This window comes from Phyllostomus discolor, chromosome X (assembly GCF_004126475.2).
Source record: "Phyllostomus discolor isolate MPI-MPIP mPhyDis1 chromosome X, mPhyDis1.pri.v3, whole genome shotgun sequence".
Lineage (NCBI taxonomy): Eukaryota > Metazoa > Chordata > Mammalia > Chiroptera > Phyllostomidae > Phyllostomus > Phyllostomus discolor.
The window spans coordinates 92,682,691-92,804,586 of record NC_050198.1 but is presented as its reverse complement, the minus strand read 5'-3'; the positions used below and the strand labels follow the sequence as shown (position 1 = coordinate 92,804,586).

The 121,896-nt window shown below is 38.6% G+C and overlaps 1 protein-coding gene and 1 pseudogene across 1 annotated transcript; both read right to left on the bottom strand.

Moving 5' to 3' along the window:
* Nucleotides 1–10,999: 10,999 nt before the first annotated feature.
* On the bottom strand, nucleotides 11,000–99,279 carry ZDHHC15 (zinc finger DHHC-type palmitoyltransferase 15). The gene is made up of 12 exons (XM_028522501.2): nucleotides 98,882–99,279; nucleotides 81,299–81,325; nucleotides 70,884–70,978; nucleotides 56,338–56,458; nucleotides 50,705–50,774; nucleotides 48,863–48,895; nucleotides 47,995–48,115; nucleotides 43,539–43,671; nucleotides 41,886–42,012; nucleotides 36,360–36,463; nucleotides 29,065–29,143; nucleotides 11,000–15,106 (listed from the first exon to the last, which is right to left on the bottom strand). Exons 1-11 carry the CDS (start codon nucleotides 99,015–99,017, stop codon nucleotides 29,097–29,099), a joined length of 1,014 nt encoding a protein of 337 aa, XP_028378302.1. The 5' UTR covers nucleotides 99,018–99,279; the 3' UTR covers nucleotides 11,000–15,106; nucleotides 29,065–29,096.
* LOC114504683 lies at nucleotides 33,908–34,914 on the bottom strand (annotated as a pseudogene).
* Nucleotides 99,280–121,896: the final 22,617 nt, after the last annotated feature.

The window sequence follows — 121,896 nt, the reverse complement described above, 5'->3', positions numbered from 1 at the left end:
TACATGTATACAGTCCTAAAATTACATTTGGCCCTTTGAAGCAAGGCTGCTGTGGCCCCCGGTGAAAATAAAACCCATGCTCTAGACCAATGCTTTATGTCCTGAGCAGGATGGCAAGATTATATCACACTACTCAGAATAGTATGCAACTTAAAACTTGCTAATTGTTTATTTTCTGAGTTTTCCATTTAATATATTTTTAAAGATTTTCTGTACTTATTTTTTTAGAGAAAGGGGAGGGGAGAGAGAAAGATAGGGAAAGAAACTTATTGATGTGTGAGAGAAACATCAATCCATTGCCCCAAACAGGAACTGAACCTGCAACTCAGGCATGTGCCCTGACTGGGAATCCAAGTGGTGACCTTTAGCTTTACAGGACAGCACCCAACCAATTGAGCCACACTGGTCAGAGCCCATTTAATATTTTTGGATGGGAGTTGATCATGAACAACTGAAACCATTGAAAGCAAAACTGGATAAGGGACAGGACTACTGTATTTAGCATATTAATTAACTGGTATTAACTAGATCTACTTCCTCCTAAAACCAATTATTTACCATTGATATCACATCCTGAGAGTGCTTTAATTCAATTTCCTAATACATATAATTATCAATGTCTATATTATAGGAATTATTTATATAAGGCTATTGAATCTTATCAGCAATGCCAATGTTATACCATGTCACACTATTGTTATAGTACAGTTCTGTTTCATTCCACAAGTCAGTCAGAATTAATGAGGTATTTAGTATACCTTCCCAACATAATTGACCTTTGCCCATATACCAGGTATTATAGACAGATACCACAATTGGCCAGGATTTGGTTATTTCTAGGTTCCAGATCACATGTTATATTAGTTTGCTAGGGCTGTCATAACAAAATACCACAGACTGAGTGGCTTAAGCAACAGAAATTCATTTTCTCACACTTTTGGAGGCTAGAGGTCCAAGATCAAGTTATTGGCCACTTCAGTTTCTTCTGAGGAGTCTCTCCTTGGTTTGCAAATGCCCATCTTCTTGCTGTGTTCTCATATGTCTGTCCTCTGTGTACATACATCCTGTGTGTCCCCTTGTGTGTCCGAATGTTCTCATATAAGGATACCAGTCAGACTAGATTAGGGCTCACCCTGATGACCTCATTTTAACTTAATCACCTCTTTAAAGGCCCTATTGCCAATACAATCACATTCTGTGGTGCTAGGAGTTACTACTTTGACATATGAATTTTGGGCATATGCAATGTAGTCCATAACATGGGAAGAAAACTAGATTAGTTATCTTGTCTCAGTTCACATGATATCACTGAGACTTTCCATTGTATGCTATTGTGTAGCAAGGCCCATCCCTTTCCTATTGTGAGTACAAGACTGTAATTCAGAATTGTGTCTGTTCCTGTTCACTGCTCTATCATTTTGATCCATTATTGGGATGACAGCAGGCAAAGTGCATCAATGTAAATTACTCTTACCCTGAGAACTTCCACAAGTTTAAAAACCCGTAAGTTTTCCAGAAGTGTGCCCTAGTATGAAGAGTCATTGCTTGCATTGCTACTTCAGGATCAATCTGTTTTAAAATAGTCAAGAGACCCTATTGAGTAAAGGTACAAGCCCATTTCCAGCAATGAGTCCTAACATTTCCCGGCATTGTTCATTGAATCTGCCTGATCCAGTTCACTAAATCCTCATCATCTTTCTAGGTTCATTTCCATCCTTTTCCTTTCCTCTGGAAGAATATCCCTTCTAATTGGTCTATTCCAGCACATTTTTTTTCTTAATGCCATTCATTAAGAATGAATTCAGTTTGTCCTTTGATGTTTGAACTGGCACTTACCTATTGTACATCTATCTTCTATCTCATGGACCAATGTTTAATCCACCAGGCATGCTGTTGCCATTGTGTACTAATTGCCGGAGTGCAATTAGTATTCATGTTTTATACCTAAAAATATTGGGCCCTCAATACTAAGGTTATATGAGCAGTAGTCACACCTGGATGTAATGTACTCTGAGTGTGCCATAAAGGTTTCCCCTAGTCTTCCTTTGTCTCAGGTGGAGTCATTTCCTGTGGGGATTTGAGAAATATTAATTTATTTCTACCAGAAACACATAGTTTCTATTTTATTGAGGAGCTTTACATCCATGGAAACAACAGTGATACATATTTATACACAGCACACTTTGGTATCATAGACATGCAGCTGCTATGTTCTATCCATAACAGTCAGGAGCCTTTCTAAATATTTGGTGGTCAAAGTTTATAGTTACACAGTGTTCAGTCTGCCTGGAGTTGTATAGTACATAGTTTGGTTTTTTTGGTACAGAGTAATTCCTGGAAGTTTCTTACCAAATGAGATCTTTTATGTTAAATATAATTTGAATTTTTAAAAAGATTTTATTTATTTTTAGAGGTGGGAAGGGAGGGAGAAAGACAGAGAGAGAAACATCAGTGTGTGGTTGCCTTTCACGTGCCCCCCCCCCCCACTCCGGGGACCTTGCCCGCAACCCAGGCATGTGCCCTGACTGGGAATCAAACCTGTGACCTATGGTTCGCAGCCCATGCTCAATCCACTGAGCTATGCCAGCCAGGGCTTATAATTTGAAATTTAACAAAAGATATTGTCACATTACTAGAGTTCTATTCAGTCATCAACAGTTGATGCTGTATATCATAACACATGACCAAAATGTCTCAGGTTTTCAGGCTTCCCTTTGACCTTGTTAAGGTCCAAAAATGGGTGTGGTGAGAGCAAACATAGCTTCACCCACTTGGTCATCTGGTATAATTACACAGAGACAGCATTTTTCTCTTCCTCTTAGCCTCCCTTGAGGAAGTAGTGTAATTTTGGATGTCCCTCATTGCATATTCCATTTATTCTGGTTTTTAACCTTTAGCCATGATTTTTCCCTCTTTATACTTGCCATTAATTTAACCCAAACCTTTCTACCTTTGGGAGGAGTGTCAGATTAAGTAACAATGCTGGTACAGATTTCTGTACAGTCTAGCAAATGTTTTCCACTGAATCTGTTCTCATTCACATAGAGTAGAGATACACAAATAGAGAACCAGTGGGTTATCCTGGCCACTAGGCAATACAGCTGAAATCATTGTCAATCCCAGTTTTGCAATATGGGGTGAACGTATAATCCATTCCAAAGGACCCTTAGAAATTATGTCCTAAAGGTTTAAATGGATAATTATCGTTTCTTACATAGAGATCATCCCTTGTCCTGGCAGGCACTGTTGTAGTCCTGGTCCTGAAATTACTGCATCAGGTAAGAAAAAAGGAAGCTGATGTGATGTGGGAAAGCATTGTATAGTTGTCTAGTTTCCTCCCTACCCTCACCACTCTAGATCCCCTACAAAATTAGAGAGCTCTTTCTAGTAGGGACCATTCTTTGTTTGCCTTCATGTTGAATATAAGCACACACTCATAAAGGTATGTAAGCAATTATGTCTTTGTCTCATTAATTTTTATTGAGACATAATTTATATACCATAAAAATAACCCTGTTAAAATATTCAATTTAATGATTTTTAGTATAATTTTAAAATTGAGCAAATACCATAATCTACTGCCAGAATATTTAGATCAATCCCATAAGAAACCCTGCATTCATTAGTAGTCACTCTCCATTCTTCCTCCCACAGTCCCTGGCAACTACTAATCTACTTTCTGTCTCTGTGGATTTACCTATACTGAACAATTTTATAAGTGTAAATATATAATATGATTCATTTTCAGTTGATTTTCATGTATGGTGTAAGGGTTTGGCTTTATTCTTTTGCATGTGGTTATCTAGTTGTCCCAGCACCATTGGTTAAGAAGACTATTTATTACCCACTGAATTGTCCTGATACTCTTGTGAAGAATCAGTTGATTATAAATGTAAGAGTGTTGTTCTGGACTTCCAATTATGTTTTCTTGTTGTATATGTCTGTCCTTGTGGCAGTTTTACCTACTGTAGCTTTGTAGCAAATTTCGCTATCAGGAAGTATGAGTTCTTCTATTTTGTTTATTTTCAGTAATGTTTTGGCTACTTGGGGTCCCTTGCAATTCTTTATGATGTTAAGCAGTTTTTTTTTAATCATTGCTTCTTCATTTTTGCTACATGCTCTTAGGACAATTTCCATACACCTGTAATACCTTTAAAAATAAATTTTACCAGTTATAGTCATTTTTCTGGGGATAGTATGTATGGACCTCCTCACACCACTATTCTGCAATTTATCTCTTTTGGCCATTATTTCTTCAAGAAATTTTTCAGCCCCCTTCCAAGACTAACAATTATACTTACATTAAGCAGTTTGAAGTTGTTCCACAGTTTACACATTGTTCCTTTTATTTTAGTCTTTTTTTCTTCTTCTATTTAGTATTAAAGTTTCTAAATTTGCTCTGTGATTTACGCCACTAATGTTTTGAAGTTTCTAATCATTTGTTAATACAATCAGCACACTTTTAATCTGTCATTTTTTAACTCTGGAAGTTCAATTTTTACATCTTTCTCATTTTTCCTTAATATACTTATGTTTATTTTTACCTTTTTGAACATATGGAATATAAATATAATACCTATTTTAACATTTTCCCCTACAAATTACATTATCTCTTTCACTTCTGCCATCCAAGTACTAACCATTAAGTAGAGTTTGTATGTTCTCCAGGCTTGAAAGAGTAGCCTAATGTACTGGGTGTTCTGTAGGGTCTAGTGGCACAGCCTCCCCAGTCACGCAGACTGGGTACCCAAGGTTCACCCCCCATGTGGGCTGAGTACACTCTCCTGTTGTAGTTGAGACTTGATTGCTGTTAGCACATCAGTGTGAGGATTTGCCCCCAGACCATTAAGCTTCAAGGACTGGCTGTGACCACCAACCACTGACCTCTGACTACCTTGGTGGATCAGCTGTTCAGGGGTTCACCCCACAAAGCAAGACTTACTTCAGGGAGACTCTGATGCCCACTGAGTTTTCTCCCTGAGTGGGTTACTTATGGAGGTGATTGTGTGATGGTGGTGCCTCAACGTGATGTGAAGATCACTGGATGCACTGGTTCTGGGGCCTCCCAGGAGGTGTGGGCCAAGGTTAGCCTCTGCCTGGGGCCACCTGTCATGAGCTACAAAGCAATCTGCAGATTGCTGCTACCTGTGCTGGGATTGGCGTTGCCCAACCAAGGCCAGCTGCTGCTAGCGCAGGACCTGAGGCCACTTAAGGAGAGGTGTGAGGCACACCGAAGCCAGACATTGCTTCATTGAGAGATTAGGAAAGTGGGCAGTGTGAGCTAAGACAGGCCATTTACATGGTAAAGCCACTGGAAACAGCTTGGCTGGATCCACAAGTTGGGTGGAGCAGGTTCTCAGGGAATCACCAGGGCCGGGTGAACAGTGCCAACCAGGTTGATGGAGTCTCAGATACAGCCCCTGCCTGCTGGCTCTGTGAAGGCAGGAGCTAACCAAAGGAGCAGTGTCCTCTGCCAGTACTTCTGTCTGGGAGAAAGCTGCCCCCTCAACCTCTTACCCTGATGCCAGACAATTCAGCTCCTCCCCATATGCCTGTAGTGCCCTGTGGAAGCACTCTGTCTCTCTCAGCCTCAATTCCCACTGGTTTTTACAACTAGAAGTTAGAGGGACTTCTCTTCCTGGCACTGGAACCCTAGGATGGGGGCCCTTGTGTGGGGCTTGGACCCCTCTTCCTTCAGGGGGACTTCTTCAGTAAGATATCCCTCCCAATTTTTATTTGCCACACCTGGATGTGGGACCAGTCTGTTCCACATCTCTGCCCCGTCTACCAGTGTTTATGTGGCTTCTTCTCTAATTAGTTGTAGGACTTCCATTCAGTCTGATTTCAAGTGGTTTTGAATGATGGTTGTTCTGTAGTTTAGTTGTCACTTTGATGTCTTTAAGCCTTGATTTTAAGCTTTGCTGAGGAAGTCCAGAGCACCCTTTAGTCTCGACATAATTTTCCTCACTACTGACTACATAAAACCCTGTGAGCACTCTAGCCCATAGTAATGAATTACCAGGTTTTTCTACTTTGGTGGTAGGCAAATTGAATTGTTTCTGGCCCATAGATCTAGAAATTGTTCCTTGTGTTCATTTTGGATAGTTCTTTGGGGTCTGTACTTCAAGAACAACTGCTATGTAGCATTTATTCATGCACAATTAAAAGAGCTATTTGAACTTTAGTCATGCAACTTGTAAGATCCAATAAATGACAGGGGGGTTGAGAATAAAAATGAGCATAATGCTTGTAATAGAAAATTATCTTTAAAAACCAATTTCTGACATATAAAAACCAATGTCAATGTCACTAAAAATAACACTGACATGAGCTAAATATCTCAACAGTTGTCATGTTAAAATTTCTTTAATTTGATGAGAAATATTTTGTCCCCTGTTGTGTGAAGAGACAATTTCACATAGTACAATCTATGTACACTGCCCATCTCTCTGATATTGTTAGCAACAACCATTCTGCTCATCCAACTGCTCCAAAGCTTCAATCAATGGGGTGGAAGATTATGCAAATAGCAAGTTCTGAAAATATAATAAACTCAGTAATAAATTTTGCATTAATTGGTAAAGTGTATCTCAGTTTGATAATGTAACCTAGTATCCCATGCAGGTTCACTTATTTGATTCTATAAAAATGGGACCCAGTTTAAGGTGAAAATTCTTTTTAAAGATTTTTAAATTTATTTTTAGAGAGGGGAAGGGAGGGAGAAAGAGAGGGAAGGAAACATCAATGTGTGGTTGCCTCGCACACCTCCCACTGGGGACCTGGCCTGCAATCCAGGCATGTGCCATGACTGGGATTTGAACCCATGACCCTTTGGTTCTCAGGCTGGTGCTCAATCCACTGAACCACACCAGCCAGGGCTAAGGTAAAAATTCTTAACTAGGGTATATGAATATATTTTAGTCTCTGAGAACCCTCTGAAATGGTAAAATTTTCTGTGTGTGTTAATGTATTTTTATATGGAAAGTGTTCATAGCCTTGCTTTGATTTTCAAAGGAGTACAAGATGAAAATAAATCTAGGGTCCCTGGTTTAAGGCAACCTCAAATGAGTTCAACAACATCCCTATCTGACTTTCTTTCTAGTACCCCCCTTTTCTTTTTTGACAATAGTGTGTGGAAAGATGATAACACATGGAAATGAAAATTATTATCATGAAGAAGTAGATTTAAAAGCTAGATTGGGTAGCAATACAAAGATTCCAAAGGGAATATAGTCAATAAGAGTGTGATAACTGTGCATGGTGACAGATGGTTACTAGACTTAGTGTGGTGATCACATTGTAAGATGAAATGTTAAATTACTATGTTGTACAGCTGAAACTAATATGATAATGTATGCCAACTACACTTTAATAAAAACAACACAATGAGATACCACCCATTAGGATGGCTGTAATAAAGAAGGCAAATATTTTTAAATGTTTGCAAAGGTGTGGAAAGATTAGAATCCTCGTACACTGCTTAGTGGGAATGTAAAATTATGCTTCTGCTTTAGAAAACAGTTTGGCAATTCCTCAAATAGTTGAACATAAAGTCACATGACCCAATAATTCCATAACTAGGTATACACCCCAGAGAAATAAAAACATATGTCCCCAAATATGTTGTTTTATTTATCATCTAGGATTGTAGTGTCTACACCCTTTGACAATAGTCATATGAATGCAAAGTTGTTTCTGAAAACTTTGGCTAACTGAGGTCTTCTAAAACTTTCAGATGAATAAAAAGTAGAAAACTTAGTAAGTTCATGACAAATGAAAACATTTAAACATAATATTTAGAAATAGATGCTCCATGTGGTTCTTTTAAGATAATTAAACAGAGGCAGTGGTAGACATGCAAATCTGAAGTTGTCTCTAGATCAGTCAACTAAAAGGATATACAAGAGTTAAATTAATTTTACCCTCAACAGCATTACAATTTTAATAGATTGAAAATAGAAAGCTTCAAATTTTAGGGTAAATTATAATCAAGTGGGAAGGGGGTTAAAATGTCAATTGTTTTCTATCTCATCTTGGCTTATGACCTCCTCTATTCCCCCTTGATATTTTACATCTCACAGAACTTTCAAGTCTCAACACCCGGTATCCCTGACACACAGACTCTTGTGATTCAGAAACAACTTCAGATTCACATTTGTATTGGGTCCTGCAGAACCACATTAATAAGTATTTTCTAACTGTCTAAGGTAATTTATGAATGGTATGACAGTGGATTGATAAGTATAATGTAATAACAATTTTTCACTAATTAGTAACCTACACTCTTTAATGTTCTAAGAACAAAACTTTCCCCCGCCATATACAAAGAGTCTTATTCAGCTGTTACAATCATGTAGTCATTGAACAGGACTGGACATGAGACAATACAGGCCCTCAGGGGTCTGGGGTGATCTGCCTGAGCTCCCCTCCTGGGACTTCCAGATGCACCAGGGAGCAGCCAGTGTGTTCACTGGCGTTCTTTGAGGTTTCTCACATCAAAGGTTATAGCCACAGTGTGTTCAGGGGACATGCTGCAGCCTCTTGGCCCAGGGTCCCTTATAACAAGTAATGCCCAGGACTGGACAGAGACCTCAGGGTCTCCAGGGTGCTCTTGGAGTGTCCTTGCTGCCCTGTCAAACACAGATGGACGTTTTCACAATACCCCAAAGTAGTAGTCTCAAGTACCAAAACCTCAAGCAGGGGCACCCTACAAAATCAAACTGCTACATTTATCCCAAAACTAGTTTTTATGGCACTTGAAATAATTTACCAAAAAAACTACAAGTCATATTTACCAGGACACATATGTTAAATAAGGACACTGTTTCCCATTAGTGCACATATGTACAGGGCAGTTATGGTGGCTCCTGGAAGAACAAAACTTTTGCTTTCTCTCTACAGTGATTGTATTTTGTTTTCATCGAAATTCATTTTTTTATAGATTTGCTTATTTATTTAAGTATAGTTGTCATAAATATTGTATTTTTACAGGTGTATGACACAGTGATTCAACATCTCTATATCTTGTGATTATCACACTGAGTCTAGTAACCATCTGTCACTATGCCAAGTTATCACACTATTATTGACTGTATCCCCCACTATCCTTTCCATCCACCTCTTTCTGCCTGGCAAACATCACTTTCTCCTTTGTTTCTGTAGTTTGTTTTGTTAATTTGTTTTGATTTTTTAACTTCACATATAAGTTGAATTATGTCTTTCTCTGACTTATTCTGCATAGCACAGCTTCTGGGTCTATCCATATTGTCGCAAATGGCATTGAAATGCAACAGCCAGATTTATTTTGGAGTTTACTAACATTGTCAGGACCTGGATCTGATACTGTGCCAATTTGCAAACTTATTTCAAACATTTCCATTAAACTTTATGAGGAAAATCTTTCAAAATCATAAACATATTCAAAAACTTATTTAAAAGTTTGCTTAAAATGTGTTTTTTACTATCATATATTTTCCTCCTCTGCAGAGTTAGAAGTCTGTCTAAACATTGAAACATTATGCTACTCTGTGAGAATGAGTATTTTAATGTACAAAGAGAAACTGTCTAGTTTTTCAATGTCCCTGTATATGGTAAGAAAATTAATTTTAAAATTTTTGTTTATAAAACATAGAAATGCATGTCAATATGTTCACACATTCCTGTAGAAATCATTGTATGTATATCTTTACATGTATAGTTTCCTTTTAAACATCAGTATCTTGAACTTTCTTAGGAACGTCTACTCAAATAAGATTCTTGTGTACAGGTTGCTTCATTTATACCTTTTTTAAAAAAAGATTTTATTTATTTTATTTTTAGAGAGAGGGGAAAGGAAGGAGAAAGAGAGGGAGGGAAACATCAATGTGTGGTTGCCACTTGCATGCTCCCCACTGAGGGCCTGGCCTGCAACCCAGGCATGTGCCCTGACTGGGAATCGAACTGGCAACCCTTTGTTTCATAGACCAGCACTCAGTCCACTGAGCCACACCAGCCAGGGCTATACCTTTTTTTTAATCTAGGGAAAAAACAGTTGTCCTTTGTTTCTAGTATTTGAATTTTTTACATTTTGTTTGTAATGCAAATTCAAGCTGTTTGTGGGTGATGTATTGCAATAAATGAAATGGGATTTCAGCAGAGATGTTTGAGGTATTCACTTAGGACAAAGTACTTTTTAAAAATAAGCCTAACTACAATAAAAGACTCCTTTCTGGTTTTGTGTTAAGCCTGACTTCTGTGGGTTGGCTTCTCTGACGTGAATCAACTTCGCCATTATTATTTATTTCAGTCAATGACTTCCAAATTCAGCTTTTAATGCCGTGCATTTTTCAACGATTTCTGCCTTCTTGTTGGCTAATTGAGGGGGACATTCTTTATGCTTTCTGATAAGGACTTTTATGCAAATGGTGCATCTATTGAGAACTTTATTTGGGGCTTACTTTATTTAATGAGGGTCTCTTCAAATATTTCTCTAAGTGTAATGTGTAATTTAAGAGTAAGTGGACCACTGTGGTCTTTTCTCAGAATCATTATATTTTTTTTTCAGGTGATATGCATCTGGAGAATAATAAACATACTCTTAATTGTATAAAAAACAACCAGAGTTCATATCATGCTTAGGTACATATGTTCTTTCTTTTTCTTTTTACTTATAACAGTAACACAGGTAATAGCAAAAGGTGTATGAGGCTGAGCAGAGACTGAACATAATTCAGTGCCATTAGACTAGTCAGTTTTCTGTGTAAAAGCCATTGCCTCTAATTTCCCAAGTTATATCCAAGTTGGATCATAAGAGAAATATTGAGCATAGGATGGGAGATGTGCTTGGAAGATGAGAAGTTATAGAGGAGTCTATGTACCAAACATAACAATCAACCCGGGAGTTAATAAATTCTGTTATAACCCATGAAATAAAATGTACAGAAACTTCTATCAAAGTGGTCTGAAATATTAGGCTTTGCCAACATTATTTAACAAAACCACAATATATAAAAGAAACAACAATTTTATGCATATACTTTTAATAAAGAACATAAGAAGATAAGGCTGATCAGTATTTGTGGGTATTTCTCTGGCAAGACACAAGGTTTTAAGAGTACCATATATAATCACTTTGAGCAGATTGGAGGGGAAAAGGACTTGTAGCAAATTGGCAACTTGAGCTTACTTGCTGAGGTCCCCAGGGCCTTTCTTTCTCCGGTACTCCAATACATTTCATATGTTACCGAGACCCAGTACTGGTTTTTCTGCTGTGTCTCTTTGCTGATTTAACCAGCAGAGTGACAGCAATTATTCCTTGACTGCATCTTATTGTTATTTTCCTTTCCTTTAACGCCATTCCCTACTTAGAATGTATTTCCTGATACACTACATTCATTGCCTGTTTTAACTCATTGTGCTGATGGCCATATACCAGGCTTATACAAAGAACACATGTAATAGTTTTGAACACTGTGTGGGACACAGCCTTATTCATTTTGGGGAAGTAAACATTCATGGGTTGCATGCTATTAGGAGCCACCCATTCATTATTATATTACATAACACCTGCATGCAAAAGATTACAGTTTAATATGGCACATTACAGCTATAGTTAAAGAAATGTAGATGTACCATACTTAATAAAACATTTTCTACTGATTGTATGGAGCTTATGAATTTTCTACTAACATGGGACTGTGGAAGGGTTGAACAATCTTGTTAGATGCCTTCTATGACTCTGAAAGAAACACAGAACATGTCTTTTGAACCAAATGAGTACTTTAGCTACTGTGGGAGCAGAGGTTCTAGAATGTGTAAATGGAATGTTTTTCACTTGCAGTGACTGTTGGACATTTTTCCAGGAGAGGACAGAATTATTCCTTTAAAGTATCTGCTCCTCATCACCAGGCAGCCCATTTTGGAGACAGTGTGATGAGAAGGGAAAGGGATTGACTCTACATTACTGTTCCATTACTGTGAATTTGGGTCATGTTAAATTTCAGGTGCACTTTACAATAATGTGCATTCAATATTCTTAAAACATACCTGCTAGGGTTGTGCTTAAGTCTCCATTTACTGCAATGTCTACATTTTGTGCAATTTGGCATAAACATGGGGAAACACATTAATTTCACTGACAAAATCAGCCCTGAGATTTGGCTCTATGGGTTTCCAGAGGAGATAATGACACTGGCTGATGCCATGTAGTGTGAACTATATGTGTCACATGGGGCCAGTGGGGTAAAGAGGCACGTATTACATTTATGTCACATAGAGAAAAAGAGTTGCATAAAATGCATGCTTTCAGATTATAGACAAAGTAGGACTCTTCTGAAATGTGATCTTGGCCTAATTTTTCTCACTGTTCTAAGCTGCTGCATGGTAATTGCAGTACTAAAAAGCCAAGTCACTCTAACAGTACACTGGACATTGTTTTGTTCCAAACAGCTAGGCGCATTTGGAGGGCATTTCATTTATTTGGCCTTAATTCTTCTACCTGTACCATAGGGAAATAATTTCTACTCTGTCTATTTCTAAGAACATTGTTGGAATTAATGGAAAACATTAATAAAGTACCCTAATCTCTGAAAGAACAAATCAGCAATGAGAACATGGAAGAATGGAGAGCGCTGGTTTACTTAGAAATACTGTTATGGTTAAACTCTTCATTCTAATCCTGCAATAATACATATAAGAGCACTAAAGATTACATAGCACCTTTTAGCTGTGGGATCCTAATGAGTGTTCTCATGTTGCAAATGGGGAAGAATGGGTACCAAAGATTGGGGAATGAGATCCCACAGAGGTTATTGGACAGGGCTGCAAGGAAAAGCAGGCAACGGAGCCAAATCAGGATATGCTAATTATCAAACAAATCTCTGTTGTTTCAATAATAAACCAATTGGAGGAATGCTTATGTACGTAGTCAATACTCAATCTATGGATATTATCAGTCTATAAACTAGTGAGATCAAGGTGCTGAGATAGGAATAAGGTTTCTTTATTTCACTAAGCCCCCAGTAAAAACACTGATTTATTTGGCCTTTTGAAGACTGTAAATCTATCGGCTTTGCATCTTACCTTTCCTGAGCTTTATGACCTGATTTCTATGAGTGCTAATAGACTCTATGCATCAAAGAAGTTCTTGCTTCCTTTCTGGCTTTGAATTATAGCTAATAGCTACTCTGCCTAAACCCTTGGCAGAAGATGATACATGGAAAAGAGAAAGGCTTGTTTTGAGGCCCACTGGCTATGAAGTAATAGGCCTACCTTTAAAGGTGCATTTCACGAATAGAAGGCAAGTCTTGTCCATCACAAGGCCACGTGGATGGCCAAATAAGCTTTCAAGAGAAACCTAAACAAGGGAGTGTCTTGGAGGGAGAGAGGAAGGGGAAAACTATTCCCATCTGAACATATGGAATTTCATTGGGAAATCCAGTATGCATAGTCTTCTAGGCTGCTTCTTAGTGTCCACGTTTGAGAAACAGCCCCTGGCCCTGATATATTTAGTCATGTCTAGTATTCTCTCAAGTGATATGCTGGCCACAATCAATTTAATTTATGATAAAAGTCTTATCTTGACCCAAATTACCTAGAGAATCCAAATAAACAGGTCTTTTGCTGCTTTAAGTAGTTGGGTTGCTTGCTTTCTCAGCTCCACTGGAGCCTGAACATTGAGTTGATTGTGGCAGGCAACTCTTTCTACTCAGTAAGGTTTGAGGGAAAATAATTTAGTAAACCTAACATTCCTCCAGGAGCTCAACTCCTTGATATCTGGAAGATGCCTGTAACACTGACTGATCTCTGGAAGAGCTGAGATTTCTATGGTCAAGAGCTGGGCACTAGAGCACTGCCTGAGAAACAAACATCATCAATACTTTTAGGTATTATTATTATAAAGAAGCAGCATTCGTGTCCATACTCACTAATTTAGGTACTGGGACTAAAAGAACAGATGATTATAAATTAATGGGGAAATGAATGTAAACTATCTTCAAGGCTGAAATACCACTGAAACTAAGAAAACAAGAAACAAAGAAAAACCAAGGATTGTCATATTACTATTAGATTATCACTATCTGTACACTAACGCTTGCTGTGAAAACATAAATCTTCAGTGCTAATCCTTAGGCCAATTTCAACTGTAAAATTTCATCCTGATAAATAGTATTGTAATTAAACCTGAAAATCACCATTAACCTCCTTAACAAAATTGATGGTCTATAACTTAGGCTTATAGTTCTTCTTTCATCATAACAATAACTCATAAAGGCTAAAATAAAGCTAGGTAGCAGACAAAAAAGAATAAAAGTAATTAGAGAATTTTACCACAGGCTGGTATTACAAGTATGTAAAACACTAATTGTTATATTTAATAAAGTAGAAATCTGATCTGATCTGATCTTCCCAACTAGTTGTGGTTCTTTCAGGAACACTATACATCTATGACAGACATCAGGTTTTACATTTACATTGCTGTTCAGTTCCCAATTTGAGGACCCTGATCGCAGTGTGTCAAATCTCTCTTGAATTTTAGGGACCTGATATAGGGATGATGCTCACAGTTCAGCATATATTTAAATTGCTATTTAGAAAAAAATATTGAATAAACAATGCAGAGTTTTTAAACTTCATTTTTCACAATACCATCGCAGAATTTTGTGTAAATGTACTACATATGTGCATGCTTGTCAATGCACATGCATACAAGCAGCAAATGTAGTCTGTAATCTGATTCCCCTCAATTCCACAAAGACCCTATAGATATGATTAATACACTTTCCAGGGGAGTTAAAGACTCCAAGAAAGTCTTTTGAATTCCGCTTTACCACATAAGAAGAATGAAAATAGCCTCTAGAAACATTTATATGCATTTAGGCCTTCACAGACCGAGGCGGGGTAGGGGGAGGAAGAGAGGAAGACTGGATGGTATTAACTGCTACCAGATTGATGAATTCAGTCAGTAAATTAAATGACTTGTAAAGTTCCAAAACACCTATTTTCACAGTAAGTTTTTGACAAAATGCTTTCATATACTGAAGCTTTCAATCCGCCACGGTGACTTATTTTGAAGATTAAAATGGTTCCCAACATTGAACTCTGTAAACTTCATGGGAGATAGATGATCCTATGAATAAAAAAAAGAAATTCACAAGGTGAGCTGAATAACTTAAATATACACATGGTAACATCCATTGACAATAATGTGCAACTGTTAAAATTATGTCTACAAAGAATATGGGTCAGCATTAAAAATGTTAAGTAATAAAGGCAGAATGCAAAATTACATATGCAACATTATGGTTATTTTTAACCTACTAATTGTATCTGGAACAAAAGCCTGAGGAAATACACTAAATTGTTGTTAAGTGGTGGGTTCGTGGGTAATTTATTTTTATTTTCTCTACTTTCTATTTGTATTTTCCACATTTTCTCCAGTAACTATATAATATCATCATCCAAAACAATTTATATTTTAAAATTCACGTGGAAATAACATGAGCTTTGAAATTGGGCAATTCTGATTTTGAATTCTAGCTTTGCTGCTTGTTATCTACTTGACTCTGGACAAATAATATCAATGGACCTTACTGTCTTCATCTGTAAACAAGTCATAATAAAATCTATCTAAAATGATATTTGGCATATAGTAGGTACTCAAGTAGCTGTTATTAGAATAAGCTTTTTGGAAAACAACTTGGTGTGTATATTAAGAGTCATTAAAAAGTTCATATCAGTGATTTTGCTTCTTGAACTTTATACTAAGAAAATCATTAAGAAAAAGATTTATGCCCAGTGATATTATTGGCAGCCTTATTTATAATAGTGAAAATTAGATAACATCTTAATGTTGAACAGCAGTGAATTGGTTAAGTAAACAACAGTGCCTTGATATAATGGGAAATTATTTTCAGCATTAGTTTAAAAAAGCAGAACTGAAAACTGAATACAATATGACTTCAATGTTTAAAAAATATATTCATAGAAAATATTTGAGGGGATACAGCCAAATGTTAACATAAGCAATCTTTCAGTGGTGGATTATGGGTGATTTTGATGTTACACGTACTTTTTTTATCTTTTCTATTATAAGTATGTTTAATGTACTTATAAAATGGATTACAGGTCAGAGGAATGGTGGCATGAGAGGTTCCCTTGGTCTCTCCCCTTGAAGTTTCAACAATTTGAACAGCTATAACTCAACAAAGGATTCCCTGCTAATGCACAAACCCATCTGACAGATCCACTAATTGAAACATCTAAAGGTGGGCAAATGGGAGTGAACTGGGGTAGTGGGAAGGGAGAAAAACAGAGGTGAACCACAGACACAGCCCTGCAGCCCGGCACTCACTGTGGGGCTCAGCCCGGAGAGGGGAGAAATCAGGTTGTGGAATAGCACTCCCTTCAGCCAGTAGGAGCAAAGAGATTTAGAGAGCATTCTTGCAGGAGTGGGCAGTACAAACTGCGGCTGAGCCCAGTGACCTCGGCAGAGAGGAAGCACAGAGGTGTGGCGAGTGTCTGGCAATTGGCATTTCAGACAGAGAAACATAGCAACAGAGCCTGACCAGCTTTCCCCAACCTCTGAGAGCTTGCCTTTCTACACCCTTCATGTTGGGATAAAGAGCACATTGTCAGTGAACCTAAGAACTGGTATAACCCACACCATTTTCTTAAAATTGTTTCTGTAAATAAGAACTTGTGAAATCATATGTAGCTATGGATAAACTGCCTGTTTCCTTAAAACATTCTAGGGGCTAACCTCGAAGGAAGCAGACTCCAGCTTCCAGGCATTTTAGCTCCGGGACATTTGCTCACCTTTGACAGTAAAACCAGAATGACAAAAACCAGATCAATTGTTGATTGGCTCTGAGAATGACAAAAATCAGACCAACTGTTGATTGGCTCTGAGGTGGTTACTGGAGCACACTGTGCTGAGACACATATACCACCTTCAATGGGGAGCCAGCAACCCCCTTCCTCCCACCAGTTTCCTTTGTTCTTCCTACCCCTTTGAGGGTCATAAAAACCATCAGGATGGGCAGGGTAGGACAATTGGAAACCTAATTACAATTATAGCGTTTTGGACTACAAATATGGCCAACAAGGAATGTGGCTGCCATTTGGACTACAAGTAATATGGTGACTAAACTCTGACCCAGAAGAGGTGGCTAACGTCAGACCAGGAACCACCAATGATATGTGGCCGCTTTGTTCACCAAGAACCAATCCTTTGCTCCCTCGGGGAGTCAAGCCATATAAAACCCCCCACCCCTTCCCTTCTCCTGCGCGGTCTTTTCTCAGCCCTTTCTCTGTACAGGCGGAGAAACCTTCACCCGGGAGCATAAACCTCCAAAATAAAGCTTACTTGCCTGTTTTCATGGCTAATTGGCTGCTTATTTCCTCGGCAGGGTCTAAAAAAACCTTACATTTGGTGCCAAAACCCGGGAGGAGTCATTGTCTACTGAAGATTGCTCCTCTCCCGGCTCCCCGAGGAGGCCTTGTGGCTACCCCACCAAGTCTGAGCATTGAACCAGGCTAAGTGCTGCCTCCCCTTCCCTTCCTGGTCCTTGGATTCTGCTCCGGGTCCCTGTCCATTGGAAAGGCTGCTTTCCTAACCGAAAATCGTAGCACTACATCAGGGGAAGCCCTTCCAGGAGAAGCTGTTCTCCCTCCAGGATTCAAGAACAGGTGGAGATGTCCCTTGGGCTTGAACTCCCTTTCTGTCTGACTTGGTCTGTGACTTGAGTTGCGGGACGCCAATTCTCAGTCACTGATCTTCTATCCTTGGGACCAGGAATGGGAGGGCAGGGGTTCAAACCAGACCCTAAGTCGCCTCTAGGGTGTCTGGCCTCAAACAAAAATGACTGATTTTTCTGTCCACTACAGCCTGGCCGTTATATCAGTTCAGTAATTGCAAAACCTGGCCCCCCCCGAAGGCACTTTCTATTTCGTTACCCTTACTGACCTAAATAATTTTTGCAGACTGGGAAATAGTCTGAGGCCCCCACATTTGGAGCTTCCAAACTTTGTGCTCCTGCCCGGACTTGTGAGTCCACTGTCCCACGGCACAAGTCCTCTTGCCCTGGAAAAATTCTGAATCTGCACTCTCGCCAAAACTAACTGCTCCAGAGCCTCCACCCTCTTTTTCTGACTCTCTTGAAGATCTTGCTCCCCCCCCCTTCTTCCCCCTCCTTATCAGATCCCACCAGCGGCTACTCCAGCCCCGGTCCTCCCCTCTCAACCAGATTCTCCCCCTCCCTCTGAGGACCTTTCTTCCTCCTCCCCCCCGCCACCTCTTTATCAGCTCCTGCCAGTGGCCTATGCTGGTAGAGGCCTATGCCAGTAAAAGCCGAGGTGGTGCCAGAAAAACCCAACCCTTTGTCTCCAGCCTTTTGGAACACAGTAAGTATGGTCTCACGAGCAAAGCTGGCCTGCCTTTCTCACTTTCGGAATTAAGGAAATGCTGTGCTGTGGGGGTGGGAAATTTCAAAGTGCTAGGCTTATGTTCGGAAGTAAAAACAATAAGATCTGAAATGAGTGCTCCGGTTATGTCCGGGCTCCAAAGAAAAGAGGCAGTTCCTCCCCCCAGCCCAAATCTTTGGGTGTCCCTACATAAGTGAGGGCCTTGCGGGGGTGTCTGGGGTCAATCCCTAAGATGGGCAGGGGCCTCATAGGAAATTCCAATCATGGTAATTGAACTCCGGCTTGTCTGGGAAAGTGCACTTAAGGGCTGGTCACCCAGCACTCCAAGCCCCCCCTGGCTGTATTAGACAGTCAGGGGAGAAACCAAAACATGCAAAAAAGTTAGGGATAACCAAAGGAATAACGGCTTTTAGAAGCCCTGCACACAAACAGCACAATCTAACCCACTACTTGGATTCCTTAGCCTTTTCTGCCTCTGAACCTGACCAGGGAAAGAAGTCAGTTTGAATCATTAGCCTGTTGTAAGCTTGCAGTTTTCTTTTTTTGTTTTCCCCGTAGTTTTTATTTTTTTCATTATTTTTTAATATATTTTATTGATTATGCTATTACAGTTGTCCCATTTCCCCCCTTCACTCCCCTCCACCCTGTATACCCTCTCCTACCCACTCCCCCCTTTAGTTCATGTCCATGTGTCATAAGTTCTTTAGCTTTTACATTTCTCATACTATTCTTACCCTCCCCCTATCTATTTTCAACCTACATTCTATGCTACTTATTATCTGTACCTTTTCCCCCTCTCTCCTCCTCCCACTCCCCTGTTGCTAACCCTCCATGTGATCTCCATTTCTGTGGTTCTGTTCCTGTTCTAGTTGTTTGCTTAGTTTCTTTTGGTTTTGCTTTAGGTGTGGTTGTTCATAATTGTGAGTTTACTATACATGTTTTTTTTTTTTTAAATCTTCTTTTCTTAGATAAGTCCCTTTAACATTTCATAAAATAAGGGCTTGGTGATGATGAACGCCTTTCACTTGACCTTATCTGAGAAGCACTTTATCTGCCCTTCCATTCTAAATGAAAGCTTTGCTGGATAGAGTAATCTGGGATGTAGGTCCTTGTCTTTCATGACTTGGAATACTTCTTTCCAGCCCCTTCTTGCCTGTAAGGTCTCTTTTGAGAAATCAGCTGACAGTCTGATGGGAATTCCTTTGTAGGTGTCCCCTTAACTCTTGCTGATTCTTGGATTCTCTCCTTAATTTTTACCTCGGCTAATGTAATTATAATGTGCCTTGGTGTGTTTCTTCTTGGGTCCAACTTCTTTGGGACTCTCTGAGCTTCCTGGACTTCCTGGAAGTCTATTTCCTTTGCCAGAATGGGGAAGTACTCCTTTATTATTTGTTCAAATACATGTTCAATCTGTTGCTCTACCTCTTCCCCTTCTGGTACCCCTATAATTTGAATGTTGGAAAGTTTCAAGATGTCCTGGAGGTTCCTAAGATTCTCCTCGTTTGTTTGTTTGTTTGTTTGTTTGAATTCTTATTTCTCCATTCTTTCCTGTTTGGTTGTTTCTTTCTTCCTTCTGGTCCACTCTATTGTTTTGAGTCCCAGTTTCCTTCCCATCACTGTTGGTTCCCTGTGCATTTTCCTTCATTTCTTTTATGGTAACCTGCATTTGTTCATCTCATTTGTGCCCAAAATCAACCAATTCTGTGAGCTTCCTGATGACCAGTGTTTTGAACTGTGCATCTGATAGGTTAGCTATCTCTTAGTCACTCAAAAGGATGAGTTCTGGGGCACTGATTTGTGCTTCTGTTTGAGCCATCTCTCTCTCTCTCTCTCTCCCTCTCCCTCTCCCTCTCTCTCTCTTTTTGGTCTGGTCGCTCCTGTTACAGTGAGGGGCAGAGCCTTAGGTGTTCACTGGGACTGGGCACCCCAGTGGCTAGATTGTGACGTTGTATGTGAGGGCGGGATTGAGAGGGAACAATGGTGGTAGCTCTGTTCTCTGTGGGACCTCAGTCCCTTCCCTGGGATCCTGGGTTGCGCTCTCTGCCCTGCTCCACAGTTGCCACCTCACTGGGTCTGCCAGCTGCTGCTTGCGTACTCAGGGTCCACCCGCTGTGATCTTGTGAGCCCCAGATGCATTACACACTCCTGGTTGCCTTATGTGTCCAACTCTTTCTGCCCTCCGCGCTGTGACCCACGCCCTGCTGCTTGTCTCCACCCCTCCTACCAGTCTGGATGAACAGGTCTATTTCAACTTCTTGGCTGTCTGACTTCCATTCAGATAAATTCTCTGTCAGTTCTGGGTGTTATTCTGCCTCTAAATTGTTGTTCCAATCTTGGTTGTGCGTGGAGGTACGGTGCGTCCACCTATGCCTCCATCTTGGCTGGAAGTCCGCAGCAGTTTTCTCTCTCTCCCCCGGTAACTTCTAACAACTCAATTTGCATCCGAATACCCCTTGAAAAAAACTGAAGGGGGTGGACAATGTTATGTTTGCTGGGCAAATGTCTTGTTTTCTCTCTCTCTCTCTCTCTCAAGAAATCGCCGCACCCCATGGGCACAGGTCAAGCATTTAAGAGACACAAGGGCACTCGCCGCAACAAAGACACATGTGGGAGGTTACTTTGGATGTGGACCAGGAAAGAACACTAGGTTTCCCGCCAACTGCAAGCAAATGTCCATGCAACTAGAGGCACACTGTAAAAGCATTCATGGTCCCATCCCTGCGGCACATTCCCCACTTAGGTGTAGTCTTTGAGAAGAGAGCAAGATTTTAGCCTGTAGTGGAAGTCCTGGCTTTTCCACGCTCTGTTCTCCTAACTAGGCCTTTTTGTTCAAATTTGCCTCATTCATGAGTCTTTTCTTTTTTCTCTGATCACTCCATTTGCATCTCTGACTACTCTCATGCCTATCTGCTTTACCAAATAATTGCTGTGTTTATTTTCTAGCCAGGCAGCCATCTAATCAGTAAAACCATGCCTTTGATCCTTATTGCACAACAGGAGGTGATGATATTCCTTACCTGCCTAACCCAAGCCTTGCATTCAATTTCAGCTTTATATTGGGCTTGGCCTCACTATGCCCACATTGCCTAGAAACAAGGGTACAAAAAGGGAAAATCTCATTCCCTCCTTGACTATAGAACTCAAAAAGGAAACTGGGGAATTCAGTCTTTGGAGCACTGTAAAGTTCTAAACCTAAGGGCTACTGTAGGTCCTGAAAGAAATAGAGTAATTAACTGGCCGCTAAAAACAGCGGGGTACCTGCCTCTCCAGTGCTGTGGAGAAGGCAACATTTTAAACTGAGGCAGTTTTTTCCAGCTGTGCCTGAGTGCTAAGCCTGACATCTCTGCAGTTTTTTTTCTTCCAGCCTCTGTCCTGAGCACAGCAGGGGGCAGGGCACCACAGCACCCAGAGTTTTCATAATGCTGGCAAACAGCAGCTTATGGTGGTTTTTTTTTTCCCTCCTTTAAATAGGGCCGTACTCGGGTACATGCACCTTTCTCAATAGCTGACCAGCAGCAGTATGAGGAAACGCCAGGAAACCTGTCTGAAAATCCCTCGGAACTCATCAGTAACTTCCATATTTTAACCCTTGCCTTTAATATAACCTGGAGAGACCTTTATATAGTTCTAACTAACTAATTTGGGAAGAGAACCCTGCACTCTTCCACAACAGACTGGTAGAGGCCTTTCAGAAATACACTAATACAGACCCATCGTCTCCAGAGGGACAGGTATTAATAGGGCAACACTTTATAACCCAGTCAGCCCCTGATATTCCTAAAAAACTTAAGAAATTACAAATGGGGCCCCAAACCACTTTGGCACAGCTGATGGATGTTGCCTTTTTGGTTTTTATCAATTAAGACTTAGAGGAGCCCTGGCTGGCATAGCTCAGTGGATTGAGTGCGGGCTGGGAACCAAAGTGTCCCAGGTTCGATTCCCAGCCAGGGTACATTCCTGGGTTGCAGGCCATAACCCCCAGCAGCCGCACATTGATGTTTCTTTCTCTCTGTCTCCCTCTCCCTCTCTCTCTCTCTCTCCCTCTCCCTGCCTTCCCTCCCTAAAAATAAATAAATAAATATTAAAAAAAAAGACTTAGAGGAAAGACAGGCCAAGCTAATTACATTAGCTCTTAGTGGCAACATTGGCTATAGCCAGCCACCTCAAGGTAACCTGGGAAAGCCACAGAGGTGTGGAGGGCACAAGGATCAAATGTGCTTTAAGTGAAAATGCCTTGGACACGGAGCTAAGGAATGCACTAAGCCACCCCCAGGGCCATGTCCCAAGTGCAAAGGAACAAACCTTAATCCCTGGCACTGGAAGGGCGACTGCTCCCATTCCCAGAGTGGAAAGGGGTCATCTCCTATGGCCATGGCAGCACTTGAGGACTGAGGGTGCCCGGGGAGCAGGTTGGCCCCAGCCTACGCCAGCATCTCGATCTCTAATGAAATACCCCAGGTGACTCTTGACATGGCAGGTAAGAAAATTAATTTTCTTGTTGATACTGGGGCCACTTACTCTGTCCTTAATTCATATGCTGGTACTCTCTCTTCTAACTCAAGAAGCATTATGGGGATTAAGAAAAAATCTAAGACTTGTTTTTACATGTCCTCTATCACTTGTCAGTTTGAAAGCCAAATTTTTAAACATTCTCTCCTGATTATTCCACAATGCCCTATACCATTGCTAGGACAAAACCTCTTGGCCAGACTGGAAACTATTTTAAAGTTACAGGAAGCCTCAGATAAGGTCCTTATAATTATGCTAGCTTGTAAAGACAAGAAGGAAAATAATATCCCAAAGCAGATTTTACAAAAAGTAAATCCCTTAGTTTAAAACTCTGGAGTTCCTGGCCAAGCCAGCACTGCCCAACCAGTCCAAATCCGCCTTAAGCTGGCCCCTGCCTCAGAAAAGTGGTCAGCGCAGCTGATAGGAGATACCTGAGTCCGCTTTACACAAACACCAGGTTCTCCCGATAAAGTTTCTACAGATCCTCCTCCTCCTCCTTGCCCACCCATGCCTGTCAGAGACCACTCCTAAACTACAAAGCAAATACATTTGGAGATTCTTCGTACATGACACCTATGACAAATATGGATGGGTGGTTTCTCACCCAGTCACTTCCGTGGATTGCCCTCCCTCCGGTTGTGCTATATCCATCCTTCTCTCTGCTCCCAAAAGTAGCTTTAAAGGGCTAAACAGCTGGACTGCCCCATATGGATGACATGTTCTCTGCTTCCTCTGTGATCAGATGGATAGTAATTGCAAACTCTGGCCAGACACATACGGAAGCTGCCTCTACTACTATTGCAAATACCGTGAATGGAGTACTCTCCAGCCTTGGCACTTTGCTATTAATAACCCATGGGACTCCAAATGGGAGTGGGGAGTAAAGGGAAAACTGTACCAAAGCCTCTCCTATTTGCATCCCCAGAGTTCCATTAAAGTATACCGAGCTCTTATTCCAGGTCCATGGATTAAAACCCTATTAACTAATACCATATTAGCACATGAACAGTCTCTACTAACACAAATCCAGCAAGAAAAACAAGAAAATACCCCCTTCTCTTGGCTTGGCCTCGTACGTCAAGGTATTTCCCTCCTAAACCTTACTGATATAGGAAATATTACTGACGGTTTCTTATGTGCTTATCTCGACCATTCTCTGATCTCTATCCCTAATCCTCTCAATGTCACCAACTCCCCCACACCTTTCTTCTTAAAGGATGTACTTCTTCTCTAAGATCCTGGACACCAGCCGCAGGTATGTTATGCCACTGATAGCACCCCCTCCTGCAACCAAACTATACTCATATCAGGAACCATCACCAGCCCCCCGGTACATTTTTTTGGTGCAATGGAATGCTGCTGTGGACCATTAACTCCACCTCTGCTTCCCCCTGCTTCCTGACCGTGCTGACCCTACAGCTTATGCTTTATGGAGAGGGAGAGCTCAGGGACAAACTAACCAGGCATAAAAAGAAATGGGCCAGTCTTCCTGCCTATAATATCAGGTCTAACCTTCACCACAATGCTGGAAGCAGCTGAGGTAGGCAGCACTGAGTTAGCACACAGTCTCCAAGCCACTCGCCAACTACAAGCTGAGTTGGAGCAGGCCCTTGATGCCTCTGCCACCTCTCTAGCATCTTTGCAGAGACAGATAACCTTGGTAGCCCAGGTTGCCCTCCAGAATCGCAGAGCCCTGAACCTACTAACAGCAGAAAAAGGAGGAACATGTCTTTTTGCAGGGACAGTGCTGCTTCTATATAAATGAAAGTGGCCTAGTAGATGGAAATGTTAATACCCTACAGAATCTCAGGGACAAATTATGCCAAGACCCTACCTCTCTCGAAACAGTAACCCCATGGTGACATTCTTTACTCTTTACCACCCTGGCCCCAGTCGTAGGGCCAGTCATAATAATCTGCATACTATTAACGTTTGGCCCCTGTTTCCTGAAGTTTCTCCAGGAAAGAATTTGTGAAGCCTCCCGGGTTACCTTCAACCAGATGCCGCTTCACGCCCAAACCTACTCGCCCCTCCCTGATGGACCAGAAATGGCCAACCTCTCACCCCTCCCCTCTATGCCCTTCTGACGAGCGGGAAGTAGCCAGATTAGACAACGCAGCCCCTTGCCCCTTATCCTATCAGAAATAGGTCGGATGTCAGGATGGGCAGGGTAGGACAATTGGAAACCTAATTACAATTATAGCGTTTTGGACTACAAATATGGCTGACAAGGAATATAGCTGCCATTTGGACTACAAGTAATATGGTGACTGAACTCTGACCTAGAAGAGGTGGCTAACATCAATGATATGTGGCCACTTTGTTCACCAAGAACCAATCCTTAGCTCCCGTGGGAAGTCAGGCCATATAAAACCCCCACCCCTTCCCTTCTCGTTTTCTCAGCCCTTTCTCTGTATGGGCAGAGAAACCCTCACCTGGGAGCATAAACCTCCAAAATAAAGCTCACTTGCCTGTTTTCCTGGCTAATTGGCTGCTTATTTCCTCGGCGGGGTCTAAGAAAACCTTACAAGAACCCCTGCCTGCACTGAGATGTTAAGATGGCCCTTGTGAAATTAGTCTTCCCTCTTCTCAGGCTTCTGGCTCTGAAATAAACTGACTTCCCTTGTACCTACCCTTGACTCTTGATAATCGGCTAATAGGCAAAGGACCTGAATAGTCACTTTTTCAAAGAGGACATACAGATGACCCAATAGGCATATGAAAAGATGCTCAGTATCACTAATCATCAGAGAAAGGCAAATTAAAACAACAATGAGATATGGCCTCACACCTGTAAGAATAGCTATCATCAATAAATCAAACAAAAAGTGCTGGCAAGGATGTGGAGAAAGGGAAACCCTTCTGCACTGTTGGTGGAAATGCAGATTGGGACAGCCACTGTGGAAAACAGTACATATTTTACTCAGAAAATTATACATGGAACTACCTTATGACCCAATAATTCCACTTCCGGAAATATATCCAAAGAAACCCAAAACCCTAATTCAAAAGAATATATGTATCCCTATGTTCATTGCAGCATTATTTACAATCACCAAAATTTGAAAGCAACCCAAGTGCTTTCAGTAGACAAGTACATAAAAAAGCTGTGGTACATTTACACAATGGAATTCTACTGAACTCTAAAAAAGAAGAAAATCTTACCTTTTGCAACAGCATGGATGGACCTGGAGAGTATTATGCTAACTGAAATAAGCCAGTCAGAGAAAGACAAATAGCACATGATTTCACTTATATGTGGAATCTAATGAATAAAATAAATAAGCAAAATAGAAACAGACTCATAGATACAGAGAATAGACTAACAGCTGTTGAAGGGGCAATTGACAGGGGGCAGGGCTCAATGAAATAGGTGAAGGGATTAAGCAAAAAAACCTCAGACACAGACATCGGTATGGTGATTAACAGAGGAAAAGGGTAAAGGGGTGATAAGTGGTAAATTTGGGTGGTGAACACATAATACAATATACAGATAAAATTGTAACCTTGAAACCTAAATAATTTTATTAACTAATGTAACCCCAGTAAGTTCAATAAAAATTTAAAAACCACCTGTTTTCCACATGTCCTTGCCAACACTAGGTACTCTAATTTATACTAGTTGATTGCCTCATAGACAAAAATTGTTTTTGGGGGGTAATTTTATTTTGTATTGCTTTCCAGTGAACTTGAACAAATTTTATGTTTATTTTTCATTTTTACTTTTATTTTGTCAATTGTACCTTTGCCCATTTCTAACAGTTGTGTTTTTCTTTTTTTACTGATTTCCAAGATATTTGTAAATTAATGATGTTAAATTTTGTTTTATATGTTTTACGAATGTTTCTCCAAGTTTATATTTTCATTCTGAAGAAAATATCTAGAATCTGTGCTTTTTGTGTATAAACATGGCAATAATTTTTATGTATAAAAATTTGAGAAAAAACCTGTTAGCATTTGTTAATCCTAAGTCATAAATAGATGAATAATCATTTTATTCTTCATATTTTAATTTTTAAAACTTCTAAAAATAAAAGAAATACATATAAAGAATGTAATAGCTTGGACATAGGCATACATAATTCAACCATCTTTTTATTGGTGGACATTTAGGTTGTTTTCTATTTGGAGCTTTTATAAATATCACTATAGTAATTATCTATACACATTAGAAATTCTTCATATCTTGATTAAGTTTTGAAATGATTCTCCCATTCTTCCTAGAAAATTAATCATTTAATTTATTTTAACAGAGTGCTCTGGGAAAAGCATTGTGTAAAAGCAATTTTTCTTATCAAGGAAATTATATCAAAATATACTTTATGATTTAACATTCACTCAAGATATTCTGAAAAAAGAGCTATATGGTAATATAAGTTTGGCAAGATTTATTACACTTTTGGGGACTGACAAAGTTCCTTAGTATATTGTAACTCCTGATAAGTACTACAGTGAAGACAAGGTTCCATGATTTGCACAAACTAAAATGAGTCTAGTCAAATAGGTTCAGAGGGCTACTAAATCCTCCTTTTGGAGAGTCACAAAACTCATTTGCATAGTAGAAGTCTTGAGAATCCCTATGGTAAAGACAATTCTCTAATTTTGCCAACACAGGGTTCCCTAAATTTATTTCAGCAAAGAACTTCATTCCCCTTTAACATCTGTTAATATGTCAAAATACTAGTGCTTCATAGAATATTCATAGTAAGATGCAAAAATAAAAAAAATGTGAGAGGTACATGCCATGGATAACTGAAATCCAAATGCTACCATACTAGTTGTCTCACTTAAATATCAAACATTTCATCAGTGCTTTGGATAAAAGGACATTTAACTCTTCTCTCTTTTTGACCTTTGATTGTAAGTAAAGGTACTGGTAAATAGTTGAAGTTATGTTTTTAAATGTAGTGCCATAGTGGTAAGAGCATGCTCTAAGGTCAGACAGACCTGGTTTGCAATTTCAGTTTATCCACTGACTAGCTGGAAAGATGATTTAACATCTCTGGACTACAGTTTTCTCATAAGTAAAATGGGAATAATAACATTCACCGCAGAGTTGCTGTGAGGATTAAATGAGATAACATACATCAAATACAATAGCAAAGTGGCTGGCAAATATAAGATCTTATACAGTAGCTATACTGGCACACAACAGGGTTTTATAAGGGAAAAAAGTGAGGACCCAAGAGCCCATAAACAGATTGATAGGCTTCTGAATAATTGCTAGCTTTTTCATGGGAATAAAATTGGAAGGCTTATCAGATCAGAGCTTTGAACTCACTGGTATTTCTATCACTAAAAAAAATCTCCATTTAATATTGAATTACACTGGATTATTTCCTTGTGAATGTTGCAAAGAGAAGGCTCTTTAGCTTTATACTAGACAAAAGACAATCTCATGGATAAGGCTGCCTGACACTGCTGAACAAATTAGTAGCATTTGGGGAGAATTAGAGTATAAGGATGGTGCTTTTGCCTGTGAGTGGGTTAAGAGTAGGTTGTTAGCTGACATAATGGACTCAGGCAGAAAGAGCCTGAAATCTAATGAACAAAATAACCTGATGAACAAAATAGAGACAGAGTCATGGATTCATGGAGCAGACTGACAGTTGTCAGAGGAGAGGTGGTAAGGGGGGACTGGATGAAAGAAGGTGAAAGGATTAGTCAAAGAACATACATGCATGACCCACAGACACAGACAACAGTGTGGTGATGGCCACGGGGAAGGTGGAGGCAAGCAAGGGGTGGGGGATAGGGACATCTGCAATAGTGTCAACAATAAAAAAAAAGAATGAAAAAAAAGAACCTATTTGTAATGTGTATCATTTTAGAGGCCTAAAATGCACCCGAACAAGATTTATAATTCATAGTATGAAAGCACATAACTTGAATGGGCTGTTTGGCAGTTTCTGGATATCCTGTGGGTCTTTTAGTCCAAATGACAAATGTGAGTTAACAGAGAATAAAGGTATCTTTTTTCAGTACATATCAGGGAAATTATGTCTTGAACTCCTATGTATGTGAATAATACAAGAGTGATGAATTTAACATCTTATTTACCAGGGTGACAACTTACTGCTTTCCTAGTAACCTCCCAAAGCTGCCTCTTAGCACTCCAGGTTGCATTCTGTGTGCGTCCCTCAGAATACTGACCTGTCTTAGAGATGCAGGAAATGTGAAAACTGCTACGTTTCTGTTTCCACCGCAAGAGATGAGGAACCTTCTGGATAATCTGCAAGGTTGAAAAGTGAAGGTGATCACTTGTCAGAATGGCTATCATTCAACAAACAAGTGCTGGTGGGGTTGTGGAAAAAAGGGAACCCTAGTACATTGTTGGTGGGAATGCAGACTGGTGCAGCCACTGTGGAAAACAGTGTGGAATTTCCTCAGGAAACTAAAGATGGAACTGCCTTTTGACCTAGAGATTCTGCTGCTGGGAATATACCCTAAGAATCCTGACTCACAAATTCAAAAGAACCTATGTACCCCTATGTTTATAGCAGCACAATTTACAATACCCAAGTGCTAGAAACAGCCTAAGTGCCCATCAGTAAATGAATGGATCAAAAACCTGTGGTACATTTACACAATGGAACACTACGCAGCAGAAAGAAAGAAGGAGCTCCTACCCTTCGTGACACCATGGTTGGAACTGGGGAACATTATGCTAAGTGAAATAACCCAGGTGGTGAAAGACAGACACCATATGATCTCACCTATAAGTGAAAACTAATCAACAAAACAAACAAGTGAGCAAAATAGAACCAGAGAAATGGAAACATGGAATAGACTGACAGTAACCAGAGTGGATGGGAAAGTGGGAAAAAGATAGAAAGGGAAAGGACTAGTTTCATAGCATGTATGAATGACCCAGAAACATGGACAATAGTTGAAAATTGACTGTGGGAGTGGGGGACAGGCTGTGTGGACAAGTGCAAAAGGGGGAAAATTGGGACAACTGTAATATAGTAACAATAAAAATCTAAAAAATAAAAAAACAAATAGGAAAAAAGTGAAGACGATTAAATGTCCTTTTCTCATGTATGGGTGGGTATTTATTCACTGGAATATTTCCTTCTTTTTCAATCCCTAGAGGCAGCAGACATCTGCAAATCTCTAAAGACTGGTATGCTATGCTGAAGTATTTGTAACCAGCCCAGATATTCACATTCCAAGAGTAGTCAGCCTGCTGTACTATGAACTAAGATTATTTCATTTATCAGCATTATCTGACCTATAATACTGCCTGGTATTTGACTTAAATAGCTGTGATGACAGCTCAACATCATGTGGCTTTTAATGGAATGTTTTGGGACTTGCTACTCACAAAATTACCCTGTCTTGCTGTTATTCTACTGGACATAATTGAGGCAGCTCTTACAGGACTTTGTGCTTGTGTGGGTTTTAAAAAAGATTTTATTTATTTATTTTTTAGAGAGTGGATGGGAGGAATAAAAGGGAGAGAAACATGGATGTGCAAGAAAAACATCGATGGGTTGCCTCTCGCTTGCCCCCAACTGGGAACCTGGCCCGCAACCCAGACATGTGATTTGAACTAATGACCTTTCAGTTCACAGGCTGGCACTCAATCCACTGAGCACACCAGCCAGGGCTGTTGGTGTTTTTTTTTTTTTAAAAGGAGTGAGGTATGTAGAAAATAAGAGGCTCTGAAATTAACAGCCAACATTATTTGTAGTACAAATGTTTTGTTTCCAACCTCCTGCATTTTGGGTGAGCGAAGTATACTCTGAATCAGCTTGCTTAATGTGCAGATAGTCACTTTCTTTATACTCCCCGCATAAAATGTACTTGGCACTTTGAAGTTAAAAAAAAAAAGTTGACAGTGGTTGGCCCTGACAGTTTCTGCGTAGTACATTCTACTTTATGAAATCAATGTGCCATTCACAGTGCTCCTGAAAGTGTGAGTTCTGGATTTCAGAAGATAGAGGCTACCCAGGGTAGGTTACCCATGCCACAGTTAACTAGGTAGATTCCCGAGACAAGGTTGCTTTCTTCCAGAAGAGTGGAAAAGTAAAAGTGGCTCTGAGAATGTCTTTGGAATCATACTTCATGATGGGGTACAACATTCTGTCTTGTCTGAACTCCCAGACTTAGGGTATTCTTGTCCTTAAGTCTGAACAGAAAGTAGCTGCATTGGACACGCTCTTCAATGAAGGACAGGGAACAATTCATGTTTGTCAAATAATTCAAAGAGAAAAGGTATCAGCAAATGCTTTAGCATACATCTCATCCCACTTACACATTTATACCATGAAGGCAATTGATAAAGTATGGAAGGCAATTCTGTAAATGCAATGCATTATTTGCCTTGCTACTTCTTGCTGATGGTTGGCTGTCTCAAAGTTTTGTAGATACAGGTGGGCGATGCACCATGTCAGAAATTGGCTTTTACTATTCTGCTAAATGGGTTTCTTTTACTTTTTACCACTGTAATCCACACACCTGTTTGGCACAGGATCCTTCCTTCCGGTAATTATTTGAATTAAAATCAGACTTGCAGACATTAAAGCCTGAACTTAAAAACCCAATTATCACCTTCCTTCATGGTTTCACTCCGAGGGGAGATTAAACTAAGGCTGCAATGGTAGAGTCATCACCTGGTGAGGGCTAAATTGAAAAAAATGCAGATCATTCAAAACATCAGCTCTGCACAATTAGAAGACAAATGCAGAATATTTTGAATATTTTCATTTAAAAAATATTTTATTGATTATGCTATTACAGTTGGCCCAATGTTTCTCCCTTTGTCCCCCTCTGCCCAGTACTCCCCTTCCCTCCAGCATTCCCTCCACCCCAGCATATGTCCATGGGTTGTGCTTGTGAGTTCTTTGGCTTCTCCATTTCCTATACTATCTTAATTTTCCTCTGTGTCTTTGTTCCTACCAATTTTGCTTCTTTAAAAAAAAGATTTTTTTATTATTTATTTAGAGAGAGAGAAAGAGGGAGAGAAACATCAATGTGTGGTTGCCTTTTGTGTGCTCCCTACTGGGGAATCTGGCCTGCAACCCAGGTGTGTGCCCTGACTGGGAATCAAACTAGTAGTGGACCTTTGGTTCGCAGGCCAGCACTCAATCCATTGATCTTTAAATCCACACCAGCCAGGCCAACTATGCTTCTTAATACTTGCACCATTTCCCCATTCTCCCCCTCCCACTACCAGCTAATAACCCTCCATATTATCTCCATATCTATGACTCTGTTTCTGTTCTGGTTGTTTGCTTAGATTTTTTTTTTTAAGATTCATTTGTTGATAATTGTGAATTTGTTGCCGTTTTAATGTTCATGGTTTTGATCTTCTTTTTCTTACATAAGTCCCTTTAACATTTCCTGTAATAACGGCTTGGTGGTGATGAACTCCTTTAGCTTTACCCTGTCTGAGAAGCACTTTATCTGTCCTTCCATTCTAAATGATAGCTTTGCTGTTTAGAGTAATCTAGGTTGTAGGTCCTTGCTCTTCATCACTTCGAATACTTCTTGCCAGTCCCTTCTAGTCTGCAAAGTTTCTTTTGAGAAATCAGCTGATTGTCTATGGGATCTCCTTTGTAGATAACTTTCCGCTTTTCTCTTGCTGCTTTTAAGAGTCTCTCTCTATCTTTAACTTTTGGCATTTTAATGATGATGTGTCTTGGTGTGTTTCTCTTGGGTCCAATTTGTTTGGGACTCTCTGTGCTTCCTGGACTTGTATGTCTATTTCCTTCACCAAATTAGGAAAGTTTTCTTTCATTATTTTTTTCAACTAAGGTTTCAATTTGTTGCTTTCTCTTCTCCTTCTGTCAAGGAGATTCAAATGTTGGTACATTTGAAGTTGTACCAGAAACTCCTTACCCTATTGTTGATTTTTTTCTTCTTGTTGCTCTGATTGAAATTTTTTTCCTCTTTGTGTTCTAAACTTTATTTCTGCCTGGGTCTTTTTTTGTGCAATTGAAGTACCCAATGAAGTCCTTGAGCATCCTAATAACCAGTGTTTTAAACTCTGCATCTCATAGATTGCTTATTTCCATTTTGTTTATTTCTTTTTCTGGAGTTTTGCTCTGTTCTTTCATTTAGGCCATATTTCTTTCTCTTCTCATTTTGGCAGCCTCCCTGTGTTTGTTTCTATGTATTAGGTACAGGTGCCTTGACTCCTTGTCTTAGTAGGTGGCCTAATGTAGAAAAGCACACTCATAAATCAGATGAGGCAGAGCCTTAGATAATGGCCATGGAGGGGCAACCCCTGTGAACTATGTTGATGGAGTCTCAGATAAGGAGACTGGAGTTGGGGTGGTATGAGATATATTCAATTCTCGTGTGAGTTCTATTCTCTCAGGACATTATAAGGAATGCAAAATGATAGGGGGAGAAAGGATACCAGAATGGGAATCCAGCTATCTTAAACGAGCTAGGAGACCATAAGAAAGTCATGGAAAGCCTCAAATTTCTTATGTGCAAGTGGTCTATTGGACTGGATAGTTTTGAAGTCCCTTTCTGAGCCTGAGTTTTTATGTGGTCATTAAAATGTCTGAATGCCTGAGTTCCTTAAGAAAATAAGTATGCCCCTTCCCTCTCACTTAGGCTAGAGTAGCTGAGCATGATGTTTTCACAGTCCACAATAACAATCCCTGCCTCCTGATCTGCCCTAGCTACCCAGAGAGAAATGAAAGAAAGTGTTTGTGACATATAAAAGTATCAATGTATTGACAGCTGACCATTGAGTAGAAATGAGCCTTGCCTTTACACAGCTTTGTATAACTAGAAAAGACTCTGTTTTTCCTCTCCCTACCTTCAAGCCTATTCCTTTAGGCATGCAGGTTTTTCCTCTCCCTACCTCCCACTTCTTATGCCACCAGGGAACCCTGACTGAACAAAGTCCTACAAAGAAGAGGTCTTGAGTACACATCAGCAGCCATTTGAGACTGCAGGTAAGTCTGACATTAAGAAGAGCAGAACCCAATTCCATATGAATCTAAGCTCCAAGGCTGGGAGGCAGCAGCTGTTGAGGACAAGTTCACTACTAAGAATCAGTTTTCCACCCGAGGATGTCATGGCTGTGCACACCCAGAACGCATTGTCATAAATGGTGATCCGCTGATGTAGAGAGGCTGCTGCATGTCTGTCACTGCCCCTCCATACCACCAGACCACTGGCCATGCACAGCAGTAGCTTCAGCGCAGCCCAGGGTCACTTGTGTTTCTGGGGTAGGCTTACAGGACAGAGAGCCAGACTTGGATTTTAGGGCCTGATTTGTTTCCTCCTTAGTTTTATTCTGCTCCTGTTTGGATGATTTAAGAGCATCATACTTCTTTCTCCAGTGTTCCTTCTCTTCCTCCTCTCCCGCTTCCTTAGTTCCCACTCCTGAGCCTCCTCAGCTCACTGCTTGGCCTCCAGCCTCTTCTCAGCCTCTCATTTTAATACTTCTAGCTACCACTGCCTCTCTCACTGCTAATCCATTTGTACCACCTTCACGTGCTGTATGTAACATCTTGTTGCCACACGGTTTAAACTGCTTCTCATGCAAGCAATCCCCTGCCACTTTAGCCAAGGCAGGATCCAAGGGGTTGTCCTTCAGTCCAGCCACTTCAGGCTCTTGAGCTGAGCAAAGCTGCCAGGCAGGGTGACCAACTTACTGTTGAAGACATGGTGCTGGAGGTTGACCAGAGGGCCAAGGTCTGCGGCAGTTGCTGCAGTTTGTTGTTACTCAAGTCTAGCCTAGCAGGTGTGTGAGGCCACAGAAATCCAATGGTAGAGTAGCCAGCTTGTTGCAGGACAGATCTAGTGTGGCAGCCTTTGGAACGGCAGCCAGCTCCTTGACTGAGACCTCATTCGGGTCACTGAGGCTCAGGTTCAGTTTGGTGCCATCTAGCTTACCACAGATATTCCTGCCCTTGCTACTGGCCTTGGTCATGGTGACACAGGCTGAGTGAGTCCCCCTCTGGGGCTTTGATTGGCAGATGCCTGAGAAACAGCTCCTCAGCTCAGTGAACTCATACCCAATCAACAAAGCCTGCGTCCTCTACTGCCCCAGGTACGAAATCTCTGCCACCCATCTTCCCCCAGCTGCGTTATGTTTCCCTGTCCTGCTCCCACTGGAGCCCACCTATTTTATGGTTGAATATTTTTGATCAAGTCTGGAATTGGAAACTGGCTTAAGAAAATAACCTCTTTATAATGTAGTGCTACATCTATACTTAAAAGTATTCTGCTTGCCAACACCAAGCTCAAATATGAATTGTTTTTTTCCATTATGGAGATATTTTAAACTAGGTTAAAACATTATAAGGCTCTGATTTCTATTAGTTTGGGTTTTTTAATACCAAAATAAAAGTTATCACCTTTATTAGAAACTGCTATAAATAAAAGTCTGTTAAAAAAGACTGATAGCTGAAGGAAGGTTATCAAAACACAGTCAGTTTTTCAATAGTCAGCAAGAGAAGGAAGGTAAGGGAGTTTCCTTTGTTACAACTTCTTTGGGCTGGGCAAGAACTCTTTCCTTTTGTAACTATGGATTTGGGACTGTTTTGCCTTGATTAGTCTTATTAACATAACTCACTCTAAAACTGGACTTTCAGGTACAGAATGTAGGCCTAGATAATCTAACTGGGTGAATATTTAGAAAGGCTTGTTTCTGAGCTCTGTTCCCCACCTTAATGAGCCTCAAGTTATTACTCAAAATTTCTGTCAGCTACTGCATTATTGGGACCAGCCACTAAAAATTACTCTCTGAAGCCTTTTATTAGCAACATAAACAAATGCTGGAGACACAATAGTAATCATAGCATTACATGAAGACAAAGAATAGGTGGCAAGGGGGGTACATGGTATAAGAACTCAATTTTCAGCTCTTCACAAAAATATTTCAAGATGATCCAATAATCTGGTGGGAGAAAGGTGGAAGGGCAAAGTTCTGCTTCCTTGTTTTTCCTTTGTTCCTCTGCCTTTTAGAAAAGCAGACAACATGTATGTGTAGCCTTGCCTGCAATGCTATCTTTTTTTTTCACATATTCAACCCATTCTAAAAGAGAATGGGAATGAGATTTTACAGAAAATATAAGCAAAGTGAATGAATCAGAGTACAAAAACGTAAGCTGTTGCCCACTGATTGAATTAACTAAGGACAAAGGACAATGAGTGAACAACTGGCAGAACTGTTTACAAAATGCATAGCACTGTTTATTATATTTTCTGATTTATCTAATTAATCATGGTATCACAAAGCTCGTAATGAACCTCCCAAGCTGCCATCTCATCCTGCCTAAGTCAATCATATTTGCTAAACAATCTGCCCATACTTGTCCTTGTCCATCCAAAGAGAACTTATTAGGTTGACATGTTATATAAACTTTCTGTACACAATTTGCTCACTACACTACATTGGTTGTATTAATATAGTCTTTATTAGTGCTTGGACTGCTGGGAGGAGAAAAGAATTCCTTACTTTTGAGCCTACTTACCTCGGTTGTGATCATCATTGTCTTCCCAGGCTTCTTCATTTGCTAGCAGTGGATTCTGTGACTCATTCATAGACCTCATAGGGAAGGAGTGTCCATCACCAGGGCTGGAGGGAAAAGGAAGGCAGTGAGCTCTTGCAACTGACATAGACTTTTTGTAAGGTAATAACCATAGTAGAAATAAGAAACTTCTTAGCAACATTTAAATGATTTAGCTTATTGGCTAGAGCCATAGGGAATAGAATCTTACAATAGCATCATTTAGCTGCTATATTGCTTTCAATTTCTATATCTTATTTCTTTGTCTGCATCAGTTTGGGCATTGTGAGACACAAGTTTAAGAGTTGCTTACAAACAAAAACATCTTATGTGTGCATTAAATGCTTCATAAATATTATTTAATGATGATGATCCTAATTATATCCATCTTATTGTTTGCTTCTAAATTTTCAAAGAGAATTACCAGATTCAGTATCACTGAATACAGTGGAGTTAAGTTGCTATAAATTGGTGTCAGATAATAATGTCTGAATGCCCCACTCTTTGGCCTGTATAGTGCAAAGGTTATCAAGAATTGGGGAAAAGAGACAGAGTGAGTCATCCCTAAGAGTGCAGATTCTGGGTGCAATTATCCACATGTGGAATCCACCTTACGGATATCTACAGTAACATAGGACTACTTCCTAAGTTGATCTATGGCCACTAGCAGATGGGATGCTTTGGAAGAAACTGAGCTGGTTATAATTTGAACATTTGAGTCTATATATCTGAATGCATTCCAAATTTGTAGGAGTGACTTTTACACTATTCATTTGATATTACATATACCTTTTATCCTATTCACAAATGTGTTTGACTGAAAATGAACAGATTTCAGATTCTCTGCCCACTCTTTAATTGGATTGTTTGTTTGTTTGTTTGTGGTGTTGAACTGTGTGAGTTCTTTGTAAACTATGGATATTAACCCCTTATCAGAGGTATCATTGATGAATATGTTCTCCCATTTAGTGGGCTATCTTTTCCTTTTGTTGATAGTTTCCTTTGCGGTGCAAAACCTTGTTAGTTTGATGTAGTCGCATTTGTTTATTTTTTTCTTTGTTTCCCTTGCCTGAGGAAATATAGCAGAAAAATATTTCTAAGATAAATGTGAGAGATTTTACTGCTTATGTTTTCTTTTATGAGTTTTATGGTTTCACATTTTACAAGTAAGTCTTTTATCAATTTTGAGCTTATTCTTTTTTTAGAGAATATATTATATTATTATAGTATTACAGTTGTCCCAATTTTCCCCCTGTGCCCCCCTCCACCTGGTACCCATTTCCTTTCAGCAATCCTCCCCTTAGTTCATGTCCATGGGTCATGCATTTAAGTTCTTTGGCCTCTCCATTTCCTATATTATTCTTATATCTCCCTGTCTATTTTGTACCTGCCCATTATGCTTTTTAATGCCTACATATTTCCCTCTATTCTCCCCATTCCTCCTCCCAGCTGATAACTCTTCAAATTATCTCCATACCTATGATTCTGTTCCAGTTCTGTTTGTTTGCTTAGTTGTGTGTGTTTTTTTTTAATTTTAGATTCAGTTATTGATAGCTGTGAATTTGATGCCTTTTTAATGTTCATAGTTTTGATCTTCTTCTTTTTCTTAGATAAGTCCCTTTAACTTTCATATAATAAGGGCTTGATGATGATGAACTCCTTTAGCTTTACCTTGTCTGGGAAACACTTTATGTACCCTTTCATTCTAAATGATACCTTTGCTGTTTAGAGTAATATAGGTTGTAGGTCCTTGCTTTTCATCACTTTGAATACTTCTTGCCTGTAAGGTTTCTTCTGAGAATTCAGCTGATAGTCTGATGGGAACTCCTTTGTAGGTAACTGTCTCCTTTTGTCTTGCTGCTTTTAAGATTCTCTCCTTATCTTTAATCTTGGGAATTTAATTATGATGTGTCTTGGTGTGTTCTCCCTTGGTTCCCATTTCTTTGGGACTCTCTGAGCTTCCTGGACTTCCTGAAAGTCTATTTCCTTCACCAGATTGGGGAAGTTTTCCTTCATTATTTGTTCAAATAAGTTTTCAATTTCTTGCTGTTGCCCTTCTCCTTCTGGTACCCCTATAATTAGGATATTGGAACATTTCACGTTGTCCCAGAGGTTCCTAAGCCTCTCCTCATTTTTTTTAATAGGCTGGGGCAGTGTTACCCAGGTTGATGGAATCTCAGATATGGCACCCACCTGCCAGTTCTGTGGCTCTGCCCACCTTTGTCTTTGGGTGAAAGCTGTCCCCCAGCTCTCACCTTGATGCCAGATACTCCAGTTCCTTCCTGTATGCCACAGGTGCCTTTCAAGCTGCTACCCTGGTGCTGGGGCTCAGAGGGAGTGAGTCTAGGTAAGTCTGTGTATGGGTTCTTTAAAAGGAACTCCTTGAGACTCCAGAAGTTTATTCTACTGACTCAATCCCAGTTAGTTTTTGCAGCCAGAAGTTATGGGGACTTATCTTCCCAGCACTGGAACTCTGCTGGGGGCCTGGTGTGGGGCTGGGACACCTCACTCCTGACATACCCCTCCCAAATTTTTATCCACCACACATGGATGTGGGACTAACCATCCTTGTCTACACCCCACCTACCAGCCTGGATGGATGTGGTTTCTTTAACTCTGGAGTTGTTAGACTTCCACTAAACTTTATTTCTGACAGTCCTGAGTCATGATTGTCCTATAATTTAGTTGTAATTTTGAAGTGGTGTGCAAGGAGGCGAGTCATGTTTACCTATACCTCCATCTTAACTGGAAATCCCCTGGGTCCTATTTTCTTGTTTGTTTGTTTTTTTATGTCTTGTTTTCTTATTCATTTAGCTACTCTATGTCTTTTGACTGGAGCTTTTAATCCACTTACATGTAAAGTAGTTATTAATAGATATATAGTTATTATCATTTTATTATTCATATTTATAATCTTTTTTGCTTCCTCTTCTTACAGAAGTCCCTATAATACTTTTTGTTATACTGATTTCACTTGTCTTGAAAGCTATTTATCTGCTTCTGATTCTAAACAATAGCCTTGCTGAGTATCACAGTCTTAGTATCCTGCTTTTCATCAGTTTGAATATTTTATGCCAAACCCTTCTGGCCTACAAAATTTCTGTTGAAAAATCAGCTGACAATTCTATAGGAGTTCCCTTGTAGGTAACTATCTTTCTCTTGCTACTTTTGCAATTCTTTCTTTGTCTTTATCCTTTGCCATTTTAGCTATGATGTGTCATGGTGTGGGCCTCTTTGGGTTCATCCTATTTGGGACTCTCAGCACTTCTTTGACTTGTATATCTATTTTGCCACATTAGGTGACACTGTGCCTACAGGCTATATTCAAGTAGGGCTCAACTGTTGGGAACCGCCCTGCCTGGTATCAGAAACTGTAACCCCCGCCTAGGCTAAGGCTAAGGCTAAGGGAACGCCCTTGGAACCGTAAGCCAGCAAGGAGACAAAAGCTTATCTCCCTGGCAAGAGCACTGCTTCTGCTGTTTCATTCATAACTGAACCCCAAAGCTTGGTCAGTTAGCCAAAGACAGGTAAGATTCCCCAAGGGGGGAATGACTTAAGACAGGCATGATCACGTGGGAGGCCCCCAAAAGAAGGACTTTGGGGGCTACAGCAAAAGGGGGTGATGGATCCTCGCTCCTCAGCTTTGACATAGCCTGAGTCCTCATTGTTTGGGAGAAAATCTCCTTATCTCTTGGTTGCCTTAGTTCCCTTGCTCCATCTAAGCCTGAAACAATGACAGGGTGGTGCAGCTCTGTGCTGAAAAGGGCGGATTCCCCGGGTGATCAGGCCTAAGAAAGAACATGTAAATTACTGTGAAACCTTCTTTGTTTAGAATGCTCTCAGTTGAATGAGAAGGGTCCAAGGAGGAAGTTAGTTTGTCCCTCAAAGTCTTACAGCTCTTTGACCCTGACTCAAAATAGACCCGCAGAGTTCCTTGTTATCTATTGTTCCCTACTTCCTCATAATGAGTAATGTACTTTACCTGAATTATTATGCAAAACGAGCCCAATAAAAGCAGGTTTGGATGGTAAATCAGTGCCCTCCCCACTACAGGGGGTGGCCATTCCATCCCTACTTCTCCACAGAAACTAGTCTGCCTCTGTGCATGTTTTTTCTCATGTTTCGACGAGCCATCCGCAGCGTTCCGTGATTGCTGCTGGCCGGTGACCCACGCATCACTCAACAAATAGCTACTGCCCCGAAGCCACACAATTCAGTTTCTCCCCATGTGTCCCTGGCGCCTTTTGAGCTGCTGTCTCTTCACTGAAGATAGGTGGAGTTATTGTAGTTGAGTGAGTCTGTACTCAGGCCTTTTAAGAGGATGCCTGGGTCTATAGCAACCCTCCATCTCACCAAAACAGAATTCACACTGATTCTCACTGATTCTCATAGTCAGATGTTGTAGGGACTCCTCTTCTCAGCACTTGTGCTCTGGGTTGGGGTATGCAGTATAGGGCTGAGATCTCCTGCTCCAAAGGTGGGACGTCCACGGCTGAGATATCCCTCTTTCCCAATTCTTTATCATGACACATGGGTGTGGGACCAACCCATTTCCAGTATCCATACCTCCTACCAGTCTCAATGTGGCTTGTTCTTCATATCCTTAGTTATAAGAGTTCCACTCAGCTGTGTTCAGATGGTTCTCCAGGGTGATTGTTTTATAATTAGTTGTAATTTTGATGTGATCATGGGGAGGAGGAGAGCAAAGCATTTACTTACTGTTCTATCTTGACTGGAAGTCCTATTTTTACATATTTTATTATTTTATTTTACAGATTTATTTTTAAATATATCAGTTTTAAATAAATATTATAATGTGCTATAATAAATGAAAAAATAAAAATGTGTTCCTCGCTCTCCAGGTTGCTTTCAAATTAACACAAGTGCACCACGTCTCACTGAAATGATACTACAGTGTACATACCATTTTGAATTCCACTTTTCACTTAAAATATATTAAGGATCCCCTTTATTGTGACATAATCTTTATAACCATTACTTTTGACTTTTTAATTTTCTTATATATATATATATTCTCATATTTTCAGACTTTATGTTGTATCCTAATTATTGTCTGGAAATAATGCTATGATAATCATTTTTGTGCCTAGTTTTCTCTCTGTCTTTATAATATATTCTCAGAAATGGAATTATTGAGACAATTGACCTATATATTCTTATGATTTTAAAATACATACTACCAAATTCATTTATAAAAGAGTGGTACCAGTTTACACTGACAAAAAATTTGCAAGAATGTCTGTTTTATCATACCCTTACTTCTTGATTTATCTTTGCTAAGTTAGAAATGAAAAGCTTAGGGAATAGTCTATGGCCATACCACCCTGAAAGCGCGCAATCTCATCTGAAAAACTTAGGGAGTAGAGTTTTACATTGCACTGATACCTGCTGCATCTTACAATCAAAACTGAATCTGCTACTTCAAGGTATGGTCCAGCATCTACTTCTTTTATGGTAATAATTACCTACCTGGACCCAATAGGTATTAACCAGAACTTCTTGTTGTCTCCGAAAACCTGCTGGATATTTTTGATGAAGCCAAGGTTGAACCCATTCTTCTTTGGGCCGCTTGTAAACACTGGAGTACAGAAGGCCTCTGTGGCAGGGTAGAGGAGTTGAAGAAAAGAGAAAGAAAGCAATAAGGGAATAAATGTCAGGACCATCAAGATTTTATAGTTCTCCCTGAATGTGACTTGGTTCTATACCTTTGTGCTGTGGTAGCACAGGCCCTTCATTCTTAGGGACTGCTAAATTACTGAGTAAAAACCATTCTAAGCACTTATTACAAAGTAAATTTGTTATTCTCTTTTTTAAAAATGGCAGAAAAAACACACAATGGAAGAAATAATTAAGCAACCATGGGCATAGAATATATTTGGTAGTGCTGCATATAAAGAGCAACACAATAAATTTAATAGTACTTTGTTTGAATCTACTTAAGAACAACTGAACGATCTCCATCTTTAGGTATGGGGCCAAAGCAATAGCACATAAAGAGATGATCATAACATTGATTTGGTTTTCAAGCATTTCAGAAATGTAGATGTTCACACTGAAGCCTGCAGTGTAAGAAACGGGGTAAACTATAATCACCTTAAATACTATGAAGAACTGGACCATGTCAGTGCACATTATATTTAAACACACATTTCTTCCATTAAGCAAATACTTTCACTGATGGACTCTGGTTGCATCTGGCCATCTCCTTTTTGTTCTTTGTTTTCAGACTCTTTTATCATGAAGACTTTAGTACTTTTTTATTTGCAGCTGAATCTACCACCCTAGCAACTGAGTGCTACATATATATTTGGTTTAGAAAATGAGTGCAAATGCTTTCTTACCTATTAGTGTTATTAACAAATGAGTTTAAAAGTATAGTGGTTTTTGTACTAAACTTTCCTCAAATCTATTTTAGCTAAACATTCAACATTTTGACACTTCTCACTCCTCATGCATGTATTTACATACAATGAAAATATTTCTTTCACCATAGATGAAAAAATTGCTGCACTAGAATCCATCAGAAATACAGTTCTCCAAATAATATCCCAGAGTACAAAGTAATGGACAGAAAAAATGTTCCTTTCTTCTACTCATGTTCTAGAGACTCAAATGTTTAATGTATTTATCTCATTCTCACAGTCCCTACACAGCTCCTTGATGACTATGGATAGTCAATGATTTGTTGGTTTGAATTCCTTCTCAGGACTCAATTTTTGGATGTGCTCAATACATTCAATTCTTCTATTGACCTTTACCTCCTCCTTCAAGTATACCCTTCTATACTGATTCTTTCCTTCACTTCATGTGAACACATTTTTTAAAATTTTCAAGCTGTACAACTGGAGAGCTCCTATGCAATATGAACTATAAAGAGCAATGGTCATTTTTGGTTTGTCATGAGGTTTCATTCACTAATGCTTTCTCCACTATGTAAGCTTCATTCATCATGACTCCCCGGTTTGGTAAAATGTGTTTATATTTGTCTCAGTTTGGAGACAAGGGGATGTCACTGCAGCTAAAATGCTTCACTGGAAGTTTGTATATTCCTTGGGAACAACACACCAGTCACTGTGACATAAATTAATATGTTTTTTTCCTAGTCTTAATATCCAGTCTTACCTAAGGTGGTTTTGTTTCTGCTGACAAGCCAACAATGGTAACCAAAGAGAATCACAAGGCTGACAAAAAACATGCAGGCCACAAAGAGGAGAAAAAGGACATGGAACTTAGAGCGAACACTTGGCAATTCCCCCTAGAAAAGAAATAATAAACAGAAACAAAAGATTAAAGTGGTGAGGCTTGGCTAGCTTTTCTATATTTGTTTGTAATTTTTCATATGTTTAAAATGTCTAGCTGTAATTTAAAAAGTTTTTAAAAATATTTACAAGACTTCTTTCTGTTGATGAACATGCCTCTTACGGATATGCTTTCAGCTTACAAACTCCAAAATGGATTTTTGCTTAAGTGCAGTTCAGTGTCAAATAGAGTTTACATTGTACCCTCTAGAAAAAGGTAATGTGAAAAGGGTATACTCAGTCCATAATTGGTATGCAATGGCTTGCTTTCCATTTAGTTTCCAAATTATGAACCATGGGCTACAGGTAATTTTGAGATTATACGGTTCATCCTCTTATCTCAAGGTGGGTTATTCTGCAATATTTTATATGTCATGTTTCCTTGGATACTGTGTATTGAAAATGCCATGGTGATATGTACAGGAAGTTAAAAAATACATAGATAGAATTTTAAAATGTTCTTCTCATAAGCCATGACCTTATTTCAAAGCTACTACTAATTCTGTGTGGTTGTTTTTTTTAAATAGCTGAAGTATAATATACTGATATATTACCTCCTGTCAAAATTACTGTTTAGACAGTAAAATCAAGCAGTATTTGACAGGCTAATTTAAAAGTACGCAGCTAAAGATTTTTTACAGATGTCTCCATTTACGACCTTTGCTCACCTCCACCCAGCCCTCACCCCTTCTTCTCTTGGGCCATCATCACACTTTAAGATTTTTACAGTTTAGCTAGGACATCTTGCCCTCTATATGGCACCAGATTTTTTAAAAATGTGCAGCCCTAAACCAAAATGAATTTTCTAAAGTTCTATAGCATGCACAGCACATAACATTTTGTTTTCTGAAGAAAATATTAGAAAAAAATCTGAATTCTGGAGTGAGCAGTTGTAAGAATGACTTTTCTTCCTTCCCTCCTTTTCTGTGCTAATCATTATTTTTACGTGATAAATTATTTTCAAATATTTCCAAGTGATCTTGAGTGATACAGTTAAAAGCGATTCTTGAAGTGGACCTTACATTAGGATCTGGTTCTACTCTAGTTAGGAAGGAGAAAATTAAAGCTGGAAAACACTTGGCAAATTTGGGTAGTACAGGCTTTTTTCTTCTCTTAGAGGAGATTTTTATTCATTTTGATGTAAGGAAGTACTGGGAATCTTCCAGAGTGAGTGTGTTTGAAGAACAAAGAGAAGCGGAATTAAGCCAGTGAGATGCTTTCATCTGAGGTGTGGTCTGGGTGAAATTGCATGAAATTTGCACCTCAGAAAATAGCTATCCCTATTAGCTAGGACTTCAACCTTCAGGAACTTTTATCTGAAGCTCCCTTTTAAAATGATACCTCTTGGCCTAAGCACTCAAACTGAATTCGATTGGTTTTTGTGTGTTTTGTTATGAATTTATAAGAAAAACGCCATATATCATTTTGTAGTAGTCTTTGTTTGGCTGGGTTTTTATTTCGCATCTCTACTTTTTGAGTATGTTTTTAAAGCTTTTAAACTCATATTTATTTTAATATTTACTTTTTATGTTGAAATGGACAATAGAAAATGACTGCGCAAAAGGGAATGACATAAAGTCAGTTCATACCCTGGATAGCTGAGCTGGAAGTTTTTCTCTCTCCTAATTACTCTATAGTACTCTCTTCTATTTGCCAAATCACATCTACTATGTTGTCCCTTCATAAAATACTTAATATTTAACTTTTTTTTGTTAGAAGAGGGTGATGGCCCTATGTTGAAAATTATCTTCTCAGGAGATAACCAAGATAAACTACTCAAAAAAATAACCACCAGAAACAGTTCAGGGGAATACTGGTGACATACCTATTATCTTGGTTTCTAACATAATTCATAGCCTCTGTGAGGAGATTCATAGTCCAGAATTGGAGATGTACATTACTAATTTTTATAAGGTAAAGATCAGTTTCCTATTAAGGCAGCAACTTTTATATTAATATTGAGAGGAAAGACACAATCCAATGGTCTTCTGAATTCTTTATTCCAAAGGAGCTAGAGCTTCTCCATAGCAGGACCATTATGGGCAGATCACTGGGCTTACAGTCAGATTGAAATCCTGACTTTGAAATTTACAAGCTGGGTGATCCTGAGCACATCACCTAACTACTATAAGCCTCACTTTTATCATCTTTAAATGAGACTAACAAATCCTGCTTTGTTTACTTCACAAGGCTGTAGTAAGGATAAAATGAGATAATAGATGTAAAGGTGCTTTGAAAATGGTAAAGTACCATACAAATGAATGTTGCTGTTCTTAGGAGCACAGCTAGTTTCCTTGATATGATAGCTTTTAAAATAAATGGCAGTGTTTACTTTTCATTTTAAAGGAGACCCGATTTACACTGAAAAAGCCATCTGTAAACCACACTAAAGTGCTCTCTGGCAGGAGAAACTGCAAAGAAGCATTTCTCTGAACTGTCAATGTCATTTTCATTATGAAGGCGAGCCAAGGCAGGTTTCTTTGCCTCTCATCTGTCAGGCATGAGCTAGTATATTATGGAGAAGAAATAAAGGCATAGGAAAGGACAAGGCTATGTTCAGTCCTGATAGTGCTTGTGAATATTGACATATTTCTGGTGATTGATTCATATCCAAATATTATCTTTCAAGAGTAAAAAACAAAAAACCATATGGCACCTGGCTGGCATTTTGGTATTTGATTATTGGATGATTAGGAATGCCAAAGACAAAATGTGTTGTTTACTCTGCTGTGAGAGTACAGAGAAATTCTTAAATAGTAGCTTACTGTGTTAAGGGCCAGTAAAGTCTGTAGTGAAGACTAAGGCTAAACTGGATGCAGTAGATTTTGTTTACTTTCAGGGCTCAGTGTATGAATAAAATGCCAAACGTGTCATAAAAACGAGCACTAGATAAGAGAACTTGTGCTGTGGAAAAGGGCCAATGAAGAAAAACCAAGATGATGACACATTTTGAATTTGGGGAAAATACAAAATCGATGAGAACACTTCATTTCTGCTTATACTTTTGTGTCTCTTAGTTAAAGATTTTGATATCCATTATATCATTCCTAATTCTCAAAGTTATTAAATATCTGAATCGATTAAGTGAATGGATGGGAGAATGGAGAACACATATCACTCTAATTTTCTATACTATATTTCCTATATTAGTAGGAATGAATCACTATTTAACAATGTAAATATTCTCGGTTACTTAGGTTTTCACTGCCTTGCTTTTCTCCCTTTTTTCCTCCAGTTTATTATAATCCACATTCTGGTCACAGGATTCATGTTCTTTCCCTGCTGCTTTACATCTCTACCTGATGTGAGATATTCCTGTTATACAGGCTCTAGTTTAATTCCTAAAACAATAACTAGTAGCTCTGCCTACATTTGTCTTTTGTTATTCAGGTTCAGTTTGGACAATTCTCTTCCTGGAAGGTTATGATGTCTTTGTAATTGCACTCGAGTTGTGTGGAGGTCATGTCTTCTGGAGTCTGCTGGCATGAAACAAAACAACATGTTTGACTATATTTCTGCCAGACCCTGTACACATGTGTAAACTGAAAATCTGCCTTCAATTCTTTTGGAAACAAATGGGGTATGATTGGTATCTTCAAGTACAAGAAAGATGAAAGTAGGATTTTTTTTAGATTTCATTATAATTATTGGAATCATATTTTGAAAAGTAGAGTGCTTTCAACATCTATTTTACTTGATTTTGTCAATGAGCCAGTGAAGCAGGTAACAGAGCCAGTATTAGAACTCCAGCTATACAAAGTCCAAATAAGACTCCTCATTTCATTTTAGTCATATGTGAAGACGAGCCGATATATCTTTCTTTCCAGTAGGAATTTTGGAACTCTCCTTTGAATAAGGAATTAGAAATTATTTTCTAACAATGAGGGAGTACTTTGTTACCCCTTTTTCTTAAGAAACTAAGGATGTAGAATTTGTTTCAATATTTCTCAAATCTATGATTGGTAAGATGTTAATTTTTAAAACTTGACCAGAGAAGTACATTGTAAAGAATCAGTAAAAGTCAAGAGTTCAGGTTCCTAAAGGCCTTAAAAAAATTCTCATATATGACAAAAAATTGTTCAATGGGAATTTTTCAATCTCCTCCGTCACAGAATATTCAACACGGGAAACTTGCTTTTGGTATCTTCTCTTCTGATAACTTCCATATTAGCTACTTAAAAATGTAAAAAAAAATAAGGTAAACAGTGTCACAGACTGGAGTAGGTGTATGTTTGTTTGTTTTTGTGGGGGGCGGGGGGCTTCAGGATTTTTAAACTTACTCTCCAGTATTTGATGAAATAGCTGAAGACCGTTGTAGCAATGTACAGGCAGTAGAGAACAGAATAAGCTAAGAACTGAAGGAAGAATTTATAGTTGGAAAATCCAATGCAATTATTAACCCTAAAAAAAAAAGAAAAACTAATTTGAAATCAGGACCCATTTATTGAGAACACACTGATACATAAGTGAATTAAGCAATGGAAGTATGTTGCTCCTGATATTTCATTATGTGTTGCGTAGGAACTCAACAGAAACAAAGTCCCTTGAGAGGAACAGATTGGAAAGACAAGTTCATCTCTCATTTGTTTCTACTTTCATTTACAGGCACAGAGACACCTGGCCATTCTAATCATTCTGGACTGGTTCCTGACACATCCAAGCAAACCTAGATTTTGGATGCTGAAGACATATTAAAATCTTAGCAACTATACTTAGTACAGTGTGGCATGTTTTCTTTATATTTACATGATTTCAGACTGGTTCTCTAGATCAGAGAAATTTGAAGAATTGCTTAACAATCCAGAGTATTTCAAATATCAAGACAGCAAAAACCAAAACAAAACAAAAAACCCAGAACTGATTGTGTAATGTCAAAGAGAAGAACTATTTGTGTTCTATTTCATTACTATGCCTAATTACTAAAGCTAATGGACAAGAGACCATTAACTTTGTGACCACAGGAATTTACTACCATGCCTTTGGTGGCATATTCACTGTTGCTTTAAAATGTTAAGCCCCCTGTTCCTCCCACACATAAAAAGACCAATGAATAGAAAAATCAGGCATGTTACAACTATGCTTAGTAAAGTAGGCATATAGAGTAACTTTGACCTTTTTAGAGGAAATAATTAAATAAAAGGGACTTACCAAGGGCAGTGATGGTCCATTTTTAATACACACCTAAAAAAGGAGCAAAATATAGTGCGATGAGTAGGGCTATGGAAATGAAGCAGCACTTCGTAATTGAACTCAAGGTCTCACCAGTATTTTGTACATGATGCCAGTACCTATAGCTACTCTAAAACTACTGTGTTCTCAGTTCTTCCTATGATTAGCCAATCACAACAATTCATAGGATCATGCTGGTAACAAGTTACATGCTTAAAAGTCCAACCTTTAAAAGAGATTGTGAATTCTAAGATATTGATACAGAGAAGTCTAAGATCTCATCCTTCATTTTGCTCAGTACTTAGTTTACTGAAAGTACAGAAGAAGATATATGGGTACAGTCTGTGTTTAAATCAAGGGTGAAATAAATACAGGTGGAACAAGTACCCAAGAAAGAAGAAAGACATGATGATTATATTTATTAACATAAAAATGGGGTTTTACAAAGCTGAAGCAATTTGAGTAACAATACAAAGTAGCACTGAGTTATAACACAAAATATAAAATAATTATCCATACCTACATAATGACATAAATAAATGATTGGAAAAATCAATAAATGAAGAAGAGACAAATAACCCATACAGAAGAATTCAAAATAACATATATAGATACTCTGCCTTCAAGGAGGGGGGTATAATTCAGTCCTTTAGTGACTTCCTTCCAAAGAGTACAGTTTGGAAAGCGGGAGAGAGTCACTTTGTAGTAGAGATATCTGACAAATACTATCTCAAGCCAGATGATCAAGATTAACATCACAGTGATAAGTCATGTTTATACTATATACTATGATATCATATCATGTTATACTATGATATGATACAGTGAGAATGGCACTATATCTCTATAGTCTTCCTCCCCAAAATACATTACCCAAGTCTATTCTTGAGAAAAATGCCAACTGAAGTATATTCTACAAAATACCTGATAATCCTTAAAGTTGTCAAGGTCATAAAAAAAGTAAAGCCCCGGCTGGTGTGGCTCAGTGGATTGAGTGCCAGCCTACAAACCGAAGGGTCACAGGTTCAACTCACAGCCAGGGCACATGCCTGGGTTGCAGGCCAAGACCCCTGTAGGGGGTGCTCAAGAGGCAACAGCGCATTGATGTTTCCCTCTCTTTCTCCCTCCCTCCTCCTCTGTAAAAAGAAATAAATAAAATCTTAAAAAAATAAATAAAGTCTGATAAACTGTCACAGCTAAGAGAAAGCCCAAGAAGACATGACAACTAACTGTAATGTGGTGTCCTGAATGGGATGTTACAACAGAAGAAGAAAACTAGAGGAAAACTGAAGAAATCAAAATAGAGTATACATTTCAGTAAAAAAAAAAAATGTATAAATATTTTTTATTCATTGTAACAAATTTACCATATTAATATAAGATATTGATAGTAAGGAAACTTGGTGTGGGACATATGAGAACTATCTTTATAATAATTCTATTACTCTAAAACTGCTCTACAATAAAATGTTTAATTTAAAATGGGGTCTGACTTTTCTTTCCTATCCTTAGAATAGTTTTTTTTAAACTATTTTACTGTTGTTCAATTAAAGTTGTCTGCATTTACCCCTGACCCCTCTCCCCTACCCCAACCAAACCCACCTCCCTCCCTTGCTTCCACCCCCACCCTTGGTTTTGTCCATGTGTCCTTAGAATAGTTTGAATCATCACCCCTGTGAGGGTGTTTGGCATGTACTCATTATGATTGATAGGAAATGTTTTTATTTAGGAATGGTTACATCTTAAGATCAGTCAGATTGTTGTCTAGACAATGCCATCAATGGCTAAGCTCAGTCTAAGGGAAATATGGCTGTCACTTACATAGCACAGACAGAGCAGTGGTGGCAGCGATCTGGCTTGATCAAATGGCACCGGTCACAGAATCTTACAGCTATAGGAAAAATAAGGTGGTTACCATTGATTAGGTCTCAGTGTGATATCATGTATCTTTCCAGCCTATCTGAATGGCTTGCTGTACACTGATTATAGGTAGTCAAACTCATTTCAAGTTATCAAGTAAAAAACAGATTGCATAAGAGAATTGCGGTGTGTATTTTTTCCTGTTGTATCACTTTCCTTTTTTAAATACAAGTGATAGTTTATTTAGAAGTTTACAGAGGTAGAAAAAGTGAGCCAGCTCAGGAAACAATTTACAGAGGCAAAAAAGGGCTCTTTAGAGCTTAGGGGAGAGAGAGAGAGTGCGCACAAGCATGTGCGAGTGAGCGCAGGCATGAGCGAGTGCTCAAAGGTAACACACACACCTAGGGGAAGAAGATGAGGAAATGTGTGGGCATGCTCCAGAGAGAGGGAGAGGGGGTGGAGAGAGGGGAGAGAGGAAAGCAGGGGGTGGGGAAAGGGTCAGGCATACTCAAAGAGAGAAAGAAGGAGCGTGTTGTATTATATAAATCTTTTTTTAATATATTTTATTGATTATGCTATTACAGTTGTCCCATTTCTCCCCTTCACTCCCCTCCACCCTGTACCCCGTCTCCCACCCACGTTCTCCCCCTTTAGTTCATGTCCATGTGTCATACTTATGAGTTCTTTAGCTTCTACATTTCCCATACTATTCTTACTCTCCCCTTATCTATTTTCAACCTACATTCTATGCTACTTATTCTCTATACCTTTTCCCCCTCTCTCCTCCTCCCACCCCCCTGCTGCTAACCCTCCATGTGCCCTCCATTTCTGTGGTTCTGTTCCTGTTCTAGCTGTTTACTTAGTTTCTTTTGGTTTTGCTTTAGGTGTGGTTGTTAATAATTGTGTATGCTGTCATTTTACTATACATGTCTTTTCTTTATCTTCTTTTCTTAGATAAGTCCCTTTAGCATTTCATAAAATAAGGGCTTGGTGATGATGAACTCCTTTAACTTGACCTTATCTGAAAAGCACTTTATCTGCCCTTCCATTCTAAATGAGAGCTTTGCTGGATAGAGCAATCTGGGATGTAGGTCCTTGTCTTTTATGACTTGGAATATATCTTTCCAGCCCCTTCTTGCCTGTAAGGTCTCTTTGGAGAAATCAGCTGACAGTCTGATGGGAACTCCTTTGTAGGTGACTGTCCCCTTATCTCTTGCTGCTTCTAGGATTCTCTCCTTCATTTTCACCTTGGCTAATGTAATTATGATGTGCCTTGGTGTGTTTCTTCTTGGGTCCAACTTCTTTGGGGCTCTCTGAGCTTCTTGGATTTCTTGGAAGACTGTTCCCTTTGCCAGACTGAGGAAGTTCTCCTTTATTATTTGTTCAAATACATGCTCAATTTGTTGCTTTTCCCCTTCCCATTCTGGTACCCCTATAATTCGGATGTTGGAACGTTTAAAGGTGTCCTGGATGCTCTTAAGCTTTTCCTCGATTTTTTTGAATTCTTATTTCATCATGCTTTCCTGCTTGGTTGATTCTATCTTCCTTCTGGTCCACTGTATTGTTTTGAGACTCAGATTCCTTCCTTTCACTATTGGCTCTCCTCCGTATATCTTCCTGCATCTCTTTTATGGTAACCTGCATTTTTTCATCTAATTTGCACCCAAAATCAACCAATTCCGTGAGCTTTCTGATCACCAGTGTTTTGAACTGTGCATCTGATAGATTGGCTATTTCTTAGTCGCTCAAAAGGATGAGTCCTGGGGGACTGATCTGTTCTGTTGGAAACATATCTTTCCCTGTCTCTCCTTTTTTTCCCCGGTCTGGTTGCTCTTGTTACGGTGGGGGGTGGAGCCTTAGGTGTTCACCAGGGCTGGGCACCCCAGTCGCTAGATTGTGACGTTATATGTGGGGGTGGGGGCAGGAGTGGGGACGGGAGGGAACGATGGCAGTAGTTCCGTTCTCCTGGGCTCAGACCCTTCTCTGGGATCCTGGGCTGCGAGCTCTGCCCTGGTCCACAATTGCTGCCTCACTGGGTCCGCCAGCAGCAGCTTGTGTACTCAGGGATCACCACTGCGTTCTTGCGTCCCAGATGGCTATTGCGCCGATTTCACGCCAAATTTTCCCCGACCTCCGAGTGCCACTGATCCGCGCCAGTCCCGCGCCCGCCCGGCTCGTCTTCTCCTACCAGTCTGAATGTACGGGTCTACTTCAACTTCTTGGCTGTCCGACTTCCATTCAGATAAATCCTCTGTCAGTTCTGGGTGTTATTATATCTGTAAATTATTGTTGTTCTAATCTTGGTTGTGCAAGGAGATACGGTACGTCCACCTATTCCTCCATCTTGCCGGAAGTCTCCGTATTATATAAATCTTGAAAGTACTTTTTGGGGGTGATGGTAAGGGGAAAGTTTTCTTATCTTAGGATAAGATAATATATCTAATTATAACATTTTGTATTATAAAACAAACCATGCTGTCAACTGCTTGAGTGATCTTGGGAAAATCATTTAGCCTCTGTTTACTTCAACTAAAAGTAGGATTCATACTTTATCTTCTGATTCCAGAGGCTTTATTCTATGATATAAATTCATAAAGCATGGTAAATATGTTGGTTCTTAGCATTAGAACAATTTGAAGAATAGAAGAGACATTCTAGAACAATTACATCAAGTGATCATTTCACAGATAAAAGAAGTAAAGACCTGAGTCAAACCAAGTGATTTATACAAGGTCACACACTGAGTGAATGGCAGGGCTGTGACCAGTACAGTTTTCCTGAACCCATAGTTCAGGTTCTCTAAGTCTGATAAGTCCTTTCCTCTCTCTTTCCTTTCTTACTTTATTTCTATTACATAAAAGGCATTCACTTTTTAACATTTTTTTAATCTTTCAATTACAGTTGATATATAATATTATATTACTTTCAGATGTACAACATAGTGATTATATACCTTGCAAGGTGGTCACCCTGACAATTCTAGTACCCACCTGAAACCATACACAGTTATTACAACATTAATTGACTATATTCCCTGTGCTGTACTTTACATCCTCATGACTATTTTGTAACCTCCAATTTGTACATTCAACTCCTCTGCCCATTTTCTAATTGGATTGCTTGTTTGGTGTTGAGTCGTGTGAGTTCTTTACATATTTGGATGGTAACCTCTTGTTGTTGGTTGTCTTTTTGTTTTGTTGGTGGTTTCTTTTGCTGTGCAGAAGCTTTTTAGTTTGATACAGTCCTGCCCATTTATTTTTGCCTTTATTTCCCTTGTGTTTGGGGTCAAATCCATAAATTTTTTTTCTATGACCAAGGTCCATAATGTAGTACCTATAATTTTTTCTATGTAATTTATTGTTTCTTATGTCATATTTAGTTCTTTGATTCATTTTGAATTGATTTTTATACAAGGGGACAAACTAGTCATTTCATTCTTTTGCATGTCGTTTTCTAATTTTCCCATCTCCATTTATTGAAGGGGCTTTCTTTTCTCCATTGTATGTTTTTGGCTCTTTTGTCAAAAATTATTTGTCCATATACATGTGGTTTTATTTCTGAGCTCTCAATTCTATCCCACTGGTCTGTGTGTGTCTTTTAATGTGAATTGCATTAAATTTGTATATTGCTTTGAGTAATATGGACACTTCAGCTATGTTGAATCTTCCAATCCATGAACAGGTAGTATCTTTCCATTTCATTGCATCTTTTTCAATCTCTTGTAATAATGCTTTGTAGCTTTCAGTATATAGGTACTTCACATCTTTTCTTAAGTTTATTCCTAGGTATTTTGTTCTTTCGTTGCAATTGCAAAAGGAATTGTTATTTTCATTTCTTTTTCTGAAATTTCATTATTAGTAGTATATAGTAATGCAGTGAATTTTTGCACATTGATTTTTGTATCCTGCAATTTCACTGTATTTGTTTATTGTTTTTATGGTTTGGGTTTTCTATATAAAGAATTATGTCATCTGCAAACAGTGACACTTCATTCCTAATTTGGATGCCTATTTCTTTCTCTTGACTGACTATTTTTAAAGATACAGTCAAAGGTACTGCCCAGTGTAAGCCACCATCATCTCTCACTTAGATGACTGCAATAGTTGCTGCCTATTTTTCACTCTGCTTTTATTCTTTCCCCACACCTTACATATATTTTCTACACAAGAGACAGGTGATCTATTAAAATGTAAATCAGATCATATCATTCTTCACTTAAAACTTTCAACAGACTTCCAAAACCCTTACAATGAAAATCCCAACTCCTGTTCTGGCTGGTGTGGCTTCATGGGTTGAGTGCCAGCCTGCAAACCAAAAGGTTGCCAGTTTGATTCCTAGTCAGGGCACAGGCCTGGGTTTTGGCCCAGTTGTGTGCCAGGCAACAGATTGATGTCTTTCTCACACATTGATGTTTCCCTCTCTTTCTCTCTCTCTTACCCCTTCTCTCTGAAAATAAATAAGCAAAATCTTTAAATGAAGTCCCAACACCTTAATATGGTCTGCATCATCTGGCCTTAGACTGACTCTTCAACCTTAACTTGTATCACCCTCCTCCAGCCACAGTCGATGTCTGTCTTTTCTTCTAATAATGCAAGCTTGCTTCTTTCCTAGGACCTTTTGTATTTTGCAGTTCCTTTTTATTTTCCAGTCTCAGGTCAAATGACATTTCTTTGGAAAGCCTTCTATTACGCTGTATCCTGGGGGCTGCAAACAAATGCTTCAAGGATCTGGGGAATAGGGTGTAGTGAATAAAGCAGTGCATATTTACCCAAGGAAAATGAAGACATTTCTCCACAAATACTTGTACAAGAATGTTCATAGCAGGTTAACTCATAATATCTAAGCACCAGAAAAAAACACCCAAATATACACCAATGGATGATTAAATAAACAATGATATACAATGAAATATTACTCAATAATAAAGGAAATGAAATACACAATCATGTGAATAAGTCTGAAAAGCATTATGCTGAATACAATAAGGCAGGCAAAACAGAAAGTACTGTATAAATCCATTTATACAAAATTCTACAGCAGATAAAACCAATCTGGTATAAAAATATCAGAACAGTGGTTGTGTTTAGTGGGATTTACCAGGAAGGAGTATGAGAGAACATTATGGGATATAGCAATGTTTATAGAAGTTTTTGTTACACAAATGTGTACCTTTGAAGAAACACTGAATGGTACACTTACAACTTGTGCATGTTTTTACATATACATGTATATTTTAGATCCCCACAATGGTAAAATATTTAGGAAGATTTGTACTGATATCTGCTATTTGCCTTAAAATGTACCCAAAATAAGGTGGCTTTATCAGTGATGGATTGAGGGATGGGTTTCTTAGCAGATGTGTGATAAAGCAATATAGTAAAATGTTAGTGGTAGACTGTAGTGGTAGGTATACAAATGTTTATTATATAATTCTTTCATCTTAGATGTATGCTTGAAATCTTTTATAGTAAAATGTTGAGAAAGACTCCATAGTGTTTTTCAGAAGAGAAGAGAAAAAAGGGGCTAGACTGAGGATATAGATGACTTAAACTTTCTGTTCATCTACCTCTCTAGTTGACTTTGGATGAACTGACCTCCACTCCCGGTTCTTGTGTAGACTGGTAGCTTCTTGGCAATATCAACAAGCATCTGCTTTTGGACCTCAGGTCTCTCTTCATTTTCATAGCGCTCCTTGTCTGTATAGGATAAGTGGAACTGAAAGCAGAAGTAAGAAACATGACTGTTTTCCAAGGTTCACAAAAATTTTAAAAACAACAAGAATAATTTTATTTTAAAGATTTTATTTTATTTATTTTTAGAGGGGAAGGGATGGAGATAAAGAGGGAAACATTAATATGTGGTTGCCTCTTTCACACCGCCTACTGGGGACCTGGCTTGCAACCCAGGCATGTGCCTTGACTGGGACTCAAACCAGCAATCCCTTTCTTTGCAGGCTGGCACTAAATCCACTGAGTTACACCAGCCAGGGCTAATTATTTTGAAGAAAATATTTGTTACTTATTCTTGAAGCTCAGGTACCTATTAGGCTTATAACTTTCTCTAGATATTTATCTCAATTATCTTATCTAGTTTTTATCTCAATATTCATACTCTGTGTGCTAAGTGGTATTGTTTTATAAATAAAAAAAACTTAGATTAAGTAACTTGAGATTTTTACTCACTCAACTAGTAAGAAGCAAAACTAAGACACAAACCTAGTTCACCTTACTCCAAGACTTGTGCCTTTTCCACTCCATTACACCACAATATGATATTGCATACAGATGTGTGACATCTTGCTGACAGGACCCTACTGATGATTAACATGCTTGTTATTAAGTTGTAAATGTTTTTCATAAGTGACACTTTTGTAGAATCTGCATGAGACTGCTTGTTATATTATCTACATATTCTAAACTTGCAAATGAGTAGAAATTTAGAAATTTTCACAGTTTAAGAAATTTGGTCCTGGCGGGCATGTCTCAGTGAATTGAGTGCTGGCCTGCAAAGTGAAAAAGAGAAGGATTTGATCTGTGTCCAGACTTTCTGAGTTTAAATCTCATCTCTTCCACTTAATAGTTTAAAAAATCACTTTTAAAAATCAGACACTCAGTTTAAGTTTATTCATCTATAAAATAGAGGCAATATACCTATTTTACAAGTTGGTGTAAAAGTGCTAGATGGTAATAAGTTATTAAAAGTCTATTTTTGAAACTCAAGATGGTACTGGAGTAAGTGGAAGCTACACTCACCTACTTGTAGGACCAAAGTGGAATTACAAATAAAATATAGAACAATCAACCTGAATAACCAATTGAAGACTAGCAGAACAGAAGTCTTATAACCAAGGATTTACAAAAGAAGACACATCAAGCCCTGGCTGGTGTGGCTCAGTGGATTGAGCACTGGCCTGTGAACCAAAGGGTCACTGGCTCAATTCCCCGTCAGGGTACATGCCTCGGTTGCAGGTCGGGTCGTCAGCACGGGGCACACAAGAGGCAACAACACATTGAAATTTCTCTCCCTCTCTTTTTGCCTCCCTTCCTCCCTCTCTAAAAAATAAAATAAAATAAAATCTTTTTTTTAACAATGTCCTCAGGTGAGGATAAAAAAATTAAAGAAAAAAAGAAGACACATCAAGACTGCTCCAAAAAGAATGCCCAGGGCCAGTCACAGGCAGCATCTGACACTGGACTGTACCACAGTCCCTCCCAAGAGGCCCAGAACCAACACATCCAGTGGCCAGCTACAGACATCAGGACAGGATCCAATTAGATTCACAAGAGGCATACCCAAAGGCATATGTTGGCAGGCACCAGACTCTACTGAGGAGAGTTCCACATAGTGTGGTCAGTAGGTATACTGCAGCTGGCACACTGTGGTCAGAGTTGATCCGAACAGTTAGCAAGCCTGAAAGTTGAACCCATGCATGTACAGGCCAACAGTAATAAAAACTCAATTACAAAAGAGGGCTCACATAATCCACACAAGGGACATTTCTGGAGCACCCAGCTCAGGTGATCAAGGAGACTGCACCATTGGATCTGACAGGATACCTACTACATAAGGCCACCCTACCAAGACCCCAGAGCAGATCTACCTTGCACATAAAGAAAAATCAGAAAAAGGCAGCCTAAGTGGGGAGACAAAGAAACATGCCCCAAATGAAAGAACAGGAGAAATCTCCAGAAAAAGACCTAAGTAAAATGGAGGCAAGCAATCTACCAGGTATAGAGGTAAAAAAAAAAAATGATTAGGATGCTCAAGGAACTTAGAACTACAACAGCATGAAAAAGGATATGGAACCATAAAAAAGAACAAGTCAGAAACGAAGAATGCTATATCTGAAATGAAAAACACACTAGAAGGAATAAAAAATAGATTGGATACAGCAGAAAATTAAATCAGTAATTTGGAAGACAAGGTATCAGAAAACACACCATCAGAGCACCAAAAAGAAAAAGGAATATTAAAAATGAGGATAGTTAGAGGAACTTTTGGGACAATGTGAAGTGTAACAACAGCTGCATCATAGGGGTACCAGAAGAAGAGAGAGAGCAAGAGATCAAGACCCTGTTTGAAGAAATAATGAGAGAAAATTTCCATTACCTGGTGGAGGAAAAAGACACACAAGTCCAGGAAGTACACAAAGTCCCAAATAAGATGAACCCAAACAGGCCCATATGAAGAAACATCATAATTAAAAGGTGTCTGTTTCTTTTTTATTGAATTAACTGGGGTGACATTGGTCAATAAAATTATATAGGTTTCAGGTATACAACTCTATATAATACATCATCTGTGTATTGTATTGTGTGTTCAGCACCCTAAGTCAAGCATATTATCATTCTTTTGTTGTGAGTTTCAAATACAGGCAAGGCTGTTAGAAGCCAGATTAGTGGTTACCTTTGAAAGGAAGTTGATTGGGAAGGGACATAAAGGATATTTCTTTTCTTTTTATAACTATTTTTATTATTTACACTATTACAGATGTACTCATTTTCCCCCATTTGCCCACCTCCACCCAGCCCTCATTACCCCTTCCCTTACACCATCACCACACATCATCATATGTGTCTATGGATTATAAAGAATATTTCTGAGGTGTTAAGAATTCTCAAAATTTAACCTGGATGATGATTATATGGGTGTATATATAGGTAAAAATTCATCAAATTGTAGTCTTCACAGCTTCACTGTTGGAGTAGAATATGCATGTTACACATCAATAAGAGTAAAACAATGAAATATTTAAGGTAATTTACTGTATCTAAGTTTAAAATTGGAAATGCATAAAATCAAACACTCAACTTTAAGATACATTTCTAGTGGTACATTTTTATGATATCATGTCATGTTTATGCAAAGTAAGAGCTGAGTCCTGCCAAGGCATATGTAGAAATATGTAGGGGCGTTTTTAGTTGTTACAATAAATATGGTGCAGTATGAGTATTTAATGGATGGAGGCACAGGGTGCTGAGGATTCTATAATGAACTGGACAGATGCACAAATCCAATAATTTTCCCAACCAAAAGGCTATAGATCAATGTTATAAAATAGTAACTAAATAATATAAATTTACCAAATAAACAACTAGTTATTTTGTTTCCTTAGAAGAAAATTATACTGACTGACTCAAAAGTATGAAGTTTGTCACAATTACTTTTAACTTTGACAATACTAGCAACTTGGGGCAACACTTTAATTTTGGGGATGTCTTTGGAAATATAACTTTCTGGTAGTTATATTGTTACTGCTTGTATGTGATGAATACCTTACGGTTATTTGACAAGTTGTTTTTTGTTTAGAATCATAGGCCATGCCTGGATGCCCAATTTCAGGCACTAACCAAGCCTTTTTGGGGATTAGAATACAATGAGCAGGCAAATGAAGTTTTGGTGGGGCAATTGGTGATAGAAGAGGATATAGGTGATAGAAAAATTAATATTTTGTCTATTAATTAGGCCCCAAAGACTCACCTTTTCTTTTTACCAAATAAAAATTATGAAGATAGGGAGTGCTGCTCAGAGCTGGGAACTTCAGAGCGTGTCTCCCTCAGAGGCTCCTGTCCAGGATTCAGATGGCCGCGACTGTGAAGAAGGGGAGAGGCAAAGTACTTGCTTCCCTCCTGCATCTCAGGTTAGCACCAACCAAAACAGGAGACTCTTTTGATCAGTCCTTCACAGTTTCAGTGACTCTGCTCTGCTGAGTTTGCTCCTGCAAGGAGGATGGCTTGTTCCACCCAACCTAAACCTGCAGTGTGCTGCTTCTGGAGGAGCTAGAGTTTGAGACTCTAGCAGAGACTAAGTGGTATGGCTCTAGAGTAGTGGCACTCCCTAGCGCCCACTGAGAGACCAACCATGCTGTCCCCACCACCCTCCTGACCCCAGTCAACCTACCTACTGAACTTGCACCTTCTGGAAAAGTCTGTGGGTTGTGGCTGGCCTGGGCCCACATTACAGTTTTTGTTCAGAAGGCTCTAGAGAAAGAGCAAGTCCAGGCAATTTCACTGAAAGACAGAGTAGCCAACAGATGGAAGTGGACCTCAGAATGCCTTGTACTTTGTATTGCTATGTCCCCAGCTCAGAGCTGCAGGAAGCTGACCCTCATACACAGCATGACCTTTCCAATACATATCCAGGCCTAGTAGATGCAGTCACAAACAGCAGCATGGTAGCTCTCCAGAATGGTAGCCTAGAACATGTTACATACACCATCTGACATTGACCTGCACCAGATCTAGCCCAAGCAAACCCAGAACCAGCACAACAAAAGGTGACCTTCAGAGCACACCAGAGCTCTACCCAACTAGCCACACAACTAGCATACTTAAAGAGGGATTTCAGCAGGCACCAGACCCTGCTAGGCACAGATTCAACTTGTGGGGCAGCCCATGCACAGTGACACGTGCACAGTGATAGAGATCTACCCTTATAATCAAACCACCCGAGATTTAACTCTACCCACATGTGAGTCAACAGCATTTAAGACTCAACTACAACAAGAGGGCAAACTAACACACAAGAAACATTCCAAGAACATCTACCTCAGTTAACAAGAAAGATTTTGCTACTGAGTCCCACAAGACACCTCATCACAAAGCCATGATAAGAGGTTTGGGAATGATAGCAAAACTACCTAATACACAGAGACACACAAAAGACAGGCAAAATGGGGAGGTAGAGAAACACGCCCCAAATGAAATAACAGGAGAACTCCTCAGAAAAAGAATTAAATGAAATAGAAGCAACCAAGAGACCAGATGCAGAGTTTAAAACAAATGGTTATAAGGATGCTCAAGGAACTTAGGGGAAGAATGGATGATCTCAGTGAGAACTTAAACAAAGAGATCGTAAGCATTAAAAACAACACAGAAACCATAAAAAAAGAACCAGTCAGAAATGAAGAACACAATATCTTAAATGAAGAATACACTAGAAGCAGCTCTGGCTGGTGTAGCTCAATGGATTGAGTGCAGGCTGCAAACCAAAGTGTCGCAGGTTCAATTCCCAGTCAGGGTACATGCCTGGGTTGTAGGCCATGACCCCCAGCAACCGCACATTGATGTTTCTCTCTCTCTCTTTCTTCCTCCCTTCCCTCTCTAAAAATAAATAAATAAAATCTTTTAAAAAATAAAATAAAATAAAATAAAAAAGAATACACTAGAAGGCCTCAATAGCAGGTTAGATGAAGCAGAGGATAGAATGAGCGAATTAGAGGAAAAGGTAACAATAACCACCCAAAGAGAATACTTAAAAAAAAAGAATTAAGACAAATAAGGGAAGTCTAAGGGACATCTGGGACAACATTAAGCATAACAACATCCACATCATAGGAATACCAGAAAGAGAAGAGAGAGAGCAAGGGATAGAAACACTGTTTGAAGAAATGATGGCAGAAAACTTCCTTAACCTGGTGAAGGAAAAAGACACACAAGTCCAGGAAGCACAGAATCACAATCAAGATGAATTCAAACATGCCCACACCAAGACATATAATTAAAATGGCAAAGTATAAGGTCAAAGAGAATTATTATAACAGCAAGAGACAGTTACCTACAAGGGAGCTCCCATAAAGCTGTCAGCTGATTTCTCAACAGAAACATTTCAGGCCAAAAGGGATTGGTAAGAAATATTCAAAGAGATGAAAATCAAAGACCTACAATTAAAACTACTCTATGCAATAAAGCTATAAGTTAAAATTGAAGGCAAAATAAACAGCTTCCCAGACAAAAAGAAGGTAAAGGAGTGTATTACCATCAAGCCAGTATTGCGAGAAATGTTAAAGGGTCTTCTTTAAGAAGAAGAAAAAAAGGCCCTGGCTGGTGTAGCTCAGTGGATTGAGCACGGGCTGGGAACCAAAGTGTCCCAGGTTCGATTCCCAGCCAGGGTACATTCCTGGGTTGCAGGCCATAACCCCCAGCAACTGCACATTGATGTCTCTCTCTCTCTCTCTTTCTCCCTCCCTTCCCTCTCTAAAAAAAAATAAATGAATAAAATCTTAAAAAGAAAAAAGAAGAAAAAAATAAAGACCGGGAGATAAACATAGTTATAAAGAATAAAACTGCAACAAATAAGTACCTATCAATAACTTTAAGTGTAAACAGATTAAATGCTCTAGTCAAAAGACATAGAGTTACTAAATGAATAAGAAAACAAGGCCTGTATATATGTTGTCTACAAGAGACCCACTTCAGAATAAAGTATGCTAACAGACTGAAAGGAAAGAGATGTAAAAAAAATTTTCCAAACAAAACAAAACAAAAGGCTGCAGTAGCAATACTTATATCAAACAAAATAGACTTCAAAACCAAGGCTGTATCAACAGACAAAGAAGGACCTTACATAATGCTAAAGGGATGGATTCGACAAGAAAATATAACCCTTGTAAACATATATGCACCCAACATAGGAGCACCTAAATATATAAAGAAAATCTTATGGACATAATGAGAGAGATTGACAGCAATACAATCATAGTAGTGGACTTTTTAACACACCATTTATATCAATGGATAGATCTTCCAGACAAAAAACAACAGGCAAGAGTGATTCTAAATGACACTCCAGCAAATGATCTCATTGATCTTCACAGAACATTTTATCTCACAGCAGCAAAATATACATTCTTATCAAGTACATGTGGAACATTCTTTAGGATAGACCACTTGTTAGAACACAAAACAAGTCTTAATAAATTCAAGAAGACTGAAATCATACCAAGCATATTTTCTGACCACAATCATATGAAACTAGAAATTAATTACAAAAAAAATAAAACAGAAAAACACACAAACACATGAAGGCTAAATAACATAGTACTAAACAATGAATGTGTTAACAATGAGATCAAGGAAGAAATCAAACATTACCTGGGGAAAAATTAAAATGAACACACAACAATCCAAAATCTATGGAACACAGCAAAAAGAGTTCCAAGAAGGGAAATTATAGCATTTCAGGCCTACCTCAAGGAGCAAGAAATCTCAAATAAACAATCTAACCCTACACCTAAAAGAACTAGATAAAAACAACAAAAAGAGCCCAGAGTAAGTAGAAGAAAGGAAGCAATAAAGGTTAGAGTGGAAATGACATAGAGACAAAAATTACAAAAGATTAATGAAATCAAGAGCTGGTTCCTTGAAAAGATAAAAAAAAAAAACAGACACATCAAGAAAAAAAGAAGATGCAAATAAATAAAATCAGAAATGATGAGGGAGAAGTAACAACTGACACCACAGAAATACAAAGGTTTGTAAGAAAATATTACAAACAACTATATGCCAACAAGTGGGACAATCTGGACAAAAATAGATAAATTTATACAAGCATACAATCTTCCAAAACTAAATCAAAATAGACTGATTGCAATTAATTAAATTTAAGCAGTAATAAAAAATACTTCCAGCTAACAAAAGTTTTGGACTGGATAGCTTGAAAGAAGAATTTTGTCAAACATTTGAAAAAGAACACCTATCCTCAAGCTACTCCAAAAAATTCAAGAGGAGGGAAGCCTTCCAAGCTCATTTAATCATGTTATCTGTGAACAGAGATAATTTTATTTCTTCCTGTCAAATTTAGATGATTTTTTTTCTTACTATACAAAGTGTTTCTCCCTCTTCCATTTTTGGGGGGAAATTTTGAGAAAAATTTGTGTTAATTCTTCTTTAAATGTTTGTTATTTACCTGTGAAATCATCTGGTCCTGGTCTTTTTTCTTTATAGATTTTTTATTAATATTATCTCTTATTATACTTATATTCAGACATTTTATTTGTTCTTGGTTTAGCTGTAGTAGTTTGTGTGTTTCTAGGAATTTACCCATATCATCTAGATTATTTTATTTCTTGACACACAATTCTTCATAATACTTTCTTATAATTATTTCTGTTTATGTAAAGTCTGTAGTAATGCCCCACTTTTCTTTCTAATAGTAATAATTTGTGTCTTCTCTCCTTCTCTCCCTCTCCCTCTCTCTCACTCTCTCTCTCTCTCTCTGTCAGTCAAGCTCAAGTTTTGCCAATTTAGTTGATCTTTTCAAAATCCTACTTTTGGTTTTATTGATTACCTCTATTGTATTCTATTTTTATTTAGTTTATCTCTGCTTTAATCCTTATTCTTTACTCTGCTAACTTTGGGTTTAGATTGCTCTTCATTTTTTGATTCTTTAAGGTGTAAAGTATATTGCATTGATATATTAGTCCTTTTAATTTTTTGAAAAGATTCTATTTCTTCATTTTTAGAGAAGGGAAGGGAGTGAGAAAGGGAGACAAAGATCAATGTGTGTTTGCCTCTCACATGCCCCCTACTGGGGACCTGGCCTGTAATCCAGGCATGTACCCTGACAGGGAATTGAACCAGCAACCCTTTGGTTCATGGGCCAGCACTCAATCCACTGAGCCACACTAGCCAGGGCAATATATATTACTCCTTTTTTATAACATAGGTATTTATAGGTTGTTGTCATTTTTTTTAATTTTAACTTTTATTGTTGTTCAACTACAGTTGTCTCCATTTTCTCCGCCCCACTCACCACACCTCCCACCCTCAATCCTACCCCTCTTTGGCTTTGTCCATGGGTCCTTTATACATGTTCACTGACCACCCTTCCCTTTCTTTCCCCCATTATCCTCCTCCTCCTCCCCCTCCCCCTCTGGTTACTGTCACTTTGTTCTTTATTTCAATGTCTTTAGTTGTATTTTGCTTGCTTGTTGTTTTGTTGATTAGGTTCCACTTATAGGTAACATCATATGGTATTTGTCTTTCACCATCTGGCTTATTTAACTTAGCATAATGTTCTCCAGATACATCCATGCTGTCGTGAAGAGCAGGAGCTCCTTCTTTCTTTCTGCTGCGTAGTATACCATTGTGTAAATGTACCATATTTTTTGGCCCAATCATTTACTGATGAGCACTTAGGTTGCCTCCAACACTTGCTTATTGCAAATTGTACTGCTATGAACATGGGGGTGCATAGGTTCTTTTGATTTGGTGTTTCAGGATTCTTAGGGCATAATCCCAGCAGTGGAATTGTCAGGTCAAAAGGCAATTCCATTTTTAGTTTTCTGAGGAAATCCCTTACTGTTTTCCACAGTGGCTGCACCAGTCTGCATTCCCACCAACAGTACACTAGGATTCCCTTTTCTCCACAACCTGGCCAGCATATGTTGTTTGTTGATTTGCTTATGATGGCCATTCTGACCCATGCAAAGTGGTATCTCATTGTGGTTTTAATTTCCATCTATCTGATGGCTAGTGATGCTGAGCATCCTTTACACGCCTCTGGGCCCTCTGTGTGTCCTCCTTGAAGAAGTGGCTATTCAGGTCCTTCGCCCATTTTTTAATTGGATTGTTTGTCTTCCTACAGTGGAGTCATATGAGTTCTTTATATATTTTGGAGATCAAACCCTGGTCCAAGGTATCATTGGCAAATATATTTTTCCATATGGTTGGTTCTCTTTTCATTTTGCTGATATTTTCGTTAGCCATACAGAAGCTTTTTATTTTGATCAAGTCCCATTTGTTTATTCTTTCCTTTATGCCCCTTGCTCTAGGAGACATATCGGTGAAAATATTGCTGTGTGGAATATCTGAGATTTTCCTGCCTATGTTTTCCTCTAGGACTTTAATGGTGTTGCAACTTATATTTAAGTCTTTTAACCATCTTGAGTTTATTTTTGTGTATGGTGTAAGTTGGTTGAGTTTCATTTTTCTGCATGTCCAGACCTCCCAATACCATTTGTTGAAGAGGCTATTTTTACTCCTTTTTATGCCCCTGCTCCCTTTGTTGAATATTAATTGTTCATAGAGATCTGGGTTTATTTCTGGGCTCTCTGTTCTGTTCCATTGATCTATATATCTGCTCGTATGCCAGTACCAGACTTTTGATTACAGTGGCCTTGTAATAGAGTTTGATATCAGGTATTGTGATCATATCATTATCACTGTGATTAGTGGCACAATGAATATAAGAGTGTAGATATCTCTTTGAGATATGACTTCATTTCCTTTAGATATATACCCTGAAGTGGCATTGCTGGATGATATGGTAACTCTACTGTTAATATTTTGAGGAACAAGTATTCTGTTTTCCATAGGGGCAGCAACAATTTACATGCCCACCAAGAGTGCTAAAGGATTCCATTTTCTCCACATCCTCGCCAACACTTCTTATGTTTTGGCTTTTTGATAATAGCCATTCTGACAGTTGTTAGGTGATCTCTCTGGTTTGATTTGCATTTCACTGATAATTTGCATTTTCCTTATGTCTAGCACCTTTTCATATACCTGTTGGCTAGTCATATGTCTTCTTTCAAAAAAATGTTTATTTGGGTCTTTTGGTCATTTTTAAATTGGGTTGCTAGTTTTGTGGGGGTTTTTTAATATATATTGAGTTGTTGAGTTCCATACAAGGCCTGTCCAGAAGGTATCCAGCCATATAATATGAAAAATAGACATTTATTGAAGAAGATACAAGAAACATTGCAGCCCTGGCTGGCGTAGCTCAGTGGATTGAGCGCGGGCTGGGAACCAAAGTGTCCCAGGTTTGATTCCCAGCCAGGGTACATTCCTGGGTTGCAGGCCATAATCCCCAGCAACCGTACATTGATGTCTCTCTCTCTCTCTCTCCCTCTCTCTCTCTCTCTCTCTCTCTCTCCCCCCCTCCCCCCCTCCCTCCCTTCCCTCTCTAAAAATAAATAAAATATTAAAAAAAAAAGAAACATTGCACATAGGACAATGACACCTTCAAAGTAGGCACCTTGGGACCTCACATAGTGCTCCCAATCGCCATCAGCTGTCCCCTCATATTTTTCTGAACCTCATTAATGGTCTGAAATCTCCTTCTTTTCAAAGGTGGTTTTAGTTTTGGGAAAAGTCAGAAGTCACAGGGCACTAAATCTGGGCTGTAGGGTGCTGAGTCACTGGAGTGATTTGATGTTTCACAAAAAAACTCTGCACAAGGTATGATGCATGAATGGATGCACTGTCATGGTGAAGCTGCCAATTAGCAGTTGCCCATAGTTGCAGCATTCTGAATCATTTGAATAGTTTCTGTGGAGGAATGTTCAAGCTTAATGCAAAAATTGATACAGATTCATTACTCTACTTGCTCAGTCATTTTGAATGCAATTACCACACAGTACACATGCTCACTCAATGGTGTCTACCACCCCCACTGACTAGTACAGTGAAGTTGTCCTTGTTTACACATGCACATTCCAGTCCATTCTCCTTGGCTGCCAGTTCACATTGATGTTGCTCATACCATTCTTGTTATATTAACAACAGCTGGAGATTTTCTGGACAGTATATATCTTGGATAATAATCCCTTTGCAAGTACAAAGTTTGCAAATATTTTCTCTCATTCCATATATTGCAATATCATTGTGTTGACTGTTTCCATTGCTGTACAAACAGTTTTAGTTAAATGTAGTTGCACTCGTTTATTTTTGGTTTGGCTGCATACTTCTGGTGTCAAAACCGAAAAAAAAAATCATGTCAAGCCCAATTTCAGGTAGGTTTTCTTTGTTTTCTTCCAGGAATTTCATGGTTTGAGGTTTTATGTTTAAATCATTTTATTCCATTTTAAATTATTTTTTGAATGGTGTACAAGGTCCAATTTCATTCTTTTTTGTACAGATATCCAGTGTTTCCACCAACATTTACTAAAGAGATTATTATTTTTCCATTGTGTATTCTTGGCAACTTGTTGAAGATTAGTTGACCATATATGCATGGGTTTATTTCTGGGTGCTTGATTCTGTTCCATTTATCTGTGTGTCTGTTTTTATATCAGCAATATACTGTTTTGATTATTATACCTTTATAACATGATTTGAAATCAGGAAGCATGATGCCTCCAGCTTCTATAAATTCTACAGGCTCACAGAGCTACAGAGGCTCTGGGGTCTGAGGCATGGGCTCCATTGACTTATGTACATGCACTTGCAGAGCAGTAATGGAACTAGAGTCCAAAGAGCAGCTATATGTGGTATATAGATGAGTCTGATATGGTGGTGACTCAGGTCTTAAGTTTGAATACTTATGGAGAAGCTATGGTAATGGATTCTAGAACACAGGTGCATATACTTCAGCAGTATTCCAATTTCCATGTTGTGAACACTTACAGAGTGGCCATGGATCCAGGGTCCAGAGCACAGGTGTGCATGGAATGATAGTGTCTCTGGGATCTGCGGCATGAGATATCGTGTTGTTATTGGCTCTGGTGTCTGAGGTACTGGTATAGGCAGAGTGGCTATGAAGCCAGGGTTTGCAGGATGGCATGGGTGGAATGGCTGTTATGTTGGCATCTAGTGGCAAGTGCATGTAAAGCATCCATGGCTCTGGGGTCTAGAGAAAGCACAAAGTTTCGGGTAGTATTCCCAGTACTTGATGGCACAACAGGGGCTTCTTTTTGTAAGGAGGTCTCAGCAGTGTCCCACTTTAAGGACAGTCTGTGGCAGTGATGGCTATTGGTTACCTCAGTGGCAAAAGCTGCCAGTATCCTCTGTGGTAGAGACTGCTGGGGTCCACACCACCAAACATTTTGAGGTCCTCTGCTGTTAAAACTGTGGAAATTCATGGCTGTCCCAGGGGCTGTTGAGGTCCTCGGTGGCAAAAGCTGCCAGAGTCCTCTACAAAGCAGACCACTGGTGACTGCATTAGTACCTGTTGTGTGGCTGATACTGTTAGTACCTGCCCCGTTTCTTGTTCTTAGCCTTCTCAAGATATCTCCATCAAATTATTTTTCCTAGCAATCCTTCCCGTATGATTATTCTCCATTTTTTGTTCCACTGTGTTGCTGCAGGTACATAATTAAACTCTTTAGCCCTCCCATGGTTATTTTCATTCACGCATAGCTGTCTGTTGTTTTTGGTAGGGGGACAAAGGTCAGCATCTTCTACTCTGTCATCTTTCTGGCATCACTCAGTGAGATCTTTTTCTTCTCCGTATCTAGCAGCAGTTTTTGTCTTAAAAGCTCCCTTATGTGACATTAGTACAGCTCCCCTTGTTGCTATCTTTAGGTTACTATTTGCTTGGAATAACATTTTCCACACTTTCACCTTTGACCTATTTATGTCTTTGGTTTTAAAGTGACTCACTTGGCCCTGGTTGGTGTGGCTCAGTGGATTAAGTGCCAGCCTGTGAACCAAAGGGTCACTGGTTCCATTCCTAGTCAGGGCACATACCTGGGTTGCAGGCCAGGTCCCCAGGATGGGGAGCATGAGAGGCAAGCACACATTAGTGTTTCCCTCTTTCTCCCTCCCTTCCCTTCTTTCTAAAAATAATTAAATATAATCTTTAAAAAAATAAAGTGACTCATTTATAGACAGCATAAAGATAGGTGATACTAATCCATTATGTAAATATCTGCCTTTCAATTGGATAGTTTAACTCATTTATATTTCAAATAACTACTTATAAGGAGAATTTGTAGAATTTTGCTATTTATTTTCTATAAGCTTATATCTTTTAGGTTCATCAATTCTTGCATTACTGCCTTCTTTTGCATTTAATTTTATTTTTTCTTGTGTACCAATTTGATTCCTTAAATGGTAAAATTTAAACCAGTATTTTCTTTAATGTCTGTAAGCTGTTTAAGTCTCCTCCATTGTTTTTTTTTAATGTTTCTACATTGGAATTAACCTGTTTTGTAGTAGTCACATAATAGAACTGCCTGGTATAATTTCAAATTTTTTGATAAATATTCCTAAATATTGCAGGAAACACTTTGATTCAATAGAGCACAATTTGAAAATGATCAGTTTCACTATTGCAACTTTTTCCTAACAGTTGTTTTCCACAGTCTCATTGGGTTCTAAAATAATAGCTTCATAGACTCGAATTAGATGAGTTTTCAGAATCCAAATGGGTTCTTGTTTCTCTAATTATGTCATCAATGCAGGTAGTGGTTTTCAAGTATTAAATATATCCATGGCTGGTGACTTCACAAACACCTTCAATAGGCAATCCTACACTTAATGTATCTTTATCACCAAGAGTCCTTTTGAAATACAACTCTTAATCTCTATTTTTTATAATAGAAAGCTTTTTGCTTCCCTTTTTGTCCTTTTCTTGCATTATTGGCATTTCTACTTGCCTCTGTTTTTAAGCTCTATGAAATAAGCAGTATTCTTACCTTCTGATTTGGCTGTTGAGGGAGTGTAAAAATAGACTTCCAGTAGGTCCAGGTAAAGAACACAAAGATGGCATGGTAGAATATGAGGTAGATAACTGAAATTTAAGAAAATAAAACAGTGTTTATACTATCCTTTTGCGCACTTCTAAGAGTTCAAAAAGACATGAAGCTCAACAACAAATTTGTACTTTGTTTTTCTAGTAGCAATTTTTTTTTTGTATTACTATGAAACATTAACTTTACTTTTTCCCATACAGTGACAGTAACAAGTTACAATGACAAATTTTGAACCAGAGATGTTCTGGAAGTTGTATGTTTTAAAAGTTGGCATGCAGTCCTGGGATTAAAGAGGTAATGTCCCTTATGACAATATGGGGAAACTACTATAACTAATTGTCATTAACTCTGCCACTATGGGTGATGAAAAATAATAACAGTATTTGAACACTACATAGTTTAGAATATGCATTCATAATATCTCATTTAATTTTTTAATGAGTTTCTCAGGCAAGTAATAGGATAGGGATAGTTGATTAACTATAGGAGTAGTTGATTAACTATAGGGGTAGTTGATGATCCAAATTCACACAGCTACTCTAAAATGTAGCCAGGTTTTAAAAACAGGAATTCTGACTCTAAATTACAAGCTATTTTCAATAGCTCCAAAGACTACACACTTTGGAAATGTGAGGTGTACCTTAGGGATCATTATAAAAGTGGTTATCCACTTTTTATCTTTTTACGCCCTTTGCCTCCTGGATAGTTTTTCTGATATGGGAAATTTGAGCATTCTTTATGAAGGTCATTGTAAGACTGAAGGTCAGCTTACTATTTCATTTTGAATTCTTGCATGGTAAGGTCTTGTTCCCTTTTTAAAAAAATTATTAAATTTATTTGGGTGACATAAAATTAACCAATGTTAATAAAATTATGTGTTTCAACTGTACAACTCTATAATATATTGTCAGTATATTGCATTGTATATTTTCTTGAATTTGGGTGGTGACCACAAGGTCTTATAACTTCAGTCTATCAGAAATACTCATGGGAATGATGTTACAGAAATGTTAATAGGGTTGAGCCTTCCATACATTTATGGCAGAATTTTTTAAAAAATAACTGAACTCTCTTGGTACAGTGTCCCCAGACCTATAAGATTCTTTTTATGTGGTTGACTTGTGTAATTATAAAATCTCCTTTCAAATTCAAGCAGCATAAAGTAGAAAGTAAATGTCCATCCCACACATACATCTAATTTCCCATCTCCCCTTCCTAAGTCATAATACCTGTTTGGTTTGGTGTTTGTTATATATCATTCCAGACCGTCTTATTTTTATATGTTTCTATAAATATATATAAACATAATATACATGTAGAATTTTTATATTTAAAAGTTTTCATTGTAAAAGTTTTTCAGATGCCCTGCCTGGTGTGGCTCAGCGGATTGAATGAACGCCAGCCTGTGAACCAAAGGGTGGCTGGTTGATTCCTGGTCAGGGCACATGCCTGGGTTGCAGTCTGGGTCCCCAGCAGGGGGTGCTCAAGAGGCAACCACACATTGATGTTTCTCTCCCTTTCTCCCTCCTTTCCCCTTTCTAAAAATAAATAGATAAAATCTTTTTCAAAGTTTTTCATTGTATTTCTGTTTTTTAATTGTTGTTCAAATACAGTTGTCTCCATTCTCTCACCCCCACTTTCCCCACCCCACCCCCACCTCCCACCCTCCATCCTTCCCCCCTTTGGCTTTGTCCATGGGTCCTTTATACATGTTCCTTGATGACCCTTTTCCTTCTTTTCCCCGTTATCACCCTCCCCCCTTCCCTCTGGTTACTGTAAGTTTGTTCTTTATTTCAAACACAAGATTCAAAGTTAGAAGGTATATAATAGTACATAGTAAAAAGTCTCCCTTCTATCCCTGTCCCTCAGCAACTCAGTTTCCCTCCCTGGAATCAAGAAATGTCATGACTTTTGTCATGACATTTGACATTTCATGTGACATGAAATGTCACAGTGTCATGACTTTATTCTGTATATTTTTTATATTTTATGCATACAAAGCACCACAACAGTATACAACACACACTGTTTTTCATTTGCTATAAGTTACAGATTGCTCACTTAATATAACTGAGAAAGAGGGAAATTCTTTTTTAAAAATAAACACTGTATTTATTTTTAAAGATTTTATTTATTTATTTTTAGAGAGAGAGGAAGGGAAGGAGAAAGAGAAGGAGAGAAATATCCACGTGTGGTTGCCTCTTACACGCTCCCATCTGGGGACCTGGCCTGCAACCCAGGCAGGTACCCTGACTGGGAATTGAACTGGTGACCTTTTGGTTCACAAGGTGGTGCTCAATCCACTGAGCCACACCAGCCAGGGCAAGAGTAAGATTCTTCATTCTCCTTTTAAAAAGTTGCATAGAGATTCAAGATAGCAGCAGAGTGGGTAGAAGTTACACTCACATCTTCCCAGGACCAAACCAGAATTACAACTAAAATATAGAACAATCAACCTGAAAAACCAGCTAAAGAGTAGCTGAAGTGAAAAGTCTTATAGCTAAGGATTTACAGAAAAAAGCCACATGAAGACAGGTAGGAAGGATGGAGATGTGAAATGGGTGGAGCACTGCCCTCCTTAGAGCATCAGTCTGGGGAAATGTTGCAGCTCCACCCTCTGGACTCCCTGTCACACCATCCTACACAGCTCACACCCTGCTGTAGAGATAGCTGCCTGGGTAGAGGTATAGAGGTCTGAGAGAATCAAGGGGTGTCAGCGACTGGGTTTTGTGGCTCTGTGGTAAGAACCACTCCTCTGTTACTCCCAAGACTGATAGGCAATCACACTCATGGAAAATATGCTAGCCCCACTTTCCCAACTCCTGACAGCCCTGTCCTGCTGAGATTTGCCTCCTGACAGACTCCAAGACAGACTGAGTTGTGTGGTCCTAGGAAGGAGGCCATTTTTTCCTTGCAGGCCTGATGAGTGCAGAGCCCTTCTTTACACAGCCAAATCTTGAACTGTTTATGGTTGATAAACACTACTGGCCTCACCCTGCTGATTTCTTGAGACCCTGCTGCATCACAACAGTCTGTGGGCAACTGATAGGTACCAGTTAGACTTTTTATACCCTGAGACATTTGCTGAAAGACCTCAGACCCAACACTGGCACCAAGATTTAGCCTGCATGTATCTGGTGAACACCACTCACCCCTACCTGGTGATTCACTGAAAACCACCCTCATGCAACTCAAGTACAGCCAGAGGCCCCTTAATGACTGAGCCTAACAGGTAGCAAAAAGGTGAAGGTAAGCACAGGCAAATCTCAGGGTTCTTAAGACCTTTTTCTTACATGCCCCTGGATTTGGTGATGGTGGAAGCTGACATTGATTTACACCTTGGTCCTTCCCAAGTACACCCATGGCCAGCCAAGGCAGCCACAAACTGGATCACACTGAAGCTCCAAACAGGTTGCCAGGGGCCAATCACAGGCAGCATCTGATACTGAGCTGCACCAAAGATCCTCCCAAGTTTGGGAGACAAAGCAGATCTCCCTAATACATAGAAACAAATACAAAAAGGTAGACAAAATGGGGAGACAAAGAAACATGTTCCAAATGAAAAGACAGGAGAAATGTTTTCTTTTAAGGAGCTAAATGAAATGGGAAGCAATTTATCACATAAAGAATTTTTTAAATGGTCATAAGGATGCTCAAGGAACTTAGCAAGAACTACAACAGCATAAAAACATAGAAATGAAGAATACAATATTTGAAATAAAAAAATAGACTACAATGGCCCTGGCTGGTGTGGCTCAGTGGATTGAGTGCCAGACTGTGAACCAAAGGGTTGCCAGTTCAATTCCTAGTACACACCTGGGTTGCAGGCCAGGTCCCCGCTTGGGGGCATGTGAGAGGCAACCAATCAATGTTTCTCTGGCACATCGATGTTTTGCTTCTTCCCTCTCTCCCTCCCTTTCCCTATCTCTAAAAAGAAATAAAATATTTTAAAAATAGACTACAATGAATAAACAGGTTGGATGAAAAAGAGGATCGAATCAGTGACTTGGAAGACAAGGTTACATAAAACACACAATAAGAGCACCAAAAAGTAAAGGAATTTTTTTAAATGAGGGTAGTTTACAAGACTTTGGAATAATATGAACTGTAAAAATATCTACATTGGAGGGATACCAGAGGAGAAGAGAGACAGAAAGGGATTGAGAACCTATTTAAAGAAATATTGAGTAGCCCTGGCTGGTGCGGCTCAGTGGATTGAGCATGGGCCGCAAACCAAGAATCGCTGGTTCAATTCCTAGTCAGGGCACATGCCTGGGTTGCAGGCCAGGTCCCCATTGGGGAGAGGCAGGCATACATTGATGTTTCTCTCCCTCTTTCCCTCCCTTCCCCTCTCTCTAGAAATAAATAAATAAAATCTTTTTTTTCTTAAGAAATATTGACTAAAAAATTTCTGTAATGTGGTGAAGGAAAAAGACACACAAGTCCAAGAAGTGCAGATAGACCTAAACAAGTTGAACCCAAAGAGGCCCACATCAAGGCATATCATATATAAATGGCAAAGTTTAAAGAGGAGAGAATCTTAAAAGCTACAAGAGAAAGGCAGTTAGTTACCTACAAGGAGCCCCTATAAAACTGTCAGCTGATTTCCTAACAGAAATGTTTAAGGCCAGAAGAGATTGCCATGCCATGACATATTCAAAGGGATGAAAAGCAAAGACTTAAACAATTGGCACTACTTTCCTCAGAAAGGCTATCATTAAAAATTAAAGGAGCAATAAAGAGCTTTCCAGACAAGAAAAAGTTTCAAAAAACTGTTACCACCAACCAGTATTACAAAAAATGTTAAAGGGCTTTCTTTAAGAAGAAGAAAAATTAAAAATCAGAGGAACATAGTTGAATGAATAAAGTGGACATAGATATATACTATCAATAGTCACTTTAAATGAAAATGGCTTAAATGTTCCAATCAAAAGACATAAGGTAGCTGAATGGGTAAGAAAATAAGACCCATATATATGCTGTCTTCCAGAAACTCGCCTCAGATAAAAGATACACAGAGACTAAAAGTAAAGGGATAGAAAAAGACACTTCAGGCAAATGGAAAGAATAAAAGGCTAGAGTAGCAGTACTTATATCTGACAAAACAGACTTTAAAACCAAGGCTACAGTAGGAGACAATGAAGAACACTACATAGTGATAAAGGGAACAATCCAACAAGAGGATATAATCCTTGTAAACATTTATGTACCCAACTTAGGAGCACCTAAATATGTAAAGCAAATATTGATGGACATAAAGGGAGAGACTGACAGAAGTACAGTCATAGTAAGGCATTTAACACCCCATTGACATCAATGGATAGATCTCCCAAGCAAAAAATCAACAAGAAGAAGGTGGCCTTAGATGACACACTAAATCAAATGGATTTAATTGATATCTTCAGAACATTTCATCCAAAAGCGGCAGAATACACATTCTTTTCAAGTGCACATGGGACGTTTTTTAGGATAGATCACATGTTAGAACACAAAACAAGTCTCAATAAATCTAAGAAAACTGAAATAATATCAAACATCCTCTCTGACCACAATGCTATGAAACTAGAAATCAATCACAAGATGAACACTGAAAAACATGCAAAGACATGGAAGGTAAATAACATGTTACTAAACAGTGCATGGGTTAACAATGAGATAAAGGTAGAAATCAAAAGATGATTTAAAACAAATGAAAATGAAAACAGAACAACCCCAAAATGTGTGGGACACAGGGAAAGCCGTCCTAAGAGAGAAATTCATAGCATCATAAGCCTATCTCAAGAAACAAACAAAAAAAACTCATAAACAATCTAACTTTATACTTAAAACACTTAAAAAAAAACAAAGCCTAAAGTAATGAAATAGAAGGAATGAAATAATAAAATATCAGACCAGAAATAAATGAAATACAGTCTAAAAAACAATAACAAAAATCAGTGAATCCAAGAGCTGGCTTTTTGAAAAGATAAACAAGATTGGCAAACTTTTAACAAGACACATAAAGAAAAAAATAGAGAGGACCCAAATAAATAAAATCAGAAATAAAAGAGTGGAAGTACAACTGACACCAAAGAAATAGGAAGGATTGTAAGAAAATACTGCAAACAACTATATGCCAACAACTGGACTATCTGGATGAAATGAATAAATTCCTAGATGTAAAATCTTCCAAAACTAAATTGGGAAGAATCAGACAATCTGAACAGACAGATAACTAGCTTAGCTGAAGCAGTAATCAAAAAACCTCTCAACAAACAAAAGCCCTGGATTGGATAACATTACAGGTGAATTTACCAAACATTCAGATAAGAACTAACATCTCTCCTTCTCAAACTATTTCAAAAACTTAAAGAGAGAAGACTCCCAAGCTCATTTTACAATGTCAGCATTATCCTAATCCCAAAACCAGACAAAGAAAGAAAATTAGAAATCATTATACCTGATGAACATTCATACTAAAATCCTCAACAAAATATTAACAAACTGAATACAGCAATACATTAAGATGTTCATACACCATGATCAAGTGGGATTTATACTGGGAATGCAAGGTTGGTATAATCCACAAAATCAATAAATGTGATATACCACATAAACAAAATGAAGGATAAAAACCTCATGATCATATCAGTAGATGCAGAAAAAGTATTTGATGAAATCTAGCACCCATTTATGATATGAACTCTAAGTAAAGTGAGAATAGAGGGATTGCACCTCAGCTTAATAAAGGCCACATGTGACGAAACCACAGCCAATATCATACTCAATGGGCAAAAATTAGAAGCATTCCCCTTTAAGATAGAGAACAAGACAGGGAAGCCTGCTTTCACCTCTCTTATTCTACATAATGCTGAAAGAATTTTGCAGAGGGTTTTGAACAGTGGAAGAAACGCTGGGAGAACTGTGCGAGGTCCCCAGGTGCCTACTTTGAAGGGGACTGAGGCATCCTTGTCCTATGTACAATGTTTCTTATATCTTGTTATCTTCTTCAATAAATGTCTCCATTTTAACATTACATGACCGGACACTTTCTGGACAGACCCTGTACATCATCTCATTTCATGCTCCAAACAACCATGAAATGTAGGTATTGTTATCTCCATTTTACAGACAAAGAAAGCGAAACTTAGTGAAGTTAAGTTCCCCATGATCATATATATACTAAGTGGCAAGATCAAGATTTGATCACAGGTATATCTGACACCCAAGTCTGTGCTTATTTGCTACTGATACAATGTTCTTACCAGTACATTAGAGATTAAAATTTATGAGGTACTATATTAGTTTCCTAGAACTGTCATAACAAATTACCACAATCTGAGTGGCTTAAAAAAACAGAAATTTATTCTCTTACAGTGCTGGAGGCTAGAAGTTGGAAATTAAGGTGTAGGCAAGGTCATGCTCTCTTGGAAGGCTCCAAGGGAGGATCCTTCCTTGCCTTTCTTAGCTTCTGGTGGCTCCTGAAAAGTCTTCTTGTTCTTTGGTTTGTGGCTGCATAACTAAACTCTGCCTCTATTTTCACATAGCCATCTTCTCTCTGTATCTATCTATGTATCCACCTTTTCCTTTTCTTATAAGGATGCCAGTAATAGGGCCCACAAAATCCAGTATGATTTCAACTTAACTTAATTACACCTACAAAGACCTTATTTCCAAATTAAGTCACATTCACAGGTTTCGGGTGGACACTAATTTTGGAGAGACATTCTTCAACTAAGTAGAGGAACCACTGAGCAGACAAAAAATGGGGGGAGGGCCTTTTACAGTATGTTTTAACTACAATTTTCTTGAGCTGGGAGACAATAAAAGGTTAAGCATTTGAGGCTTTCATTTCTTTGTCCCTTATATTTTCTTTGTGTATGCCAAACAATGTTCCTGCTGGCAGTCAGATGCTATACTGCATCTTTAATAGTGCACTGTAATTTGAAACAAGTCACAAGAGAGGCACAGGGTTAGCAAAGACCTCAGATAGTCATTAGGCCTACTAGTGTGCTTCTAGGCAAGGCTCATTGATTCATGCCAGGTAGTTGTGTGTCTGATACATTCTGAAAAGGAGGTTCCACAGCATCTCCTAGTAAGCTGCCTTAGTGTTCAGAAGTTCTTTACAGGTCTAACTTTCAACCTTCTGGTTACAATTGAATCTAATTTTAGTTTATGAATTCCTCTGTCTTTGAGAATCTTGACACATAAAAAATGTTACAAGTGAGATTGTTAATACTTAACATTTACAAAGCAGTTTATTTTACTGCTGTGTACATTTATTTACTCTCTCTAGTTTAAAAGAAATCGGTAAGATGTTATTAAACTAGCATCATTTTACAGAATTTGAGGTTCATGGAAGCTGAGTTACTTACCAAAGATAACAGAGTTAGTAAATGGTAGAGCTGGAACACCAACCCAGATATTCTGTCTCTAAATCCTGCATTTTGTCCCATTTTGCCCCAATGTAGAAGAAGCAAAATTTAATCTTATTTTTTATTTTACTGTATTGATAAATTCAAGAGTTATCAGGTGGAAAGTGCTTTGGGATCACAGAATTCTAGTGTCAAAAGGTATCTTAAAAATCATACACTGTGGCAACAAAATCTCCTAAAGAGCTCAAATTCTGTAACTAGACTGATGTTACCAGGAAGGCTTTGAACTCAGTGGGGTTTACAAATGACAATCTATACTGGTTTGATTGAATTACTCATAAGACACAAAACATGCAGATATAGTACTTTGAACACTAGAAAAAAGTAAATGAGCATCAGGTTTTTGAGGATGAAGCTCAAGTAAGCAAATAAGGGAGTTGTAGATTGAAAAGTAAAAGAGAAGTGCAGGTTTGCTTAAGAGCATGGAATTTGAAGTGAGAGAGTTCTGGGTTTAAATGCTACTATTTACTAATTATATTACCTGGGATGTTATTTAACCTCTCTAAACTTCAGTTTCCTTCTCAATAAAATGGACATAAGTGTGTCTACATCATTGTGTTGATGTAAATATTGAATGAAGATATAGATCTTAGCAGGATACCTGGCACAGTAAATCATGGTTTTTGTTGTTATTGTTGTTTTTTTAATTTTTTAAAAATTTTAAAAAAGATTTTATCTATTTATTTTTAGAGAGGGAAGAGAGGGAGAAAGAGAGAGAGAAACATCAATGTGCAGTTGCTGGGGGTCATGGCCTGCAACCCAGGCATGTACCCTGCCTGGGAATTGAACCTGTGACACTTTGGTTCACAGCCTGAGCTCAATCCACTGAGCTATGCCAGCCAGGGCTTGTAAATCATGGTTTTCAATAATAACAATATTATTATCATTATTCCTATTATGGTAGAACAACATCTAAACCCCCACATAAGTTATTTTAAAAGTTTATTGCAGAAAACATTTATTTTATATATCCTGTCTTACCTTAAGAACCATACATAAGAATAAGAGGCAACTCAAGACTTACCCTAAGGTGTTTACTTACCACTGTTTTGCTTTACATGCATTAACTCATTAAATTTTCACAACTTTATAAATTAGGTAGTGTTAATAGTTCTATTTTACACGTGAATGAGATAAGCAAAAAGAGGGTACAATAATTTACTAAGAAGTATTGAAGGCAGGATTTGAATTTAGACAGTTCGGCTCCAGAACTCATACTTTTAACTATTATGACCTACTATCTCCCCACAACTCTGTGGCCTCTATAGCCAATGCCTCTGTTGAATGAGTAATAGCAAACTGGAGCTCTAAACAGCACAACATGAATGCTTTATAGTTAATGAATCACAATAATACCCATGAGAATTAAAAGTGGCTATATAAAATAGCTACATAAATACTTATGGTTATATCTGAAAAAATAACTTAAAGCTAAAGGTTTGTTAATACTCGTGCTTGGCTTACACATTTTTAAATGGAAAATACCTCAATCTCATTGGAATGGTAGTATAAATCGTAGATAAGGTCAAGATGAGAATGAAAAACGGACAGGAGTACAATAAATATATAGGAACTGTGACAGTAAAAGACTTAGAAGCTCTCTGTGGAGCTCTTACTCCATCCCTTGAAGTGGGGGTGAATTGGGTAAAAAGGCAAGTTATCTAGGAAAACAAAGTACTATGGCCAACAGAGTGGTTATCTGTGCTCTTTGTTGTCATAAATCTTGGTAACTTTCAATTCTTGTCCTATAGCCAAAGGGGCCACAGAAAATATGTTCTGCTCTACCTCCAGGTAAGTTTCCTGAAAACCATCATCCTTAACTTCCACTCACCTTAGTGTATTCCTGGAAAAGTTGCTCAAATTATAGGCCTTTATGTAATTAATTCACTTTTAGATAGAAAAGGGGACACGGTGCTGTCAATACAATCCACAACACCCTCTTACCTTTTTCTGCTGAGCTCAAAACAGTGACTGTAAAAAGAGAGAAAAAGGACAAAATTAGTGGTATTTAAAAAAATATTATTTTTCTAATCCATTTTTCCATAGCACTATTTTTAATCAAGTTTGTCAATGGTACTTTAGGAAATCATAGGCCTGCTGAGATAAGGGAAGGGAAGGATTAAATTTCATCCTTTGTTATCTTCTTTATCTTAAACCTTTAGTAATAAAGAATTGGTACTCTTTAAACAAATGCAGGTATAGCCTGATTTAAAATAAAATAGCAAATGAAAACACTTAAAACTTAAGAATTTAAAAGCTAATAAATTAGGAGATGACTGCATTTCTCCAAACTATTCACTATAGAACATCTTTAAATACCAAGCATCTTTTGTATATTTACAGGTAACATAGTATAGAGGTTGGTTGCATGCTGGCTCTGAAGTCAAACTGTCTCAGTGAGAAGCCCAATCACACTATTTTGTGACCTAGTGCAATCCTTCACTTCCCTAACAGTACCTACTTCACAAGGTTACTTGACATTTAAAATAAGTTAATGCATGGAAATGCTGTTTAGCATAGTAAATGGCACAAGGCAAATATTTAATGAATATTAATTGCTATTATATTTGAACTAAGATTTCATAGAATATCAGAAATGAGAGAGAATTTAGGGATTATCTAATTTTCTGTGTCATTTTAAAGATGGGAAAAATGAATTAGAGTAGTATCAACTAATTTGCTCAAGGTCATACAGCAAGTTAGTGGTAGAACGGGGATTAGATTCCAGCTTCACAGGCTTTTTTCATGTGCTGTGTCTACCTTTCACAATCATTCCTTCCTGGCATGTTGTGATATATACAAAACTTTCATTCAGAATGTTATTTGTGCAAAGTGAGGCCTACTTGTCTTTACTCACCAACAAACATCTTTGTGCACTTGTACTAGATGCTAAGGTAAGGTGAAATTATAAAGCATGACTATCAATCATGAAATGTTATTAAATTAAGATAGTTTGGGTACACAATGATAAATACTTAAAGGCCAGAAAAATTGGGTTAAAAATAAACAGGGAATTTAACTGTATTGTAGAAGCTATTTCCTTGGATACTTCATCAGTCATACTTCCTGTTTTTCTTCATTTACAGGTCTATTTTTGTTGAGTCTTTAAACATTCTTCTTTTAATGATCATTTGAATGGACTTTGTCAAACTTGTTCCATTTTTTTGTTCTGTGCTAAAAATCTGACAACACAGTGTCCTTTTTTCTAATATATCTACCTGGAGATTGACAGCAATTATTTTTTTGGTTCCGGTTAATGAATTTTGCTTAAAAATGATGAAAAGAAGCACATACACAACTTAGACAATAAAAATAGAAGTGGAAACAAGAAACCCTGATGGGTTAACCTGGAAACTTGTGACTTTTACACATACATGTTACATGACTACATCAATTCTACCAGACCCTGAATTGGGTTAATAACATCTCTTTCAAAAGAAGTGAGAGAAAGAGAAGAGTAGCTTGGAGGTCATCTTAATAAAGAGTAGCTGACAGTCTTCTGGTTGGTGAACAGGTGGAAGTGCAGGGAGAGTGGTGCATCTGCAGAGGGCATGGAAATTCTATGCCCCTTCCTACTACCTTGCCCTCTGCATCTCTTTGTTTGGCTATTCCTGAGTTAAACCCTTTTATAATAAATCAGTAATCTTGTTCAGCATAATACCTGGCATATATAAGCCTTTTAATAAATAACGGCTGAATAGATTAATGAATCAATATTAAAGATGCCAAAAAAAAAAAAAGCTCCAGTATCCTCTTTGGTACATTATAATTAGAAACCATATTTCTAGTCAAGGTTTCAACATTAAATAGTCAATACGATCAATGTCAGATTGAAGCAGAGACAGAGCAGTGGCACATTCTTGTTTTTATTTAAGAAGTCTACTGAATCAACAGCAATCAAGATTCAAATACAACAGGACGGTTCACATAAGAGATATTCCTGGATCACCTGGATCAGAAAATAAGGGAGACTACACCAATGAGCCCCTACTACATAAGACCACTATGCAAAGACTGGGAGATGTAGCAGATCTACCTAATACATAAAAATAAATACAGAGACTCGGACATGATGGGAAGACAAAGACTCATGTTCCAAATGAAAGAACACAAGAAATTTTTAGAAAAATAACTAAAAGAAATGGAGGCAAGCAATCTACCAGATACAGAGTTCAAAACAATAGTTCTAACGATGCTCAAAGAACTTAGTGAGAACTTCAACAGCATAAAAATGACATAGAAAGCATAAAAAAGGACAAGTCAGAAATGAAGTATATAGTATCTGAAATAAAGAAGACATTAGAAGGGATAAAGAACAGATTAAATGAAGCAAGGGACTGAATCAGTGATTTTGAAGACAAGGTAGGAAAAACACCCAATTGGCACAGCAGAAAGAAAAAAAAACAATTTTATTTTTTCAAATATTTTATTTATTTATTTTATAGAAAGAGGGAAAGGGAAGGAGAAAGAGAAGGAGAAAAACGTCAATGTGTGGTTGCCTCTCACATGTCCCCAACTGTGGACCTGGCTGGCAATCCAGGCATGTGCCCTGACTAGGAATCGAACTGACAAACCTTTGGTTCTCACGCCTGTGCTCAATCCACTGAGCTACACCAGCCAGTGCAGATATACTCGGGGGTGGGGGGGCATAAGGGGACTAAATGGTAAGGGAAAAATACAATAAAGATTAAATCAAAAGAAAAGAAAACTTCCCTAACATGGTGAATGAAAAAGACACACAATTCCAGGAACCACATAGAGTCCCAAAGAAGATGAACCCAAAGAAGCTCGCACCAAGATAACATAATAATTACAATGACAAAGGTAAAGACAAAGAGAGAAACTTAAAAGCAGTGAGAGAAAAGCACTTAGTTACCTGCAGGAGACCCACATAAGTCTGTCCCCAGATTTCTCAGAAGAAAATATTGGCCAAAATTTAATACAACCAAGACTACTCTACTCAGGAGGGCTATCATTTAAAACTGAAGGAGAAATACCATCCCAGATAATAAAAAACTAAAAGAGTTAATCACCAACAAACAAGTATTGCAAAAAAAATGTTAAAAGGTCTTCTATTAGAAAAAGAAGGAAATTTTGTGAAGGTGGTGAACATGCAATGCAATATACAAATAATGTATTATAGAATTATACACCTGACATATAATTTTATTAACTAATGTCACCACAATAAATTCAATAAATAGGTAAAAGAATAACAAAAATTAAAATGTTAATATAAAAAGAATAAAATAGAAACATAATGATAAAGAATGAAATGACAATAAATATATACATATTGGGAGCATTTGAGATCTTGCTCCCTGGCTTATGTACTCAATTTGGCTCAAATAAACTCTTATAAAAGACTTCTGAGACTTCCATTCAAGATGAGACATAAGTAAACACGACTTGCCTCCTTGCACAACCACATCAAAATTTCAACTAAAATATATAACAACCATCACTCAGAACTATTATAATTCAAGTTGAATGGAAGTCTGACAACTATGGAATTAAAGAAATCACATCCATCCAGACTGACAGGAGGGCAGAGATGCAGAATGAGCTGGTCCCACAACCACATATGGTAGATAAAAATTTGGGAGGGATATCTTGGGAGTGAAGAGCCCCTGCCCCACACCATGAACCCCAGTACAGCATTCCAGTACCAGGAAAGTAAGTCCCCATAGCTTCTGGCTGCAAAAACCAACAGGGATTGAGTTGATGGAAGAAACTCCTGGAGTCCCAAGTGTAAGGTTTCCTTAGATTCTCCTGAGGAATAAACTCCAATTAGCCACAAAAATAGGCAGAAGAGCCTTATTTGGGGGGGTTTGTGCTCCCGGGCAACTTTTTCTCCGCCCGCACAGCGGCAGGGTGTGCAGAGAACAAGCCGGGATTTTATTCTGGTCAGCCCTCTTCCTGGGGGCTGGGGATTGGTTCCCTCCAAACAAAGCAGCAACCCGTCATTGGTGGCTCTTCTCGCGCTCTGGTTTGACATCACCATCTCTTCCGGGTTATAGTTCAGCCGCCATGCTTGATTGTAGTCCAGGCGCCATTTTGTCCTACCCAGCCCATCCTGACACAGAGCAGTTCTCCTTAAACACACACACATGTACTTAGATTCATTCCTTCTGAGCTCTAGCACCAGAGTAACAGCTTGAACGACACCAGTGGCATAAAGAGAAGAACTGAAGTGTCTAGCATCAAGGCAGGAGCTAGGGGACAAGTTTTTCCCAGACAGAAAAGCAAGAAGCCACTGTCCCTTTTTCTGAGCCTTCTGCCCACACAGACCCACAGCATCAGCAGGAAGGTGCCATATCTGAGACGCTATCAACCTGGCTAACACTGTTTGCCCCATCCTGGTGATTCCCTGAGATTCCACTTCACTCAATTTACAGGCCTACCCAAACTATTAACTGTGACTTTTGCATATGAATGGCTGGTCTTGGCTCATGCTCACAACTTCCTAAATCCTCTCAAACAAGCAACAGCCAGCCTCACTGAGCCCCTAGCCCTCATACTGTTAAGTGGCCCCAGGCCCGGCACTAGCAGCAGCCAGCCTAGATCAACAGTTTGGCTTTGCCTGGGAATCTCCAAGCCCAGTACAAACAGTAGCCATCTCAAATTGCTATACAGATCATGCAGGTGGCCACAGGTAGAACACAGGTGGCGGCTGCCTTTGGCCTGCAGCACCTGGGAAACCCCAGAGCCTGCACACCCAGTGGACGGCTACAGGCCATGTCACAGCACCACCACCCTGACCCTGCACAGCTAATCCTCCACAGAGGGGGGAGGTTGGTGGTTAGCAGTTATAGTCAGTACTTGCAACTCAATCGCCTAGGTAAATCCCTCCCATTGACCTGCCAACAGCAACCAAGACTCAGCTACAAGAGGAGGGGGTACTCAGCCCACATGAAGGGCACACCTTGAGTACCCAGCTTGGGTGATAGGGGAGGCTGTGCCACTGGATCCCACAGGACACTTACTACATTAGGCCATGTTACCAAGACAGGGAGTCATAGCAGCTCTAACTAATACATAGAAACAAACACAGGGAGGCAGCTAAAACAAGGACAGAAAGAAACACAGCCCAAATGAAAGAACAGATCAAGACTTCAGAAAAAGAACTAAACAAAATGGAGATAAACAATCTATCAGATGCAGAGTTCAAAACACTGGTTATAAGGATGCTCGAGGAACTTAGTGGACCTTAACAGCATAAAAAAGACCCAGTTAGAAAGGAATGATACACTAATTGAAATAAAGAACAATTTACAGGGAAACAACAGTAGAGTGGAATAAACCAAGAGTCAAATCAACGACTTAAAATATAAGGAAGCAAAAACAAAAAAAAAAAAAAAAAAGAAAAGAAATCAATCAGAGCAACAGGAAGAAAAAGGAATTCAGAAAAATGAGGATAGTGTAAGCAGCCTCTGGGACAACTTCAAATGTACCATCTTTCACATCATAGGGGTGCCAGAAAGAGAAGAAAAAGAGCAAGAAATATGAAATCTATTTGAAAAAAATAATAACAGAAAACTTCCCTAATTTGGTAAAGGAAATAGACATGCAAGTCTAGCAAGCACACAGAGTCCCAAACGAGATGCATGCAAAGAGGCCCACTCCAAGCAACATCTTAATTAATTAAAATGCCAGAGATTACAGATGAAGAGAGAATCCTAGAAGCAACAAGAGATAAAGAGACAGTAACCTACAAAGGAGTTCCCATTAGACTATCAGCTGATTTCTCAAAAGAAACCTTACAGGCAAGAAGGGGCTGAAAAGAAGTATTTGAAGGCATGAAAGGCAAGGACCTACATCCAAGATTGCTCTATCCAGCAAAGCTTTCATTTAGAATGGAAGGGCAGATAAAGTGCTTCCCAGACAAGGAAAAAATGAAGGAGTTCATCACCAATCAAATCATTATTATATGAAATGTTAAAGGGACTTATTTAAGAAAAAGAAGATCAAAACTATGAACATTAAAATGTCAAAAAATTCACAACTATCAACAATTAATTAGACAGGGGACTTTTATGTCCTTTAACTCATGAAATCTGCAAGGAGTCAAAAGTTTAAGGGAAAATATTTTCTTGCAAACTTATCTGTTGGAAGTTACAGAATTCTTTTTAAAAAAGAGGGTCTTTATTCTAAAGCATTGTGGCACTTATCTTGGTAGTTTGTCCTTTCCTTTATTTTTCCAATATTGCCCTTTTTTGTTATTAAAGTAAGAAACTAAGAATACTTCAGTTACATTTAAAAGGAAATTGTTATAGTCATATTAAACTTTTACAAAATGAATCTTTAAGCATGAATCTCTTGGTTATTGATTTTTTATCTCAAAATGGATACTGTTAGTCACCAAAAAGTAGCAGAGTAGAGAATTACAGGTTTTTCTGTTTTTTCCTCAAAGGGCAGAGTGGCAAAAACTGTCTGAATCAACTTTTGCAGAACTGTGGAATCTAGTAAAAAATGTCCAATAATTAGGAGGGAAGAGTTGGTGAAAAAGGAGCTGTTGCTTTTTGATAAGAGAATACTGCAATATGGTAAATTGACTGTCTGCCATCCTCCACACCCAAGATCTGTAGAGTCTGTGAGAATGGCTTCATACAGGTTACCAATGCTTAGAGAGAGAATACATAATACAATTCTCAAATTGTGGTTGTGAGTCTTGCCTCCCTGGCGTCTCCCTGAAAAACAACACAAAGGCTTTCCTATGTTTTGTCTGTCAGAGCATTCCCAGGCTTGAGGTGCGCCTTCTTGGGTGGCTTTTGCTGAAAGCATTTGTAAGCACAGGTATTGCCCACAGCAGCCCCCATAGAGCACAGGACAACACTTGAGACAGGCAATTGACAGAATAAAAAGCTTGGGAAAGAAGACATAGAAAAGGAGATTGGTAGGGAACAAAGTGTTTAAAAGCTACCATGTGTACCATGGTATGGGAAGGAAACATACACTAAGAGGGTGGGATGCATGGTCCAAAAAGGCTGAGAACACCCTAAGCTTTTACCTCTAACTGACCTTCAGCCACTGGTAAGCAGGGGGTAAATGCTTAGGCAGTCTTAAATGGCTTAGAAGAAGCTGAAGGAGTGCCCCCTACGCAGAGCTAATCTGCAAAGGCTGGGAGAATATTTTTCTTCTTTTCTATTTCTTATATGCCTCCAGATGTTTATGAAATCTTTATCAAATGACTGACCAAAAGCCTAAGGAACAGAAACTTTAGAGAGCACATGTACCAGAGAATAGTTTTTTTAAATTTTATTTATTTATCTTTTAGAGGGGAAGGGAAGGAGAGAGGGAGAGAAATATCAATGTGTGGTTGCCTCTCGTGTGTCCCCTGCTGGAAACTGGCCTGCAACCCAGGTATGTGCCCTGAGTGGGAATCGAACCGCGATCCTTTGCTACGCAGGCCCACACTCAATCCACTGAGCTACACCAGCCAGAGTGAGAATAGTTTTTTTCTTTAATTTATTTATTTTTAGAGAGGGAAGGGAGGGAGAAAGAGAGAGAGAAACATCAATGTGCGGTTGCTGGGGGTCATGGCCTGCAACCCAGGCATGTGCCCTGACTGGGAATCGAACCTGTGACACTTTGGTTCGCAGCCCGCACTCAATACACTGAGCTACGCCAGGAGAATAGTTTTTAATACAGAAAAATCACTGAACAAGCAAACAGCAACTCACAACAGGCAGCAAAAACAACCCCTCAGCAGGGAGAATCTGAATTCTATTTACATACATAAATATACAAGCTAGTAGTATTGTATATTTGGTTTTCCACTCTTATTTACTATATGATTTAAAAAAACAAATGCATAAAATGGTAATGATAAATCTATATTAATAGGCACACAATGTATAAAGATGCAATTCATGACAACAACAACATAAAGTGGGGAATGGAGCTGTAAAGAAGCAGGGTTTTGTATACTATTAAACTAAGCTGGTATTAATTCAAATTTCATTATTATAAAGTTAACATGTTAATTGTAATACACAGGATAAGCACTACAAAAAACCTGAAAATATATAAAATGAAAGGAAAGCAAAATGGAAACATTAAAAATAAATTAATCAAATAATAATTCAGCACAAACAATGAGCTATCACTACACACATATTAGGATGGCAAAACTCCAAATTACTTAAAACACCAAGTCCTGATAAGTATGTGGAATAACATTGCTGGTAAGAATGCAAAATAGTATGGCCACTTTGGAAGACAGTTTTTCAAAGATAACCATGTAAATAGTAACCAAAAGAGAGCTAGGGTGGCTATGATAAGACATGACAGACTTTAAGTTAAAACTCATACAGGAGACAATGGAGGATGTTATATATTGATAAAGGGGCCAATCCACTAAGGTAACATAACAATTATAAACAAGTACACACCTCACAACAAAGTTCTAAAATGAAGGAAGCAAGCTTTGATAGAATTGAAGGGAGATGTAAACAGTATTAAAATATTAGCTGGAAGGTGCTGACTGGTATGGCTCAGTGGAATTGAGCTGGCCTGTGAACCAAAGGGTTGCCGGTTCGATTCCCAGTCAGGGCACATGCCTGGGTATTGGGCCAGGTCCCCAGTGGGGGGCACTCAGAGGCAACCATACATTGATGTTTCTCTCCATCTCTTTCTCCCTTCATTCCCTTCTCTCTAAAAATAAATAAATAAATCTTTAAAAAAAGACTGAATCAGTAATCAAAAACCTCCCAACAAAGCAAAGTCAAGACCAGATGTTTTCACTAGTGAATTGTACTGAATATTTAAAGAATGGACACTAATCCTTTTCAAACTCTTACAAAATTTTTAAGATGAAAAAACACTTTCCTTTTTTTTCCTTTTCTTAGTTTTCTTATGTAATTGTATGTTAAAGTGCTTTCCAATATTCAACATATATATTGGCCTTATCTTAATTCCTAGATAATTTTACACAATAAATTTGCACAGAGAATTTAGGTAAATTTATGAGAATCATAAATGTTTTGAAGTCATGTTTTCCAGGATTATGTCCTTTAGTTTATAGGGTACATATTCTATTTTAAAATCATAACTTTCATTCTTGTGGTTTTTTAAATATCAATTTCTTTTTTTGTATTTCTTTCTTTCTTTCTTAATACATTTTATTGACTATGCTATTACAGTTGTCCCATTTCCCCCTTCACTCCCCTCCACCCTGTACACCCTCTCCCACCCATATCCCCCCTTTAGTCATGTCCATGTGTCATACTTATAAGTTCTTTAGCTTCTACATTTCCCATACTATTCTTACCCTCCCCCTATCTATTTTCAACCTACATTCTATACTACTTATTCACTGTACCTTTTCCCCCTCTCTCCTCCTCCCACTCCCCTGTTGCTAACCCTCCATGTGATCTCCATTTCTGTGGTTCTGTTCCTGTTCTAGTTGTTTGCTTAGTTTCTTTTGGTTTTGTTTTAGGTCTGGTTGTTCATAATTGTGAGTTTGCTGTACTTTTACTATACATGTCTTTTCTTTATCTTCTTTTCTTAGATAAGTTCCTTTAACATTTCATAAAATAAGGACTTGGTGATGATGAACTCCTTTAACTTGACCTTATCTGAGAAGCACTTTATCTGCCCTTCCATTCTAAATGAGAGCTTTGCTGGATAGAGCAATCTGGGATGTAGGTCCTTGTCTTTCATGACTTGGAATAATTCTTTCCAGCCCCTTCTTGCCTGTAAGGCCTCTTTGGAGAAATCAGCTGACGGTCTGATGGGAACTCCTTTGTAGGTGACTGTCCCCTTATCTCTTGCTGCTTCTAGGATTCTCTCCTTCATTTTTACCTTGGCTAATGTAATTATGATGTGCCTTGGTGTGTTTCTTCTTGGGTCCAACTTCTTTGGGACTCTCTGAGCTTCCTGGACTTCCTGGAAGTCTATTTCCTTTGCCAGATTGGGGAAGTTCTCCTTTATTATTTGTTCAAATACGTGCTCAATCTGTTGCTTTTCCTCTTCCCCTTCTGGTACCCCTATAATTCAGATGTTGGAATGTTTAAAGATGTCCTGGAGGTTCCTAAGCTTCTCCTCGCTTTTTTGAACTTTTATTTCTTCATTCTTTCCTACTTGGTTGTTTTTTTCTTCCTTCTGGTCCACTCTATTGTTTTGAGTCCCAGTTTCCTTCCCTTCACTGTTGGCTCTCCGTGCATCTTCCTTCATCTCTTTTATGGTAACCTGCATTTGTTCATCTAATTTGCGCCCAAAATCAACCAATTCCATGAGCTTTCTGATCACCAGTGTTTTGAACTGTGCATCTGATAGATTGGCTATTGGTCGCTCAAAAGGATGAGTCCTGGGGGACTGATCTGTTCTTCTGTTGGAGACATATCTCTCTCTCTTTCTTTCCTTTTTTTTTTTTTTCTGGTCTGGTCGCTCTTGTTATGGTGAGGGGCAGAGCCTTAGGTGTTCACCTGGGCTGGGCACCCCAGTCACTAGATTGTGACGTTGTATGTGGGGGCGGGGGCGGGGGCGAACAATGGCGGTAGCTCCGTTGTCCTGGGATCTCAGTCCTTTCTTTGGGATCCTGGGTTGTGCACTCTGCCCTGGTCCACAATGCCGCCTCACTGGGTCTGCCAGCTGCTGCTTGTGTACTCAGGGTCCACCACTGCATCCCGGAAGGCTTACGTGCTCCTGGTTGCCTTATGCACCCAGTTCTCCCTGATCTCCGGGCGCTGCGACCCACACCCGCTCTTCCGCTCAGTCCCTCCTACCGGTCTGGATGAACGGGTCTATTTCAACTTATTGGCTGTCTGACTTCCATTCAGATAAATTCCCTGTCAGTTCTGGGTGTTATTCTGGCTCTAAATTGTTGTTGTTCTAATCTTGGTTGTGCGTGGAGGTATGGTGTATCCACCTATCCTCCATCTTGCCGGAAGTCCCCAAAAAACACTTTCTAAGTCATTATATGAATCCAGCATTATCCTGATACTCAAGTTGAATAAAGAAATCAGAAAAAAAAGAAAACTACATACAAATATCTCTTATGAATATAGGTACAAAACTGCTTAATTACTGGCAAGTCAAATTCAGCAGCATGTTAAAGGATTATACATTGTGATCAAGTGAGATGAGTCCAAGAAATCTAAGGGTAGTTCAACATATGAAAATCAATCATGTAAGGCACTACATTAATAGAATAAAGAAAACCCTACATGATAATGTCAAATGATACTAGAAAAGCATTTGACAATATTATACACACACTTTCATGAAAAATTCTAAAAAAACTAAAAATAGAAGAGAAGTTCCATAACTTGATAGGGGCACTTATGGAAAATCCATAGCTACTGAGAGAAAGCTTTCTCCCCCAAATAAGAAACAAGGTTGGAATGCCTGTTTTCACTACTTCTATTCGACTGGATAGTCTAACCAGTGCAATTAGACAAGGCAAAAAAGCACCCAGATTGGAGAGAAGTAAAATTATCTTTATTTTCAGATGATATGATCTTATGTATAAATAATTCTAAAGAATCCACCAAAACACCTGTTAGACCTAATAAACAAATTGATCAAAGTTGCAAAACACAGGATCAGCACTTCATATCAGTTTTATTTTTGTGTACAAGCAATGAAAAATCAGAACAAGAAATTAAGAACACTATTCCATTTATAATAACATCAAAAAGAATAAAATATTAGGAATAAATTTAACAAAAGAGACTCAAGACTTACACACTTAAAATTCCAAAATACTGCCCTGGCTGGGTGGCCTAGGTCGTTGGAGCACTGTCCCATACAACAAAGGGTTGTGGGTTCAACCCCCGGGCAAGACACATACCCAGGTTGTCAGTTGGATCCCCAGTCAGGGTGCATATGGGAGACAGCTGGTCAATGTTTCTCTCACATTAATTTCTCTCTCTCTCTCTCTCCCTCTTTCTGTAAAATCAATAAACATATCCTTGGGTAATGATTTAAAAATATAAGATAACTAATGAATAAAATAAACTAATGAGAAAAATATAACCAGAGACATATAGACATGAGACAGACTGATAGCTGTAGGGGCGGGGCGGGGGGCAGATAATGGTGGAAGGAAAGGGAAGAGACTAGTCAAAGAACATGTATGAATGACTCATGGATATAGACAATCCATGGGAATGGATTGACTGTGGTCAAGAGGGGTGGGTTGGGTAGATGGGGCAAAAGGAAAAAAACTAGGATAACTGTAATAGAATAAATAATAAATAAATAAATAAGGACAAAAGAAAAAATATATAATAAAATAAAATTCCAAAATACTGATGAAAGTAATTAAACACCTAAATAAATGAAAAGATACCCCATGTTAAAAGGGTTGGAAAACTTGATATTGTTAAGATGACAATTCTCTCCAAAACAATGTACAATTTAGTACAATCAAAATTTCACTGACCATTTTGCAGAAATAGAAAGCTCATCCTAAAATTCATGTGGAATTGCAAGAGACCCTAAGCAAAACAGTCTTTTTTTTTTTTTTGTGGACATGCCATTTCAAAACAGTCTTAACAAAGAAAAATAAAGTTGTAAAAATCACACTTCTTGATTTCAAAATTTATTACAAAGGTACAGTACTCAACACTGTGGTACTTGCTGAAAGATAGACAATAGATCAATGGGACAGATTTAAGAGATCAGAAATAAATCCATATACCTATGGTCAATTGATCTTTGACAATCATGTCAGAACTATTTAATGGAGAAACAATAGCCTCTTCCACAAATGATACTGGAAAAACTGCATAGCCACATCCAAAAGAATGAAGTTGGATTCACACCTCATGCCATATAGAAAAATCGACTCAACAGATCAAAGACTCAAATGTAAGCGCTAACACTATACAACTCTTAGGAGAAAACACAGGGATAACTCTCTGTGACCCTGCATTTGGCAATGGACTCTTAGATATGCCCCAAAAACATAGGTTATAAAAAAGACATAGATAAACTGAATTTTATCAAAATTAAAAATTGTGCATTCATCAAGCAATACTATAAAAAAAGTGAAAAGGCAACTCATGGAATGGGAGAAAGTATTTGTAAAATATTTATCTGATAGGAGTCAAATATAAAGAATATACAAAGAAATCTTACTACTCAAAAACAAAAAGACAGATAACCCAATTTTTAAAGGGCAAAGAAAATAGGCATTTTCTTTGAAGAAGATAGGCATTTCTTAAAAGAAGAGGCATTTCTTAAAAGAAGACATACAAATGGCCAACAAGCGCATAAGACCCTCAACACCACTAATCATCACAGAAATACAAATAAAAATCACAAGGTGCTCCACACCCTCTATGATATCTGTAATAAAAATGGAAAACAAGTGTTAGTGAGAATGTGGAGAAAAAAGAACACTCCTATATTACAGGTAGGAATGTCAAATTGTGTAACCACTGTGGAAATTATTTTGGAGATTTCTTAAAAAGTTTAACATAGACTACAGCCCAGCAATTTCTACCCACTCCCTGATATTTACTCAGAAGAATTGAAAACAAGTATTCAAACAAATATTTGTTCATAGCAGCACTGTTCAAAATACATAAAAGGTGGAAACAACCCAAAAGTCTATCAACTAATGAATGGATAAATGGATAAAGTAATGTATGTACATAAAATAGGATATTATTCAGCCATAAAAATGAATGAAATACTGTTAGATACTACATTGTGGATGGACCTTAAAAATATTATACTAATTGAAACAATCCAGACACAAATGCACACATACAGAGTGGGGCAAACATAGGTTCATAGTTGTGAGTATGCAGAACACAGAGTTTATTCTTGTATTATTTATTAAGTATCATATTATTTTCCATATGAACTATTGTAAACCTAGTTTTGCCCCACTTTGTGTTGTATGATGCCATTTATGTGAAACATCTAGAGTAGGTAAATCCATAGTGACAAAACACAGATTAGTGATCGGTAGACACTGGGGGTAGAAGGAAATGGGGAGTGACTGTTTAATGACAATGAGGTTTCCTTTTGGAGTGATTAAATGTTTTGAAACTAGATATTAGTTATGGTGTGCAACATTGTGAATATACTAAAGGTCACTGAATTGAACACTTTCAAATTAATTTTATCTTGAGAATTTTACCTAAAAAAGTGAATTTCTTAATTTTCTCCCTGCCTAAAAGTCTAAGCTGCTTATTTTCTTCAGCTGAGCAGAATCCCTTATATCCTCATTAATAACAGTAACAAGTTACTCTGGAGGGAGGTGGTGAGGGCTGGGGGGTGGGCTGGGATGAGGGTAAAGGGCAAAAAACTGTACTTGAACAACAATTAAAATAAAATAAAATAAAACAAATAGTAACTAGTTACTATTTAATAAGCTCATACAATGTCTTATCAAATGTGATGCAGGTTTTTCACATACTATACTATTTGTAATCTCACAATAACAATGTTATAAAGCATATAGTAGATGCTAAACAAGTTCTGTGGTATGAACGAACAAGCATACAATTAAGGTTTACGTGAGGCATGGGAGGCTGAGAATGTTCTAAACTTTCTGCAGGTCTTATAGTTAGTAAATGGCAGAATTCACACTCTACGACAAAAATACCCCCTTTTTTGACTTCGGCTCTAACCTCACATTAGAGAGGAAGACATCAGATTCTATTTCTGGAAAGAAGTCCTTAATATTACTTTTTGAGACATATTGAAACTCAAATCTGTTAATTTGGTTATATTGCCTTTATATCAGGCAGCCTTGACATCCAATTGTCCATTAAGTTACTAAACATGTGACTAAGAAAATGTAGTTTAATCTTTCTGAAATCCAGGTCTTTAATTTGTTAAAGATTGTAAAATGTTAAAATGACAGGATAGACTGGTGGAGCCAGAATTGGAAGTGCAGGCTACCTTACTCTCTTGTGTTTTAGATAATAGTAACTGGTGCAAAATGTTAAGAAAACATTGTTCAGGCCAAATAACATACATCTGCAGCCTACATTTGGCCTGTGAGTCATAAGTTTTGACCTCTGTATTAGTTGAAAGGAGGCATTGTGGTAGTTAACACATAGATTGTTTGCACTGGTTCTAACTTAGTCTTTACCTCATTTTGTTCATCTGTGCCTTAGTTTGCATATTTGTACAGTGGGGACAGTTTGATTATAGTGAGGATTAAATAAGTTAATATAGAGAGAGTAATATATCTACAGTGCTTAGAGTATTGCCTGCCACAGATTAAGCACAATGTAACTGTTAGCCACAATCATGTCAATTTTTAAATGATTTCTTTGCAAAGCTCATGTAGGTCAGTATTGAAACATTCCAAAATATGTGTAACAGTATTTACAATATGGCATTGAACTTAGACACAAAGTCCATGCCATAATAATGGAGCTGAACTTTTAACCCTTTATTCAATCCTTCAAAAAAGCAAGATGGGGAGGTCTAAGATAGAAAAACTTCTAGTCATTGCACAATCCACTTAAGGAACCCCAATATCATATTTAGACAAAAAAGAACAAAGCAAAAATTTGTACCTGTGAAGGCAACTAATTGTCTTTAATTTTAATAATTGTTTCAGCATTTTCCACAATAAATCTAAGGTGATGAGAACATTTTAAACTCTGATGCACAAAACTGATTAGAAGAAAATACTCTATTGGAAAAGGTTATCTGCTACCTCTCTAGTTAACCCCAGTCTACCTGGAGTGGACTATTGTTTTGTCAAATATGTAAGTGAAAGGAGTTACAAGTGGAGTCAGTCCTGGGGTTGGAATAAATGAGGACCCTAACCATAATTTTTAAGGTGAGAGGAATCCGGTATGCAGAAATAAAGCAGTCCCGGAAGGAATTGGGAGGGAATGTCCAATAGGACAAATAGGAGTTCTAATGTGAGAGGATAGGAAATATCCTGGGAGCTCACACTGAATGAATAGGGAACATTATAAGACACAAGTCTGAGGGTGTTAGAAATGGGATTCTAGCATTAAGGTGACAATAACTATTAGTCGAATCTCGGAGAAGAAGTGGGAATTCCTCAATATGAGACAATATGAGGGGCAAGCGGAGATCTCTCTGTGAGAAAAGCAAAGGTTATGCTCTGAGGAGACACGATAAAATAAGGACATTAGCAATAAAGATAAGGGACTTTAGGGTAATCCAAGTAGTAGAATCACAGGATAGGGTCTTAGGGCTTATGTCTAGAAAATTGTAGAATTTTGAGTTTATAAGAATAGGATATACTGTGGTAACCATTTTTATAGATAAGGAGAATATGGAATACTCCCTAGTGTGACAGGACAGAGTACAAGAGGACACCTTGAATTTATAAAAATGGGTGGTCTAATGAAGGGGGGGCAAGAACTAAGTTCCCAATGAAAGGGAAAGGAAATATTAGAAATTTCAGAGGGAACAGATGGTGTTTTTCTTGTTTGAGAAGACAGTGTACAAGTGCAATCCTAGGAGAAAGTAAGAGAAAAATAATAGGAAGAATCTCAGAGAAAGAGGATGGCAAATGTGGGGCTACCTGTGGAAGAGGAGTTGAGGAGTTGAGGAGGTGCGGAGTAGATTTCCAAAAAGATAAAAGGGCGGATCAACATTAGGGAAGTAGTGGCCCTTGGAAGGAGTATAGGAGATATTGTGAGAACCCTTGTGGGAGAGTAAAGAGGACACTCTAGTGTGAGAAGACAATGGACAAGGCAGGGCCATAGTGTGATAAAAAGCAAAGTGAGTAGCATGGGGTGTCAGAAAATAATGTGGAGCCTCTAAGGGAAGTACTGAATGCTCCTCAAAGCAGTAAGGCAGGAGATAAAGGGGAACCCTAGTATGATAAAGTTAGGGGCTCTAGTGTGAGGGGACAAGGTAGTATATATTGTAGGGCTCCCATTACCGTGGAGAAAATGAAAAAAAAAATAGTGAAGCTCACAGGGAAAGTGAATAGATGGTTTACCACTTGTGAAAGGGTTAATTAATCCTGATGGGGTAGAACAAGGTGTGCTGGGGGGTCCCAAGTGGGAGAAAATGTGAAGCACTTGAGACAGTGTGAGCGGATACGGGAAAAGGATAAATCCCTGTGTTGGAAAAAGGAGAGCTAGTAAGATAATATAGGAAATATTTCTGAGATTCCCAGGAAGAGGATTTGGGAAATGTGACGCTCCTAGTTGAATGCATTGGTGGGATTCATAATGTAAGTAGACAGTTTAAGGATAGGGGATATGCTGTTTCCTTACTTGGGCAGGGCGGGAGACCCCAGAACGAAAACACAAGGCACAAGTGTTTGTCCGGTATGAGAAAAGGGAGCCCTAGTGGGAAGAGCAAGGAATTTCTTGTGAGCAAGGCCAAGAAATAATGTAAGAAGCCCTAGGTGAGAAGCGATGGAGGCAAGATGGGATCCTCGTGGGAGGGCGCAAGAAATACTGTGGGAAACCAGCAGCTGGAGGGGGGGGCTCTCTAGGGAAGTAAAGAAAAACCGCAGTGTGAGGCTGAAGAGCACAGGGAACACCACCCTGAAGGGTAGGGCAGACGGTAATGCTGGAGCATAATTCCCTACCTTACGTGCCCGGCTCCACTTACCCAAGCAGAGTTCAAAGACGTAGGCATAATAAGACCAGAGCACGACGAGGACGATAACAAGCACTGGCACCCAAGAAAGTACCCGGCGGCAGCACCGCAGCGCCGCGGACAGAGCCATCTTCCAGCCCCGCCGCATCTTCAGCTCGAAGATCGACCGAGCAGGCCTGCAGGCGCTGGGTCGGAACTGTTGGGGCCGTAGCTGGGAGGCAGGAAAGCACGTTGCGGCACTCCACTGCCTAACCTGGCTGGAACCTTCGCACCGAGCTAACACCACCTGTGGGGCTGCAGGGCAGAGTGCGCCCTGGCTGGCACAATAAGCATGAGTCACGGCGAATAGGAACCGGCCGTTTGGGAGCGGAAGGTGATCCCGTCAGGCAGTGGAGCCTGGGCACGCTCAGAGAGAGCACTGGCCCTCCCCTTTTCTCCTCTCCCACCCACCGCTACAGCGCTAGATGCAGGGCTAGACCTCTGCAAAACTGTAAAGCAGAAGAAATTTGGGTCTGCCCATCTGTTCTTACTGCACCGAGTCCACGCTCATCTCCTCTGAGCTCTGTTTCTTTCTCATTCTTTTTGCATTCTGACCCCAACACACATGATAATACACACACAAAGTATCAAAGATGCACCTTTAATATCTCATGACTTAAAGGTCACTCAGCTTCATCCTCCCACTGTTGCTTCAACAATATGCTTAACACGTAATCCTGCAGTCCCTGTTTGAATAAGTCCATTGACAGGGCACTTCCTTCTTCCTTCTCTTCTTCCCTTCCCCCTGAGTTAAATTAGTCCATTTTTTCAGAATACATAAACAATTGATGTAGAAAAAACAAATGGGGAAGATATTAATTCAGTGACGGGTCAGGAAAAACTACAAAGGTAGTGATATTAGGCTGAGCTTTAATAGTCAATAAGAGTGTGTCAGGCAGATGAGAGTGGAGGAGCTTTAGCAGACGAAACAGCATTTGCAAGGGTACAGAGTAATAAAAATCCAATATGCTGGAGGGATACCTAGTATGGCTTGAGAAGAGGGTGTGTGAAGAGCCTGATTGTAAGACTGAGAATATAGACTGAGGGCAGGGTTTGAAGGTCTTTATATGCCCGCCCACACAGGGCGTGTGCACATAATCCTGTAAAACAGATTATGAACAGCCATTAAAGATTTGAGGACCATGGAATTACATTATCAGAGATGTGTTTTTGTAAACGAACTGGCAGAATTTCAGAGAGGAGGATGGCCTGAAAGCAGGGAGACCAATTAGGGAAGCAAATTAATTCCACAAATGTTTTTGCACTGGTTGCTTTGTGTTAGGCGGAATTTAGTAGAAAAGGAGTGACAAAACAGAGGCCCTATCCCCAAGAAGCTCATGTTCTCATCAGTGCAATAGTTGTTCAGTGACACAAGTGCAAGTGCAAAAATAGAAGTACAGCAAGCTTTTGACATTTATGGATTTGATACTCACTATTTAATGATTTTCAAATGTCTATGACAGGAAGAAATTTGCAATTTTGCTGAGACCCGTCATTGATTCACATTCTGTATGACTGCAGTGTGGGAACAAGGATTTCAACAAGGTTTTCTCTATTCTTTATTCATGGTTATATACATAGTAAATTTCCAGAGGGTGAAAGAGCTTTGTTTTGTTTTGTTTTTTTAGATTAAGTTAACTTCATGGTTGTATTACTAAATTGATGATATAATGAAATGCAGACTCATTACAGTTGTAATATTTTAATAGCCCAATTAATTATTTGAGCCCAAGGTACTGACATGGATAATTAAAATATGGTTTTTCAGCTTTATCAAGATATGATTGACAAATAAAAATTGTATATAATTAAAATGTATAGTGTGATGATTTGCTATATATACTGCAATGTTTATGTGAAATGATTGCCACAATCAAGCTGATTAACACATCTACCACCTCACATAGTTAGCACTTTTTGACACTTTTTATTAAGATATATTTGACATGCAACATTGAGTAAGTTTAAGGTGAGAATATGTTGTTTCCATATATTTATAATTGCAATACGATTGCCATTGTAGCATTAGCTAAAACTTCTATTATATCACATAATTATAATTTCTTCTAGTGTTGGAAACGATTAAGGTCTACTCTCTTAGCAAGTTTAGTGTTTATACTACAGTTTTGTTGTCTATAATCATTGTACAGTGTATTAGATCTCTGGGACTTATTTATCTACTGGTTGCAGGTATGTGCCCTTAAACAACATCTCTCTCATTCTCTCAACCCCTATTCCCCAGTAGCCATCATTTTACTCTCTGCTTTTAAGATTTCAGGTGTTTTCCCTCTGACAGATGTCAGTTTGTTCTCTGAATGTATGTCTCTTTCTATTTTCTTTGGTAGTTTATTTTGTTCGTTAGACTCCACATATAATTGAAATTATGAAGTATTTGTCATTCTCTGATTGGCTTATTTCACTTATAAGACTCTGCAGGCCCATGAAGGGACTAAGAAAAAAATCACAGACACAGACAAGTGTTGCGATGACCGAAGGAAAAGGTGGGTGAGGGAGGTAGAAGAGGGTAAAGAAGGAGAAATGGTGTGGAAGGAGACTTGATTTTGGTGGTGAACACAATACAATGTACAGATGATGTATTATAGAATTATATACCTGAACCCTATATAATTTTATTAATCAATGTAGTACTGATAAATTCAATAAAATTTTTTAAAGATTTCAAGGGTTTTTTAGATTCCACATATAAGAGATATGATATAGTATTTGTCCTTCTCTATCTGATTTATCCGCCTTAGCATAATATGACCAAGGTACATACATGTTGTTTCAAATAGTACGATTTCCTTCTATTGTGTCCTTACCACCCAAATTCTAGTTTCCTTCTGTCACCATATATTTGACCCCCTTTATCTTCTTCACCCTTCCTCCAAACCCCTTCCGTTCTGGGAACCACCATTCTGTTGTCTGTATCCATTTGTTTATATGTTTTGCTTATTTTTTTGTTGCTTTTGGTTTTATATCCCACATTAGAGTGAAATCACACAGTTCTTGTCCTTTCCTGTCTGGCTTATTTCATTTAATAATGCTCTCGGGATCCTTCCATGTTGTCATAAATGGCAATATTTCATCTTTTTATGGCTGACCAGAATTCCACTGTATACATGTACCATGTATTTTCTCAAACATCAGTGAAATAACACTTTGGTTGTTTCCATATTTCAGCTACTGTGAATAATGCTGCGATGAACATAGGGGTACATTATCTTTACAAATAATGTTACCAAACTTTTCAAGTAAATACCCAGAAGAGGGAATGTTGGTAGTTCTATTCTTCATTTTTTGAGGAACCTCCATACCATTTTCCAAAATGGCTGTAGCAGTTTACATTCCCATCAGTAGTGAATGATGGTTCCTTTTTCTCCACAACCTTTCCAACACTTGTTATTACCTGTCTTTTTGATAACAGTGATTCTAAGAAGTGTGCAGTAGTATCTCACTGTGATTTTCATTTTCATTTCCTTTATACCCATGGATGTTGAGCATCTTTTCATATATCTGCTGGCCATCTGTGTGTCTTCCTTGGAAAAGTGTCTGTTCTGGTTCTCTGACCATTTTTAATTAAATTGTTTGTTTGTTGTTGTTATATTCTTTTAAAAATATGTTATTGACTATGCTATTAAAGTTGTCCCATTTTTCCCCCTTTATTCCCCTCCACCCTGCACACCCCCTCCCACCAGCGTCCCCCCCTTAGTACATGTCCATGGGTTATACATATAAGTTCTTTGGCTTCTACATTTCACATACTATTCTTGCCCTCCCCCTGTCTATTTTCTACCTACCATTTATGCTACTTATTCTCTGTACCTTCTCCCCCTTTCTCTCCCTCCCATTCCCCAGTAATAACCCTCTATGTGGTCTCCATTTCTGTGATTCTGTTCCTGTTCTAGTTGTTTGCTTTGTTTTTGTTTTTGTTTTAGGCGTGGTTGTTAATAACTGTGAGTTTGCTGTCATTTTATTGTTCATATTTTTTATCTTCTTTTTTTCTTAGGTCTAAGTCCCTTTAACTTTTCATGTAATAAGGGCTGGGTGATGATGAACTCCTTTAAGTTGACCTTATCTGAGAAGCACTTTATCTGCCCTTCTATTATGAATGATAGCTTTGCTTGATAGAGTAATATTGGATGTGTAGGTCCTTGCCTTTCTTTATGTATTTTGGATATTAGTCCCTTGTCAGAGGTATTGTTTGCAAATATCCTCTGCCATTTTGCTGGTTGCCTCTTTGCTTTGTTGATGGCTTCTTTTGCCATGTAGAACCTTTTTAGTTTGATCTAGTGCCATTTGTTTAGCTTTGTTTTTACATCCCTTCCCTTTGGGGTCAAGTTCACAAAAACCCACTCTGATATCAGAGAGCCTAAATTTAGTGCCTATGCTTTCTTCTATGTATTTAATTATGTCAGGTCTCATGTTAAGTCTTTATCCCATTTTAAGTTGATATTTATGTGTGGTGTCAGAAGACTAGTTTCATTCTTTTGCATGTGCCTTTTCAATTCTCCCAGCACCATTTATTGAAGAACCTTTTCTTTCTCCATTGTATGTTTTTGGCTCCTTGGATGAAAATTAGTTGCTCACATATGTATGGGTTTACTTCTGGGCTCTCAGTTCTGTTATAGTGATCTGTGTTTCTGTTCTTCTGCTAATATCATACTGTTTTGATTACTGTAGCTTTGTAGTATACACATACTTTGAAGTCAGACAATGTGATATTTCTGGCTTTGTTCTTTTTTTCCTCAGGATTGATATAGCTATTTGGGGTCTTTTGTGGCCCCATACAAATTTGAGAATTTTTTTCTATTTCTGTGAAAAATGCCATTGGGAGTTTGATAAGATTGCATTAAATCTGCATATTGCTTTAGATAATATGGCCATTTTAATAATGTTAATTCTACCAATACATGAACATGGACTATCTTTCCATTTCTTTATATTTTCCTCAATTTCTTTCAACAATGTGTTGTAGTTTTCAGTGTATAGGTCCTTCGCTTCCTTTGTGAAGTTTATTACTAGATATTTTAATTTTTGTTGTGGTTGTAAATGGGTTTTCTTCATTTTTCTGATGTTTCATTTTAGTGTATAGTAATGCAACAGATTTTTGCACATTGGTTTGAAATACTGCAACTTTATTTGTTTATTGTTTCTAATATTTCATTAGGGTTTTCTATATAAAGAATCATGTCCTTGCTGAATAATGACAGTATTACTTCTTTATTCCAAATTTGGATGACTTTTATTTTATTTTTGCCTAGGTGCTCTGGGTAGGACTTCCTGTACTATGTTGAATAACAGTGGTGACAGTGAATATCCTTGTCTTGTTCCTGATCTTACAAGACAAACTTGCAGTTTTTCACCACTGAGTATGTTAGGTGAGGGTTTGTCATATATGGCCTTTATTGTATTAATCATACAATACAATATTTATTGTATTGTAAGTAATTGCCTTTATTGAAGTAGTCATAAATGGATGTTGTACTTGTCAAATAGCTGCAGGTCAAAATTATAGGCAGCAGATCAAACCAGAGAGGAAAGTTATCAATACAGGTAGAAAAGAAATAGTGAGGGCTTAGTGAAAATAGATAAAAAAGACCAGCTTTTAGAGATGCCACTGGAAATAGGTTCCCTAGAATTTGATGGAAGTGTGTGGATGTGCGTGTGTGTATGTATGTTGTGGGGTTGGGGGGAGGGAGGGTCTCCATTCTAACAAAAAAAAGATAGAGGAACATAGTACAAAAACAGGTAAAGGAGAAAATACCCTCATTTTCTTTCATTTATATATGAAATGACCACTGAGTTCCTTGATGCAGAAAGAGTTCTAGAAATTTTCTCTGGAGCTGGTCTCCCAAGACCTATATGTATTAGATAACATTGCCCCTAGTATCTACACGTCTCTATGATAGAAGGAAGGTTGTGAAGAATACTTGATCAGGGCTGAAAATGGTATAGACCAATTGCAAAAATTACATTGCCCAGTTTTTCCTTCTTTATCAAAATTGAGTGCTGGCTGGTGTAGCGCTGTGGATTGAGCACCGGCCTGTAAACCAAAGGATCACTGGTTTCATTCCCAGTCAGGGCATATGCCTGGGTTGCGGGCCAGGTCCCCAGTAGGGGCGCATGAGAGTCAACTACACATTGATGTTTCCCTCCCTCTCTTTCTCTTTCCCTTCTCTGTCTAAAAAAAATAATAAAAAATTTTTAAAAATTGATATTGGTGACCAAATATACTCTCATCAGAAATACGTTGGTATAGTTTAGTCATAGAGAAAGGCCATTAGGGATGGTGGACCCGATGGGTTTTTTCTTTGTGAGATCAGTCCATGTAAGTCTGAAGCATGAAATATCATAATCCACTTTCAATAAACTGTCTTAAGTTCTGCTATATCTACATGGTCATGCACTAAGAATAGCACCTTAAGAAGTTTGAGTGTCACTTATTATGGGTGGTCATGGGCAGTAACTACTGAATTCATTACCTGTCCCTCTCAGGCCAGTTGCTTCCTTCCTACTTAGCCCTGTGAAAATGTGAAAGCAGAAAGAATATGACAAGTAAGGATACAACCCTTACTATGCAAAGTACCACCCCTATAATATAAAAGGCTGCATATCAGTCCATTCTTCTTCAGGAGATGAACATAAATGTCAACCATGAGGTTTTACTTTCCACCATGTACACACACTGTGTCAGGTAGGTCCATAGTCCTCCATTACACCCTATCAGGGGAGACTGGACTATCTTTTGCAGTGAGCCTCAAGGAGCCAGAATGGCAGACAACCGTGGGCTGGGTATACATTAGGGGGACCAAATTGAAAGTATAAGTAAAATGAATATAATGAGGCAGGTGCTGTGAACTTTGTTTTGTTCTCAGTCACCAATTAGTTTGGCATAGTACAATTAGAATAAGCAGTGACTAGTTGTGATAGTGCCATTAAGTTTGTGGCAGATTGACTATGCTTAAGTACAGATTTTATGGCCTTGTTACCCAAAAGACTGCTGGCTTCTGACTCTGCCTGAATATTTCTTAAAGTCACATATGCTAGGACACAGATGAATAGAAAGTAGAATTGCCCTTCCTGCTTCCTTTTTTCTGTTTTTGCTATTTCCTTCTCTTTCCTCCCTCTTTTCTGAACCTAGTCCTATCAATCTTGTAACACTATCCCTGGTATAATCTACAATAGCATGTACACTGGGAACAAACTCTACAACAGCAGTTATGAAAAAAATCCTTCTATGCCAGGTGTTGTGGCTTTACAAGTAAGTACCTGAATGGCTGGGGGAACATTGTTTAATATGGCTGAACTTACTAATATCTAGTGAGGCCTCTGGGATGAGGTCCAAACTGAGTATGGTTTGAATGTAGGGAAAGGTAACTTCAAGTACAGATGTTTGAGTTTGAGTCTTGATTCATTAGGAAAATCAGTTCTGGAGCCAGATTTTAGGGTTGTAATCCAAGCTCCACCACTTATCAGCTTTGACATCTTGGGAACACTACTTAACCTCCCTGGGCCAGATCCCCTCAAAAGTGTAGTACCCACCTGACACCATACACAGTTATTACAATATTATTGACTATATTCCTGGTGCTCTACTTTACATCCCAGTGACTATTTTGTAACTACCAGTTTGTACTTCTTAATCGCTTCACCTTTTTAACCAACCTCTCACCCCCCCTCCTATGGCAACAGTTTGTCCTCTGTATCTATGAATATGTTTCTGTCTTCTTTATTCATTTATTTTATTCTTTAGATTCCACATATAAATAAAATCATATAGCATTTCTCTCTCTCTCTCTCTCTCTCTCTCTCTCTCTCTCTCTATATATATATATATATATATATAATTGATTATGCTATTACAGTTGTCCCATTTCCCCCCTTCACTCCCCTCCACCCTGTACACCCTCTCCCACCCACTTCCCCCCCTTTTGGTTCATGTCCATGTGTCATACTTATAATTTCTTTAGCTTCTACATTTCCCATACTATTCTCCCCCCTCCCCTATTTTCAGCCTGCAATCTATGCTACTTATTCTCTGTACCTTTTCCCCCTCTCTCCTCCTCCCACTCCCCTGTTGCTAACCTTCCATGTGACCTCCATTTCTGTGGTTCTGCTCCTGTTCTAGTTGTTTGCTTAGTTTCTTTTGGTTTTGCTTTAGGTGTGGTTGTTCATAATTGTGAGTTTGCTGTCCTTTTACTATACATGTCTTTTCTTTATCTTCTTTTCTTAGATAAGTCCCTTTAGCATTTCATAAAATAAGGGCTTGGTGATGATGAACCCCTTTAACTTGACCTTTCCTGAGAAGCACTTGATCTCCCCTTCTTTTCTAAATGGAAGCTCTGCTGGATAGAGCAATCTGGGATGTGGGTCCTTGTCTTTCATGTCTTGGAATACTTCTTTCCAGCCCCTTCTTGCCTGTAAGGTCTCTTTGGAGAAATCAGCTGACAGTCTGATGGGAACTCCTTCATAGGTGACTGTCCCCTTATCTCTTGCTGCTTCTAGGATTCTCTCCTTCATTTTTACCTTGGCTAATGTAATTATGATGTGCCTTGGTGTGTTTCTTCTTGGGTCCAACTTCTTTGGGACTCTCTGAGCTTCCTGGACTTCCTGGAAGTCTATTTCCTTTGCCAGATTGGGGAAGTTCTCCTTTACTATTTGTTCAAATACGTGTTCAATCTGTTGCTTTTCCTCTTCCCCTTCTGGTACCCCTATAATTCGGATGTTGGAACGTTTCAAGATGTCCTGGAGGTTCCTAAGCTTCTCCTCATTTTTTGGAATTCTTATTTCTGTATTCTTTCCTGTTTGGTTGTTTCTTTCTTCCTTCTGGTCCACTCTATTGTTTTGAGTCCCAGTTTCCTTCCCATCACTGTTGGTTCCCTGTGCATTTTCCTTCATTTCTTTTATGGTAACCTGCATTTGTTCATCTAATTTGAGACCAAAATCAACCAACTCTGTGAGCTTCCTGATCACCAGTGTTTTGAACTGTGCATCTGATAGGTTAGCTATCTCTTGGTCACTCAAAAGGATGAGTTCTGGGGCACTGATTTGTGCTTCTGTTTGAGCCATCTCTCTCTCTCTCTCTCTCTCTCTCCCCCCCCTTTTTTTTTTTTTTTTGGTCTAGTCACTCCTGTTACAGTGAGGGGCGGATCCTTAGGTGTTCACCAGGGCTGAGCACGTCAGTGGCTAGATTGTGATGTTGTATGTGAGGGCGAGGTTGAGAGGGAACAATGGTGGTAGCTCCGTTCTCCTGTAGGACCTCAGTCCCTTCCCTGGGATCCTGGGTTGCGAGCTCTGCCCTGCTCCACAATCGCCATCTCACTGGGTCTGCCAGATGCCGCTTGCATACTCAGGGTCCACCTACTGCGATCTTGCGCGCCCCAGATGCCTTACGTGCTCCCAGTCACCTTATCGCCCAATTCTCCCTGTTCTCCGACCTGCGCCTGGCTGCTTGTCTCCGCTCCTCCTACCGGTCTGGATAAATGGGTCTATTTCAACTTCATGGCTGTCCAACTTCCATTCAGATAAATTTTCTGTCAGTTCTGGATGTTATTCTGCCTCTAAATTGTTGTTGTTCCAATCTTGGTTGTGTGTGGAGGTACGGTGCATCCACCTACGCCTCCATCTTGCCGGAAGTCCGGAAAAGTAATTTTTGATAGGGCAGTGGGAGGTGTTTCAGGGCCTACAGTATGGGTGAACGAGAACATGCTGTCTCAGCGATGAAGGATTTTAGATAGACAAGGGGCAGCACCTATACTGAGACACTGACTTGCTGGCATGTGAAACAACTATGAGGTAGAGATGAGGGCATCAAACCCATTTTCCATAGTATCATTTTACTGATGGATGGTCGCTTCTAGTGCCACTGAGCAAACAGGCATTTGACGGAGAAGTGTAACTTTTCTGTAATCCCAGGAAGGAACAGTTTAGTCTGGTTAATTGATTTTTGGTTCTACCTACTTTTAGACCTTATGCAAGACCATTTCTCACCTCTTGCTGAGGGGCCGGACCCTCACGGCCACCCGCGCATTCGCCATCCCTTGGCCTCCGCCTAAGCCTGGCAAACTGGCCCAGCTGCAGCATCACCAGCCCCCAAACTCAGCCGCAGCCCTGGCGCAGCCCCGGTGCAGCCCCACCTGCCCCCTGTCTTTCTCTCTTTATTTCCCTCAGCACAATACCCTCTAGGTTCATCCTGTTGTAGTCAAGCCTTGACTGCTATGGGCACGTCAATGGGAGAAATTTACACACACCCCTGGCCAATTGGCAGCAAGGACTGGCTGTGAAAACCAACCACTGACCTCTGACCACTGAGGAGGATCAGCTGTGCTGGGGTCCACCCCACATAGCAGGACTTACTTTAGCTGGATTCTGGCGCCTGCTGAGTCTGCCCCTTGAGTGTGCTGCTTGTGGTTGGGTGGCAATGATTCGACATGGTCCGAAGCTGTCTACCAGGTGCCCTGGCTCTGTGGCCTCCAGGGAGGTGCAGGCCAAGGTCATCTGCAGCCTAAGGTTAGCTGCAGCCTGTATTCTGTCTGTGGCCACCCAGCATGAGCTACAAAGCAATCTGCAGATGGCTGCTTTTGTACTGGGCTTGGAAGTATCCAGGTGGGGTCAAGCTGCAAACCAAGGCCAGGTGCTAACTAGTTCTGGGTCTGGTGCCACTAAGTGGGCACTTTGAGGCCAGATGCTGCTTGTTTGAGAGATTTTAGGAAAATCTGAAGTGTGTATCAAGACAAGTCATTTGTATGGAAAAGCCACTGGAAACAGCTTGGGTGGGCCTGAAAGATGGGTAGGGCAGGGCCTCAGGGAATCACCAGGGTGGGGCAGTGTGAGACAGGTTGATGGAGTCTCAGATATGGTGCCCACCTGTGGGCTCTTTTTAGGGTAGGGGGGGCTCAGAAAAAAAAACAATGGCCTCTGCTAGCATTTCTATCTGAGGGAAAGCTGCTTCTCCAGTTCTCACCCTGATGCTAGAAACTTCAGTTCCTCCCCATGTGTCCCTGATGTCTTTCAATCTGCTGCCCCTGTGCTGGAGTTCAGAGGGAGTGAGTCCATGTAAGTCAGTGTGTGGGCATTTAAGAGGAATTTCCTGGGACTCCAGAAACACTCTGTCTCACTTGACCACAATACTCACTGTTTTTACAGCAAGCAGTTATGGAGGCTTCTCTTTCCACCACTGGAATCCTGGACTGGGGGTGCCTATTGTGGGGCTGGGAACCCTCACTCCCCATGGGGACCTCTACAACCAAGATCTTACTCCTAATTTTTATCTATCACATGTGGGTTGTTGGACCAGCCTGTTCCTTGTCTCCACCCCTCCTACCAGTCTCAATATGCCTATGTCTTTATATCCTTATTTGTAGGACTTCCATTCATCTAGATCTCAGGTGGTTTTGAATGGTGGTTGTTCTGTAGTTTAGTTGTAATTTTGATGTGGTTGTGCAAGGATTTGAGTACTCCATTTACCTACACTGCCATTTTGACCAAAGGCCCTCTAATGCTCTAATGGATGCATTTAATGCCATGCATTTTTCTCTAAGTAGGGATCTAGCTGCATAGCACAAATTTTGATATATATTTTCATTTTAATTTAGTTGGAAATATTTAATTTCCTTGGAGACTTCCTCTATCACACATGTGCTTAATCTAATTTCCAAATTTGTGGAGGTTTTCCAGAAGTGTTTATATTATTGATCCTAGTTTAATTATGTTATTACTAGAGAATATACTTTGTATAATTTTTATTCTTTTATATTTGTTAAGATTTGTTTTATGGCTCAGTAGAAGGTCAATTTTGGTAAATGTTTTATGTGTACTTGAGTAGAATGTGTATTCTGCTGCTGCTGGGTTTTAAGAGTTGGCCACAATGGTTGACTTTTCAAGGATATTTTCACTTGATATAGAATACTAGGATAATAGTTTTTTTCTTCTTTCAACACTTAAAAAGAGGTTTGTTGCTTGGATGGTTTCTGAAGAGACATCTACTGTAATTTTTATCCTTCTTCCTCTGGAGGCAATGTGCCCTGACCCCTGGCTGACTGCAAGATTTTCTTTTTGCTATTAGCTTTTAGCAGTGTGAATATGATGTGCCATGTGTGTATATGTTTTATTTTGTTTTGTTTTGTATTTATCCTGCTTGATGTTCCTTGAAATTCTTTAGTCAATAGAGCCTGTTAGTAATTTTGGGAAATTCTCAGCTATTATTTTTTCATATTATTTTTCTGTTTTGTTCCCTCTTCTACTTATAGGATTCCAATGACATAAACTACACCATTTGTTATTGTTCCACAGTACTTGCATATTCTGCCCTACTTTTCTACTCTTTCCTCTTAGTATTTTAGCTTGCGTATTTTATGTTGACTCCTCTTTAAGATTAGTGATTTTTTTCTCAACTGCAGTGAGTACACTAATGAGCCCATCAAAGACAATCTAATTTCTGTTTTTGTGTTTTATATTTCTGGCATCTCTATTTTATTCTCTCTGATGTTCTTTTCTCTAATAAAAGACCTGATATAATCTTGTATGATTTCTACTTTTTCCAATACAACTTTTAACATAGGCTTTTCAAGTTTTCCCAAGCTCAGTATAATATACATACTCAGCCAGATAATTCTGTTGTAAGGTGCTGTTTCATGCCTTTTAAGATGTTTAGCATCATCTTGTCCTCTACCCAACAGATGACAGTAGCACATCTTATGACAATTACAAATACCTCCAGACATTGCCAAATGTTCCCTGTAGGCAAAATTGCCCTCCTTTGAGAACCACTGCTTAAACTTATTACTCACAGTTGTTTTAAATGCCCTATCTGAAAGCTCTAACAGCCATGTTATATCTGAGTATGCTTCAAATGATTTTTTGTCTCTTCAAACTGTGTTTTTTCATGCTTTCTGTTATGGCACATAGTTTTTTGTTGTTGTTGAAAGATGAACATGTATAGAATAGTATGTACTGAGATAAATTATTTATACTTTAAGATTACACGCTTTTTCTTCTTCTGGGCGTTAAATGTGGATGTTTGGATTGATCTAGTTAGGAGTTAAACTAGGTATGAAATTTACTTAGTTGCTATGGTTGCCAGAGCTGGAATTTGTTGCTATGGTTATCAGACTTGGATTTTGTTGTTGCTATGGGCACAAGAGATTTCAAAATCCTCTAGTAATACCTTGTTTTTGTATATTCTCTTGACTTTAGATTTTTTCTTTTTTGTTTCACATAGTCTGTCCCTTGACATTTTCCCATATGTACTCCACTATAATATTTATTTGAGGTTTGTTAGCCTGCTGAGGAGATGGGTGAAAGTGGCATTTCTGATGTTCCTTGTAACGAACTAGGATTTTCAGGTATGTTCTTCACAAGTATTTATACCCCTCCTCCAAATCTAAAAGCAACTGGGGAGATAAATATGGGCACACCTTTAGTGGTGGTCTCCATTACCCTTACTCAACTGTAATAATGAGTTTCCACTAATGCACTACACTAAATATAAAGTCTGCTGGCCCTGACTGGTGTGGCTCAGTTCGTGGGGCATCATTCTGCAAATCAAAAGGTTTCCAATTAGATTCCCGGTCAGGGCACATGCCTGGGTTGTGGGCCAGGTCCCTGGTTGGGGGTGTGTGAGAGGCCACCAATCAATGTTTCTCTCTTACATCTATGTTTTTCTCCCTCTCTATCTTCTTCCCTTCTCCTTTTTCTAAAAAAATAAATAAAATATTTTTTTTAAAGAAAGATAAAGTCTTTTGTTCTGTAATGCAAATGGATGAGAGGAGGATGTTGGTCTAAGTTGATTTTGGCAATGACTCTTGTTCATTTCCTCCAGCCAGAAACAGGGGGGAGCTCTCTAAGAATTCTCTTCAATCTTATGTATGGGGTTTCTAGAAGGGAAAAGTCATGCAAAGGGGTGAAAACACATTTGTGCCTGAGGCTCCCAGGGACTTCATGCTCTTATGCTAATACACAATTGACCTTTAGCAATTGGCTAAATATTTCTAGTTCAATCCTCCCACAGTTTATATGGCATTTGTGACATATATTCTGGGTAGACAATGATTGAGTTCTGTTTTTCCCTGAAGTTAACTCTCTCCAGATTTCAAGTAAGTTGTCTGCCTTTAGTACAATTCACTGATATGCTCAAGAAAAGTTGTTAATTCACATTTTGTCCAGCACTTTTTCTGTTGTATGGCTCTTTCCACACCTCTACATATTCCAGCTGAAAACAGAAACTGCTGTTTATAAGCTTTTAAAGAGATTTAAATAATAAAATTACCTTATATGTTTATCCATGCCATTATCATTTTTGCAGACATTCACTCATGTTGAAAAGTATTTCCATGTAGTATCATTTTCCACCTCTCTGAAGGACTTCATTTACTTTTTTCTAAATGTATTTTATTGAATTTATTGGGGTGACATTGGTTAATAAAATTATATAGGTTTCAGATCTGGCTGGTGTGCCAGCCTGCAAACTAAAAGGTCACCAGTTCGATTGCCAGTCAGGGCACATGCCTGGTTCCAGGTCAGGTCCCTGGTTGGGGGTGTGCAAATGGCAACTAATCAATGTTTCTCTCTCACACCCATGCTTTTCTTTCTCCTTCCCTTCCCCCTCTCTAAAAACTAAATAAAACCTTAAAAAAATTGTATAGGTTTCAGGTTTACAGTTTTATAATATATCATCAGTATACTGTATTCTGTGATCACCACCCCAAGTCAAGTCTCCTTCCATCACCATTTATCCCCCCTACCCTTTTCTACCTTCACTACTCCTCTTTCCCTCTGGTAATCATCACGTTGTTATCTGTGTCTATCAGGTTTTTTTAATCCCTTCACCTTTGTCACCCAGCCTCTTAACACCCCTCCTCTCTGACAGCAGTCAATCTATTCTCTGTATATGTGTTTTCTATTTTGTTTATTTTGTTCTTTAGACTCCACATATAAGTAAAACCATATGGTATTTGCCTCTCTGTTTGTAGTGTGGATCTACTGCTAATGTGTGCCTGAAAAAGTTATTTCACCTTTATCTTTTTGAAAGTTCTTTCCTGGATATAGAATTCTAGGCTGACAGTTTTTATTTTTCAGTACTTGTGTTAGTCAAGGTAATACAGAGAAAAAGAACAAACAAAATGTGTTTAGATAGATAGATAGATAATTTTAAGAAGTTGGTGTTGGTCACACTATCATAGCTCCTTTCTGCCCAGTGGAAGTTAGTCTTTGTTCTATTAAGACCATCAATTGTTTGGATAAGATCCACCACATTATGGAGGGCAAACTGCTTTATTCAACGTTTACCAATTTAAATGTTAATGTTATCCAAAAATACCCTCACAGAAACACCTAGAATAATGTTTGATCAAATGTCTGGGTATCATGGCCAAACCAAATTGACATATAAAATTAAACATCAGAGTACTTTAAAAATAGTTATGCACCATCTTCTTGTTTGCATTGTTCCCAAAGAAGTATCAACTATCCTCTTTGTATTTATTCCTCTGTGTATAACATGCCTTTTTCCCTGGGTGCTTTTAGATGTTTTTCACTTGTTTTGAACAATATAATTGTAATGTGTCTTTGCTTATGAACCTTTAACCAGACTAATCAAAAAAGGAAAGAAAGACAGATAGAGAGAGAACCCAAATAAGTAAAATCAGAAATGAAAGATGAGAAGTAATAACTGACATCATAGAAATACAAAGGATGGTTAAAAAAAAAAAACTATGAACAATTATATTCCAACAAATTGGACAACCTGGGTGAAACAGATAAGTTCTTAGAAACATGCAATCTTCCAAAATTGAATAAGGAAAAATTAGAGAACCTGAATAGAAAGATCACAACTAGTAAAATGGAAGCAGTAATTAAAAAAACTCCAAACAAATGGAAGTCCTGGACCAAATGGCATCACAAGTGAATTTTACCAAACATTCAAAGAAGAACTAAGACCTCTCCTTCTCAAACTATTCCAAAATGTTCAACAGGAGTGAAGACACCCAAGCTCAGTTTACAAGGCCAGCATTATCCTAATTCCAAAACCAGATAAAGACACTACAAAGAAAGAAAGTTATAGGCTAATGTCCCCGATAAACATAGATGCTAAAATCCTCAACAAAATATAGCAACTTTTTTGCTATAGCAAAAAAAATGTAATATTTTTATTATAGCAAGTAAATACAGCAATGCATTAAAAAGATTATACACCATGATCGAGTATGATTTATTCCAGGGTTGCAAGGCTGGTACAATATTCACAAATCAATACATGTGATATACTACATAAACAAAATAAAAGATAAAATTACATGATACCAATAAATGCAGAAAAAATGGATCAAATCCAGCATTCATTTATGATAAATTCTCAGCAAATTAAGAAGAGAGGGATCACACCTCAATTTAATAAAGGCCATATATGACGAACCTACTATCAACATCATACTCAATTGGCAAAAAAAAATTGTTTCCCTTAAGATCAGGACAGAACAAGGATGTCCACTTTCACCACTCTTATTCTACACAGTAGTGGAAGTTCTAGCCACAGCAATCAGACAACAAGAAAAAATAAAAGGTATCCAAATTGGAAAGGAGGAAGAAAAACTGTCCTTACTTGCAGATAACATGAGATTGTACATAGAAAACCCTAAAGACCCCCCCCCCCAAAACTACTAGGTCTAATATATAAATTCAGTTAAGTAGCAGAATAAAAAATGAATATTCAGAAATTGGTGGCATTTTTATATGCCAATAATAAACTATTAGAGAACCTAAGAAAACAATCTCATGTGCTATTGCCACAAAGAAAAGGTTACCTAGGGATAAGTTTAACTAAGGAGGTAAAGGACCTGTACTTGAAAAACTATAGGACATTGAAAAAAATTGAGGAAGATACAAATAAATGGAAACATAAACCATGTTCATGGATTGAAAGAATTAACATCATTAAAATGTCTATACTTCCCACAGAAATAAATAAAAATAAGTGGTGCTGGGAAATGAGTACATGCAAAAAATGAAACTGGATCACCAACTTACACCATACGCAAGGATAAACTCAAAATGGATAAAAGACTTAAATTTAAGTCATGAAACCATAAATATCCTAGAACAAAACATACGCAGTAAAGTCTCAGACATCTCTTGTAGCACTATTTTTGCTGACATATCTCCTAGAGCAAGGTAAACAAGGGAATAAATAAGCAAATGGAACTATATCAAACTAAAAAGTTTCTGCACAGCAAAAAAAAAAGAAAAAAAGAAAAGAAAAGAAAAATCAACAAAATGAAAAGGGAACCCACTGTATGGGAGAACATAATTCCCAAAGGCACATTTGATAATGGGTTCATTTCCAAAATATATTTTAAAACTTATGCAACTCAGTACCAGGAAGGCAAACAATCAGATTTTTAAAACGGGCAAAGGACCTAAATGAACACTTCTCCAAAGAAGACAGAGATGGCCAATAAACATACGAAAAAATGTTCAACATCATTAATCATCAGAGATGATGTCAAAATGGCTATCACCAGTAAATCAAGAAACAAGTTGGAGAGGATGTGGAGAAAAGGGGACCCCTAGTGCACTGTTGGTGGGACTGCAGACTGGTGCAGCCACTGTGGAAAACAGTATGGAATTTCCTCAGAAAACTAAGAACAGAACTTCCTTTTGACCCAGTGATCCTACTTGTGGGAATATCTTTTAAGAATCCCAAAACAAGAGTTTGAAAGAATATATACACCAGTATGTTTACTGCAACACTATTTACAAGAGCCAAGATCTGAAAACAGCCCAAGTATTCATTAGTGGACATGTGCTACATTTACACAATGGAATACTATGTGGTGGTTAAAAACAAAGAACTACTACCTTTTGTGACAGCATGGATGGACCTAGAGATTATTAAGTTACATGAAACAAGCCAGCCACACAGAGACAGTACCATATGATCTCACTTTTATATGGAATTTAATGAACAAAATACATTTATCATTAAAATAAAAACAGCCCTGGTTGGTGTAGCTCAGTGGATTTAGTGCCAGCATATAAACCAAAGGTCACTGGTTCAATTCCCAGTCAGGGCACATGCCTGGGTTGCAGGCCAGGTCCCCAGTAAGGGGCACGCGAGAGGCATCCACACATTGATGTTTCTCTCCCTTTCTCTCTCCCTCCTCCCTCTCTAAAATTAAATAAATGAAATATTAAAAAATAAAACAAAAATGAGGTGAGGATACATGGAACAGATTGACAGCTGTCATGAGTGAGGCATGAGGGGGGACTGAATGAAAGAAGGTGAAGGGATCAGCCAATGAACATATATGCACAGACACTGGCAACATTGTGGTGATGGCCAGAGGGAAGAGACGGGGCGGGGGCTGGGTAGATGTGGGCAAAGGGGGAGAAAATAGAGACATCTGTAATAGTGTCAATGAAGTTTTTTAAAAAAGCTTTTCTGTACATGCTGAAAATGAAAGAATTCACCACCACAAGACCTCTATACAAGAAATAAAAAGGAGCTCTTTTATCATAAATAAAAAGACAAAAGGATACCAAAGTATGAGTAAGATTACAGACAGGCAGTCAGAAGCAGAAAATTGTAACTATTGTTCAAAATAGGATATTAAACACTTTAACATAACATAAAGGATAAAAAATGTTAACATTTAAAAAGATGATAGCTACTGCAATTTGGAAATGAATGCACAGTGTGAAAAATTATTTGTTGACAGAAAAAAAACATGAATATAAAGGGGACAAAAGGACTAAACTTACACAGGTAAATGGAAATAAGATATAATCAGAAGAAAAATGACTATTGTACATAGAAAAATTTTTGCATAAACATAATGGTAACTACAAAACAAAAATCTATAACTGACATGTATAACATAAAAAGAGGAAACAGTGGAAAAATATAGATTACCACAAAACCAAAATAACAGAAAAATGGGGGAAGAAATAATTTAGACATAGACCTAAAAGAAAACAAAAAAAAATGCTATAGGAATTTTTCATAAATCAATAATCACCCTGAATATAAATAAACTGAACTCACCAACTGAAAGGCAGAGAATGGATTTAAAAAACAAAACCAAGTTATATACTGCCATTAAGAGATACATCTCAGCTGTAAAATTAAACAGACTAAAAATCAAATTGGTGGAAAATACTTCACGCAAATTAGATCCAGAGAAAATCAAGTGTAATAATAGTTATGTCTGACAAAATGGAGTTTAAAATAAAGACAATAACAAGAGACAAACATGAACATTCTCTAATGATAAAGGTAGTAATATATCGGGACAACATATAACACATTTTAATATATGTGCACCCAGCCTGGGAATAGCAAAATGTATAAAGCAACTACTCACAGAACTAAAGGGAGGAAATGACAAACATAAAATTATAGTAAGGGATCTAAATACCCTATTGACAGCTATGAATAGATCATCTAAACAAAAAACACACAAAAAATTGGCTTTAAATGACCCATTACACCAAATGGACATCATTTATATTTGCATAGCCTTTCGCCCAGATTATACACATTCTCAAGTATAGGATAGATTATATATTGGGGCACAAAATTAACAAATTTAAAGATGGAAATCATACCAAACATATTCTCACCACAATGCTTTGAAATTGGATATCACCTACAAAAAATAAAAAGGTGGAAAAAGCACAAATATGTGGAGATTAAACAACATGCTACTAAAAAACAACTGTGTCAATGAATAAAGAAAAAAGTCAAAAGACACATAGAGGCAAATGAGAATAACAATAGGACATATTAAAACTGGGATACAGAAAAGGCACTAAAAAAGAGGGAAGTTTATCATTACCAGCCTATCTCAAGAAATAAGAAAAATCTCAAGTAAACAACCTAATTTTCCATCTTCTTTAAAATATATATTTTATTGGTTATACTATTACAGTTATCCCATTTTATTTTTCCCTTTATTGCCCTACACCCTGCACTACCCTCTCCTACCTGCACCCCACCCACCTTACTTCATGTACACGGGCCGTACATATAAGTTCTTCGGCTTCTCCATTCCCCATGCTATTCTTAACCTCCCCCTGTCTATTTTTTACCTACCATTTATGCTTCTTATTCCCTGTACCTTTTCCCCTAATCTCCTCCCACCCCCTCCCCAATGATAACCCTACATGTGATCTCCATTTCTGTGATCCTGTTCCTGTTCTAGTTTTTGGCTTAGTTTTTGTTTTTGTTTTTTAGATTCACTTTTTGATAGTTGTGAGTTTGTTGTCATTTTACTGTTCATAGTTTTGATCATCTTTGTTTTCTTTTTTTTTTCCTTTGTCCCTGTCTTTTTTTTTTTTATTTCAATCATTGTTCAAGTACAGTTTTCTCCCCCCTACTCCCGTTCCAGCCCCTCCACCCAACCCTCCCACCTTCCCCCCATTACCCCCCACCCCTAGTTTTTGTCCATGTGTCCTCCAAATTTGTTCCTGTAATCCCTACCCATTCCCCCCTGAAATTCCCTCTTCTCTCCCCTCTGGCCACTGTCAGACTATCCCCTATTTCAGTGTCTTTGGTTATGTTTTGCTAGTTTTTTGTTTTGTTTTGTTTTGTTGTTTAGATTCCTGTTAAAGGTGATATCATGTGGTATTTGTCTTTCACTGCCTGGCTTGTTTCACTTAGCATAATGCTTTCCAGCTCCATCCTGTTTTCTTAAATAAGTCCCTTTAACATTTCATATGATAAGGGCTTGGTAGTGATGAACTCCTTTAACTTGACCTTATCTGAGAAGCACTTTATCTGCCCTTCCATTCTAAATGAAAGCTTTGCTGGATAGAGTAATCTGGGATGTAGGTCCTTGTCTTTCATGACTTGGAATACTTCTTTCCAGTCCCTTCTTGTCTGCAAGGTCTCTTTTGAGAAATCAGCTGACAGTCTGATGGGAACTCCTTTGTAGGTAACTGTCTCCTTTTGCTGCTTTTCAGATTCTCTCCTTATCTTTACTCTTGGGTAACTTAATGATGATGTGCCTTGGTGTGTTCTTCCTTGGGTCCAACTTCTTTGGGACTCTCTGAGCTTCCTGGACTTCCTGGAAGTCTATTTCCTTTGCCAGATCGGGGAAGTTCTCCTTCATTATTTGTTCAAGTAAGTTTTCAATTTCTTGCTCTTCCTCTTCTCCTCATGGTACCTCTGTGATTCAGATGTTGGAATGTTTAAAGTTGTCCCAGAGGTTCCTAAGTCTCTCCTCATTTTTTTTTTTGAATTCTTCTTCCTTCATTCTGTTCAGGTTGAGTATTTATTTCTTCCTTCTGCTCCACATTGTTGATTTGAGTCCCAGTTTCCTTCCTGTCACTGTTGGATCCCCATCCATTTTCCTTTATTTCACTTTGCATAGCCTTCACTTCTTCCTCTATTTTTCTACCATGTTCAACCATTTCTGTGAGCATCCTGATTATCAATGTTTTGAACCCTGCACCTGATAGCATGGCTATCTCTTCATCGCTTAGTTCTATTTTTGGAGCTTTGATCATTTTTTTTCATTTGAGCCATATTTTTTTTTTGTCTTGGCATACCTGTTACATAGTAAGGGGCGGAGCCTTAGGTGTTCACCAGGACAGAGCAACCCATATCACTTCATTGTGGCACTGTATGTGGGGCAGGAGTCCAAGAGGGAACAATGCCACTTGCTGGGCTCTCAGCCAGCTTTCAGTCACTTCCCCCACTACCCACAAGTAAAGTGAGTTCTTCTGGTGATGATCCGGGGTGGGTGGGTTTGTGTACGTTCTACAACCCCATGGATCTCTCCAGTGAACTCTCCTGTGAGGCTGGGAGTTTCTCCTGTTGCTGCCTCAACCCCCACAGGTGTTTTCAGTCAATGGTTTGAGGCTTTATTTCCCCGCGCTAGACCCTGGGGACCCTGGTTTGCACAGTCAGTCTTGCTCCACAACTGTTCCTCTTGGTTTATCTGCATGAAGATGTGGGACCGTGTCCACCAGCTGCCACCTTGCCCACCCCAGTCTACCAGCCACTGCCTTGCTGCGTGTCCTCTCCACCCCTCCTACCAGTCTGGATGAGTATTTCTTCTTTAACTCCTTGGCTATCTGACTTCCACACAGTTCAATTTTCTGGCAGTTCTGGTTGTGCTTTGTTTCTGAATTTGTTGTTGTCCTTCCTTTGGTTGTGCAAGGAGGCAAAGTGTATCTACCTATGCCTCCATCTTGGCCAGAAGTTCCTCCTAACTTTACATTTTTTTAAAGATTTTATTTATTTATTTTTAGAGAGGGAAGGCAGGGAGAAAGAGAGAGAGAGAAACATCAATGTGCAGTTGCTGGGGGTAGTGGCCTGCAACCCAGGCATGTGCCCTGACTGGGAATCGAGCCTGCAACACTGGTTCGCAGCCTGAGCTCAATCCACTGAGCTACGCCAGCCAGGGCTCCTAACTTTACATCTTAATGAGCTAGTAAACGGGGGACTTCCAGCCAACATGAATAAAAACAATAAAATTTCAAAAAGCAAAAATGAAGGAAACAGTGTCCTTTGCAATTGCCACAAAACAAATAAAATACCTAGGACTAAACAATTACAAAATGTGAAGGGTTTATACAATAAAAACTACAAGACATTCTTCAACAATATTTAAAAAAAAAAAGACACAAAGAGCCATAGCTAGGTTGCTAAGTTGTTTAGAGTGTCACCCAAATATGCCAAGGTTGTGAGTTTGATCTTTGATCAGGGCACATAAAAGAGGAAGCCAGTGGGTGCATGGAGGGGTGGAGAAACAGATGGATGTTCCTCTCTCTCTCTCCTTCCCTCTCTCTAAAGTCAACAAATGGGATTTTTAAAAATAAGACATAAAGAAATAGAATAATGTTTTGCATTCATCATTAGAAGAACCAACATAGTTAAAATGTCCATTTGACCTGAAGCAATATACAAATTTATTGCTATCCCCACCAAAATTACAATGGCATACTTTTAAAGAAATAGAAAAAAACATTAAATATATATGAAG

Coding starts and splice junctions, on each gene's coding strand:
- ZDHHC15 (XM_028522501.2), bottom strand. CDS start 99,017: ATGCGGCGGGGCTGGAAGATGGCTCTGTCCGCGGCGCTGCGGTGCTGC. Junction 81,326..98,881: donor CGTCTTTGAACTCTGCTTGG/GTAAGTGGAGCC, acceptor CTCTTTTTACAG/TCACTGTTTTGAGCTCAGCA. Junction 29,144..36,359: donor CAATGATGATCACAACCGAG/GTAAGTAGGCTC, acceptor TCAACCTTGCAG/ATTATCCAGAAGGTTCCTCA.